This window comes from Salmo salar, chromosome 16, assembly GCF_965601325.2.
Source record: "Salmo salar chromosome 16, fSalSal1, whole genome shotgun sequence".
Classification (NCBI taxonomy): domain Eukaryota; kingdom Metazoa; phylum Chordata; class Actinopteri; order Salmoniformes; family Salmonidae; genus Salmo; species Salmo salar.
The window spans coordinates 10,803,611-10,925,506 of NC_138306.1; the positions used below are offsets into that span (position 1 = coordinate 10,803,611).

The 121,896-nt window shown below is 42.8% G+C and overlaps 4 protein-coding genes across 8 annotated transcripts; 3 read left to right on the forward strand and 1 right to left on the reverse strand.

Moving 5' to 3' along the window:
* The first annotated feature begins 1,860 nt into the window (after positions 1-1,860).
* Positions 1,861-5,655, forward strand: LOC106573264 (carbohydrate sulfotransferase 8). The gene is made up of 3 exons (XM_082963244.1): positions 1,861-1,887; positions 2,250-2,659; positions 2,916-5,655. Exons 1-3 carry the CDS (start codon positions 1,861-1,863, stop codon positions 3,622-3,624), a joined length of 1,146 nt encoding a protein of 381 aa, XP_082819370.1. The 3' UTR covers positions 3,625-5,655.
* A 5,413-nt stretch (positions 5,656-11,068) lies between these two features.
* LOC106573263 (BTB/POZ domain-containing protein kctd15-like) lies at positions 11,069-32,826 on the forward strand. Its single transcript, XM_014148174.3, has 5 exons — positions 11,069-11,835; positions 13,151-13,326; positions 13,914-14,058; positions 27,919-28,221; positions 31,710-32,826. Exons 1-5 carry the CDS (start codon positions 11,809-11,811, stop codon positions 31,866-31,868), a joined length of 810 nt encoding a protein of 269 aa, XP_014003649.1. The 5' UTR covers positions 11,069-11,808; the 3' UTR covers positions 31,869-32,826.
* Positions 32,827-34,556: 1,730 nt separating this feature from the next.
* LOC106573262 (transcription initiation factor TFIID subunit 4) lies at positions 34,557-68,222 on the reverse strand. Of its 5 annotated transcripts, none has more exons than XM_014148171.3 (15): positions 66,358-68,214; positions 65,918-66,087; positions 65,282-65,353; positions 63,288-63,467; positions 62,867-62,989; positions 62,637-62,726; positions 62,204-62,380; positions 61,679-61,754; positions 61,239-61,350; positions 59,720-59,889; positions 59,345-59,475; positions 55,717-55,842; positions 45,554-45,610; positions 41,432-41,554; positions 34,557-36,539 (listed from the first exon to the last, which is right to left on the reverse strand). In XM_014148171.3, exons 1-15 carry the CDS (start codon positions 67,580-67,582, stop codon positions 36,378-36,380), a joined length of 2,994 nt encoding a protein of 997 aa, XP_014003646.1. In that variant the 5' UTR covers positions 67,583-68,214; the 3' UTR covers positions 34,557-36,377. The 5 variants fall into 5 exon arrangements, with proteins under 5 accessions (XP_014003646.1, XP_014003645.1, XP_014003648.1 ...); XM_014148170.3 differs by having other exon boundaries at positions 63,288-63,470; positions 66,358-68,213; XM_014148173.3 differs by lacking the exon at positions 65,282-65,353 and having other exon boundaries at positions 66,358-68,212.
* A 16,175-nt stretch (positions 68,223-84,397) lies between these two features.
* On the forward strand, positions 84,398-117,085 carry LOC106573260 (protein LSM14 homolog). Its single transcript, XM_014148169.3, has 9 exons — positions 84,398-84,884; positions 96,405-96,568; positions 101,428-101,620; positions 109,714-109,887; positions 110,931-111,110; positions 113,302-113,470; positions 113,622-113,663; positions 113,841-114,084; positions 114,381-117,085. The coding sequence occupies exons 1-9, from the start codon at positions 84,557-84,559 to the stop codon at positions 114,441-114,443; spliced, it is 1,557 nt and encodes a 518-aa protein (XP_014003644.3). The 5' UTR covers positions 84,398-84,556; the 3' UTR covers positions 114,444-117,085.
* The last annotated feature ends 4,811 nt before the right edge of the window (positions 117,086-121,896 follow it).

The following is a 121,896-nucleotide window of genomic DNA, read 5'->3' on the forward strand; positions in this document are numbered from 1 at the left end:
GTACCAAGGGTAATGGGGGATCCAGATGGCTTCATAGGAGTTGACCTGGGATCATCTTAATACTGAAGGTCACTGCTTTCTGACGGCTGCAGTGTCAGAAGAGCCTTGAAGAATCTCTGCTCCTCTCAAGGGGTCAACCACTTCTTACCCTGACTTCTAAGAGACAATATTTGACTGAGTTTGGCACGATAAAGGAAAAGCAAAAAAACAAGCAACTGTGTGAAGGGATATATTTTGAGCATTAGAAAATAACGTATTGCAAATGAATGAGAGTAACAAAGACATACAGTGCCTTCAGAAAGTATTTCAGACCCCTTGACGTTTTCCACATTTTGTTACATTACAGCCTCATTCTAAAATTGATTAAATAGTTGTTTTTCCTCATCAATCTACACACAATACCCCATAATGACAAAGCAAAAACTGTTTTTAAAAAAACTGATCACATAAGTATTCAGACCCTTCAGACCCTCAGTACTTTGTTTAAAAGCACCTTTGGCAGCAATTACAGCCTTGAGTCTTCTTGGGTGTGACACTACAAGCTTGAGACACCTGCATTTGGGGAGTTTCTCCCATTCTTCTCTGCAGATCTTCTCAAGCTCTGTCAGGTTGGATGGGGAGCGTTGCTGCACAGTTATTTTCAGGCCTCTCCAGGGATGTTCAATAGGGCTCAAGTCCGGGCTCTGGCTGGGCCACTGAAGGACATTGAGAGACTTGTCCCGAAGCCACTCCTGCATTGTCTTGACTATATGCTTAGGGTCGTTGTCCTGTTGGAAGGTGAACCTTCGCTCCAGTCTGAGGTTCTGAGCGCTCTGGAGCAGGTTTTCATCAAGGATCTCTCTGTACTATGCTCCATTCATCTTTACCTCAATCCTGCCTAGTCTCCCAGTCCCTGACTCTGAAAAACACCCCCACAGCATGATGCTGCCACCACCATGCTTCATGGTGCCAGGTTTCCTCCAGACGTGACACTTAGCATTCAGGCCAAAGAGTTCAATCTTGGTTTCATCAGACCAGAGAATCTTGTTTCTTATTGTCTGAGAGTCTTTAGGTGACTTTTGGCAAACTCCAAGCGGGCTGTCATGTGCCTTTTACTGAGGAGTGGCTTCTGTCTGGCCACTCTACCACCAAGGCCTGATTGGTGGAGTGCTGCAGAAATGGTTGTCCTTCTGTAAGGTACTTCCATCTCCACAGAGGAACTCCAGAGCTCTGTCAGAGTGACCATCGGGTTCTTGGTCATCTCCCTGACCAAGGCCCTTCTCCCCTGATTGCTCAGTTTGGCTGGGCGGCCAGCTCTAGGAAGATTCTTGGTGGTTCCAAACTTCTTCCATTTAAGAATGATGGAGTTCCCCAGATCTGTTCTTTGACACAATCCTGTCTCGGAGCTCTACGGACATATCCTTCGACCTCATGGCTTGCTTTTTGACATTTTTAGAGTAGAAAAATCTCATGGATGATCAATGGAAACAGGATGCACCTGAGCTCAATTTCTAGTCTCATAGCAAAGGGTCTGAATACTTATGTAAATGCTGTAACGTAACAAAATGTAGAAAAAGTCAAGGGGTCTGAACACATTCGGAAGGCACTGTATATTTTGATGACAAAGCAGTTTTTGGCATCCCTACTCACCAGTCATGTAACAATTCCTGTCCTATTATGCATAGTCACTTTTCCCAGTCTAAAGAATATCATTTGGCAAGACACACACACACACACACACACACACACACACACACACACACACACACACACACACACACACACACACACACACACACACACACACACACACACACACACACACACACACACACACACACACATCTTGCCTCTCTATCAAAAACCTAATCTTGTGATAAAATGGACCCTCCTCCTATAGCACCATCGGTAATAGACACCATCTCTCCTCCAGGCTCTCTCTTGATAACTATTTCAGCTCAGCTGGAGAAACTTGTTACCAGCAAAGGACTTTTTGTAATACGTAATGTAGGATTCTAGCAATCTCTCTCAAACTCAACCCCCCCCCCCCCCTCCCTCCCTCTCTCTCTCTCTCTAGGTGCAAAGTTGATGGTTGCTCCAAGGTGGCCAATTCCAAAGGTACGATTATTGGATCAGATCAGATCACTGTTAGCTCAGTTCACTCAAAATAATGTAATGGCACCATCTTGTGGATTCTTGAGAAACAAGCACTATATCCATCTTCTGTAAAGTTGAGATTCTGTTAACAATTGTGCTCCTGTGTGCCACAGGAGCAGTCCTTTGACAGTGCAGTCGTTATAGGCATCAACCTGGGTGGAGGTTTCCATGGAGCACCAGGGGTAGAGATGTCCTCTTACCCCAGCCTCCCTACTCCTAGCCCCAGACAACCTCCAGCCTTCCAGTGGCTGCCCCACCCAGCCACCCCAACCTCTGGGGACCAGCAGGCCGAGAGCACCAGGCAACCCCTCACCAAACGCCACAGGAAGCTGCTGTTAAAGAGCGGGTCTGTAACCCCTAGTGGTGCCCGCTCTGGTGAAGAGGACAGTCGGCTACAGGGCCTGGCGCAAACCCAGGCGTCCCGCCGCCGCCTGCTCAGGGAGGTCTGCTCCAAATACCAGCCGGGCGTCACCGAGCACCCCGTGTCCCGCCGGCAGGTGTCCCGTGTCTACGTGGAGGACAGGTGTTGTAACTTTAGTAGTTCATTTCATTGAGAATTATCTACAGATATTATTTACAGTACATAACTTATATGTATAATTGTATTTCATTGCAATTCATGTTCCCGGCTGATCTTGAGGTCCCCCCGTCCATATAATTTAATTCATTGTGATCTAAAAAGGCAGAACTGATCCGAAATCAGGATTCCTAGATACATACAGGATACAGCCCCAGATAACTATGAATATATTTTTGTTGTACTGTTTAATTAATAATAGGTCAGGTCTGCTGTACTGTGAGGTGCCCAAAGCTGGCTGCTCCAACTGGAAGCGGGTGCTGATGGTCCTGGGCGGCAGCGCCACTTCCACGCACATCATCGCACACGACGACGCCCACTACGCCAACCAGCTCCGCCGACTGGACGCCTTCGACCAGGCGGGCGTGGCCAAGCACCTCCGCTCCTACACCAAGGTCCTCTTCGTACGGGAGCCCTTCGAGAGGCTTGTGTCGGCCTTCCGTGACAAGTTTGAGAGCCCCAACTCGTACTACCACCCGGTGTTCGGCCGGCCCATCATCTCCCGGTACCGGGCCAACGCCTCACGCTCCGCCCTGAGGACCGGCGCCGGGGTCACCTTCAGAGAGTTTGTCCAGTACCTGTTGGATGTGAGGCGGCCCGTGGGCATGGACATCCACTGGGAGCCGGTCAGCCAGCTTTGCAGCCCCTGCCTGCTGCGCTACGACTTCATCGGGAAGTTCGAGAACCTGAAGGAGGAGGCCAACTTCCTGCTACGGAGCATCGGGGCACCTAGAAACCTAACTTTCCCTGACTTTAAAGACAGGAACCCAAAGGCAGAAAGGACTTCCTCCTCCATCACCCAGAGATACTTTGAACAATTGAACTCCACAGAAAGACAGAGGGCCTATGACTTTTATTACATGGATTATCTGATGTTTAACTACCCCAAGCCCTTTAAAGACCTGTACTGAGGTACTGGCTGGATTGCCAGGTTGAGGTTATTAATATGAACACTACGGAAGAGATTATTATCCTGTGGGACTTGAATAAGCACTACAGGCACAATCATGTAAAATATTATTTTTTACAGGTCTTATTTACAAATGGCTAAAATAATGATTTAATGTAATTACTTTGGACATAGGTTGTAGGCCTACAGCTTTTTGTCATAAAGCTTTGTATAGTGTTTCAAATGCATTTGCATTGATTGGCAGATCAGTGACTTCTATGAAGTGACCTGTACTTTGGGTAAAGAATTAGTGATCTGTTATTGTCACATTTTTTCAGCCTTGTTATGTGAAGGTATACTTTTTGGTCCTCTTCAATAATGTGTATTCTTATTCTGCAGGCTAAGTTTATGAAAAGAAGGGAAAGAGAGAGGCTAGATATACTCTCCCAAAGCAAAGACTAGTGTTTGCAGATACTGTAACGGATTTCATAGCTACTGCTTACTGATGAGAAATAGACCATTTGAATATAATTCAGTTTGATTTCAAAACCACACTAGCTCTTTTATTTAACCTTTATTTAACTAGGCAAGTCAGTTAAGAACAAATTCTTATTTACAATGACGGCCTACCCCCCCGCGTCCAAACCCTCCCCTAACCCGGACGATGCTGGGCCAATTGTGCACTGCCCTATGGGACTCCCTATCACGGCCTGTTGTGACACAGCCTGGGAGCAAACCAGGGTCTGTAGTGACTCCTCTAGCACTGCAATGCAGTGCCTTAGACCGCTGCGCCACTCGGGAGGTCTTGGGGTATTTGTTTTGTATTTTACATACAGTACATGAAATAGACTTGTTACAGTATATTACTCAAATACAGAAACACATGAAATAAGGGACAGGAAAAATATATCAATGCAAGTTTCTTAAACTATGGATCGGGACCCAAGGTGGGCCTTGGGCATGTCAGATATGGGTCGCGAGTTGAGAGAATACAACTATAAATCACACACTATTTCTTCTTAATTTGGGTCACGGGAGGACAGTCAATTTATAATTTGGGTCTCGAGCTGAGAAAGTTTAAGAATCCGTGAATAGAGGAGGAAATAGTGGCATTACTATATAGTATGTTGGTTCATTGCATATATCCTTCCAGATGTATCTGAGGGTAAATTATCTTTCAATCTGTTGGTAATTTATATTGAAACATATGATTTCGTTTTTGGGTAATTACAGTACAAGTCAAAAGTTTGGACACACCTACTCATTGAAATATATTTTAGATTCCTCATTTCCTGTGGCGGTCCTCATGAGAGCCAGTTTCATCATAGCGCTTGATGGTTTTTGAGACTGAACTTGAAGAAACTTTCAAAGTTCTTGAAATTGTCCGGATTGACTGACCTTAAAGTAATGATGGACTGTCGTTTCTCTTTGCTTATTTGAGCTGTTCTTGCCATAATATGGACTTGGTCTTTTACCAAATAGGGCTATCTTCTGTATACCACCCCTACCTTGTCACAACACAACTGAATGGCTCAAATGCATTAAGAACGAAAGAAATTCCACAAATTAACTTTTAACAAGGCACACCTGTTAATTGAAATGCATTCCAGGTGACTACCTCATGAAGCTGGTTGAGAGAATGCCAAGCACGTGCATAGCTGTCATCAAGGCAAAGGGTGGCTACTTTGAAGAATTTCTAATATAAAATATATTTTGATTTGCTTAACACTCTTTTGGTTACTACATGATTCCATGTGTGTTATTTCATTGTTTTGATGTCTTCACTATTATTCTACAATGTAGAAAATAGTTTAAAAAAAAAAAGAAAAACCCTTGAATGAGTAGGTGTCCAAACTTTTGACTGGTACTGTATATGGGCCTAATGTTACAATACAAATGATTACACTGTAAAAGTGAATGTACAATTGTTCTACATGTCTGTGTAGTGTTCCATCTACAAACGTGATTTCAATCCCCTAGCCTTAACACTGCCAATTTTCATTTGTTTGGGTTTTCAAGCGCCGTTACTATGAATAAATGTTAAGTAATTAAACAAAAACATGTATCTATTGTTTTTCCACATCTGGTTTTAGGAAAAGTGACAAATGTTAAAGTTTCGCCCACTTCAAATGACAAATTGGACACTTTATTTATCTAATCTGAGTTAAAGTGTCATGTCTCATTCCCCTGGCCTGTGGGCCACTCTTACCCCCCCCCCCCCCCCCCCATCTTTATTTGTCTCTCATCTGGTCGGGGCCCCCAGGCGCAGGGTCAGGAAATACATGGTGCTCAGAGGACTCATCAGAACCATAGATGGACACAGTTTGGCCAATTGAGACAAACATTACGACATAGGCACATGGATTCAAATTCATTGGTTTCACTCTTCAGAACAGTAATAGATCTACAGTATGTACCATATTGAAGGTTTTTCAATATTCCTTGTCTTTGTCAGTGTAAGATTATCAACAAAGTTAAGGTCCAGGGTTATAATTTAACTTAATTATCACTAAAACTGTTGGTAGTATGTTGCGAATCTGCTTTAGGTCGAAGCATAGGAAATTAGATTAGATATTTATACTGAACAAAAATATGAATGCAACAAGCAATAATTTCAAAGATTGTGCTGAGTTACAGTTCATATAAAAGGAAATAAATGAATTGAAATAAATGAATTAGGCCCTAATAATCTATGGATTTCACATGACTCTCTTGACACATTGATGAAAATAGTCTTGGCCTCTAAACCGTTGAGCTGAATACTGGACCCTATTCCAACTAAACTACTGAAAGAACTGCTTCCTGTGCTTGGCCCTCCTATGTTGATGATAATAAATGGCTCCCTATCCACCGGATGTGTACCAAACTCACTAAAAGTGGCAGTAATAAAGCCTCTCTTGAAAAAGCCAAACGTTGACCAAGAAAATAAAAAAAAACTATCGGCCTATATCGAATCTTCCATTCCTCTCAAAATGTTTTGAAAAAGCTGTTGCGCAGCAACTCACTGCCTTCCTGAAGACAAACAATGGATACAAAATGCTTCAGTCTGGTTTTAGACCCCATCATAGCACTGAGACTGCACTTGTGAAGGTGGTAAATTACCTTTTAATGGCGTCAGACCCGAGGCTCTGCATCTGTCCTCATGCTCCTAGACCTTAGTGCTGCTTTTGATACCATCGATCACCAAATTCTTTTGGAGAGATTGGAAACCCAAATTGGTCTAAACGGACAAATTCTGGCCTGGTTTAGATTTTATCTGTTGGAAAGATATCAGTTTGTCTCTGTGGATGGATTTGTCCTCTGACAAATCAACTGTCAATTTCGGTGTTCCTCAAGGCTCCGTTTTAGGACCACTATTGTTTTCACTATATATTTTACCTCTTGGTGATGTCATTCGGAAACATAATGTTAACTTTCACTGCTATGTGGAAGACACAACTGTACATTTCGATGAAACATGGTGAAGCCCCAAAATGGCCCTCCCTGGAGGCCTGTGTTTCAGACATAAGGAAGTGGATGGCGGCAAATGTTCTACTTTTAAACTCGGACAAAACAGAGATGCTTGTTCTAGGTCCCAAGAAAAAAAGAGATCTTCTGTTGAATCTGACAATTAATCTGGATGGTTGTACAGTCGTCTTAAATAAAACTGTGAAGGACCTCGAAGTTACTCTGGACCCTGATCTCTCTTTTGACGAACATATCAAGACTGTTTCAAGGACAGCTTTTTTCTATCTACGTAACATTGCAAAAATCTGAAACTTTCTGTCCAAAAATGATGCAGAAAAATTAATCCATGCTTTTGTCACTTCTAGGTTAGACTACTGCAATGCTCTACTTTCCGGCTACCCGGATAAAGCACTAAATACATTTCAGTTAGTTCTAAACACAGCTGCTAGAATCTTGACTAGAACCAAAAGATTTGATCATATTACTCCAGTGCTAGCCTCTCTACACTGGCTTCCTGTTAAGGCAAGGGCTGATTTCAAGGTTTTACTGCTAACCTACAAAGCATTACATTGGCTTGCTCCTACCTATCTTTCCGATTTGGTCCTGCCATACATACCTACACGTACGCTACGGTCACAAGACGAAGGCCTCCTTACTGTCCCTAGAATTTCTAAGCAAACAGCTGAAGGCAAGGCTTTCTCCTATAGAGCTCAGTTTTTATGGAGCTATTTATCCATGTGAGAGACGCAGACTCGGTCTCGACCTTTAAGTCTTTATTGATGACTCATCCCTTATTGAGTGTAGTCTGGCCCAGGGATGTGAAGGTGAACGGAAAGGCACTGGAGCGACGAACTGCCCTTGCTGTCTCTGCCTGGTCGGTTCCCCTCTCTCCACTGGGATTCTCTGCCTCTAACCCTATTATGGGGGTTGAGTCACTGGCTTACTGGTGCTCTTCCATGCCGTCCCTAGGAGGGGTGCGTCACTTGAGTGGATTGAGTCACTGACGTGATCTTCCTGTCCGGGTTAGCGCCCCACTCGGGTTTGTGCCGGGGGGGGGGGGACTATACTCGGCCTTGTCTCAGGGAAGTAGGTTGGTGGTTGAAGATTTCCCTCTAGTGGTGTGGGGGCTGTGCTTTGGCAAAGTGGGTTGGGTTATATCCTGCCTGTTTGGCCCTGTCCGGGGGCCACAGTGTCTCCCGACCCCTCCTGTCTCAGCCTCCAGTATTTATGCTGCAATAGTTTGTGTCGGGGGGCTAGGGTAAGTCTGTTATATCTGGAGTATTTCTCATGTCTTATCTGGTGTCCTGTGTGAATATAAGTATTCTCCCTCTAATTCTCTCTCTCTCTTTTTCTCTCTCTCTCTCTTTCTCTCTCTCTTCTCTTGAAGGACCTGAGCCCTAGGACAATGCCTCAGGACTACCTGGCCTGATGACTCCTTGCTGTCTCCAGTCCACCTGGTCATGCTGCTGCTCCAGTTTCAACTGTTCTGCCTGCGGCTAGTGAACCCTAACCTGTTCACTGGACATGCTACCTTGTCCAGGACCTGCTGTTTTGGACTCTCTCTCTCTACCGCACCTGCTGTTTCTAACTCTGAATGATCGGCTATGAAAAGCCAACTGACATTTACTCCTGAGGTGCTGACCTGTTGCACCCTCTACAACCATTGTGATTATTATTATCTGACCCTGCTGGTCATCTATGAACGTTTGAACATCTTGGCCATGTTCTGTTATAATCTCCACCCGGCACAGCCAGAAGAGGACTGGCCACCCCTCATAGCCTGGTTCCTCTCTAGGTTTCTTCCTAGGTTCTGGCCTTGCTAGGGAGTTTTTCCTAGCCACCGTGCTTCTACATCTGCATTGCTTGCTGTTTGTGGTTTTAGGCTGGGTTTCTGTACAGCACTTTGTGACATCAGCTGATGTAAAAAGGGCTTTATAAATAAATTTGATTGATTGGTTTATGGGTGGTCCTGGGAGTGCATAGGACCGCCCACTTGAAAGCCATGCCTACCCACTGTGGAGCCAGGCCCAGCCAATCAGAATGAGTTTTTCCCTACAAAAGGGCTTTATTACAGACATAAATACCCCCCCCCTTCTGACAATCCCGCAGGTGAAGGAGCCGGCTGTGTACATCCTGGGCTGCAGTTGTGAGGTTGGCTGGACGTACTGCCAAATTCTCTAAAGCGACGTTGGAGGTGGCTTATGGTAGAGAAAGTAACATTCAATTCTCTGCCAACAGCTCTGGTAGACATTTCTGCCGTCAGCATGCCAATTGCATGCTCCCTCACAACTTGAGACAGCTATGGCATTGTGTTGTGTGCCAAAACTGTACATTTTATAGTGGCCATTTATTGTTCCAAGCACAAGGTGCACTTGTGTAATGACCATGCTGTTTAATCATCTTATTGATATGCCACACCTGTCAGGTGTATGGAACAGGGATGTAAACAAATTCGTGCCATAATATTGAGAGAAATAAGCTTTTTGTGCCAATGGAACATTTCTGGGATCTTTTATTTCAGCTCATGAAAGATGGGACCATCACTTTACATGTTACGTTTATGACTTCAAAAATGAGACGGTTAATTTTCTTTATTTGAAGATAAGCTCTTTGGACATAAAGACAACTGAGATGCTTCTTCTCTTTCCACATCAGACACTCAGCATAACATTCATAAATTAAGAAAATGAACTGCCAGTGCCTGAGGTGACTTTGCCAGCTATTTAAATCTACAAATTCACAACATCTTCCCCATACTTAATCTAATTGAACTAACTGCAGGGTTGCTTTAATTAGAAAAAAATAGAGTAATTTGTCCCAAATGGCACCCTATTCCTATAGTGCACCACTTTTGCCTACAACCCTATAGGCACTGGTCAAAAGTAGTCCACTATCTAGGGAATAGGGTGCCATTTGGAACAGAGGCAGAATCAAGTCCTTGTGTTGGTTTTCACTACAGCAGAGGAAACCACATGCACAGCATCACCCTGGGGCAAAAACAAATGGAAGAGGAGGATTTAACACTGGAGTCTTAGTGTCAAACAGACATTGTGTGTATTGCTCTACAACTGATGAAGAGAATGACTTTCATGTAAACATGAACAAGGAAATTATCAAAGCAATGTCTTTTATGTCCATCCCATCCTCCTCACCCATAATGTAGCTTCATACGAGAGGGAAAGCATTGGGTAATGCTTGAAATGGTCCATAGTTAGGCTAGCCTTTGTATATCTTTAAGGTACATTTTTGTAACGGACAGTATGTGTGTTCTCAATATGGTCTGTCTTGGATCCTTTGAGTATGAATAAAATGGGGGGGGACGACTAATTGACAATCAATCTAAACATATGGGCAATTGACAGGGTTGGGTAGGTATGAAATCCATTACTAGTTACCTGTTCAAAATTGTAATCAATAATTTAACTTTTGGATTACTCAAACTCAGTAAAGTAATCTTTTTACTTTGTTACTGTTGGATTACTTTCCCCTGAGAGGCGTTACAAGACAAAAAGGATCCATTAAAACACATCTGGTGTGTCATCATAGTGGTCTGACTTGTGGTCAGACTTGCTCAGGAGAAAAACTAAAACGTGCACCTTTTTTCAATTCTGAATTGTATGTCATTGAGAAAACAGAAAGGTGTCAATGTATTTTTTACCAAAAATCAGAATTTAAAAGTAATCCAAGAAGTAATCAAGTTTTCCAAAAAGTATCTGTAATCTGATTACAACAGTGTTGCTGGTAAAGTAACAGATGATAGTTTGTAATCAGATTACATGTAACTGATGTAATCAGTTACTCCCCAACCCTGGCAATTAATGTCTTGAGCACTGGTGCAAAAATGGACATCACAGTTTTTGGAATCTGTCTGTGCAATGGAACGCAAAATGGTGACCATATGGCTAGATCATGCACTGCAGTGACCCATTTTGATGGATTGCAACAGGCCTATATTTTGATATCCAATAGACTACCAAACTGAGCTAGTGTTTGAGGAGTAAAACGTATCTGCCTGCAAGCGCTCGGGGCAAGCATCTCCATCTACTAGCGCGCAATAACTGAAATGGCACATTTTGCCTAAGGCGGTTCTTGCAATGGCATAATGCATGACGATAGACGTAATTTGGCTTAAATGCCAGGGAGATGTTTGATGTTAAAATATAAAACTATTGGGGAGAGAGACGAGAACTGAGAGGATCTGCGGGCGCCCTATCTGTGCGACAGTTTTATTTAAGAGCCTACCATTTAATAGTTTTATGGACATTCACAGTATCCCTTTTATTAGACATTTTATCAAAACGTTACATGTATGTTTTTTTTAGGACGAACGTAGCCAATTTTCACACTCCTAAATCCGATGAGTGAGTTATGACAATTGGGAGCAAGATTAAACCGAACACTGCAACCCATGCAGCAGACCAGGCTGCTCTCCGTTGGAATAAAACTGCGATGTTTTTGGTCAAATCAAATTTACTTGTGAAATAAGAAACAGTGGATCTCATTTCCATCTTGAACCGAGATGAGCCGAGATAGAAAAGGCTGCTCTATTATAACATAATCCTTGTCCTGCAGGCGTTTGAATAGCCCAGAGCAAGAATACTTCTAGCCCTCTTTTTATTTAGAGACGGACTGGTTTTCTTCTCATAAGACTCGACGGTTTCATCATATCAGAAAAGACCCGGACAAAGGCAGATATACAGCAAACGAGGACCAAACTGGCATAAAACAGAGATACAATTGGAAGGGAGAAGAGATTGCGATGTCTTCTCTATCCGTGTCCTCCCAGGTAAGGACGCAATTTGTTTCGTTTGTAGTTGTTTTTAGGGGGGTAGGCTAGTCTGTTTGACAAATTGAATCTTAAAAGACCGGGATGCTGTAAAATCCTTGCGTTGGTGTAGATTTCCCGGGATTATCCCCAAAGTTTTCTTACATTTGGACTCCAAACGCCAAGAAAAACTAGCCGCCAGTATTCGGATACTATTGGATTGTGCCATATTTATTTGTAATATTCTTGGGGAACGGAAGCTTCAGTGACCTGATAGAATCATCACCGGAACGCATCTGATCGAAAATGTTTGAAACGGTGGATGAAATTGATTGAGATACTGTGGTTTCTATTCGATTCTATATGCGGTAAAGGTGGGATGGGAACTCAAGACGTTGCATTGACCAGATTGGTGCACATTCAACAAATCGGATCTAGCAAAGTGGATATTTGTCGTCCGTCATGATTCATGTATTGTAACAGACCCACAATGGGGTTACTTAAATCCAATTTGGATATATTTGGCTGTTTTCGCTGCATAACATTTAGAAGTAATTTAGTCCCCTTTTCAGGTTTGGAAGCTGAACGCTAACTCCCGTTCGTATAGCTAGCATACGTGGATGTAGTCCTCGTTTTTAAAGGTGCTACACATAAACAAAAAAAAATGTGCATTCTAATTTCAGAAAATGTTCATAATATAATCTGCCTCTAACAGTGGAATAATAATGTTTTATAGTATTACTTACCCGCCAGTGTTGTGATTGCCTGTGATATTCGCCTATTGCTTTCTCCAGCTGGAGCACCTAAGTGTCAAACTGGGAAAGCTCTTCTGACTTATTTCCTGGGTGCTAAAATTCTACACTGCCATTTTCTGAAATTACAATGCAATTTTTTTTCTCCAATAAATCCTATGTGTAGCACCTTTAACTCTAATGCAGTTGATTGGTGATGACATGAACATGTGTTGGTGTTGACATCCATATTACAAACATTATACTCCGATTTTTCACTTCAACATATTATGAAATACACATATGAACAATAGGCTAATTTTGCTAGGGGGCAATGAGGGCAACTTCAACAACTGTCTGCAGCTTATGAATATTGTATTCATGTTAATTGGGGAAGGCTGAGGCATATGTATCTCTCAAACAATTTGATTGGCTGCGAGCCAGAGTCATACACCTCATTTGCTATTGCTTCACTCATTACACAATCAGTAGCCTAACTTCAATACAAAAGTAGACTTCTCACTGCTTCTCACTTTACTCAGCTCAGGGCAGATGCAGTACACACTTCTATAACAGATCCTATCTATTTCCATGTGTTCCTGTAGGAGGGAAGAAGCATGTCCAGGATGTCTATGAGTCGTTCTCCAGTTTCTCCAATGAATGCCCAGGGCATCCCATCACCGGCCCAGCTGACTAAAGCCAACGCCCCGGTCCACATCGACGTGGGAGGACACATGTACACCAGCAGCCTGGGTACTCTCACCAAATACCCAGAGTCTAGGTAAGAGTATAAGGCCATAAAGCATCGCACCACCATGGCAATGTGAATCATTTCCTCATGGAAAATAATGTATTATTGATTCAATACTAACTTTTTTTTCTCCTATGGAATAAAATGTCAGGTTCATGGATAGGTCTACTGACTGTGCATTATGACTGATACGTTATTCAATTACTTCTAGAAATCCACATAGCATCGCGTTGCAACGCAAGCAGCTTGGTATCCATGATAATTGGTCTGAGAGCAAGCAAATACAGAGAGAGGGCAGAGAGAGAGAAAAGAAAAGACAAAGAGAGAGTGGAGAAAGCTGAGCTGTCTGGAGCTGTGAGGTGAGACTCCTGCTGGAAGAGGAGAGGACCACCTCAGGCATAGGGGAGAAGAAAGATGAGTACTGTGCAGTTGGCATCGATTTAGAGGGGGAGAGCGAGAGAGAGAGAGAGAGAGTGTTGTATTCAACCAAGTATGTGATTCCAAAGTCATAGTAGACCACTTCCTGCCTAAAATTTTACGCTTCACTAAACATACTTCAAGTACTACTTGATGCATGGTATTAATCTAGAGCTCTTAACCATTGTCTTTCTCTCCAGAATCAGTCGTCTGTTTAATGGAACAGAGCCCATTGTACTGGACAGCTTGAAGCAGCACTACTTCATCGACAGGGATGGAGATATATTCAGATACATCCTCAGCTTCCTCAGGACCTGCAAACTACTGCTCCCAGAGGACTTCAAGGTACAGTTCACAATCCAGGAGGACAACACTTGTCCAAAATAGCTCACATCTCACCAAAATAGTAAAATAGGCCTAATACATTACTTTACTTATCACCCGAGCATAGTTCAACCAAACCAACTTTGTTACTTATGCATAAACTTGCCTGAGGCATGAAGACTTGTTTTATTTCTGAGCTAATGCCTAGGCTAACAGTCTATTAACCAGGTATTACTTAATTTCCCAACTCTTTTTTTTTTACACATACAAACTTATACCCATTTCAGACAGTAGAGTGGTATGTTACCTGTAAAAATATAAGGCAATATTTATATGACCCTCTTTCAAACAGCTCGTTATTTACCACTTATTGGCAGGTATATTCCTTTTAATAATACAGTGCATTCGGAAAGTATTCAGACCCCTTGACTTTTTCCACAATTTGATACGTTACAGCCTTATTCTAAAATTGATTTAAAAAAAAATGGACTCATCAATCTACACACAATACCCCATAATGACAAAGCAAAAACAAGTTTAGACATTTTTGCAAATGTATAAAAATAAAAACACCTGACAGTTACATAAGTATTCAGACCCTTAGCTCAGTACTTTGTTGAAGCACCTTTGACAGTGATTACAGCATTGAGTCTTCTTGGGTATGATGCTACAAGCTTGGCACACCTGTATATGAGCAGTTTCTTCTATTCTTCTATGCAGATCCTCTCAAGCTCTGTCAGGTTGGATGGGGAGCTTCGCTGCATAGCTATTTTCAAGTCTCTCCAGAGATGTTAGATCAGCTTCAAGTCCAGGCTCCGGCTGGGCCACTGTAGGACATTCAGAGACTTTTCCCGAAGCCACTCCTGCGTTGTCTTGGCTGTGTGCTTAGGATCGTTGTCCTGTTGGAGGGTGAACCTTCGTCCCAGTCTGAGGTCCTGAGCGCTCTGGAGCAGGTTTTAATCCATGATCTGTCTACTTTGCTCCGTTCATCTTTCCCTCGATCCTGACTAGTCTCACAGTACCTGCCCCTGAAAAACATGCCCAGAGCATGATGCTGCCACCACCATGCTTCACTGTAGGGATGCATGCCAGGTTTCCTCCAGACGTGACGCTTGGCAGTTCAGTCTTGGTTTCATCAGACCAGAGAATCTTGTTTCTCATGGTCTGAGAGTCCTTTAGGTGCCTTTCGGCAAACTCCAAGTGGGCTGTCATGTGCCTTTTACTGAGGAGTGGCTTCCGTCTGGCCACTCAACCATAAAGTCCTGGTTGGTGGAGTGCTCCAGAGATGGTTGTCCTTCTGGAAGGTCAATTCCTTTGACCTCATGACTTGGTTTTTGCTCTGACATGCACTGTCAACTGTAGGACCTTGTATAGGTGTGTGCCTTTCCAAATTATATCCAATCAATTTAATTTACCACAGGTTGACATCTCAAGGACGATCAATGGAAACAGGATGCACTTGAGCTCAATTTCGAGTCTCATAGCAAAGTGTCTGAATACTTATGTAAATAAGGTATTTCTGTTTTTATTTTTAATAAATTAGAAAACATTTGTAAAAACCTCTTTTTACTTTGTCATTATCACACAGACCCAATACCTGTATTTTGGTTACAGGGTCTGGGAAAATGCAGGAATCATGACTGTCTTTAGGTGGCTTTTCATTTTTTTCAATTTTTTTTTAATTTAATTTTTACCCCCTACCCATTCTAGATATACAAAAAAGCTGGTATGAAAATGCAGTCTCGGTAAACTTGTGGGATTTTGTTCTGTGTATGAAATAATAGTGTCTCTGACAGTGATTTCAGGATGGTTATGCAAACCCCAACATGATCGTAAAGTCGTACAAATTATCCTGCAGTACCCAGAAACACATCGTTAGCTTAATTCTCACAGTGTGCCACTATAGGCACTCAGTGTGTGTGTAAACTGCAGTATTCGAACACTTTAATCAGTTATCCATTATGCCTTGGGCTTCTACAGGGGCCAGTTCTGCATGGCTGGAAGTAGGGGCATTGTGTGTTTTGCTAAATTGATGTGTGAGGAGGGTGTGTGTGTGCATGTGTGACTGTGTGTGTGTGTGTGTGTGTGTGTGTGTGTGTGTGTGTGTGTGTGTGTGTGTGTGTGTGTGTGTGTGTGTGTGTGTGTGTGTGTATCCTTCTCTGTAGTTAGTGTAGCTGTGTTATTCTGTCCTTTGCACAGGATGACTAAAGTGCCCTGCAGATAGAGCCCTCTTTTTATAAAACACATCTATCCCTCGCTTCAAGCCTATGAAGGGAGGGGGAGCTAAGGAGGCAGGCTTTGATACAGAGAGGAGCCTGGGGGGTTAGCAGCTCTGTGTACGCCTGTTGTCAGAAGCAGTATGGCGCAAAGGCAGATAGAAGCAGCTCTCTCTGTTTCACACACAGTAATTCTAAACAGAAGTTTGTGTGTGTGTGTGTGTGTGTGTGTGTGTGTGTGTGTGTGTGTGTGTGTGTGTGTGTGTGTGTGTGTGTGTGTGTGTGTGTGTGTGTGTGTGTGTGTGTGTGTGTGTGTGTGTGTGTGTGTGTGTGTGTGTGTGTGTGTGTGTGTGTGTGCACGTCTATGTGCTGCAATGCTGTCATAATATAGGGCATGCAGTATAACTGCAGTTCGACTGCTGTACACTGCAGTTATTCTGCAATTACTCTGCAAGTCCAAAATACCAGTCGGCTGCAGTTACTGCACTTTTACAGCAGTTTTAAAACCGCAATCTTTGTTTGTGTAAAGATAAACATTTGGTATTGATAAATCCATCACATTCATTCAACAGAAGTAAATACTTACAGTTGAAGTCGGAAGTTTACATACACTTAGGTTGGAGTCATTAAAACTAGTTTTTCAACCAATCCACACATTTCTTGTTCACAAACTAGTTTTGGCAAGTTGGTTAGGACATCTACTTTGTGCATGACACAAGTAATTTTTCAAAAAATTGTTTACAGACAGATTATTTCACTTATAACTCACTGTATCACAATTCCAGTGGGTCAGAAGTTTACATACACTGAGTTGACTGCCTTTAAACAGCTTGGAAAATTCCAGTAAATGTCATGGCTTTAGAAGCTTCTGATCGGCTAATTGACATCATTTGAGTCAATTGGAGGTGTACCTGTGGATGTATTTCAAGGTCTACCTTCAAACTCAGTGCCTCTTTGCTTGACATCATGGGAAAATCAAAAGAAATCAGCAAAGACCTCAGAAAAGAAATTGTAGAGCTCCACAAGTCTGGTTCATCCTTGGGAGCAATTTCCAAATGCCTAAGGTACCACGTTCATCTGTACAAACAATAGTACGCAAATATAAACACCATGGACCCACGCAGCCGTCATACCGCTCAGGAAGGAGACGCGTTCTGTCTCCTAGAGATGAATGCTTTGGTGCGAAAAGTGCAAATCAATCCCAGAACAACAGCAAAGGACCTTGTGAAGATGCTGGAGGAAACCGGTACAAAAGTATCTATATCCACAGTAAAACGAGTCCTATATCGACAACCTGAAAGGCTGCCCAGCAAGGAAGAAGCCGCTGCTCCAAAACCGCCATAAAAAAGCCAGACTACGGTTTGCAACTGCACATGGGGACAAAGATTGTACTTTTTGGAGAAATGTCTGATGAAACAAAAATAGAAGTTTGGCCATAATGACCATTGTTATGTTTGGAGGAAAAAGGGGGAGGCTTGCAAGCCGAAGAACACCATCCCAACCGTGAAGCACTGGGGTGGCAGCATCATGTTGTGGGGGTGCTTTGCTGCAGGAGGGACTGGTGCACTTCACAAAATAGATGGGCATCATGAGGCAGGAAAATTAAGTGGATACATTGAAGCAACATCTCAAGACATCAGCCAGGAAGTCAAAGCCTGGTCGCAAATGGACAATGTTCCAAATGGACAATGACCCCAAGCATACTTCCAAAGTTGGACAACAACGTCAAGGTATTGGAGTGGCCACCACAAAGCCCTGACCTCAAACCCATAGAAAAGTTGTGGGCAGAACTGAAAAAGATTGTGCGAGCAAGGAGGCCTACAAACCTGACTCAGTTACACCAGCTCTGTCAGGAGGAATGGGCCAAAATTCACCCAACTTATTGTGGGAAGCTTGTGGAAGGCTACCTGAAACGTTTGACCCAAGTTAAACAATTTAAAGGCAATGCTACCAAAAAACGAATTGAGTGTATGTAAACTTCTGACCCACTGGGAATGTGATGAAATAAAAGCTGAAATGAATCATTCTCTCTCCTATTATTCTGACATTTCACATTGTTAAAATAAAGTGGTGATCCTAACTGACCTATGACAGGGAAGTTTTACTAGGATTAAATGTCAGGAATTGTTAACTGTGTTTAAATGTATTTGGCTAAGGTGTATGTAAATTTCCGACTTCAACTGTATGTACTGCATCTGAATGCAATATGTACGAGTATTAATTGTTCTATTAACGTGTGTGTGTGTGTGTGTGTGTGTGTGTGTGTGTGTGTGTGTGTGTGTGTGTGTGTGCCAGCGTTTCTGTTAGGAAAATGTGGTGCTGGACAGTTGACTGGCAACATTTTAACTTACCGGACCTGTATGCATGGGGAGCTTAACCTGATTAGTGCATCCACCCACGGTGCTCAGAATGACACAAATCACATTTCCATTAGGCTAATGTATTTTAACAGAACATGCACGTCGAGGATGCAACGATGTGCACTTTGGACATGTTAGAATAACTGTTCACGTTTACTTCTCCTCAGCCAACACTATGAGTAACGAACAGAAAAGTCACTAGCCTATGTCAATATACTATAGTAAAGTTTAGGCTTTCTTTTTTTATTGGTCAGCTTGTTGTGAAATAAATATCCTATTCCAAACACTCTGGGCCAGTTGGGAGAAGGATCCCAAATTCATAAAACCAGTAGGCCTATGCGACATAATACAAAAAGTTATTATAATAATAATAATAATAATAATGCAACAGATCAGAACATTAAGCTTAATGTTGATAAACAATTTTTTTCTTCACATTCTAAGCGCAGCAATGCGCACAAAGCAGTAGGTTATGCATCAAACGTGTGAAGACTTTGTAAATACCAGGATTTCAGCATAAATTGGGCATTAAAATTAGGTCACAACAATAGACCAACACAGTCTGCTTAAACTAATAACACACAAACAATGATCTGTTTTCATGTCTTTATTGAACACACCGTGTAAACATTCACAGTGCAGGGTGGGAAAAGTATGTGAACTCGTTGACCCTCCTTTGGCAGCAATAACCTCAACGTTTTCTGTAGTTGCGGATCAGACCTGCACAACGGTCAGGAGGGATTTTGGACCATTCCTCTTTACAAAACTGTTTCAGTTCAGCAATATTCTTGGGATGTCTGGTGTGAACTTTTCTCTTGAGGTCATGCCACAGCATCTCAATCGGGTTGAGGTCAGGACTCTGACTGGGCCACTCCAGAAGTTGTATTTTCTTCTGTTCAAGCCATTGTTGTTGATTTACTTCTGTGTTTTGGGTTGTTGTCCTGTTGCATCACACAACTTCTGTTGAGCTTCAATTGGCGGGCAGATAGCCTAACATTCTCCTGCAAAATGTCTTGATAAACTTAGGAATTCATTTTTCCTTCGACGATAGCAAGCTGTCCAGGCCCTGAGGCAGCAAAGCAGCCCCAAACCATACTTTATAGCTGGGATGAGGTTTTGATGTTGGTGTGCTGTGCCTTTTTTTTCTCCACACATACTGTAGTGTTGTGTGTTCCTTCCAAACAACTCAACTTTAGTTTCATCTGTCCACAGAATATGTTGCCAGTAGCGCTGTGGAAAATCCAGATGCTCTTTTGCGAACTTCAGAAATGCAGCAATGTTTTTTTTGGACAGCAGTGGCTTCTTCCGTGGTGTCCTCCCATGAACACAATTATTGTTTAGTGTTTCACATATCGTAGACTCGTCAGAGATGTTAGCATGTTCCAGAGATTTCTGTAAGTCTTTAGCTGACCCGCTTGGATTCTTAACCTCATTGAGCATTCTGCGCTGTGCTCTTTGTAGGACGGCCACTCCTAGGGAGAGTAGCAACAGTACTTTCTCCATTTATAGAGGATTTGTCTTACCTTGGACTGATGAACATCAAGGCATTGAGATACTTTTGTAAACCTTTCCAGCTTTATGCAAGTCAACAATTCTTAATCTTAGGTCTTCTAAGATTTATTTTGTTCGAGGCATGGTTCAAATTTTGTGAGGTTTAAAATTTAAAAAAGAAATAAAATGAAAACAATGTTTAGGGCAAGGCAGCCCTAACCAACATCTCCAATCTCGTCTCATTGATTGGACTCCAGGTTAGTTGACTCCTCACTCCAATTAGCTTATGGAGAAGTCATTAGCCTAGGGGTTCACATACTTTTTCCAACCTACACTGTGAATGTTTAAATAATGTATTCAATATAGACAAGAGATATTAAATCATTTGTGTTATTAGTTTAAGCACACTGTTTGTCTATTGTTCTGACTTCGATGAAGATCAAATTTGATGACCAATTTATGCAGAAATCCATGTAATTACAAAGGGTTCACATACGTTTTCTTGCCACTGCATAAAATAACACATTTTTATTGACTGCACACTGTGCACCCCCATACACATTTTATATCGCATATGTGATGTTTGGGTCCACTGGACGCGAGGATAATATGTGTGGGTGAAAACAAGTAAAAATGAATGCCCTCAGTCTGTCTTTCTCCTCCCTGGTCCTGCTGTTTTAACATAGCACCAAGAACCTGTCTGTCTCCTGCTTTTCTCACTCTCTTGCTGGAATCTGCACAATGCTATTATAATACATTATTTTGATACATTGTAAAAAAAATTAAGTGTTTTCCCACACTCTACCCCCGCCAGGTGCAAATTGGGGTAGAGACACAACAAATAGTGTTGCTTGTGTGGCTCCTTACCACAATTAATCAGAATGGCAAAAATAATCTCTGCTCAGAGGGCCTTAGAAATAATTCTTGCAGAGAGAGAAGCTAGTGTGGAAGGAGCGTCTTCCACTTTGGACGATGAAAATGTTTCATGTCGCTGTCAATTTGGAGACTGACAGTTGGAAGAAGAGGATGAGATTGACCCTCAGCCAGTCCCAGGACCAGCCCGTCAGCAACCAGCTCATCAGCATTCTGCAGGAGGAGAAATAAGGATGTCAAATTTTGTTGAAATTGAAGGATCTTCTTGCCCAAGGAATGAGCCACCCCGCATTGTGCGATAAGGATGCAACCAGGGCCGACGCGGATGGCGGTTACTCATTTGCAGGACATAAAGTCTTCATTTGAACTGTTCATCCCAGACACCATCTATAAAATCATTCTGAACTGCTTTAATTTGGAGGGAAGGTGTGTTTTTGAAGAGAGATAGGAGATGGACCAAACTCATCTACATGCATACTTTGGGGTACTTATCCTTGCTGGTGTTTTCAGATTTAATGGGGAATCCCCAGAATCCCTGTGGGATGCAGAAACTGACAGAGAACTTTCAGTGCAACAATGTCTCTGGAAAACTTCCACATTATTTAAAGGATTATCCACTTCGATAACCAAGACACCAGACCAGCTCGGCGGCTGAGAGACAAGCTAGCTGAAATCAGGTCAGTGTGGGACAAGTGGGTGGACCGTCTTCCCCTGTTTTACAACCCTGGGCCCAACATTACTGTTGATGAGCAACTTATGCCAGTTAGGGGCCACTGCCCCTTCAGGCAGTACATACTGTCTAAACCCGCAAAATATAGAATCAAAATCTGGGCTGCCCGTGATGCTGCTTCATCATATGTGTGGAACTTGCAAGTGTATACGGAGGAGCCCCTGAGAAGAACCAAGGGATGCGGGTTGTCCTGGATGTGACACAGGGTCTCTGTGGCCACAACATCACATGCAATAACTTTTTTTACTTTGCACAAGCTGGGACAGGAGCTCCTCAAGAGGAAGCTGACGATGGTAGGAACAGTACGAAAAAACAAGCCAGACCTCCCACCTCAACTGTTGAATACACGGAACAGGCCGGTCAATTCCTCTAGGTTTGTGTTCACGGCCGACATGTCCGTAGAGCCAATGGCAAACGTGGTACTCATGAGTACACTGCATAGGGATGGGAGAATCTGTGTCCAGGAACATAAAAAAAACAGAAATCATAATGGATTACAATGCTACAAAAGGAGGGGTGGACAATTTAGACAAGCTGGTGACTGGCTACAGCTGCAAAAGAAGAAACCTACGCTGGCCACTTGTGATATTCTTCAACATCTTGGACATCTCGGTGTACAACGTGTTTGTCATCTGGATGCCGTTGAACCCAGATTGGAACAGAGGGAAGCTCCAGAGGAGATTGCTCTTTCTCGGAGCTGGGCAATGCATTGGTAAGACCTCAAATCCAGAGGAGGCACCACAAGGACCCCAGTTTCTGCAGTCATCCTGAGGAGGATGGTTGTGCCCCATCAGCCCGACCCACAGAACCAACAACTCCAATACCAGAAGTAAGTGTGAGTGTTGTTGCGTGTGTGTTTCTGACTCTCTTATCTTGGCCTGCTGTAACTATATATGTGAGTGAGATGTTAGTAAAATTCCTGAACTAAGTGTTTTCATCATTCTAGATTATAGACAGTAGCAACAAGAAGTGCTGCGATGTGTGTGGACCCAAGAAGGACAGGAAGACACAGTACACATGCATTGTGCAAGAAATACATTTGCAACACACACACACAGTATAACTCTGTCCCTCATGTGGTGTGAAGACCGGCCTTAATTTGAGTTCAATGGGGCTCATTTATCATTTCCGTAAAATGTGTCCTTCCAATTTGTTCAGTTCACAGCAATAAACATCAATAGTGATTAAGACCTTGTTTTGTTTATATTTGTTCAAGATTAACATGATTTATTCCACCCATGTCTTGATTATGAGGCGGCAGGTAGCCTAGTGGTTAGAGTGTTGGGCAAGTAACCGAAAGGTTGCAGGATGGAACCCACGAGCTGACAAGGTAAAAATCTGCCCCTGAACAAGGCAGTTAACCCACTGTTCCCCAGTAGACCATCATTGTAAATAAGAATTTGTTCTTAATTAACCTCTTACATCTAGACGTTCCGCTAGCGGAACACCTGCTCCAATATCCAATGATAGGCGTGGCGCGAATTACAAATTCCTCAAAAATACAAAAACTTCAATTTTTCAAACATATGACTATTTCACAGCATTTTAAAGACAAGACTCTCCTTTATCTAACCACACTGTCCGATTTCAAAAAGGCTTTACAGCGAAAGCAAAACATTAGATTATGTCAGCAGAGTACCAAGCCAGAAATAATCAGACACCCATTTTTCAAGCTAGCATATAATGTCACAAAAAACAAAACCACAGCTAAATGCAGCACTAACCTTTGATGATCTTCATCAGATGACAACCCTAGGACATTATGTTATACAATGCATGCATGTTTTGTTCAATCAAGTTCATATTTATATAAAAAACCAGCTTTTTACATTAGCATGTGATGTTCAGAACTAGCATACCCCCCGCAAACATCCGGTGAATTTACTAAATTACTCACGATAAACGTTCACAAAAAACATAACAATTATTTTAAGAATTATAGATACAGAACTCCTCTATGCACTCGATATGTCCGATTTTAAAATAGCTTTTCGGTGAAAGCACATTTTGCAATATTCTCAGTAGATAGCCCAGCCATCACGGCTAGCCATTTAGACACCGACCAAGTTTAGCCCTGATCAAACTCCGATTTACTATTACAAAAGTTTCATTACCTTTGTTGTCTTTGTCAGAATGCACTCCCAGGACTGCTACTTCAATAACAAATGTTGGTTTGGTCCAAAATAATCCATCGTTATATCCGAATAGCGGCGTTTTGTTCGTGCGTTCCAGACACTATCCGAAATGGTAAAGAAGGGTCGTGCGCATGGCGCAATTCGTGACAAAAAAATTCTAAATATTCCATTACCGTACTTCGAAGCATGTCAACCGCTGTTTAAAATCAATTTTTATGCAATTTTTCTCGTAGAAAAGCGATAATATTCCGACCGGGAATCTCCTTTTCGGCAAACAGAGGAAAAAATCACAAAGACGGGGGCGGCCAGGTCACGCGCCTAAGCCCACAGTCCCTTGATCGGCCACTTGAGAAAGGCAATAATGTGTTTCAGCCTGGGGCAGGGATGACGACATTCAGGTTTTTCCCGGGCTCTGAGCGCCTATGGACGACGTAGGAAGTGTCACGTTAGAGCAGAGATCCTTAGTAAAAGATAGAGATGGCAAAGAAGTTCCAGAAATGGTCAGACAGGCCACTTCCTGTAAAGGAATCTCTCAGGTTTTGACCTGCCATTTGAGTTCTGTTATACTCACAGACACCATTCAAACAGTTTTAGAAACTTTAGGGTGATTTCTATCCATATATAATAAGTATATGCATATTCTAGTTACTGGGTAGGATTAGTAACCAGATTAAATCGGGTACGTTTTTTATCCAGCCGTGAAAATACTGCCCCCTAGCCATAAGAGGTTAACTGACTTGCCTAGTTAAATAAAGGTAAAAAAATAAATAAATAAATGCCGCTTTTAATTGATAAATGGGATCTGGCAGAGGTAAATGGCAAATATTAACCATGTATGCTGTCTATATTGCTTGTAACTGATAAGTCAACATCTAAGTATTTTTACGTAAATTGTTATGGATGTATTGTTTAAAAACACAATAATGTTGTGGGTCCATCAGACCTGTGAACATCAGGTGAATAACAAACACATGAACACCACACAAGGGTTAAGTATAAGTTTTCAAAATGCATACTGCCTCCAGCTCATCGCAAAGACGTGTGTGACGCACTGATGAAGCCTGCCTTCCGTTGCTGTTTTGATGCCGCGTTCAAAACAACTGGCAACGCGAAAATCTCAGACTTTTGTACGTTCAAGACAACTGGGAACTGGGGGGAAAAACAAGCGCAGACTGGGGGAAAAATTATTTTTGAGCGGTCATCCAGTTGGAATTCCAACTCAGGAACTTGGGCCTCTTTCATTTTTTTGGTTTTGTTATTAACAACAAAAAGTACATGGGAACGTGTGTGTGTGTGTGTGTGTGTGTGTGTGTGTGTGTGTGTGTGTGTGTGTGTGTGTGTGTGTGTGTGTGTGTGTGTGTGTGTGTGTGTGTGTGTATGTGTCGGAAGTTTACATACACTTCATTCTCTCCTAATCAGGGACTGACTTAGACCTGAGACACCAGGTGGCCTCTGTCCAATCAATCTGTGACATACAGTTGAAGTCGGAAGTTTACATACACTTAGGTTGGAGTCATTAAAACTAGTTTTTCAACCACTCCACACATTTCTTGTTAACAAACTATAGTTTTGGGAAGTCGGTTAGGACATCTACTTTGTGAATGACATGTACTTTTTCCCACAATTGTTTAGATTTCACTATCACAATTCACTATCACAATTCCAGTGGGTCAGAAGTTTACATACACTAAGTTGACTGTGCCTTTTAAACAGCTTGGACAATTCCAGAAAATTATGTCATGGCTTTAGAAGCTTCTGATAGGCTAATTGACATCATTTGAGTTAATTGGAGTACCTGTGGATGTATTTCAAGGCTTACCTTCAAACTCAATGCCTCTTTGCTTGACATCATGGGAAAATCAAAAGAAATCAGCCAAGACTTGGTTCATCCTTGGGAGCAATTTCCAAATGCCTGAAGGTACAACGTTCATCTGTACAAACAATAGTATGCAAGTATAAACACCATGGGACCATGCAGCCGTCATACCGCTAAGGAAGGAGACGCGTTCTGTCTCCTAGAGATGAATGTACTTTGGTGCGAAAAGTACAAATCAATCCCAGAACAACAGCAAAGGACCTTGTGAAGATGCTGGAGGAAACCGGTACAAAAGTATCTATATCTACAGTAAAACGAGTCCTATATCGACATAAGCTGAAAGGCCGCTCAGCAAGGAAGAAGCCACTGCTCCAAAACCAGCATAAAAAAGCCAGACTACGGTTTGCAACTGCACATGGGGACAAAGATCGTACTTTTTGGACAAATGTCCTCTGGTCTGATGAAACAAAAATAGAACTGTTTGGCCATATTGACCATCGTTATGTTTGGAGGAAAAGGGGGGGATGCTTGCAAGCCGAAGAACACCATCCCAACCGTGAAGCACGGGGGGTGGCAGCATCATGTTGTGGGGGTGCTTTGCTGCAGGAGGGACTGGTGCACTTCACAAAATAGATGGCATCATGAGGCAGGAAAATTATGTGGATATATTGAAGCAACATCTCAAGACATCAGTCAGGAAGTTAAAGCTTAGTCGCAAATGGGTCTTCCAAATGGACAATGACCCCAAGCATACTTCCAAAGTTGTGGCAAAATTGCTTCAGGACAACAAAGTCAAGGTATTGGAGTGGCCATCTCAAAGCCCTGACCTCAATCCCATAGAAAATTTGTGGGCAGAACTGAAAAAGTTTGTGTGAGCAAGGAGGCCTACAAACCTGACACAGTTACACCAGCTCTGTCAGGAGGAATGGGCCAAAATTCACCCAACTTATTGTGGGAAGGTTGTGGAAGGCTCCCTGAAACTTTTGACCCAAGTTAAAAATTTTAAAAGCAATGCTACCAAAAACTAATTGAGTGTATATAAACTTCTGACCCACTGGAAATGTGATGAAAGACATACAATCTGAAATAAATCATTCTCTCGACTATTATTCTGACATTTCACATTCTTAAAATAAAGTGGTGATCCTAACTGACCTAATACAGGGAATTTCTGCTAGGATTAAATGTCAGGAATTGTTAACTGTGTTTAAATGTATTTGGCTAAGGTGTATGTAAACTTCTGACTTCAACTGGTGTGTGTGTTCATAGGACAATTGGGCTAGGGGTTACAATATCACATTACACAAGGACCTTAAGGACATACACACACTTAGAATTCTAACAGCTTTTTGTGTAGGTAGAGTATTAAATTGTATTCAAATAGTAAAAAAATTAATTGTAAGGTAAGAAAATGTCGTGTTTTGTTTGTAAATGTATTTGTTTCACTTATTTCTATCGTGGGTAAAGAATCCAAGCAGTACATCTCTCCATAATAGTCTAAAATCTGAAATGTGTTCAATTATAAATCTGCTGATGTCTTGCCAGAGATTCCTTACATGAATACAATGCCAAAAAAGATGCAACACCATTTCTGGGTGGTCATTACAAAATGTACAATTTGAATGCATGTTTTTATTTTAATTTTTACTCCATATAGTTGTTGGCAGGATAATATTTATGAATAATTTTAATAGAAACTTCCTTAATTTTGTTAAGTATGTATGTGGCAACATCCAACCTTTTCCCCAACAGATATTGTCAATAAAACCAAAAAGGCATGACATAAGGTATGTTGAAACAAGGATTTATTTGTAGAGCTCCAACTTCCCGATCTGAATATCACTAACGTCATGAGTTCCCAGTTGTCTTGAAAGCAGCACAAGATGCTGTAGCAGCAGTGCTTGCGCTGTCTGACAGATTTTCCGCTCACAGGCTCTGTATCTGTATACTGTACGCGTGTGATACTATACTGTACATAACAAATATATTGTACACACATGCAAATTTAATTACACTAAATTATGCAAATGAACCTATGGACTGATAAACATGACCAGTCAAATGTATTTCCATCAATACATTTTTCTTCTTCTCCTGGACAATTGGTGGCACCAATTTTATTTATCAGACAAAAGCCAGCTATTACCAGCTAATGGAAACCCTGGTGTGTTCATGTATTCATATGTGTTTGTGTATGCTTTCTTGTGTTTGTGTGTTCTTGTGGGTATGTATCCTTGCTTATGTGTTTCTATTATGACAGGACTTCCCCCAGCTATACGAGGAGGCTCGTTACTACCAACTGACACCCATGGTCCGCGAGCTGGAGCGCTGGCAGACGGAGCAGGAGGGCCAGAAGAGACCGCCCTGCGAGTGCCTGGTGGTCCGAGTGACCCCTGACCTGGGGGAGAGGATCGCCCTCAGCGGAGGGAAGGTGCTCATCGAGGAGATCTTCCCCGAGACCGGAGACGTCATGTGTAACTCTGTGAACGCCGGCTGGAACCACGACCCCACGCATGTCATCAGATTCCCTCTCAACGGCTACTGCAGGCTCAACTCAGTTCAGGTACGGACGGTGATATAGTTGTAGTTCTATAGGTCAATTCTGTTCTGATGTGGATTCAGGTGAATGCCACGGAGTATACCAAACATTAGGATTAACTTCCTAATATTGAGTTGCACCCTCCCCTTTTGACTTAAGGACAGCCTCAATTCTCCAGGGCATGGACTCGACAAGGTGTCGAAAGCGTTCCACAGGGTCCAAGAATGGTCCACTGGCCCATGTTGACTCCAACGCTTCCCATAGTTGTGTCAAGTTGGCTGTATGTCCTTTGGGTGGTTGACCATTCTTGATACACACGGGAAACTGTTCAGCGTGAAAAACCCAGCAGTTTTGAAGTTCTGGACACAAAACCGGTGTGCCTGGCACCTACTACAGTACCCCGTTTCACTTAGTGCCTTCGGAAAGTATTCAGACCCTTTGACCTTTTTCCACATTTTGTTACGTTACAGCCTTATTCTAAAGTGGATTAAGGTCTCCAAGAACAGTGGCCATCATTCTTAAATGGAAGAAGTTTTGAACTACCAAGACTCTTCCTAGAGTGGTGGCAGCGTCATGCTGTGGGGATGTTTTTCTTTCAGCGGCAGGGACTGGGAGACTAGTCATGATTGAGGGAAAGATGAACCGAGCAAAGTACAGAGAGATCCTTGATGAAAATCTGCTCCAGAGTGCTCAGGACCTCAGACTGGGGCGAAGGTTCACCTTCCAACAGGAGAACCACCCTAAGCACACAGCCAAGACAACGCAGGGGTGGCTTCGGGGCAAGTCTCTGAATGTCCTTGAGTGGTCCAGCCAGAGCCCGGACTTGAAACCGATCGAACATCTCTGGAGAGACCTGAAAATAGCTGTGCAGCAACGCTCCCCATCCAAACTGACAGAACTTGAAAGGATCTGCAGAGAAGAGTGGGAGAAACTCCCCAAATACAGTTGTGCCAAGCTTGTAGCGTCATACCCAAGAAGATTTGAGGCTGTAATCGCTGCCAAAGGTTCTTCAACAAAGTGCTGAGTAATGGGTCTGAATACTTATGTAAATGTGATATTTCAGTTTTATTTCTTTTTTATAAATTAGCAAAAATGTCTAAACATGTTTTTGCTTTGTGATTATGGGGTATTGTGTGTAGATTGTTGAGGGGGGGGGGCGATTTAATACATAACAAAATGTGGAAAAAGTCATGTTTGAATACTTTCCGAAGGCACTTAAATCTTTTGTCTTGCCTATTCACCCTCGGAATGGCACACACACAATCCATGTCTCAATTGTCTCGAGGCTTAAAAGTCCTTTAACTGGTCTCCTCCAAATCATCTACACTGATTTGAAGTGGATTTTACAAGTGACATCAATGAAGGATCATAGCTTTCCCCTGCATTCACCTGGTCAGTCTTAATGTTTTGTGTACACCGCAGATCGGGTCATCCAGCAATGCTGAAGACTAAAAGTCAACTCTGTAACATGGCAGACTGACTTACTTCAGTTACTTTGCAAACCCAGTTTAAAATGTTTAAGTTCTTAATAGGCTCAACTCAGTTCAGGTGCAGTTATAGGTCAACTCTGTTCTTATATGGCTCCTGGTCAACTCTATTATACATATTATACACACTAGCTACAGGTTATCTACAAGTCTCTGCTAGGTAAAGCCCCGCCTTATCTCATCTCACTGGTCACCATAGCAGCACCCACTCGTAGCATGCACTCCAGCCGGTATATCTCACTGGTCATCCCCCAAAAGCCAATTCCTCCTTTGGCCGCCTTTCCTTCCAGTTCTCTGCTGCCAATGACTGGAACGAACTGCAAAAATCTCTGAAGCTGGAGACTCATATCTCCCTCACTAGCTTTAAGCACCAGCTGTCAGAGCAGCTCACAGATCACTGCACCTGTACATAGCCCATCTGTAAACAGCCCATCTATCTATCTACCTACCTCATCCCCATACTGTATTTATTTATTTATTTATCTTGCTCTTTTGCACCCCAGTCTCTAATTGCACATTCATCTTCTGCACATCTACCATTCCAGTGTTTAATTGCTATATTGTAATTACTTCGCCACCATGGCCTATTTATTGCCTTAACTTACCTCATTTGAACTCACTGTATATAGACTTTGTTTTCTTTTGTTCTACTGTATTATTGACTGTATGTTTTGTTTATTCCATGTGTAACTCTGTGCTGTTGTATGTGTCGAATTGCTACACTTTATCTTGGCCAGGTCGCAGTTGCAAATGAGAACTTGTTCTCAACTAGCCTACCTGGTTAAATAAAGGTGAAATCAAATTTAAGAAAATACTTTTGGTCACCTGTTCGTCGAACATCTCATTCCAAAATCATGGGCATTAATTTGGAGTTCGCCATCTTTTGCTGCTATAATAGCCTCCACTCTTCTGGGAAAGCTTTCCACTACATGTTGGAACATTGCTGCGGGGACTTGCTTCCATTCAGCCACAAGAGCATTACTGAGGTCGGGCACGGATGTTGGGCGATAAGGCCTGGCTCGCAGTTGGCATTCCAATTCATCCCAAAAGTTTACAATGAGGTTGAGGTCAGGTCTCTGTGCAGACCAGTCAAGTTCTTCCACACCGATCTCGACAAACCTATTCTGTATGGACCTCGCTATGTGCAGGGGGCATTGTCATTCTGAAGCAGGAAAGGGCCTTCCCCAAACTGTTGCCACGAAGTTGGAAGCACAGGATCATGTGATTGTATGCTGTAGCGTTAAGATTTCCCTTCACTGGAACTAAGGCACCTAGCCTGACCATTATTCCTCCTCTACCAAATTTTACAGTTGGCACTATGCATTGGGTCAGGTAGCGTTCTCCTGGTATCCGACAAACCCGGATTCGTCCGTCGGACTGCCAGATGGTGACGCGTGATTCATCACATTTCCACTGCTCCAGAGTCCAATGGTGGCTAGTTTTACACCACTCCAGCCGACGCTTGGCATTGCGCATTGGTGATTTTAGGCTTGTGTGCGGCTCCTCGACCATGGAAACACATTTCATGAAGCTCCCAACGAACAGTTCTTGTGCTGACATTACTTGTAGTGAGTGTTGCGACCGAGGACAGTCAGCACTCGGCGGTCCCGTTCTGGGCTTGTGTAGCCTACCACTTCGCGGGTGAGCTGTTCCTAGACATTTCCACTTCACAATAACAGCACTTACAGTTGACGGGGCAGCTCTAGCAGGGCAGAAATTTGACAATTACTTGTTGGAAAGGTGGCATCCTATGACTGCCATGTTGAAAGTCACTGAACTCTTCAGTAAGGCCATTCTACTGCCAACGTTTGTCTATGGAGATTGCAGGGCTGCGTGCTCAATTTTATACGTCAGCAACGGGTGTGGCTGAAATAGCAGCATCTACTCATTTCAAGGGGTGTACACATACTTTTGTGTATATACTGTATAGTGTATAAGGAAGAGGGTATAACAATAGCGTGCTCGGCACTATAACTTATGTCAAATGTCTAAAGACCCTGTCTGACTCTCCTGTGCTCTCTGCAGGTTCTGGAGAGGTTGTTCCAGAAGGGCTTCAGCGTGACGGCGTCATGTGGCGGCGGAGTTGACTCCTCACAGTTCAGCGAGTACGTCTTGTGTCGCGAGCTCCGCAGGGGTCAGTCCATCGGCACCACCATCCACATCAAACAAGAGCCTCTGGACTAGGTTGGGAGGAACAGAGGGACCCGTGAGAGATCAACACGTCCGGTGCTGATTTTCGAGTCCTATTTACACAACTTTAACAGTGAAAAACACACAAGGACTTTTCATGCTTGGGAATATCATTTGCCAGTGACAATGTAGACTGGACTAGCAAGATGTGAGAAGGTTGTGATTCTATTGAGATTCAAAGACACTAAAGGCATCCTCTGAAATGAGTCTGTCTGAGGTGAGCTCATTAGCTCTGTTTGTCTGGAACTCTTACTGCTGCCATTTCCAACAGAGATACAGTATCGTTCAGTATCCAAGTGAAACGGTCCGTCACTTCTGGGCTGTTGACCACTAGGAGGAAATAGCTCTAGTAATATGGTGCTCAATTCCAGCTTAGGTTTAACTGGGGACTCCTGTTCAAGCCTCAGGATGGGTCTACCGGTATGACCTCCGCTTCAGAGACATTATGGCTGCGTTTACACAGGCAGCCCAATTCTGATCTTTTGTCCAATGATTGGTAAACTGTATAAATGCAACCAAAAATGGCCATGCCCTACCACAGGAAGAACAGAACATGTCTGTGTTTGCCTCATTTCTTGACAACTTCCTACCCAAGATCTGAATGTCATTTACTGTAATGTGTAGGTATTTGTTCAATTAAATGTCAAATGGACAATATGGGGTTTCCAACTTTTATATATACAGTACCAGTAAAAAGTTTGGACACCTACTCATGCAAGGGTTTTTCTTTATTTGTACTTTTTTCTACATTGTATAATAATAGTGAAGACATCAACATTCTGAAATAACACATATGGAATCATGTAGTAACCAAAAGTGTTAAATCAAAATATTTTATTTGAGATGCTTCAAAGTAACCAGCCTTTGCCTTGATGACAGCTTTGCACACTCTTGGCATTCTCCCAACCAGCTTCATGAGGTAGTCACCTGGAATGCGTTTCAATTAACAGGTGTGCCTTGTTAAAAGTTAATTTGTGGAATTTCTTTCCTTCTTAATGCACTTGAGCCAATCAATTGTGTTAAGACAAGGGGGGGGTATATACAGAAGAAGGCCCTATTTGGTAAAAGACCAAGTCCATATTATGGCAAGAACAGCTCAAATAAGCAAAGAGAAACAACATTATTTTAAGACATGAAGGTCAGTCAATCTGGAAAGTTTCTTCAAGTGCAGTCGCAAAAACCATCAAGAGCTATGATGAAACTGGCTCTCATGAGGACCGCCACAGAAAAGGAAGAGCCAGAGTTACCTCTCTGCAGACGATAAGTTCATTAGTTACCAACCTCAGAAATTGCAGCCCAAATAAATGCTTCAGAGTTCAAGTAACAGACATCTCAACATCAGCTGGTCAGAAGAGACTGCGTGAATCAGGCCTTCATGGTCGAATTGCTGCAAAGAAACCACTACTAAAGTACACCAATAAGAAGAAGAGACTTGCTTGGCCCAAGAAACACGAGCAATGGACATTAGACTGGTGGAAATCTGTATTTTGGTCAGATGACCCAACACACCTCCAGGCTGTGTAAGGGCTATTTGACCAAGGAGATGACCTGGCCTCCACAATCACCCGATCTCAACCCAATTGCAATTGTTTGGGATGATTTAGAGCGCAGAGTTAAGGAAAAGCAGCCAACAAGTGCTCAGCATATGTGGGAACTCCTTAAAGCTGGTTGAGAGAATGCCAAGAGTGTGCAAAACTGTCAAAGGCAAAGGGTGACTACTTTGAAGAATCTCAAATATAAAATATTTGTGAACACCTTTTTGGTTACTACATGATTCAATATGTTATTTCATTGTTTTGATGTCTTCACTATTCTACAATGTAGACAATAGTAAAAATAAAAACCTTTGAATGAGTAGGTGTCAACTATTGACTAGTATTTACATTTACATTTTAGTCATTTAGCAGACGCTCTTATCCAGAGCGACTTACAGTAGTGAATGCATACATTTCATTTCATACATTTTTTTTTTCTTCTGTGCTGGCCCCTCGTGGGAATCAAACCCACAACCCTGGCGTTGCAAACACCATGCTGGTGTTGGAAACACCATGCTCTACCAACTGAGCTACAGGGAAGGCTAGTACGAATCTAAATCTTTCCTGACAAATGTTCATGATGTGAAAACTGGCATTTTGTATGTGTTAATATGGTGCACATTTCACAGATTTGTATAACTGCAATTTCAGATCATATTTAAGATATGTTTGTGCAGCTGTATTGATAACTGTTTTTAGCAGTTTTTTTGACTAATCTCTCGTGGACAGCCAAGTAGCTGGGTTGCAGAGATTCATAAGAAACTCAACCTGGCACAAAGTGCATTCAGAAAGTATTCAGACCCCTTGACTTCTTCCAAATTTTGTTACGTTACAGCCTTATTCTAATATGGATCAAATCGTTTCCCCCCACGCAATCTTCACACAATACTCCACAATGATAACAAAAACAGGTTGTCTCACAGCAAAGGAGCTGAATACTAATGTAAATAAAGTATGTTTTTATTTAATACATTTGCAGTAATTTTTTAAAACCTGTTTTCGCTTTGTCGTTATGGGGTATTTTGTTATGATTGAGGAGGGGAAAAAAAGAAACTATTTTTAGAATAAGACTAACGTAACAATGTGGAAAAAGTAATGGGGTCTGAATAATTTCCGAATGTACTGCACCATCAAAGAAATCAGGCTATTTGTACTTTGTCACTTTATTTTTTTTTTTGCAAAGGTACAAACAATAGTAAAATTGCATCGCCTGAAATGCGTCAGGTTTGAATACACAGATAGTAGGAAATATAAATAGTCACAAAAATGTGTCCTTCAACAGATGCTAATGTAGCTAGGTGCTAAGACCCAGACCCTTAACACCACAGCTTTATCTCATTGCTCAATTAGAACTATGCACTATATAAACAAAATGCTTGTTACTGTAAAAAATACATTTAAAGCATTAAAAACCTTCAGTCAAACTGGGAAAAAAAAAAGCCGCTTTCGACCCCCCCAAAAATTAGCAGTTGTATACAATTAGCATTAGAAAAATACTTGCTTGATTGCTACGACAGATCATTTTGATGTTGATCATCAGCATTAAAATAGCAAAGCACTCTATAGATCTTGTTGCGTGGTGCCGCAAGAGACTGACTTTCCAGGTGGAAAAAAAAAAAAAAAATCCTGGATGGAATTTAAGGTCTTGAGAAGAAAATGATAGGAATGGTGCTCAATATGACAACATTGTTTGTTGACGTCTTTATTTCATTAGCCTGAGTGAGTGTATAAGAGAGCCAGCTCCCTGTTCTGTGCTGAGCTTGAGTCTGAATAATAATATCTTTAAAAATGGCTACTGGTAATTTATCTAGATTCACGGTCTACAATAGGAGAGACAAGTCTATGTATGAACCATATATGAACCGAGTTGGCTCTTTACACACACCAAAAAAAATATAATCTTATGTTTCACTATTCTGCCATAATACCTAAATCAGACATGCTGCGCAGTAATATCGTAATATGAACCCTAAACCGTGTATACCAGCCAAACCTGGGTCAAATTAAGGTGCGCTTGATTTAGCTTGGCGTTTGCATTTAATGGGACTATTCCATTGGTTCTATTGTACCAGGCAAACTAAATCGAGCACGGCTCAATCATTTCAAAGTATTGGACCCAGGTCTGGAACTAGTAAGTACTGTATGTATTTGTCGTTTAAAAAAAATGAGGCATCACAGTACTCTGTACATTTATCTGACAATAGATTTCTCTAACATTCACTATATGGTGTGGTGAATTAAAACCTGTCGTTTTTTTCCCCCAAACTCAGTACTTACTAGTATGGTACATAAAATGCAAACATTATCTTTCAATTTGAAATGGTTCCTTTTCAATGTTTGGAAAAAAACGTAGATAACACAAGTGTTTAAAGTTTCGATCTGGAGAGCACAAATCCTACCCAGGGTGACCAAACAATCCTTTTGAAAATCCAGTCAAAACTATCTGTGGTGTGATGTAACATCCTTAGTGAGTAGCCATTGGGCTAAAATAGCAAGGATCCTGACATAAATCTTACAACTGTAGGTTTTGTTTGAGAATTACGCAACGGATTGGGACAGACTCAAAAAGGCACCTCATCAGGTACATAGGAGTCATGGTAAAAAAAAAACAAGTACATGCCCGCCAGCCAGCTTCGAGGCTCTCAGCATTGTAAGCACACAGCTAGTGAATGAGACTAGACTTGATGTGAGAACAATGAGGTGACCAAGTGAAAGAGTAGAGCCAGCAGTGTACCTGTCCAAAGGGGCTGTATGATCAGGGGGCAAAATTGGGGTGGTGTGGGGTTGCTTAGCATCAGATTAGGGGGATATAGAATAGTGTGGTACGGGGAGGGGGGGGGGGGTGTGTGTGTGTGTGTGTGTGTGTGTGTGAGTGTGAGTGTGAGTGTATGTATGTATGTATGTATGTATGAGTTGGGGTAAAGGGGAAACGTGTATTAGGTCAAGTCCAGAACCCTGGGGGACTCCACTACTTCAGGAGAGCCTTATAGAGCAGTAAGGACCGGGATGTAGCCCTCTCCTGCTCCAGGCAGAAGATAAAGTCCCTGAGATTGACTCGCGTGATCCTCTGACGGAGCTGTTGGCGGGAGGAGGCGGCTGTGGAAGAGCCGGCCCCTGAACCCAAAGCAACCTGAGGAGAAACGGATGACATGACAAAAGTTAGGTCTGCTAGTAAGTGATTTAGAGTTGTTTCAAGTGACTTAAAATATGTGTTGGCGATATCCAGCCTTTGTGCCAACGTCGAGGCTCAAGCAATAGTAATGCAGGCAGGGGGAACAAGCGATGTGGTCTAACCAGAGAAATGTCAATTCACTGTCACCTGTCCTATCCCACTCACTATTAACCCTTGACAGCCCAGGCGTGTGTGCGCGCGTCACCACAGTTTCATACAAGGTGTGTGTACAGCTTGAGGGAAACGGTCAAACCCTTACCGTGCACACTAAATGCCATGTTCTCTCCATTTTGGGACAGCTCCAACAAACTCAAAGAGCAGCAATTACCAATGTGATATCATACAGTGTGGGTTGAGTTGATGCTGTGTGGTGCACACTACTGAAATATCCTGAGGCTTGTTTGATGGGGTGACAAAATGGTACATGTCTTAGTGAACTCCGTGACATTGTGCCTAACTGAACAGCCCTGTAGTGTATCCTGGAACTGATCAGCTACCAGCCAGTCAGGTGTTCCTTAACTGGGGCCTGGTGGTTACAATGGATACATTTCATTAAAATCGGGGCTCAAGGAAAAACATTTGGTTTTATGAAATGGCCATTTTGTGAACCAATGGTGGTTCCTATTATGTAAAATGAGTTCAGTACCATATTCTACTTTATGTGCTGAGAGCCTGAGGGGAGAGCTGACACTGGAGGATTGGAATAAGGCTCCAGGTCCATACAGGAACACAATCAGAGTATTATACAGCTTAACAGCCTGCAGGTGTGGTAACCTCCTGCACACACGCGGGCCACACACACACTCCATACTGGCACAATGAATGCCCAACATTACACACTCGGTGGAGACACTCCAATCAAGCGTGATTGGTCGCACGAGATCGCCGCTCCGACTCAAATCAGTCAAAGATCCTCTTGCGATATAACTCTGACTGGTCCGATTACTCAGGAAACTCGTTCACATTAGGCATGGAAGTTGGCCGTGGATAAATAACTTTTCTCTATTGAGAAGAACGTATTACAAATGTTATTTAGTTCTCTGACTTAAAGGCCAAATTCATTCTGATCAGATCTGCCTTATAGCAGGATGACATTAAACATTTCTGATTGAGCTCCTGGAAATCTCAACAACAAAAAATCTGACTGAGCTGACAAATGCAATCTTTGTGAACACAGGAATTGCCTTCAAGGTGCATAATCGAAAAGGGGCGATCGGATTGAATCCCGGCGTGAAATCTTGTCTCCAAGCTGCCTGCTTTGTAACTAATATTTCCTGAGGTTGGAGCCCCAACTGGTCCCTTAGCACCCATCTGCAGGAGTGGTCAGGGTGAGATAGACACATCAGCCTGCCACGAACACCTCAGAACGTTTGGGTATGTACAGTGCATTCGGAAAGTATTCAGACCCCTTGACTTTTTCCACAATTTCTTACGTTACAGCCTTATTCTAAAATGGAAAAGCAAAAACAGGTTTTTAGAATTTTTTTGCACATTTATTAAAAATAAAAAACAAATCACATTTACATAAGTATTCAGACCCATAACCGTATTTGTTGAAGCACTTGGCAGCGATTACAGCCTCAAGTCTTCTTGGGTATGACGCTACAAGCTTGGCAAACCTGTATTTAGGGAGTTCCTTCCATTCTTCTCTGTAGATCCTCTCAAGCTCTGTCAGGCTGGATGGGGAGCATCCCTGCACAAACTATTTTCAGGTCTCTCCAGAGATGTTCAAATCGGGTTCAAGTCCGGGCTCTGGCTGGGCCACTCAAGGACATTCAGAGACTTGTCCCGAAGTCACTCCTGCGTTGTGTTGGCTGTGTGCTTTAGGTCGTTGTTCTCCATCTGCATAGAGGAACTCTGTCAGAGTGACCCTCGGGTTCTTGGTCACCTCCCTGACAAAAGTCCTCCCCCGAATGCTCAGTTTGGCCGGGCACCCAGCTCTAGGAAGAGTCTTGGTGGTTCCAAACTTCTTCCATTTAAGAATGATGGAGGTCACTGTGTAATTGGGGACCTTCAATGCTGCAGACATTTATCGGTACCCTTCCCCAGATCTGTGCCTCGACACAATCCTGTCTTGGGGCACTACGGACAATTCCTTCGACCTCGCTTGGTTTTTGCGCTGACATGCACTGACCTTATATAGACAGGTGTGTGCCTTTCCAAATCATGTCCAATCAATTGAATTGACCACAGGTGGACTCCAATCAAGTTGTAGAAACATCTCAAGGATGATCAATGGAAACAGGACGCACCTCAATTGAGTCTCATAGCAAAGGGTCTGAATACTTATGTAAATGGTTCTGTTTTTTATTTTTAATACATTTGAGAAGAAAAAAAATCTAAAAACCTCTTTCACTTTGTCATTATGGGGTATTGGGTGTAGATTGATGAGAAAAAATAAAATGTTAGAATAAGGCTAACGTAAAAAAAATGTGGAGAAAGTCAAGGGGTCTGAATATTTTCCGAATACACTATGAGAAAATGCTAACAAAAGAAGCCAGACAACCCTTCTGCATTACCACTCATTACCTACGGTAGAAAATAAACATCCCATAGGGGACTACCTTGTTTACTTGCTAATTACCCAACTATCTAACTAACATACAGGTGACTGTCAAAATTAAGGAAACACTTGTGTACATGAGAGACGAAGTATATTGAAAGCAGGTGCTTCCACACCAGTGTGGTTCCTGAGTTAATTAAGCAATTAACATCCCATCATGCTTAGGGCCATGTATAAAAATCCCCAGTTGCCCATTATTTTGGCTACCATGGCTAAAAGAAATCTCAGTGACTTTGAAGGAGGGGTCTCAAAGGAGCATGGGATGTTTAAAGGGTGTGTGTGTGTGTGTGTGTGTGTGTGTGTGTGTGTGTGTGTGTGTGTGTGTGTGTGTGTGTGTGTGTGTGTCAGTCACCAGATCTCAACCTAATTAAAACACTTATGGGAGATTTTGGAGCGGTGCCTGAAACAGCGTTTTCCACTACCAGCAACAAAACGCCAAATTATGGGAATTTCTTGTGGATGAATGGGGTTGCATCCCTCCAATAGAGTTCCAGACACTTTTACAATATATGCCAAGGCACAATGAAGCTGTTCTGGTGGCTCGTGGTGGCCCAACGCCCTATTAAGACACTTTATGTTGGTGTATCCTTTATTTTGGCAGTTACCTGTATATCTAACTGCCTGAAGTCCTATACAGTGGCTAGTAAGTTTACACATGCTGCTGCCTTAAAATTGAATAAAACATTTGTATTTTTTCCCCACTACACATTTAAAAAATCTGGAATATTTTCTATAATTTCTTTACTACATTTTAAGGCAGCAAAACGTGAATACTGTGCAATGGGTGTGTAGACTAGCAACTTTATATCCATTTTACAAACTAGCAAGCAAAGTAACTGATGAGGGACTAGCTGGGTAGTTCCACAAAATGAGTGCCCTTTGATATTTTAAGTAGAAATTGTGCACCAATTTTGCATTTTAAAAACCTGTTATATTAAGAGAAGTGTCCTTTAATATAGACCACATGGAGAATTCAATAAAAAATGGAACATGAATAAATAACTGCTAAAGTGCCATTTTGACATGTCCCTCCGGTGTTTTCTCCATCATTGTAAAGCTCTAGTTATTTTGTTGCTCTGACAGTCATTTCTGAAGATGATTATTTATTTACATATGTCCCTCATTTTAAGGTCAACCCTGTTATGTGAACTGAACTTTCATTTTAATATGGTGAAACTTCCTTTTAAATATTTTTTTTTTTTTCAAAAGAAACATTGAACATCTAATAGTCAAATTATAGTGTAACAGCAGGTGAGCTGGTTCTACTCTTTTTGGCCATTAGTGTTTTGTGGTGGAAAACTGAGTGGGTCAGCATAACAAGTCAACCTTGTTACGCATAGACATGCTAGACACCTGAACAATTTCATTTCTTGGGAAGCTTGCATTCAATTGCCACTTCTATTCACCCTGTCACAAGGGGATTTATGTCTGATTAAGATGACAGTCAACCCTGTTACAGTCAACCCTGATACTTTATTTGGCACTTATTTATTTTTTTATCTCTTGAGATGGGAAAACATGTTTTTTATAAAGTTGAACATGTGCTCTTTATGACAGTGTTAAAAAAATGTTTTACCGAGTTACACTTCTCAAAAGGCACCCAGAATTGTTGGAACGACCCAGCTAACTACCTGGCTAGCTCACCAACTGGCTAACCTACCAACTGACCAACTAGCTTGCTACCCGTTCAGATGACTTCACCATGGCAAAGTTCATTCTTTCACCTTCCCCTCCCTAAAATGTTCCCTCTCGCTTGCATTCCCTCCCTCTCCTGATCCCGGGCTCTCACCCCGCACAGAGCCCTTTGTCTGGGATCGCTTTGGGGAGAACTCAGGGCTGGATGTGGGAGGGGGTGATGGGTGTGACCGAGGCACCCATACTGCAGCCGCCCCAGGCTGTGTTCCCCCCTCAGGCTCATTTCTGCAGAGCTGAAATCTATGGCTCCTCTCAGGGGGTGAGAGGAGAGGGGGCTTGGAGGGGGTAGAGCAGTGCAGACACCCACAACAAGCCTAGAGGCCCACGCTGACCCCCTTCACTCAACTCTGGTCACATTCACTCTGCTCTCTGCTGGATTGGGAGAGTGCTGGGGGATGTGCATTGATGACACAGGTGTATGACTGTGAGCAAAGCAATCCCCACTTTCTTTTAGGCATTTCTTCAAAAGCGAGTTTACATATTTGTTTTCCCTTAATGTGATGAAGAGTAGGAAGGTGAAAGTCATTGGAAAATTAGGATATCAAACTTAGGATATCAGCACCTTCATACTGCCACATTTTAGGACCCTTACCTCTGTGCCCGATGTGGAGCTCCCTGGCGAGTCCATCTTGCGTTTCTTGCGGGGACCGATGGCCGCAAGGGCAGTGAGGTTGGCTTCACGCTGTCGGATCTGGGCCTGCTCCGCCTGCTGCATCTAAGAGGGGAAAGAGAGAGCCACACACATTTATATTCTCCTGTCTGATTTACATCCTGAAAAGGATCCATCAGTGGTAGCATAATAGCTGGAATGGAGAAAGTTGTCATCTACAAATGAGAGATGTGATACAGAGCGAAGAAGTACAGTAGCTTTCTAAAACGGCACTGAAAAATCACACAGGACAAACTCCTCTAACAGGCCTATTCATTGACTACAACCATTTCATATTATTGAGCTATTATCATCTGCCATGAAAACAAATCCCTCTGCCGCAGGCTAGTGCTACAAACTAAAAACAGCCGCCTGCTCTAAAGGAGGAGCCTGGAATCGACAGAAGATATAATTCAAGGCAACGTTGACGTCCTCATTAATGTCCCCGTTAGTAATGCTAATTGAAAGGGAAGTGCTGCACATGGTGATGTGGTACAGTGAGCTGAGACCTGACCCTGGAGGTTAAGATGGAACAGAGGCCAGGGGCCTGAAGCAGGCGAGCGTGTGTGTGTGTGAGACAGGGGCATTGTATCTTCAGATATTATGAGGGCACAAGGCAGAGAGTGGGGCTCTGTAGGCCTAGCCAACATTGCCTCTGGTCAGGTCCCTGTCTGTCTGAGAAATTAAATTGGTAGAGGCAGAACCAGGTTACGCCTCTCTGCACATCCTAGAAACTAGTCTTGATCACATAGGCCAGAGGCCTGGAGAGACCAAGTAGTAGTTATTTTCTACCTTGTAGTAATGATTTATTTACAGTTGAAGTCGGAAGTTTACATACACCTTAGCCAAATACATTTAAACTCAGTTTTTCACAATTACTGACATTTAATCCTAGTAAAAATTCCCTGTTTTAGGTCAGTTAGGATCACCACTTTATTTTAAGAATGTGAAATTTCAGAATAATAGTAGAGAAAATGATTGATTTCAGCTTTTATTTCTTTCATCAAATTCCCAGTGGATCAGAGGTTTACATCCACTCAATTAGTATTTGGTAGCATTACCTTTAAATTGTGTCAAAAGTTTTGGGTAGCCTTCCACAAGCCTCCCACAATAAGTTGGGTGAATTTTGGCCCATTCCTCCTGACAGAGCTGGTGTAACTAAGTCATGTTTGTAGGCCTCCTTGCTCGCACACGCTTTTTCAGTTCTGCCCACAAATTTTCTATAGGATTGAGGTCAGGGCTTTGTGATGGCAACTCCAATACCTTGACTTTATTGCCCGTAAGCCATTTTGCCACAACTTTGGAAGTATGCTTGGGGTCATTGTCCATTTGGAAGACCCATTTGCGACCAAGCTTTAACTTCCTGATTGATGTCTTGAGATGTTGCTTCAATATATCCACATAATTTTCCTGCCTCATGATGCCATCTATTTTATGAAGTGCACCAGTCCCTCCTGCAGCAAAGCACCCCCACAACATGATGCTGCCACCCCCGTGCTTCACAGTTGGGATGGTGTTCTTCTTCGGCTTGCAAGCATCCCCCTTTTTCCTCCAAACATAACGATGGTCATTATGGCCAAACACTTCTATTTTTGTTTCATCAGACCAGAGGACATTTCTCCAAAAAGTACAATCTTTGTCCCCATGTGCAGTTGCAAACTGTAGTCTGGCTTTTTTATGGCGGTTTTGGAGCAGTGGCTTCTTCCTTGCTGAGCGGCCTTTCAGGTCATGTCGATATAGGACTGTTTAACTGTGGATATAGATACTTTTGTACCCGTTTCCTCCAGCATCTTCACAAGGTCTTTTGTTGCTGTTCTGGGATTGATTTGCACTTTTCACACCAAAGTACGTTCATCTCAAGGAGACAGAATGCGTCTCCTTCCTGAGCGGTATGACGGCCGCGTGGTCCCATGGTGTTTATACCTGCGTACTATTGTTTGTACAGATGAACGTGGCACCTTCAGGCATTTGTAAATTGCTCCCAAGGATGAACCAGACTTGTGGAGGTCTACAATTTTTTTTCTGGGGTATTGCCTGATTTCTTTTGATTTTCCCATGATGTCAAGCAAAGAGGCACTACTAAGTTTGAAGGTAGGCCTTGAAATACATCCACAGGTACACCTCCAATTGACTCAAATGATGTCAATTAGCCTATCAGAAGCTTCTAAAGCCATGATGACATTTTCTGGAATTTTCCAAGCTGTTTAAAGGCACAGTCAACTTAGTGTATGTAAACTTTTGACCCACTGGAATTGCGCTATAGTGAATTATAAGTGAAATAATCACTCTGTCAACAATTGTGGTCTCGTGTGGCTCAGTTGGTAGAGCATGGTGTTTGCAACGCCAAGGTTGTGGGTTCGATTCCCACGGGGGACCAGTACGAAAAAGAAAAAAAAATGTATGAAATGTATTCACTACTGTAAGTCGCTCTGGATAAGAGCGTCTGCTAAATGACTAAAATGTAATGTAAATGTAAAAATTACTTGTGTCATGCACAAAGTAGATGTCCTAACCGACTTGCCAAAACTATAGTTTGTTAACAAGAAATGTGTGGATTGGTTGAAAAAAGAGTTTTAATGACTCCAACCTAAGTGTATGTAAACTTCCGACTTCAACTGTATGTCACAGATTGATTGGACAGAGGCCACCTGGTGTCTCAGGTCTGAGTCAGTCCCTGATTAGGAGAGAATGAAAACCAGTTGCCTATTCTTGACGTAGGTGTTAAACTAGGTGTCACATCTATAAATCTAAGAGCATTGTATTTGGTACAAATCATTCCCTAAGCTCTAGCCCTCAGCTGAATCTGGTAATGAATGGTGCGGCTGTTGAACAAGTTTAGGAGACTATGTTACTTTAGATTTGACCATGACAGTTTACAAACATATAGATTCAATGGTTGTAAAGATGGAGAGAGGTCTGGCTGTAATAAAGAGATGCTCTGCTTTCTTGACACCACACTCCAAAAAGTACGTTCTGCAGGCTCTAGTTTTGTCTAATCTTGATTATTGTCCAGTCATGTGATCCAGTGCTGCAAGGAAAGACCTAGTTAAGCTGCAGCTAGCCCAGAACAGAACGGCGCGTTTTGCTCTTAATTGTAATCAGAGGGCTGATATAAATACTATAAATACTATGCCAGTCTCTTTTGGCAAAGAGTTGAGAAGACTGACGGCATCACTTGTTTTTATAAGAAACACTAATGTGTTGAAAATCCCAAATTGTTTGCATAGTCTACTTACACACAGCTCTGACACACACACTTATCCCACCAGACATGCCACCAGCAGTCTTTTCACGGTCCCCAAATCCAGAACAAATTCAAGAAAGCGTACAGTATTATATAGAGCCCTAATTGCATGGAACTTCCATCTCATATTGCTCAAATAAACAGATAAAGCAAGACAACGCCTCTCCCCTATTTGACCTAGATAGTTTGTGTGTGTGCATTGATATGTAGGCTGTGTGTGCCTTAAAAAAAAAAAAAAAAAGTAAGTAGTTCTGTCTTTGAGCTGTTCTTGTCTATTGATGTTCTGTATTATGTTTCATGAGTTGCTGCTGCTTTTGCAACAGCTAATGGGGATCCTAATAAAATACCAAATACAAAACCAGGTGTGGCCAACCCTCCTCCTGGGGAGCAACTTGGCTTACATGCCTTTGTTCTAGACCATCACTAACAAAAATTATAAAGCTAAACAAAATACTGATTAGGTGACGTCCACAGGATTACAGCAACATGTCCTGACTTGGGCTCCCCTGTCCTGATCTTTATGGATCATGTCCCAAGGCACAGAGGTCACGGAGCCCCCTCTGGGTCAAAGTGGTGAAACACTGTCCAAACAGTGTGTGCCCCAAGGCAGAGCTATAATATGGGGAGTGCTAGCCTCAAATATGGGCATGGTTGGAGGGTCTATATGGACTATGTTTGTATTTTGGTGGAAAGTTCTTGCATGCCAGTCTGTAGCTGTCTGACAATTTGTGTATTTTGGGATATTGTACATAGATAATGATACTGAGTGTCAACTGCTTTGATGTGTTGGTATGTGGATGGAAACAAAATGAAGCACGTACCTCTTTAGCTTTCGCCTTCAACCGAGCTTGCTCTGGGTCCTCCTGCCTGGCGCGACTCTATATTTGAGAGAAACACAGGTTAGAAGGAGACAGAGGGAAAGACCGAGACAGGGGAGGTGGATACCTTGTCATGAGAGGAAGAGCTTCAAGTTCCTCGGTGTCCACATTACTAAGGACCTGTAAATGGTCCAAATACACCAAAGACAGTTGTGAAGAGGGCATGACAACGCCTTTTCCCCCTGAAAAAAACGTACGGCCCAGTACCTCACTGGGGCAGGGCTCCCTGCCATCCAGGACCTCTATACCAGGCTGTGTCAGAGGAAGGCCCCAAAAATTGTCAAAGACTCCAGTCACCAAAGTCATAGACTGTTCTCTCTGCTGCCGCACGGCAAGCAGTACCCGGAGCGCCAAGTCTGCAACCAAAAGGCTCCTGAACAGCTTTTACCCCCAAGCCATAAGGCTGCTGAAGAGTTAATCAAATTGCTACTCTGACCATTTGCATTGACCCCCTTTTTTTTTTATTGCACCGGCTCTTGCACTGACTTTATGCACACTCACACATACTACAACACACACGCATATTGACGCCACACACAAACTGCTGCTACTCTGTATATTATCTATTCTGATTGCTGAGTCACTTTTACCCCTACCTACATGTACATATCTCAATTACCTCGTACCCCTGCACATTGACTCGGTACCAGTACTCCTTGTATATGGCTTGGTTATTGCTATATTGTTTAGCTATTTTTATCTAGCACATTCTTCTCACTTTTAAATGTTTTACTTTTTAACCCTGCATTGTTGGGAAAGGGCTCGTAAGCAAGCATTTCACTGTAAAGTCTACACCTGTTGTATTCGGAGCATGTGTCAAATAAGATTCGATTTGAATAGATTTTTTTGCTTGTAGGGCTGGCCCAATAACTATATAACTGCGTAACCAACGGTTATGGATGAAGACGGACAAGAAGATAAAATATTGTCATTGGGAACCAACAGCTGACTTAAGACAGGACGGCCACAGGCATTCTTTGCGGTTGAGTCCGTTTCTGAGGTAACATGGACTCTTAACAACGTGATGAAACTTTGTTGCGCCTTGTTGAAACAAGCAAGGTGCTGTAGCAAATGAGTCTTCGGTTGCCTAGGCCAGTGGTTCTCAAACCTCTCCTCGGGGACCCCCAGCCGTTCCATGTATTTGATCTATTCCAAAGCTAGTACACCTGATTCAACTTGTCAACTAAAATCACCAAGCCCTTGACTAGTTGAATCAGGTGAGCTAGTTCTGAGCAACAACAAACAGTTGTGAAACTTCTAGGGGTCCACGAAGAGAGGTTTGAGAACCACTGGTCTAGGCAACACCCCCACAATGCAGAAGCAGCACACATAGAAATAGAAAGGGCTATGAACCTCTAACCCTGGCAATTGGATTGGTAAACTCCTGGGTACACTCGTAATAGATGTGGTAAAGAGGTCAATGGAACTCGACCAAAACAATGGAAATACCATGGAAATGCGTGGGGGAAAGATCACGAATATCATTGCCCCCCAGCAAAATTAGCCTACATTTAGGCGATTGTTTATACAGTTAAAGTCGGAAGTTACATACACTTAGGTTGGAGTTATTAAAACTCGTTTTTCAACCCCTCCACAAATTTCTTGTTAACAAACTATAGTTTTGGCAAGTCAGTTAGGACATCTATTTTGTGCATGACACAAGTCATTTTTCCAACAATTGTTTACAGACAGAATATTTCACTTAAAACTCACTGTATCACAATTCCAGTGGGTCAGAAGTTTACATACACTGAGTTGACTGTGCCTTTAAACAGCTTGGAAAATTCCAGAAAATGATGTCATGGCTTTTGAAGCTTCTGATAGGCTAATTGACATCATTTGAGTCAATTGGAGGTGTACCTGTGGATGTATTTCAAGGCCTACCTTCAAACTCAGTGCCTCTTTGCTTGACATCATGGGAAAATCAAAAAGAAATCAGCAAAGACCTCAGAAAAAGAATTGTAGACCTCCACAAGTCTGGTTCATCCTTGGGAGCAATTTCCAAATGCCTAAGGTACCACGTTCATCTGTACAAACAATAGTACGCAAATATAAACACCATGGACCCACGCAGCCGTCATACCGCTCAGGAAGGAGACACATTCTGTCTCCTAGAGATGAACGTACTTTGGTGCGAAAAGTGCAAATCAATCCCAGAACAGCAGCAAAGGACCTTGTGAAGATGCTGGAGGAAACGGGTACAAAAGTATCTATAGCCATAGTAAAACAAGGCATATATTGATATAACCTGAAAGGCCGCTCAGCAAGGAAGAAGCCACTGCTCCAAAACCGCCATAAAAAAGCCAGACTACGGTTTGCAACTGCACATGGGGACAAAGATCGTACTTCTTGGAGAAATGTCCTCTGGTCTGACGAAACAAAAATAGAAGTGTTTGGCCATAATGACCATCGTTATGTTTGGAGGAAAGGGGGGGGGGGGGGCTTGCAAGCCGAAGAACACCATCCCAACCGTGAAGCACGGGGGTGGCAGCATCATGTTGTGGGGGTGCTTTGCTGCAGGAAGGACTGGTGCACTTCACAAAATAGATGGCATCATGAGGGAGGAAAATGATGTGGATATATTGAAGTAACATCTCAAGACATCAATCAGGAAGTTAAAGCTTGGTCGCAAATGGGTCTTCCAAATGGACAATGGCCTCAAGCATACTTCCAAAGTTGTGACAAAATGGCTTAAGGACAAAGTCAAGGTATTGGAGTGGCCACCACAAAGCCCTAACCTCAATCCTATAGAAAATATGTGGGCAGAACTGAAAAAGTATGTGTGAGCAAGGAGGTCAGAAACCTGACTCAGTTACACCAGCTCTGTCAGGAGGAATGGGACAAAATTCACCCAACTTATTGTGGGAAGGTTGTGGAAGGCTACCTGAAACGTTTGACCCAAGTTAAACAATTTAAAGGCAATGCTACCAAAAACTAATTGAGTGTATGTAAACTTCTGACCCACTGGGAATGTGATGAAAGAAATAAAAAGGTGAAATAAATCACTCTCTACACTATTATTCCGACATTTCACATTCTTAAAATAAAAGTAGTGATCCTAACTGACAGGTAACTTTTACTTGGATTAAATGTCAGGAATTCAGAAAAACTGAGTTTAAACGTATTTGGCTAAGGTGTATGTGAACTTCCAACTTCAACTGTATGTGCATTTCACACTACCTTGAGGTAAAAATTGGAGTAGAAAATGCTTGTATTGATGTCAACCCCAATATATGTTCATGCCATAGTCACCAATCAACAGCTAACAACGACTGACTACAAGCACCGACTTCTGTGTGCTAGCTATGCATACAGAAATGGCTTATAAGATCGGTAGTTAGCATTTAGCAGTCACTTCTTCTAAACGTGCAAAGGTACAACTTCAGCGGTAGGAAAATAAATCGGGGGTCGCAAAATAATAATAATAATTTGTACTCTGCAAATTGAACACAACAAAGCACAAAAAGAGATTGTATCTGAAAATAATAATTTCATACCTTGATGATTACTTTGAAACACGATCACACCTTTTTTTATTTCTGGGAATACTTGGCAACAGATTTCCTAAATGAAAACACATTTTTTGCTTTTTTACCAAAAGTCTATTGCTATTTGAACGGTTATTAAAAGAGACCGCGTCATTTAGCTAGCCAATTACCGTCATCCAAAATTCCATGACCGTCACAGCCGCAGCTCATAGCACCAATGTGGGCTGTAGAACACTGTTATAGTATATTACAGTTATTGTTCTGAAGTATTGATAAAGATTATGCATCTGGTGTGGGAAGAGAAGTATTGGTTTTTCACTTTAGTCAATTATATACTGAACAAAAATATAAAAACGCAGTGTTGGTCCCATGTTTCATTAGCTGAAATAAAAAGTCCCAGAAATGTTCCATATGTACAAAAATATATTTCTCTCAAATTGTGTGCACAAATTTCTTTACATCCCTGTTAATCCGCATTTCCAAGATAATTCATCTACCATACAGGTGTGGCACAGAACCTGATTAAACAGCATGATCAATTTCTCAAGTTGAGGGAGTGTGCAATTGGCATTCTGACTACAGGAATGTCCACCAGAGCTGTTGGCAGAGAATTGAATGTTAATTTCTCTACTATAAGCCGCCTCCAACGTCGTTTTAGAGATTTTGGCAGTACGTCCAACCAGCCTCACAATCGCAGACCACGTGTAACCAACGCCAGCCTAGGGCCTCCACATACAGATATTTCACCTGCGGGATCGTCTGAGACCATTTACCTGGATAGCTGATGAAACTGTGGGTTTGCACAACCGAATAGTTAATGCACAAACCATCCCAGGGAAGCTCATTTGCATGCTCGTCGTCCTCACCAGGGTCTTGACCTTACTGCAGATGGGCGTCGTAACCGACTTCAATGGGTAAATGCCCACTGTCGATGGCCACTTACACTTTGGAGAAGTGTGCTCGTAACGGATGAATCCAGGTTTCAACTGTACCGGGCAGCTGGCAAGCAGCGTGTATGGCGTCGTGTGGGCGAGCGGTCTGCTGATGTCAAAGTTGTAAACAGAGAGCCCCATGTTGGTGGTGGGGTTATGGTATGGGCAGGCATAAGCTACAGACAACAAATACAATTGCATTTTATCGCTGGCAATTTGAATGCACAGCGATACCGTGGCAAGATCCTGAGGCCCATTGTCGTGCCAATCATCCGCCGCCATCACCTCATGTTTCAGCATGATAATGCACGACCCACATGTCATAAGGATCTGTACACAATTCCTGGAAGCTGAAAATGTCCCAGTTCTTCCATGGCCTGCATACTCACCAGCAGAGTATGTGAGTGGAGTTGAGCGGTCGGAAATCCCGCTCATCGCTCATGGAGCGGTGCTTGTGCACCTCTCCGGAGCTCTGCGTCCTTCCCAAGTGCTCTGCTAAAAACTGCTACCTGCTCACATGAAAAAAAACTGCAGCTCCAAATTCACTCCATTCATCAAAATCACAATTTAACCAACAACCATCTATTTTTGGACCTACCATTTGGTTTGAAGCATTGAAACCAAACCATATGATTTGAATGAAAAGTATTTTAATAAACATGAAAAGATGTAAGAAGTGCTCATCATTTCAAATAGGCTACATGTCGTATTAAACAGCATATAAACACTCTAAATAGGTCAAGAGCCAGACAGGGAGCCAATTATTTCAAGGTTATAGCCTACAAAGAAATACATTGTGAAGCATTTGCGAGTGCGACACACTAGGCTGGCAGGGAGTCAGAGACATTAAGCGCTAAACATTGAAACATCTCATTGAAATCAAATTATTACAGTCTATAAATTGCACATATAGGCTGTGACTTACTTAGAATTAAATACAAATTAAATGAAAAAAAGCCTTATTAGGCTCAGTCTACAGTGCCTTTGAATTCCTTTTTAGAAAGACGAGTTTGGCCAGAGTCTGTGGCTTCAGGCTCATGTGATTGTGCCTAGAGAGCAGGTCAGCAGCAGAGAATATCCTCTCTGCTCTTGCAGAGCCACTGGGGACGCTAAACACCCTTTCGGCCACTCTTGACTGGCATGCAGAGTTGTAAGCATAAAGGTTTTTAAGCAAAATAACCCAATGAAAACAGAAAGCTCCTTGAAACTTGGAATATGCCAGGTCTATTGGGCCAAAATCAATTTAGAAAGAAATAAAAATGAAACTTAAGTGATCAGATTTTATGTTTATAAATACTTTGCTACAATGACAATTAGCTAGAAACATCGTTCCTTTCTTTTAGCATGTGCACGTAGCAAGTGCACTATCATGCTTTCGGATACGTGTCTTTTCAGATTCCACAATGATTCTTTAGTTATGGACCTTACATCATTGCACTAACTATCCTACTCCTCATCTTTGTAAGTCACCTTGATTTAGCACCTGTGTATTTTATCAGTTTCTTTATGAAAATTAGAGGTCGACCAATTAATCGGAATGGCCGATTAATTAGGGCCAATGTCAAGTTTTCATAACAATCGGAAATCGGTATTTTTGGACGCCGATTTGGCCGATTTACACCTTTATTTAACTAGGCAAGTCAGTTATGAACACATTCTTATTTTCAATGACGGCCTAGGAACGGTGGGTTAACTGCCTTGTTCAGGGGCAGAACGACAGATTTTTACCTTGTCAGCTCGGGGATTCAATCTTGCAACCTTACGGTTAACTAGTCCAACGCTCTAACCACCTGCTTTACATTGCACTCCACGAGGAGCCTGCCTGTTACGCGAATGCAGTAAGAAGCTAAGATAAGTTTAATGCTAGCTAGCAACTTATCTAATAAAAAACAATCAATCATAATCACTAGTTAACCTGTTAGGGCTAGGGGGCAGTATTGACACAGCCGGATAAAAAAAACGTACCCGATTTAATCTGGTTACTACTCCTGCCCAGTAACTAGAATATGCATATAAGTATTGGCTTTGGATAGAAAACACCCTAAAGTTTCTAAAACTGTTTGAATGGTGTCTGTGAGTATAACAGAACTCAAATGGCAGGCCAAAACCTGAGAAGATTCCATGCAGGAAGTGGCCTGTCTGACAAGGTGTGTTTTGTCTTGGCTCTTTTTATTGAAGACTGAGGATCTTTGCAATAACGTGACACTTCCTACGGCTCCCATAGGCTCTCAGAGCCCGGGAAAAAGCTGAAGGATATCGAGGCAGGCTCTGGCTGAAACGCTTTTGGCAAGTGGCCGCTCAGAGTACTAGGGGCTTAGGCGCGTGCCCGAGTCGACCGAATGCTTTCTTTTCTTTTGTCTGTTTACCTAAACGCAGATTCCCGGTCGGAATATTATCGCTTTTTTATGAGAAAAATGGCATAAAAATTGATTTTAAACAGAGGTTGACATGCTTCGAAGTATGGTAATGGAATATTTAGAAATCTTTTGTCACGAATTGCGCCATGCTCGTAACCCTTATTTACACTTTCGGATAGTGTCTTGAACGCACGAACAAAACGTCGCTGTTTGGATATAACGATGGATTATTTTGGAGCAAACCAACATTTGTTATTGAAGTACAAGTCCTGGGAGTGCATTCTGACGAAGACAGCAAAGGTAATAACATTTTTCTTATAGTAAATCTGACTTTGATGAGTGCTAAACTTGCTGGGTGTCTAAATAGCTAGCCCTGTGATGCCGGGCTATCTACTGAGAATATTGCAAAATGTGCTTTCACCGAAAAGCTATTTTAAAATCGGACATATCGAGTGCATAGAGGAGTTCTGTATCTATAATTCTTAAAATAATTGTTATGCTTTTTGTGAACGTTTATCGTGAGTAATTTAGTAAATTCACCGGCAGTGTTCGGTCGGAATGCTAGTCACATGCTAGTCACATGCTAATGTAAAAAGCTGTTTTTTTATATAAATATGAACTTGATTGAACAAAACATGCATGTATTGTATAACATAATGTCCTAGGGTTGTCATCTGATGAAGATCAAAGGTTAGTGCTACATTTAGCTGTGGTTTGGGTTTATGTGACATTATATGCTAGCTTGAAAAATGGGTGTCTGATTATTTCTGGCTGGGTACTCTGCTGACATAATCTAATGTTTTGCTTTCGTTGTAAAGCCTTTTTGAAATCGGACAGTGTGGTTAGATTAATGAGAGTCTTATCTTTAAAATGGTGTAAAATAGTCATATGTTTGAAAAATTCAAGGTTTTGCATTTCTAAGGTATTTGAATAACGCGCCACGGGATTACACTGGCTGTTGAGTACCTAGCCCATAGAGGTTAACTACACGTGGTTGATGATATTACTAGTTTATCTAGCCTGTCCTGCGTTGCATATAATCGCTTAGGTACACGTTGCTCCAACCATAAACATCAATTCCTTTCTTAAAATCAATACACAAGTATATATTTTTAAACCTGCATATTTAGTTAATATTGCCTGCTAACATGAATTTCTTTTAACTAGGGAAAATGTGTCACTTCTCCTGCAACAGAGTCAGGGTATATGCAGCAGTTTGGGCCGCCTGGCTCGTTGCGAACTAATTTGCCAGAATTGTACATAATTATGACATAACATTGAAGGTTGTGCAATGTAACAGGAATATTTAGACTTAGGGTTGCCACCCGTTAGATAAAATACGGAACAGTTCCGTATTTCACTGAAAGGAAAAACGTTTTGTTTTCGAGATGATAGTTTCCGGATTCGACCATATTAATGACCTAAGGCTCGTATTTCTGTGTGTTTATTATATTATAATTAAGTCTATGATTTGATAGAGCAGTCTGACTGAGCGTTGGTAGGCAGCAGCAGGCTCTTAAGCATTCATTCAAACAGCATTTTCGTGCGTTTTGCCAGCAGCTCTTCGCTGTGCTTCAAGCATTGCGCTGTTTATGACTTCAAGCCTATCAACTCCCAAGATTAGGCTGGTGTAACCGATGTGAAATGGCTAGCTAGTTAGTGGGGTGCGCGGTAATAGCGTCTCAAACGTCACTCGCTCTGAGACTTGGAGTAGTTGTTTCCCTTGCTCTGCATGGCTAACGCTGCTTCGAGGGTGGCTGTTGTCGATGTGTTCCTGGTTCAAGCCCAGGTAGGAGTGAGGAAAGGGACGGAAGCTATACTGTTACACTGGCAATACTAAAGTGCCTATAAGAACATCCAATAGTCAAAGGTATATGAAATACAAATGGTATAGAGAGAAATAGTCCTATAATTCGTATAATAACTACAACTTAAAACGTCTTACCTGGGAATATTGAAGACTCATGTTAAAAGGAACCACCAGCTTTCATATGTTCTCATGTTCTGAGCAAGGAACTTAAACGTTAGCTCTCTTACATGGCACATATTGCATTTTTACTTTCTTCTCCAACACTTTGTTTTTGCATTATTTAAACCAAATTGAACATGTTTCATTATTTATTTGAGGCTAAATTGATTTTATTGATGTATTATATTAAGTTAAAATAAGTGTTCATTCAGTATTGTTGTAATTGTCATTATTACAAATAAAAAAATTAAAAAATAGCAAAATCGACCGATTAATCGGCATCGGCTTTTCGGGTCCTCCAATAATCGGTATCGGCGTTGAAAAATCATAATCGGTCGACCTCTAATGAAAATATTTAGCAAACTCCATGAGAGTAGCCATAGCCAGGGGCTATAGCAGCACACAAGTAGTCTACAAAGTAGCCTACAAATGCGTGCTGGGCCTGGCATGCCCTGAACTCGTGAAGTGAGCGTTACTGGAGTGGGCAAGGCAGATGATGCTCCAGCCTTTGGGAATCTCGCTCCGCGCGCCATTCAAAAATTGGGCACGCTCTGCTCACCAGACGTCAAACATTGAGCATGTTTGGGATGCTCTGGATCAACATGTACTACAGCCTGTTCCAGTTCCCGAACAATATCCCGCAACTTCACACAGCCACAAGAGTGGGACAACATTCCACAGGCCACAATCAACAGCCGGATCAACTCTATGCGAAGGAGATGTGTCGTGCTGCATGATGCAAATGGTCATCACACCAGATACTGACTGGTTTTCTGATCCACACCCCTACATTTCTTTAAGGTATCTGTATTCCTAGTCATGTGAAATCCATAGATTAGGACCTAATTCATTTATTTTAATTGGCTGATTTCCTTGTATGAAATCTAACTCAGTAAAAAAATTGAAAATTGTTGTGTTTATATTTTTGTTCAGTGTATGTGTTGTCTAATGTCAATTACAAGCAGTGTAATGCATTGGGCCAACTCCCACATGACAGTGTTAATATGGTTGGTGAGTTCCCATCTACACAGCACCACAGAGTTAATTATCTCCTGGATGACATCTCTATCCCACATTAAGTTAATTAGTGTGTGTGTACACTCCCGTGGAGGTCTAATGATGTCTGTAGAGGGAGTTGTGGTTTCTTTTCAAACTCCACTAATTACCTCAGTTTTCATGTGTCACATCGTTCCCATGGGGTGGACACGCGTGCACACACGCACCGACAAACACACTGCAACTATTAACAGACCACTCCTCTTCTGGAGCTGGGCCCTGAATTATTGCCGGTGATGCAGTAATGGGGTAATAACCTGACTACATCCCGGTGTGCATGTAGTCAGGTGGTGTGTGTGTCTACCTTGGCAGCCTTGAGTAGGACCTCCCTCTCCTGCTCGTCCTTCCTTTGTTTCTCCATCCTGTCCAGCTGCTCAAAGAAGCGGAGCTGGGCCCTGACGTCTGTCGACGGCTCATACCACTCCTCATCCTACATAGAGAGGGAAGGGACAGGAGAAAGGGAGAGTGAAAGAAAAAAGGGACAAGTAGGATGCTATTGTTCATGGAGCTTGTGTACTGTTCATGATGTTGTTCATGTTGATTGTCATGTAGTTCATGTTGTTCATGTACTGTTCATGGAGCTTGTGTACTGTTCATGCTGTTGTTCATGGAGCTTGTGTACTGTTCATGCAGTTGTTCATGGAGCTTGTGTACTGTTCATGCAGTTGTTCATGGAGCTTGTGTACTGTTCATGCAGTTGTTCATGGAGCTTGTGTACTGTTCATGCAGTTGTTCATGGAGCTTGTGTACTGTTCATGCAGTTGTTCATGGAGCTTGTGTACTGTTCATGCAGTTGTTCATGGAGCTTGTGTACTGTTCATGCAGTTGTTCATGTAGTTTGTGTACTGTTCATGCAGTTGTTCATGTAGCTTGTGTACTGTTCATGTTGTTCATGATGTTGTTTGTGTACTGTTCATGATGTTGTTTATGTACTGTTCATGTAGATTGTCATGTAGTTCATGTACAGTCGTGGCCAAAAGTTTTGAGAATGACACAAATATACATTTTCAAAGTCTGCTGCCTCAGTTTGTATGATGGCAATTTGCATATACTCCAGAATGTTATGAAGAGTGATCAGATGAATTGCAAAGTCCCTCTTTGCCATGCAAATGAACTGAATCCCCAAAAAACATTTCCACTGCATTTCAGCCCTGCCAGAAAAGGACCAGCTGACATCATGTCAGTGATTCTCTCGTTAACACAGGTGTGAGTGTTGACGAGGCCAAGGCTGGAGATCACTCTGTCATGCTGATTGAGTTCGAATAACAGACTGGAAGCTTCAAAAGGAGTGTGGGGCTTGGAATCATTGTTCTTCCTCTGTCAACCATGGTTACCTGCAAGGAAACACATGCCGTCATCATTGCTTTGCACAAAAAGGGCTTCATAGGCAAGGATATTGCTGCCAGTAAGATTGTACCCAAATCAACCATTTATCGGATCATCAAGTACTTCAAGGAGAGTGGTTCTGGCCAGGTTTTGGCCTTTCTAGGGAGTTTTTCCTAGCCACTGTGCTTCTACACCTGCATTGCTTGCTGTTTGGGGTTTTAGGCTGGGTTTCTGTACAGCACTTTGAGATATCAGCTGATGTAAGAAGGGCTATATAAATACATTTGATTTGATTTGATTCAATTGTTGTGAAGAAGGCTTCAGGGCACCCAAGAAAGTCCAGCAAGTGCCAGGACCGTCTCCTAAAGTTGATACAGCTGCGGGATCGGGGCACCACCAGTACAGAGCTTGCTCAGAAATGGCAGCAGGCAGGTGTGAGTGCATCTGCACGCACAGTGAGGCGAAGACTTTTGGAGGATGGCCTGGTGTCAAGAAGGGCAGAAAAGAAGCCACTTCTCTCCAGGAAAAACATCAGGGACAGACTGATATTCTGCAAAAGGTACAGGGATTGGACTGCTGAGGACTGGGGTAAAGTCATTTTCTCTGATGAATCCCCTTACCGATTGTGTGGGGCATCCGGAAAAAAGCTTGTCCGGAGAAGACAAGGTGAGCGCTACCATCAGTCCTGTGTCCTGCCAACAGTAAAGCATCCTGAGGCCATTCATGTGTGGGGTTGCTTCTCAGCCAAGGGAGTGGGCTCACTCACAACTTTGCCTAAGAACACAGCCATGAATAAAAAATGGTACCAACACATCCTCCGAGAGCAACTTATCCCAACCATCCAGGAACAGTTTGGTGACGAACAATGCCTTTTCCAGCATGATGGAGCACCTTGCCAAAAGTAATAACTAAGTGGCTCGGGGAACAAAACATCGATATTTTGGGTCCATGGCCAGGAAACTCCCCAGACCTTAATCCCATTGAGAACTTGTGGTCAATCCTCAAGAGATGGGTGGACAAACAAAAACCCACAAATTCTGGTAAACTCCAAGCATTGATTATGCAAGAATGGGCTGCCATCAGTCAGGATGTGGCCCAGAAGTTAATTGACAGCATGCCAGGTCGGATTGCAGAGGTCTTGAAAAAGAAGGGTCAACAATGCAAATATTGACTCTCTGCATCAACTTCATGTTGTTGTCAATAAAAGTCTTTGACACTTATGAAATGCTTGTAATTATACTTTAGTATTCCACAGTAACATCTGACAAAAATATCTAAAGACACTGAAGCAGCAAACTTTGTGGAATTTTTTATTCTTGTCATTCTCAAATCTTTTGTCCACGACTGTACTGTTCATGATGTTGTTCATGTAGTTAATGTACTGTTCATGATGTTGTTCATGTAGTTAATGTACTGTTCATGATGTTGTTCATGTAGTTGTTCATGTTGTTGTTCATGATGTTGTTCATGTAGTTAATGTACTGTTCATGATGTTGTTCATGTAGTTGTTCATGTAGTTGTTCATGTAGTTGTTCATGATGTTGTTCATGATGTTGTTCATGTACTGTTCATGTAGTTTGTGCCCTGTTCATGTACTGTTCTTGTACTGTTCTTGATGTTGTTTATGTAGTTTGTGTACCGTTCATGTTGTTGTTAATATAGTTTGTGCCCTGTTCATGTACTGTTCATGCTGTTGTTCATGGAGCTTGTGTACTGTTCATGGAGTTTGTGTACTGTTCATGTTGTTGTTCATGGAGCTTGTGTACTGTTCATGATGTTGTTCATGTAGTTCATGTACTGTTCATGTTGTTGTTCATGTAGTTCATGATGTTGTTCATGTAGTTCATGATGTTGTTCATGTACTGTTCTGTAGTTAATGTACTGTTCATGATGTTGTTCATGTAGTTCCTGATGTTGTTCATGTAGTTTGTGTACTGTTCATGATGTTGTTCATGTAGTTCCTGATGTTGTTCATGTACTGTTCTGTAGTTAATGTACTGTTCATGATGTTGTTCATGTAGTTCCTGATGTTGTTCATGTAGTTTGTGTACTGTTCATGCTGTTGTTCATGTAGTTTGTGTACTGTTCATGTAGTTTGTGTACTGTTCATGTAGTTTGTGTACTGTTCATGTAGTTTGTGTACTGTTCATGTAGTTTGTGTACTGTTCATGTAGTTTGTGTACTGTTCATGTTGTTCATGTTGTTCATGTACTGTTCATGCTGATGTTCATGTAGTTTGTGTACTGTTCATGTAGTTTATGTACCGTTCATGTACTGTTCATGTTGTTTGTGTATTGTTCATGCTGTTGTTCATGTAGTTTGTGTACCGTTCATGTAGTTTGTGTACCGTTCATGTAGTTTGTGTACCGTTCATGTAGTTTGTGTACCGTTCATGTAGTTTGTGTACCGTTCATGTAGTTTGTGTACCGTTCATGTAGTTTGTGTACCGTTCATGTAGTTTGTGTACCGTTCATGCTGTTGTTCATGTAGTTTGTGTACTGTTCATGATGTTGATCATGTGTTATTTTTGTGTTATTCATGTACTGTTGCGCTTGTACTGTTCACCTACTTCTGTTCATGATAACCTCTACTCTTCCTGTTCTTACCTTGCCCCCGTCAGTGCGGTGCTGGGCGATAGTTGACACTTTCTCTAGCATGGATCTCAGCCTGGCCTGGGTAGCATGGGAGATGTAGTTCACTGCCTCCGCTGGGACCTCGGTCACCCCAAACCTCTTGGCTTTAGCAGAAGAAAGCGAGAGAGAGGCATTAGCAGTCAATCAGTGCCATTATCTGTGGTAGGATGGCAAGGTGTGGTCAGTCATTTATTGATGATGGACAGACATCAGGGCCCAGCTCCACTTCTTTCAGAGGCTTATTTCTTACACTAGTCATTTCCTTCCAAATCCATTAAAGTAAGTGAACAAGTGCACACTTCGGTTCTTATAGCTGGTTCAGGAGAAAGGACAGGTTATTGCACATACCGGTCTCCATGATGCGTCTGTGCAGCAGGCCTGGCGGGAGGAAGGCCTCGTCCTTACAGGATCGGATCTTGGTGCCCACCAGCTCAGAGTTGGTGGCCATGATGCGGGCGTTCTCCTCGTTCAGGTTCACCCCCGCCATGGACGCCACGTCGTTGATGTCATCATCATCTCTAAAGAGATGCAGTATACACAGATCAGTGGGGTGCTCCAGAAAGCAAGTTCATTAAGTTGGCCAGCTAACTTCGTTAATCAGTCAGTTAGGTCTTGATTTTCCAGTTCATTAAAGAAAGCTAAACATGAATATAAATTTGGTGGTTGCCTAGACAATTACGCCATGTCGATTTCATGTCAATTTCTCAAAAGAACATGAAGTAATTTACACACAGATCAGGGACATGAGTTTGTTTAACTATATGTTTCTCAACCCCACCATTGTGTCAAAACGTGTGAAATGCTGCCATCCTGTGGTTGATCTGTTTCTGTGCATCATGGAAAACTATCACAGTAAACTAAACCAAACAATGCCAGGAGCCTCGAATACTGTAGGTTTACACGGGGGTCAGATACCCAAAGTAGCTAGGTTTCCATCCAATTGGTGAGAGATTTTTATGTGATTATTTAAAAATCTGCATACAAACAATAATTCCCATGTACCAAATACAAGTTAAGTGTTTCCATCACATTTTCAAATCCCACAAAAAAAGAATTGCGTTATATAGCGAGTGTGTCCACTCTGGTATTGCCAACAGGCAGCAGGTAGCCTAGTGGCTAGAGTGTTGGGCCAGAAACCTAAAGGTCGCTGAATCGAATCCCCGAGCTGGCAAGGTTAAAATCTGTCATTCTGCCCGAGCAAGGAAGTTAACCCACTGTTTCCTGGGGCGCCAAAGACGTGGATGTCGATTAAGGCAGCCTCCCGCATCTCTCTGATTCAGAGGGGTTGGGTTAAATGCGGAAGACACATTTCAGTTGAATGCATTCGGTTGTCCCTTTCCAGATACAGTGCGGGTATAGCCGACATACATGATGAGATAGATTATTTGTATTTGTCAAATGGCAGCCAAGCATCGATGATCATGTCACCAGAATAAGACCCTTGGTATTTATTGGAAAGGAGCATCAAGCTCACCTTGCACTTTCACCAATATAACTTATTTAATCTGTAGCCTAATAAACTTCATGCTTTCCCAACGAGTCGTAGTGGGAGGGTCACACCACATGTAATCTCGCGTGACTCCAAGTTTACTTCGATATGATGGTTATTATATCAATATTTGTGCATATAAAAGCATTTCCACTGCCATTTCTCGCATAAAACATTTCACAGACACAAAAAGATCCCACCTTGTCTAGCGTATTTTGTACTGTCGACATTTGGAAAGTTTAACAACAAATGCTCTGTTTCCATCAGGCCAGTCGTTAAACGTTTTTACCTGACATGTACTTTCGCTGCATAAAATGTTGGATGGAAACCTGGTTACAGAGAGCATTGTTTTCCCCTGCCAACCTGGATATTCTGTACCTGAACGTCCCGCCTCCAGGCTCATTCAGCTTCTTCTGATTGGCAGAGGCCTGGGCACCAATGCCCACAGGAGATCTGCCTGCAATAATAGTGAGTCCTCTTGCAACTGTGCCTGACAAAGAAACAAAACATATCATTACAAGCTGTTCAATAGCATTGTGAGAAAACGGGCCTCTGTGCATTGCACTTAACAAGGGGTTTTCAATTCCGGTCCTGGGGCATCCCCTGCTGGTCCATTTCTGTTAGAGCTCAACACTTTAACACCTGAGACACTTAATAATCATCCAGGCCTTGAATAATTGAACGATGTGGGTAAAACAAGTGTCCACCGGGGATAACCTCTTCCCTTCAACAATAGCGCAGGTCGAGAGCGCCGGGATGTCCTATTGAGGATGACCATTGTCTGCATAGAGAGAGAGGGCGCTGTGCGGTACCAGTACCTTGTGGCCGGATGGTCTGAGGGATGACCATTGGCATGCGAGTCTGGACCCCCTGAACCCCTGGTCTTCTCACACCCTGGACGAGAGGAGTGAGAGAGGTGCCATTACAACATGAACAGTATCCCTGCACATTGGACATTTGGTACTGACCCTGTATATAGCATCCGCCCTTATTCATTGTGTTTTTTTCTTCTTTGTTATACTACTTTGATATTGATGACTACACTGTTGGGTAGGGATAGCAAGTTAAGCATTTCACTGTACTTGCGCGTGTGACTAATAAAACCTGAACAGAAAATGGAACTCACAATAGTTTGAGCCAAGTGGCGCATAACAGACAGAACACAACACACTAAATATAACAGACCACGACACAGAATGGTTGTGTGTATCAATGCCTATAATAGAGAGACAACCTAGAACGGCCTCAAAGGAATTCTACTAGGCCTACTATAGAAAGAAGAACCATTAAAAACGGCAGCGCTTCTTTCCAGTCGCCAGTGTCTAAGTCCGGGAGGGTTGTACCAGAGCAGTGGTGGGTGTCCTGACAATGCCTGTGGCGGGGCTGACGGTGGTGGGGAACCGGGCCCTGATAGTGCTGGTGGTAGTAGTGGAGGCAGCGGCCAGGGCAGAAGCGTTGGTGGAGGCCAGCAGAGACTGCTGGTTGTTGAGCAGGGACAGCCGCAGGGCAGGAAGGCTTTTCTGTACGGAAGGAAACAAATACGGGTTACATGGTAATGTCGTCAACAATTGACTATGTATATATATTTTATTAGTACACACGGGCCTGCCCTGTTAGGGTAACAATTGACATTAATTTGCTCTTCTACCTGGGTAGTAACACTAATTACACTAGTAACAACATTGTAGTAACATGTTACATGGTACTTTAGTAATTGCATTTCAGTTGCATAGCAATGAGCTCAGAAAAAGGTCCGGTTAAGGGTAACAAACAAACCTTGAGGAAAGGGATGAGGTATGGCTGCGGAGAGGACTTCAGCTCAGCCTGGAGACGTGTGGTGAACTCCTCAGGCTCAATTTTAGCATCCTGATCAAAGAAAGACGACATTAAGTGTGAAAATCAGACAAAAATAAATTAAATAAAATGTCAATTCCACGCTCCATATTTCTGCTGACAATTGAACCACATAAAAATGTAAAAAGTATTCTATGGGAGTCTTGACTGACCAGAAGGTCCTGCACTAGGGCCTTGACGTTCTTGGATGTGTCTGGAGATGGGGAGTTGTGGGATGCCAGCTTGATCAGGGTGGCCAGGAAGTTCTTGCACTTCTTCACATTTTCTTGCATTTCCTGTAAGAGAGGAGAATGGGTCATTGAGTAGGATTAGACTTTCCATGAAAATGACTGATAAGTTTTGCACAAACTTTGCTTCTCATGTCACCACCTCTTCTGGTATTATAAAACATTATTAAATCAACTCAAACGTTATTTTAAGGGTATTTAAAATAGCAAAACACTTTACAGTAAACAACACTTTCCCCAAGTGGGAAACCGGCCAATAAAAAAAACGTCAATCAACTCACCACAGGGTAAACCACACACTGTTTGGGTCTAGCAAAGTGTCAGTAAAGTAACACAATGGACAAACCTGGGAGACTGGTGATGTTACCACTGTAGGGGTTGTGGAGGCACTGGCTGCTGCTGCAGTGTTAAGGGTTATAGAGGGCCGTACAGCACCAGGCTTGGCCAGGGCTTGACCCCCTGTGATCACTGTCTGGGCCTTCTGAGGGGTGGTCATCTTCACCGACACAGGAGCCACGGTTATCGCCTTCTGGAGAGAACAGCAACAGGCATAAATATGACTACAACTTTATACAGTAGTGGAAACAACGGTTAACACGACGCACATAGTTCAGCTGAGAGAGTAAACAAGCATTTACCACAACGTAACACAGTGCCTTCGGGAAAGTATTCAGACGCCTTTACTTTTTCCACATTTTGCTACGTTACAGCCTTATTCTAAAATTGATTTGACCTTTTCAAAATCTACACACAATACCCCATAATGACGAAGCAAGAACAGGTTTTTAGAAATGTTTACTAATTTATTAAAAATAAAAAACTGAAATATCACATTTACATAAGTATTCAAACCCTTTACTCAGTACTTTGTTGAAGCACCTTTGGCAACGACTACAGATTCGAGTCTTCTTGGGTATGACGCTACAAGCTTGGCACACCTGTATTTGGGGAGTTTCTCCTATTCTTCTCTGCAGATCCTCAAAAGCTCTGTCAGGTTGGATGGGGAGCGTCGCTGCACAGCTATTTTCAAGTCTCTCCAGAGATGTTCGATCAGGTTCAAGTCCGGACTCTGGTTGGACCACCCAAGGACATTCAGAGACTTGTCCCGTAGCTACTCCTGCATTGTCTTGGCTGTGTGCTTAGGGTTGTTGTCCTGTTGGAAGGTGAACCTTCGCCCCAGTCTGAGGTCCTGATCGCTCTGGAGCAGGTTTTCATCAAGGATCTCTCTGTACTTTGCTCCGTTCATCTTTGCCTCGATCCTGACTAGTCTCCCAGTCCCAACCGCTGAAAAACACCCCACACAGTATGATGCTGCCACCACCATTCTTCACCATAGGGATGGTGCCAATCTTGGTTTCATCAGAGAATCGTGTTTCTCATGGTCTGATAGTCTTTAGGTGCCTTTTGGCAAACTCCAAGCAGGCTGTCATGTGCCTTTTACTGAGGAGTGGCTTCTGTCTGGCCACACTACCATAATGGCCTGATTGGTGGAGTGCTGCTTGTCCTTCTGGAAGGTTCTCCCATCTCCACATAGGAACTCTAGAGCTCTGTCAGAGTGACCATCAGGTTCTTGGTCACCTCCTTGACCAAGGCCCTTCTCCCCCGATTGCTCAGTTTGGCCGGGCAGCCAGCTCTTGGAAGAGTCTTGGTGGTTCCAAACGACTTCCATTTAAGAACGATGGAGGCCACTGTGTTCTCAGGGACCTTCAATGCTGCAGACAGTTATTGGTACCCTTCCCCAGATCTGCGCCTCGACACAATCCTGTCTTGGAGCGCTACGGACAATTCCTTCGACCTCATAGCTTGGTTTTTGCTCTGACACGCACTGTCAACTGTGGGACCAAATATAGACAGGTGTGTGCCTTTTCAAATCATATCCAATCAATGGAATTTACCACAGGTGGACTCCAATCAAATTGTAGAAACAAGGATGATCAGTGGAAACAGGATGCACCTGAGCTCAATTTATTTCGAGTTTCAAAGCAAAAGGTCTGAATACTTATGAAAATAAGATTTCTGTTTATTATTTTAAAAAATGTCTAAAAACCTATTTTTGCTTTGTCATTATGGGGTATTGTGTGTAGATTGATTAAATATTATTTTTTCTCAGCAATTCAGAATAAGGCTCCAACGTATCAAAATGTAGAAAAAGTCAAGGGATCTGAATACTTTCCGAAGGCACTGTAACTAAAACCACAACAAAAAATAAAAACAGGGCTGGAATACGTGAAATGTATTTCATACAAATTCCTTATAAATCTACTGATAGGCTCTAGTAGCGAACTATAATTAGGTGTGTGTTTTCTGACAGAGGGCTGCATGGAGACAGTAAGTGCACACCTGTGTAGCAGAGCTGATGGGAGAGGGGGAGTGCAACATTCTGGCCTGGACAGGGGAGGCCAGACGAACAGCCTGGGGTGTACAAGGGGCCAGCAGAAAACAGGGGGAGCAAGGGGTCAGAGGTGAATTGGACATTAGTACCGGTATACATGATCAACTTATGACTTACTTAAAAGTGAAACCCACACTGGCACAACTCCAGAGGGACATTAAAAAGGGTGAAGAGGAAGAAAAAGTAGACCTTCAGTTGCGCCCAGTGTCAGAGTATACCTCTCACGAATAGGACTCTACTACAGCCACAGCAGATAACCAAGACATAACCAAGACCTAACCAAGACCTGACCGAACGAGAATTTATGTTCTCATGAGACTTGATGCTGACGATGAGCTCTTACACAGTCACGTACTACATCATCCCCAATAACATTCCTGACATGGGCAGCATCGATCTTACGCAAAATCCACATGATCTAGCAGTGTGATTGTTGTTGTTGTCAGGAAGACTAGGGCAATACTTGGGCCACTAAAGACTACATGGCAGACAGACGTCGGTTCAGATGGACAAACACGCTTGATATGACATAATCCATTCCGGTCCCCCTCTAGATAACTTTAGCCTGATTCCCCCATCCGTACCTGGCTGGGAGTACTGACTCTGATGGTGGCCCCAGCGGTCGGTGTAGCAGGCCGGGGGGAGATGTTAGAGACAGCTGCCTGGCCTTGTTGGGTCTTAGCCTGAGCCTGGGCTAGAACCTGCTGAGGAACCATTACCAGCTGGCCTGTGTCTGTACGCACCAGCACCATACCTGGGGGAGAAACAGTCACGTCACACATCTTTCTCTATTTGCCATTTTCAATGGTTTACTGTTTGAGTTTTTTGGGGCCTAAGCATTGGGTTAATAAATGCATTCATGAATAGCACAGACTAGGCTATTGACTATATTAATGTTTAATTGATTGACTAATGGGTCAACACATTGAAGGGTGCACAGTTCTGTTCAGAATGGACCTTGTGGAGCCAGAACCTAGGTTTTAATGGTTTTAAAAATCAGGATAACATCAGTAGGGTTCCTTACCGGGTGGTATGGTAAATCCAGGGGGTAACTGAATGGTGGTCTGCTGTGGTGGTCTGACGACCATCTGTGGTGCCACAGTCCTCGTGGGGCTCGCCACCAGCCCAGGTCTCTGCTGCTGCACGGAGGTGGCCATCACAGGAGCACCGGGGGGCCTCACGATGGTCACCGTGGACTGACCAACTCCGTTAACCGTTGGTTTCACCCCGGCTGTGAGAGTGGGACTCGCCACACTCTGTGCCTGGTTTACGGGTGAGTTCACAACAGGAGCGGGAGACCCTCCGAGAATTATTGATTGGTCAGCAGAGACCGGCTGGTTGGGTGCCACCACTGTAGTGTTAATGAGAGTGTTATTGCGGTTCATGACCTGAGAGGTGGTGACCCCCGGAGAACCTGCACCCTGTGTGTCCACTGCAGAAACCTTAAGGTCTACTAATCCATTCTGTGAGGCACTGGCCATGGGGTTGGGATGCCTTTGCAATGCAACAGCGGGAGTAACAAATGCCACAGCAGATTGGGATACAGGATAGTTTGGCAGAGAAGGAGGCTGTGAAGCCATAGACACAATGATATTCGAGTTGCCCGCACTGGCAGTGCTTATAACAGTGTTACCGCCTGACCCGGTTTGGGGAGCAGCAGCTGGCGAGTTGACCAACTTCACAGCTCCAGCGCTACCGTTAAAACTCTGTAATCCAGGTGAAGGAGTCCTGATAGCTGTTGTTGTTGTTGTTGTTGTTGTTGTGAGGTTTGAGTTCGGAGCAGTCACTACCGATGTTTCAGCTGGACCCAAAACAGTCCCTCTGTTGAAGCTAGTCGTCTGAGCAGGCAAAGTTACCGATCCTGGTGGTGCGGGGGAAATGATGCGAGATGCGACTCCATGTGTTTGTAAATTGGTACCCGCGTTTATAATGCCCCCAGTAGTGATGGAAGAGGTAGAAGCGGTGATACTCTTATTCGAAATCGCCTGGTTCGCGCAGGGTTCCGCGTTTAACACCGCTTTTGGGTGTCCTTGTTGTGGCGGCTCCAGAGACCCCACTTGATCACGCACTTTCCCTGAGAACTGGCTGACAGTGCCCGTAGATCCTTCTCGCTTGATATCGGAATATGTGGCGGGCGAAGTCTTTTGGCTGACAAGTTGCGATTCCAAAGAGCCAACTAAGTCACTTACTGCTTTTTCGTCTACCTCATTGAAGAGCATGTCCTCCAGTGGGTCGGAGGCTCCCGCCATCTTTGATGATAGACCGTTGTGCAAATCGTATTTTAGAATGTACGCATGCGCGTGGGCTTCGAATGTAGAAATATAATTTCAAGAAAGGACCACTGTTCTACTATAATGAAGATTTGCGCTGCAAAGTTTCTCATTCCACAAGATACCCTACAGTAGTGCTTCAAGACAAGTATAATAAAGAAGGAAACAAATAGGCCTACTAATGTACAAATCAAAGCTATATACTTATTGCTTCCATTTAGTAAACCCATTCCAGACGTGTTAGAGAGTGTTGAAGTTTGTTTTGCTTGCCCCGGTTCCCCGGTTGAGTGGAGAATTCACTTAACACCAATCGAATGGTCTAAAAACCAAACTCCTCACATACGAGCACCGAGCCATGCAAAACGAACTCAACCATTGGTTCCAGACTATGTCGAAAACGCGCGAGATGTTGATTTCCCGTCAGCACCAAATTTAGAAAAACGAGATTACCATTTTCCAAGAAGCAGGATGCTGGCGTCACGATCGCGGATTCTCTTTTTCAAAATAAGAGCCGCATGCAAAGATATGCAAAATTGTGGAATCTCGAAATACGTACAACTGTTTTTCACGGCACTGCAACCACCTTGGACAAGATACATTGATGATTTGATGTACTTTTATTTTTTGTATAATGTATTATTTATACTAGCATTACGTTTGAAAGTTTAAACAAATACTGGTACTGTATGTTGAAAGCTGTTGTGTAGGCTATAATTAAAGAATACACTTCTAATAAAATACAAATATATGTTATTGGACTTGCGCAATAGAATATGTAATACTTGAGTCTCTTGTGCTGGGCAACTGGTTTAATACAGAGTGCTGGTGACTCCCTACTCCACCTATTCCATTGGCCACAATGCAAATCCCTGTATATGAATTTCATATTGGCATAATATATAGTGAAACAACGATTGTTTGTGCAGATCTAAAAGTGGGATTGGGAGTACTCAGTAGAGTCTGTAGAATCTATATATCGTGTTATTTAATCTGGGACTGAATAATACAGTGTTCCCTTATGCAAAAACCACATGAATTTCACGTAATCAAATCAATCAAAATCGAATTGTATTTGTCACATGCTTCGTAAACAGGTGTAGACTAACAGTGAAAAACTCGCGTGGGGCTCTTCCCAACAATGCAGAGAAAAAAAAAGAGAGAAATAATAACATGAGGAATAAATACACAATGAGTAACGATAACTTGGCTATATACACGGGGTACCAGTACCGAGTTGACGTGCATAGGTATGAGGTAGATATGTACATATAGGTAGGGATAAAGTGCCTAGGCAACAGGATAGATAATAAGCATTAGCAGCAGCATATGTGATGAGACAAAAAGGGTCAATGCAGATAGTCCAGGTAGCAAGATATTGGTTAACTATTTATGTCTTAGGGGTAGAATCCGTTCAGGGTACTGTTGGCTCCAGACTTGGTGCATCGGTACCGCTTGCTGTGCGGTAGCAGAGACAACAGTCTATGCCTTTGCTGGCTGGAGTCTGACAAATTTTAGGGCCTTCCTCTGACACTGCCACATGTGATCACCATCATGTGATAACATGTAAAAGAAACGTGATAACGTAACTACACATGTGAAAACGTTTGAGTACTTAAGAAAACATGATCTCATGTTAAATAAATAGGGATAACGTTTCAAAATGTGATCCCATGAAACTACACACATCAAAATTTGAAAATGTTTCACGTGATAGTGAAAATTCGATTTCCACATGTGAAACTACACATTTCACGTTTTTATTGTTGTAAGGGAATTAATGAAATAGTATGGGGGTTTTAACGTAAGCGGTAATGCTGTTCAGATAAAATAGTGTAAACATCTTTAATTAACATGATTACATTTGACATGATCAATTGGAGCTGACTTTTCAGTATGACTGCCACAGGATTTGAAATCATGACCTCTGCATCTACAGTATGATGATCTTTCTGTTGCACCACCAAATCTGTGGAATTTTGTAAGTCCACTACACATTCATTACCTAAAATATGTCTCTGCACTGAGTAAAAGAGCCCCATCTGCATTGATGTTTTAGTTATAAATTAATATGACTATTCTCTCATTGATTTAATTTGACTTATTTCAGCAATTTGATTGTGGGTTTTCAGTATAGCTGTCTAATGTTGATGGTGCATATTATTCTGTTTTAATGTTACTCCTGAATCACTAGTCTATTATAAAACGTATTTTCTTCCATGTATTTTTTAACAGAGCTGAGATTTACTTTGAAGTACAAAGAATAGGAATATGCCTATATGTGAAATCAGTCATTGACACAGACATGGTGGCATAGTAGGAAGAGCAGAATGCCATGCACCAATAGGTTGTGTGTTCAAATCCCAGGTGATGACATGATGAATACTACTTACTGTATAAATAAAAAAGTGAAATATGTCAATTGAAAACAGTGTGGGACATCCTAATGACACATTTTTGTTTGCAAGGCATCGCCTGTGAAATGTCATGTGAAAAATATCCACATGTGAAACTTCAAGTGAAATATCATGTGAAGTGTTCCAGACCATATGATTTCACATGTGAAAGGTTGTGATCACATGTGAAACTTAATGTCAAATATCATTACATGAAGTGTTCAAAAGTCTAACACAGTGCACATTTTATTTTATTTAAAAAAATAAAAAAATATTCACAAGTTAAATGAGTGAATATAAACCAGGCTTTGAGTATAATCACACTGTCAGAAAGGCAATAAATTGAGACAATTATTTACAAATTATAGTCCTACAGTATATGTATTGCTAATCTAACAAGGTTAGCAGTACACAGTAAAGGTGTAGGACTTTTACATTTGAGTCATTTAGCAGACCCTCTTATCCAGAGCGACTTGCTGTACAGGAACAATTAGGGTTAAGTGCGTGGCTCAACGGCATCAACAGATTTTTCACCGAGTCGGCTCGGGAATTCCAATCAGCGACCTTTCAGTTAAGAGCCCAACGGTATTAACCACTAGGCTACCTGCCAGTATTAACTCGTTTTTAAAATGAATAACAGTGACAACATTATTTATATGTTATATTGTGATGATTATCTATCAAGGTCTGCAGAGACATTTTCTGTACAGTTTTAAATGCATTACAAGAGACAATCAACAATAACAGTTGAAATAAATGTTCTGAGAAGCACTGCAGATAATTTCATAATTTGTGTCACTTAATTCATGATCAAAAAAACTATAATTGATAAGGCTATAATTGTCGATTCCAGCGGCCTCATTTATAAACGTTGCGTATGCACACAAAAAACAAATATGCTCCAAAATATGCATGTGCCAGTTTTCACATAAAATTTGGCATACATAAAACTGAACTTGAGAATGTGCTTATACTCCCACAAACTTGTTTAGACCATGCATATGCACAGTTTCTAGTGGCTGAAGTGTTGCAATGCAAGAGGGCAAAAGTAGTAGCCTTGTGCAGATGGTTAATACAGTGCCTTCGGAAAGTATTCAGACCACTTGACTCATTCTAAAATGTATTAAATTGTTCCCCCCCCCCCATCAATCTACACACAATACCCCATAATGACAAAACAAAAACAGGTTTGTAGACATTTTTGCAAATGTAAAAAAAGAAAAAAAATGAAATATGACATTTACATAAGTATTCAGACCCTTTACTCAGTACTTTGTTAAAGCACCTTTGGCAGCGATTACAGCCTAAAGTCTTCTTTGGTATGATGCTACAAGCTTGGGAGTTTCTCCCATTCTTCTCTGCAGATCCTCTCAAACTCTGTCAGGTTGGATGGGGAGCGTCGCTGCACAGCTATTTTCAGGTGTCTCCAGAGATGTTCGATAGGGTTCAAGTCCGGCCGCTGGTTGGGCAGCTCAAGGACATTCAGAGACTTGTCCCGAAGCCACTCTTGTATTGTCTTGGCTGTGTGCTTAAGGTCAGTGTCCTGTTGGAAGGTAAACCTTCACCCAAGTCTGAGGTCCTGATCACTCTGGAGCAGGTTTTCATCAAGGATCTCTCTGTACTTTGCTCCGTTCATCTTTCCCTCAACCCTGACAAGACTCCAAGTCCTTGCCGCTAAAAAACATCCCCACAGCATGATGCTGCCACCACCATACTTCACCGTAGGGATGGTGCCAGGTTTCCTCCAGACGTGACGCTTGGCATTCAAGCCAAAGACTTCAATCTTGGTTTCAGACCAGAGAATCTTGTTTCTCATGGTCTGAGAGTCCTTTAGGTGCCTGTTGGCAAACTTGCTCAGTTTGGCCAGGCAGCCAGCTCTAGGAAGAGTTTTGGTGGTTCCAAACTTCTTCCATTTAAGAATGATGGAGGCCATTGTGTTCTTGGGGATCTTCAATGCTGCAGACATTTTTTGGTACCGTTCCCTAGATCTGTGCCTCGACACAATCTTGTCTTGGAGCTCTTCGGACAATTCCTTTGACCTCATGGCTTGGTTTTTGCTCTGACATGCACTGTCAACTGTGGGACCTTATATTGAATTGACCACAGGTGAACTCCAATCAAGTTGTAGAAACATCAAGGATGATTAATGGAAACAGGATACACCTGAGCTCAATTTAGAGACTCAAAGCAAAGGGTCTGAATATAGTGCCTTGCGAAAGTATTCACCCCCCTTGGCATTTTTCCTATTTTGTTGCCTTACAACCTGGAATTAAAATATATTTTTGGGGGGGTTTGTATCATTTGATTTGCACAACATGCTTTCCACATTGTGAAACAAACAAGAAATAAGACAAAAAATAAATACCACTTGAGTCAACACTTTGTAGAGCCACCTTTTGAGTGTGAATAACCCCCCCTTCCCCCCCCCAAAGTCAATACTTTGTACAGCCACCTTTTGCAGCAATTACAGCTGAAAGTCTCTTGGGGTATGTCTCTATACGCTTGGCACATCTAGCCACTGGGATTTTTGCCCATTCTTCAAGGCAAAACTGCCTCCTTCAAGTTGGATGGGTTCCGCTGGTGTACAGCAATCTTTAAATCATACCATAGATTCTCAATTGGATTGAGGTCTGGGCTTTGACTAGGCCATTCCAAGACATTTAAATGTTTCCTCTTAAACCACTCAAGTGTTGCTTTAGCAGTATGCTTAGGGTCATTGTCCTGCTGGAAGGTGAACCTCCGTCCCAGTCTCAAATCTCTGGAAGACTGAAACAGGTTTCACTCAAGAATTTCCCTGTATTTAGAGCCATCCATCATTCCTTCAATTTTGACCAGTTTCCCAGTCCCTGCCAAAGAAAAACATCCCCACAACAGGTAGGCTAGTGGTTAGTGTGTTGGACTAGTAACTGAAAGGTTATAAGATCAAATCCCAGTGCTCACAAGGTAAAAATTTGTTGTTCTGCCCCTGAACAAGGCAGTTAACCTACTGTTTCTATGCTGTCATTGAAAATAAGAATTTGTTCTTAACTGACTTGCCTAGTTGAATAATTAAAAAAAATAATGATGCTGCCACCCCCATGCTTCACTGTGATGATGAGAGGTGTTGGGTTTGTGCCAGACATAGCTTTTTCCTTGATGGCCAAAAAAGCTACATTTTTGTCTCATCTGACCAGAGTACCTTCTTCCATATGTTTGAGGAGTCTCCCACATGCCTCAAACACCAAACATGTTGGCTTATTTTTTCTTTAAGCTATGTCTTTTTTTCTGGCCACTCTTCCGTAAAGTCCAGCTCTGCGGAGTGTACGTATAAGGGCACAAGGCGAGACCCAGATGCAGACACAAGAGGCAGATGGTTTGAGTCTTTGATATTTATTAATAATCCAAAAGGGGTAGGCAAGAGAATGGTCGTGGACAGGCAAAAGGTCAAAACCAGTTCAGAGTCCAGGAGGTACAGTGTGGCAGGCAGACTCAAGGTCAGGGCAGGCAGGTACAGAGTCCAGAAAACAGGGAAGGGATAAAACCGGGAGGACTATCAAAAGAGAATAGAAAAGGCAGGAGCAGGGGAAAAACACGCTGGTTGACTTGGAACATACAAGACGAACTGGCACAGACAGACAGAAAACACCAGTTTAAATACCCAGGGGATAATGGGGAAAATGGGTGACACCTGGAGGGGCTGGAGACAAGCATAAGGACAGGTGAAACAGATCAGGGTGTGACAGTCCGGCTTAAAGTGGTCCTATGGACAGGTACTCCAATCTCGGCCGTGGAGCTTTGCCTCTCTGATTAATGCCCTCCTTGCCTGGTCCATGAGTTTTGGTGGGTTTGGCAGGTTTGTTGTGGAGCCATATTCTTTACATTTTTTAATAATGGATTTAATGGTGCTCCGTGGGATGTTCAAAGTTTCTGATATTTTTTATAGCCCAACCCTGATATGTACTTCTCCACAACTTTGTCCCTGACCTGTTTGGAGAGCTCCTTGGTCTTCATGGTGCCGCTTGCTTGGTGGTGTTGCAGACTCTGGGCCTTTCAGAACAGCTGTATATATACTGAGATCATGTGACACTTAGATTGCACACAGGTGGACTTTATTTAACTAATTATGTGACTTCTGAAGGTAATTGGTTGCAACAGATCTTATTTAGGGGCTTCATAGCCAAGGGGGTGAATACATATGCACGCACCACTTTTCCGTATTTTTTAAAATAAGTTATTGTTTTCACTTCACCAATTTGGACTATTTTGTGTATGTCCATTACAGGAAATCCAAATAAAAATCAATTTCAATTACAGGTTGTAATGCAACAAAATAGGAAAAACGCCAAGGGGAATGAATGTGTTTGCAAGACACTGTAGCCTCGTTATTGTTATTTTATTGTTACTTTTTATTTTTACTTTAGTTTATTTGGTAAATATTTTCTTATCTCTATTTCTTGAACTGCATAGTTGGTTAAAGGCTTGTAAGTAAGCATTTCACGGTAAGGTCTACACCTGTTTTATTCGGTGCATGTGTCAAATTCCACAGCCACACTCAAATTCAAGTTGACACTAAAAGCAAAAGTTAAATGTAATAGTGTTGAGGCTAAAACATAACCTATACCACTCTTTCTAGACAACCACCTGTCCTCCTAATCTTTATTTATGGTTGTCCATAACAAAGCAGAGCTTTATCTGACGCCATATTTCTTCGTATGGTACATTATGGGATTCCGCAGTCCAACATTTAAGTGTTGACTCATAATATGATGCTCCAAATGGGGCATTAAGTTCTTCTTCCATGGCAATTAGACACTAAATACAACATGAGTATTCAATATCAATTGCATCAAACTAATCTGATCTGTTTAACATAACCTCATGTATGTGTGTGGTGAGAGTGTATCATGAGTTTAAATGACTACAATTTCTCAATACTGAATCTAGCTTGCTAAAGTAAGCTAACATTACAATAACTTTAACTAGCTAGCTTACATTAGCTAAAACGTACCAACTGTGGCGTACAGCAGGTCAGCCACCAGGGGAGACTCGTCGAGGCCTGGTGACAGATGGAGTCTACATCACGAGGCAATGGCTTCCTCTGCTGGACGTGCCAGATCTTGACGGGCTCTCCTGTCAGGACTAATTGGGGCTGATTGTGCTTGGTGAGTAATCAAGGGATTGATTGCTCTCCAGCTGGATGAGTCCCATAAAGCTGCCAGAAGGGCAGCACACGGGAGAGGGGACTGGGGGAATGGAGGTTACTCCCGTATAGTCATGCTCAATCCCAGGGATAATGGATGGAGCTCAGTTTGGTTCCCCCAGGATACAGCAAGACCCCGGAGCCCAGAAGACGGTATCGTGGAGGAGGTCTCCTGGAGGAGACCTATACTTTTCATTTTGTTTGTTATTTAAATAAACACCCTTGAAACCAAGCTAATCTAACTCGGTCCGTGTCTGATCTGTGAAAACATCTTGACCAATACCCCTGGTCTGCCACAAGTGGTGGAGAAAGCGGACATTCTGATAACATGGTCAGATCAGGGTTGACGTTTATGCAGCATCAGCATGGATGAGTTGATAGCTCAGTTTGTCCGGGCCCAACAAGCACAACAGGCGGTTCAGGAACGAACGCTGGAGGAACCAACAGCACCCATGGTCCCGGTGAAGGTCGACAGACACGACACAGAAGCTCTATTAGACTCGGGGAATGTGGTTATGCTCGTAGCCACGAGCCTGCTGGACCAGTGGACTGAATGGGATAGGGAGACGTCCGTTTCCTGTGTCTACGGTGACACAATGCGGTATCCAACCGTACAGGCCAATATCGTGAGTTGCCAGATGATGGTGGGTGCCGTACTGGAGTTACCGGTACCCTTCCTTGTGGGACGAGATTGTCCACTTTTCGTGGCACTGTGGAGGCATGAGCTGAGGAAAAAGTTACGAGCTGGCCAAAGACGAGAGCGAGGACGACCCATCGCCTACGTGGCCAGGTAGCAAGTGGTGTAAAAACCCATATCTACGGGTTCGGAGTCGGAGGGAGCGCTGGAACCCGACCTCTCTGGTGAACAACTGGAGGAGGAGTCCATCCTCCCCCACCTCATCGATTTCGAGGGACCAGCTGAGACACCCGCTGGGGACCAACTGAGGGGACAATTTGGTACTGCCCAGTGGGAGGATCCAAACTTGAAAGCCCACACAGCCCAAGTGATAGCGGTGGATGGACAGCTACTTCTGGGGGTGAGTGACTGGCGATACCCCCATTTCCAAATCAAGAATAACCTTTTGTATCAGGTGTCGTGCCAACAGGGGGAACTTCGAGAAGTACTGTTGCTGCTCCGACAGTACGTGGGAACTGTTCTTTAGCTGGCCCACACTCACCTGTTGGGGGCGCACCTGGGAATGGAAAAGACCCTGGAACGGATTGCCACCCGGTTCAACTTGCCCGGGATGAGGAGGGCCATGGAAGACTATTGTCGCAACTGCCCGGAGTGTCAAATCACTGCCCCAAAAGCACACTTCCGAAACCCGCTGGTCCCCCTACCAATCATCGGGGTGCCCTTTGAACGCATTGCTATGGACATAGTGGGACTCCTGGTAAAGACAGCACAAGGACACCGGTACATCCTGGTACGGGCGGCGTTATCCAAGGGAATCGCCCAGGGGATGTTCCACCTCCTTAGCCAGGTGGGCATCACAAACGAGATCCTGACAGACCAAGGTACTGAGTTTATGTCCCAATAAAATGAAAGATTTGTGTGCTCTCCTGCAGATCAAGCAGATGGATGGGCTCGTCGAGCGGTTCAATAAAATGCACAAACAAATGCTGCTGAAGGTCATCGATCAGGATGGGAAGAACTGCGACCAGCTACTACCCCACCTAATGTTCTCGATCCGAGAAGTACCCCGGTCATCCACCGGGTTTTCCCCTTTCTAACTCCTCTACGGGAGGAGGCCACGCGGCCTATTGGACGTCGCCAAGGAGGTGTGGGAAGCCCAACTGGCCACCTTACGCAGCATGCTAGAACACGTGGAGAATATGAGGGAGCGGATGACAGCCATATGGCCAGTGGTAAGGAAACATATGGAGAAGGCCCAATGTGCCCATGCCCAGGTCTACAATCGGGGAACCCAGCCCCGATAATTCCAGGTGGGAGACAAGGTGTTGGTCTTAATCCCCACCGCAGAAAGTAAGTACCTGGAAACATGGCACGGGCCATATGAGGTGATAGAGAAGCTGGGACCCATCAATTACCGCGTGCAGCAGTCGGGGAGACGGAAACCCCAACAGATTTACGACGTGAACCTATTGAAGAAGTGGCACGAGGGGACAGCCTTGGGCATGTTATGGTCGGGATCGAGGACTCCAACGGTACCAGTGGTGGTCCCGAGCAATGAAGACCTCGACCTGGCCCAGAAGCAAGCACTCCGGGAGCTCGTAGATCGGAAAAACATGGCGGTGTTCTCGGAGAAGCCGGGCCGCATGACCCTCATTGAACACCACGTCCGCACCTGGGCCAGGGAAACGGTACGAAAGAGACCATATCGGATTCCCGAGGCCCGAAGAAAGGCCGTGAAGCAGGAAGTAGAGGCTATGCTGAGGATGGGGGTCATCAAAGAGTCCCACAGCACATGGTGCAGCCCCATCAGCTTGTTCAACGCCTACCCCATGCCGAGGGTGGACGAGCTCATGGACCGGTTGGGAATTGCTTGGTACATCAGCACCCTCGACCTGAACAAAGGATATTGGCAGGTACCGTTGGCAGCCTCCTCCCGGGAGAAGATGGCATTTTCGACACTGGACGGATTATATCAGTACCGGGTGCTCCCCTTCGGTCTCCACGGAGCCCCATCCACGTTCCAGCGCCTGAAGGACAAAGTACTTTGACCCCACCAACAGTACGCAGCGGCCTATTTGGATAATATCATCATCCACAGTCAAGGTTGAGAAGAGCACCTGACGCGCCTCCAGGTAGGGCTGGATGCACTCAGGCAAGCTGGGTTGACAGCGAAGCCCAAGAAATGCAAACTAGTGTTCGAGGAGGTGGAGTACCTGGGGTATTTGATCGGACGGGGAACGTCAAGCCCCAGGAGAGGAAGATCCACGCGGTACGTGACTGGCCCGTTCCACGCATCAAGACACATTCAAGTCCTTCCTGGGACTGGCAGGATACTACCGCTTTATCCCCAACTTTGCGGCTATAGCCTCCCCCTTAGCGATCTAACCAGGGCCCACCTCTCGAAAACAGTGAAATGGATGGGCGAGACCAAAGCAGCGTTCAGGCGCCTGAAGGAAGCACTGTGCTCCCATATGATTCTTGTATTGCCCGATTTCTGGGTGCCAATGTTGGTCCAGACGGACGCATGCAACACGGAACTAGGGGCCGTCCTGTCCCAGGCACACAATGGGGAAGAGCACCCCATCATGTAAATAAGCCGAAAGCTGATACCCAGAGAGAAAAAGTACTCTATTATCAAGAAAGAGTGCCTAGTGGTGAAGTGGGCGCTAGACACTCTCAAGTATTACCTGTTGGGTACCCACTTCACCATGGTCACAGACCAGGCTCCCCTGGTCTGGATGGCCAGGGGAAGGGACACAAACGATTGGGTCACCAGGTGGTTCTTGTCCCTTCAACGCTTCTCTTTTTCTGTTGTGTACAGTTCAGGGGCGAAGCATGGGATGCCCTATCGAGAAGGGAGACATACGTCGCACTGGCGACAGCCCCCTCCCCGACAGAGCTAAGGAGGAGACTCGTCAAGGCCTGGTGCCAAACGGGGTCTACATCACGAGGCGAGGAACATGCCAGGTCTTGATGGGCTCTTCTGCCAGGACTAATTGGGGCTGATTGGTCACCAGCTGGACGAGTCCCATAAAGCACACGGGAGAGGGGACTGAGGAAAGAGAGATTACTCCTCTATAGTCTTGCTCAGTCCCAGGGATAACGGAGGGAGCTCAGTTTGGTTCCCCCAGGATACAGCAAGACCCCGGAGCCCAGAAGACGGTATCCTGGAGGAGACCTATACTTTCTTGTTGTTTGTTATTTAAATAAACACCCTTGAAACCGAGCTAATCCAACTCTGTCCGCTTCTGATCTGGGTAAACGTCTTGACCAAACCCCCTGGTCTGCCACACAACACTTATACAACAATTACCAGCTAGCATTACAGGCTATGTAGCTTGGCTAGCTGATGAAAAACTAAGATAACAAAAAATTCCTTAGAAATTACATCATGTTATTTGATAGTAGTTTGATGAATTATTATCTTAGTTAGCGAATAGCTAAGGTTCACTTACCTTTCATGTCGATCCATTGCAAGTCATCTCTTATTGGCCAAGTCTTATTGGCCGAGTTACCTTAGCTTCCCACTTCTAGTTGTCTTTTTGACTAACTTTCTCAATTTGAATTATTCGCACGAGTGCCCTTTAGTCATGAGCGCACTGCTGGTTCCAAAACAAACCCCTATTTTGAAAATGTTTCTTCAAAGCACCCCTTTAGTCTACAAAGGTTAAAAAATGAACTGATGGCAGAGTATAGGTTCTTAATTATAAATTGGGTGGTTCGAGCACTGAATGCTGATTGCTGAGCCCTGTATGCTGATTGGCTGATTGCCATACAATTGGTATGACAAAACACTTATTTTTACTGCTCTAATTACGTTGGTAAACAGTTTATAATAGCAATAAGGCACCTCAGGGGTTTGTGATATATGGCCAATATAGAAAGGGCTGTGTCCAGGCACAACGCAAAAAACAGCCCTAGGCCGTGGTATATTGGCCATATACCACACCCCCTTGGGTCTTATTGCTTAAATGAACCTCAAGGTTCATTTCTTTACCTTATAATATCCTGAAGGATCCTTCAGGAACCTTTTCTTTTTAGAATGTAACAAAATAGATAAGCTAAGTATTTAGTTTTATGCCATCCAATCCTAAACACAGTTTAAAAGTAAAACAGACGGTTCACCTTTTCCATTGACGTTTTTAGGCTAGGTCTGAATACTGTAATGTCAAATTTCTCATGTGGAATATATTTCATTTATTAACAAAATACATACAGTGCCTTAGGAAACTGTTCAGACCACATTACTTTTTGTACATTTTGTTATGTTACAGCTTTATTCTAAAATGGATTTAAAAATGTTTAATCCTCAGCAATCTACACACAATACCCAACAAGAACAAAGTGAAAACAGGTTTTTAGAAATACCTTATTTACATAAGTGTTCAGACCCTTTACTATGAGACTCGAAATTGAGCTCCGGTGCATCGTCTTTCCATTGATCATCCTTGAGATGATTCTACTACTTGATTGGAGTCCCCCTGTGGTAAATTCAATTGATTGGACATGATTTGGAAAGGCACACACCTGTCTATATAAGGTCTCCCAGGTGACAATGCCATGTCAGAGCAAAAACCAAGCCATGAGGTTGAAGGAATTGTCCATGGAGTGCCGAGACAGGATTGTGTCGAGGTACAGATCAGGGAAAGGGTACCAAAAAATGTCTGCAGCATTGAAGGTCTCCAAGACCAAGTGGCCTCCATCATTCTTAAATGGAAGAAGTTTGGAACCACCAAGACTCTTCCTAGTGCTGGCCGCCTGGCCAAACTGAGCAATTGGGGAGAAGGGACTTGGTCAGGGAGGTGACCAAGAACCCGATGGTCGCTCTGACAGAGCTCCAGAGTTCCTCTGTGGAGATGGGAGAACCTTCCAGAAGGACAACCATCTCTGCAGCATTCCACTAATCAGGCCTTTATGGTAGAGTGGCCAGACGGAAGCCATTCCTCAGTAAAACGTACATGACAGCCCGCTTGGAGTTTGCCAAAAACAAGATTCTCTGGTCTGAAGAAACCAAGATTGAACTCTTTGGCCTGAATGCCAAGCGTCACGTCTGGAGGAAACCTGGCACCATCCCTACGGTGAATCATGGTGGTTGCAGCATCATGCTGTGGAGATGTTTTTCTGCGGTAGGGACTGGGAGACTAGCCAGGATTCAGGCAAAGATGAACAGAGCAAAGTACAGGGAGATCCTTGACCAAAACTTGCTCCAGAGCGCTCAGACTGGGGCAAAGGTTCACCTTCTAACAGGACAACGACCCTAAGCACACAGCCAAGACAATGCAGGAGTAGCTTCAGGACAAGTCTCCGAATATCCTTGAGTGGCCCAGCCAGAGCCTGGACTTAAACCCGATTGAACATCTCTCAAGATACCTGGAAATAGCTGTGCAGCAATGCTCCCCATCCAACCTGACAAAGTTTGAGAAGATCTGCAGAGAAGAATGGGAGAAACTCCCCAAATACATGTGTGCCAAGCTTGTTGCATCATACCCAAGAAGACTCGTTGCTGTAATCGTTGCCAAAGGTGCTACAACAAATTACTGAGTAACTGTGACAACAAATTACTGAGTAACTGTGATATTTAATTATTATAATATTTTTTATAAATTAGCAAACATTTCTACAAACCTGATTTTTCTTTGGCATTAGAGGGTATTGTGTGTAGATTGATGAGGGGAAAAAAAACATTTATTCCATTTTAGAATAAGGCTGTAACGTAACAAAATTTGGTCTGCATACTTTCAAAATGCACTGTAATTCACGGTGGCAAGGCATATGAACTAAATCAAATCAAATCAAATGTATTTATATAGCCCTTCGTACATCAGCTGATATCTCAAAGTGCTGTACAGAAACCCAGCCTAAAACCCCAAACAGCAAGCAATGCATGTGAAAGAAGCACGGTGGCTAGGAAAAACTCCCTAGGAAAAACTCCCTAGAAAGGCCAAAAACCTAGGAAGAAACCTCGAGGAACCAGGCTATGAGGGGTGGCCAGTCCTCTTCTGGCTGTGCCGGGTGGATATTATAACAGAACATGGTCAAGATGTTAAAATGTTCATGAATGACCAGCATGGTCAAATAATAATAATCATAGTAGTTGTCGAGGGTGCAACAAGCACGTCCAGTGAACAGGTCAGGGTTCCATAGCCGCAGGCAGAACAGTTGAAACTGGAGCAGCAGCACGGCCAGGTGGACTGGGGACAGCAAGGAGTCATCATGCCAGGTAGTCCTGAGGCATGGTCCTAGGGCTCAGGTCCTCCGAGAGAAAGAAAGAAAGAGAGAAAGAGAGAATTAGAGAGAGCATATTTAAATTCACACAGGACACCGGATAAGACAAGAGAAATACTCCAGATGTAACAGACTGACCCTAGCCCCCCGACACATAAACTACTGCAGCATAAATACTGGAGGCTGAGACAGCAGGGATCAGAAGACACTGTGGCCCCATCCGATGATACCCCCGGATAGGGCCAAATAGGCAGGATAAAATCTCCTATGTGGAGGCGGTGAAGGGGCAAGAGGCCACAGTTCTGAAAAAGATAAGGTGGTGGATGCACCACAATCAGTTGCCAATGTTATACGTCAATCAAGGGATCTGGATACACATTTTTATTTTTACCCCCTTTTTCTCCACAATTGCCATTTTGTCTCGTCGCTGCAACTCCCCAACAGGCTTGGGAGAGGCGAAGGTCGAGTCATGCATCCTCCGAAACATGACCCGCCAAACCTTGCTTCTTAACACCCGCCCGCTTAACCCGGAAGTCAGCTGCACTAATGTGTCGGAGGAAACATTGTTCAACTGCCAACTGATGACCGAAGTCAACCTGCAGGTGTCCGGCCTGCAACAAGGAGTCGCTAGAGCGCTATGAACCAAGTAAAGCCCCCCCCCCCCCCCCCCCCCCCCACAAACCCTCCCCTAACCCAGATGATGCTGGGCCAATTGTGCGCCGCCCTATGGGACTCTTGGTCACAACCAGTTGTGACACAAAGGTGGATTTTGAAGCATTTAGAGCCACAGTTATTAATTGTACTGCACAAGTGTCCAAGAAGTCCAGGAAGCTGACAAGCATTATATCTGCAGCCGAGAAGTTTTTGGGAAGCCAAGACTGAACGGCAGAAGCCCTGCAAGTACTACTGTCGCTAGGAAATGTCCCACCATCACAGGATCCTTCTGAGGCTGTGTAGGGATCTGATTAAAACAGAAAAGCAGGCTGATTTAATTAACATTCATTACCGATAGTTTGTATGGAAATTTCCTTGTATGTTTAATCCTTATTATCCACCTGTACAGTAGGTGGCAGAATGTACATATAATTGTTGCGAATGCCATTATAACAAAAAAGAATAATAAGAAGACGAGGTAGCAGAAGAGGTAGCTGTCTAAGAGAGGGAGGAAGAGGAAGAGGGTGAGCTTGAGTCGGTTAAAAATTGCAGATAAAGGGAGATGGTAGAAAGTGTAAGGAGAGTGAGCTGAAAACAGGAGGAGAAATGGAAGTGAATAAAGATTCTGTCTGACAGCAGGAGTGAAGTTTTTGGAAAAAGTGGACCCTTGCCTGTTGGCTGATCCATTTGGGGTTTCAGGGTAGATGAAAACTGAGTTGGGTGCTGTGGAATTGGTGAGGGAAACCAGAAGCGGTCTTGTGATAATTGTTTGTGTTTCTGCTTGTCAGAGGGAGAAGGCACTCTGTGTTAAATGAATGGGGGGCACAGAAATGTGGATTGTTTTGGTCTCAAGAAAAGGAGTGATAACTGGGGTAGCAGTAAATGTAAAAGTTGACCAACTGAAGGGGAAGATTCCCGGTGTTTGTGATGCTCGTCGTTTGGTGCGACATAGACAGGGTGTCGAGAATGGAAAAACAGAGGAGTCATTGTATGTTCTTTTGAGTTTTGATATTTTGTCTTTGCCCGACAAAGTGATGTTAGGATATATAAGTTATCCTGTAGGAGCGTTTGTGCCGAATACATTACGTTGTTACAGGTGTCAAGCTTATTGGTATGTGGCAGCAGTATGTAGGAGGGAGGTTCCTAGCTCTGAGAAGTGTGCAGAAGGCATGAGACAAAGGAATGTGCAGCATTGGGGAAAGTAGTGGTATGTGTTAATTGTAGGGGTGCCCATGGGGCTAGGTATCAGACATTTCCAGGGTTAGAGTAGTGCAGAAGTTGTCATATGCTGATGCAGTGAATAAAGTAGGGGAAGATGGGTCAAGGGGGAGGGATCCTGAGAGGAGTGCGTCCGTCGATAGGCCAACAAGTGATATATGTTTCAGTAAGATTGGATTTTTAGCATGTATAGCAATGGTTATCAACTGTACTGCAGGGATGGACTGTAAGTCGCAGAAAATTGAGGTTGTGGTGGCATTTGGGTGAGCGAGACTTGACATCAAAAGAGTGTGTTAATTTTAAAGTAATTCATTTTTTTACCTTTATTTAACTAGGCAAGTCAGTTAAGAACAAATTCTTATTTACAATGATGGACTACTCTGACCAAACCCCGACAACGCTGGGCCAATTGTGCACCACCCAATGGGACTCCCAATCACAGCCAGATGTGATAACGCCTGGATTCAAACCATGTACTATAGTGACACCTCTTGCACTGAGGTAGAGTGCCTTATACCACTGAGCCACTCCGGAGTGTTAAGTGGTGATGTCGCATCCTTTCAGGTTGTTGGTACGAGGTAGGACTAAATAGATGTAAATAGTGGAGTAGGGTGGTGTTATTTTTTAAATTGTGAGTGTAGTGTTAGATGGTAAGATATTTGTTTATTTGTTTTTTCAAGCAAAGTGTAAGGGAGTTGTACTCCAGTCTAATAGGTGGCGATAATGCAACATATTGGATGCCAGCCGCAGTTAAACCTCATCGAAGAATAGCACGTCAGAAGCACAAAAAAGGGATAGCCATACATGCTTCAAAGAAACGCTCAGTGAGGGATCTAGTTGGATTTGTAGCCATCATGAGTGGAGGAACACCTTATATCGGGAGCAAAATCAGCCTAATTTCGAAGGCCGAGATTCGTTACGAAGGGATTCTCTACACTATTGATACTGAGAATTCGACTGTCGCACTTGCAAAAGGTAAGTAACGTTAACTCATGCAAAGAAGGTCGGCACTGTTGTGCACCAACCAAATAACGTTAACTACATAACGTTACAGAGATGCCTGTAAGCAAGCGCAATTTCATCACACTGTGGCTAATTGTTTCCATGCTGTTCTGAAAAAAGGTGTCTAGTTAGCAAGCTAGCGAATTGACTAGTCAGCCAGCCAACTTGCTAGTTTTCTAGTAGTGTTGTCTTGCTAAACCTGGTGATGTAGCTTGTTTTCTAGCTAGTTAAACATGTTTATTTCAAGTACAAGCTGAGAGTATCATGTCAACCTGCCATATTGTGTAAAGAAACGGTGACGTAGCGCGACAACTGCATCGCTAACATTCACAAGCAACTCCACGTCAGTGATGGTGAATTTCGGCAATTTTCCAGCCAGCAAATATTTGTTGTGCTGAACACTGCATTGGGGGGAAAAAACTGGTGCCCGTAAATGAGTAGCTAAGTTAACTAACTGCCAAAATAAAGGAAACACTTGAATAAATGATGGATACAGAGCCAGCGGTCCAAACACTTAGGACACCCTATCCCCTCAGCCCTCAAATTAAGTGGACACTTCTGATGACGTCTGACGAGTATATACTTGCTGGGCGAGGAAGGAATGATTTTTAAATCGGAGACTCGTCCCCAGTAACTTGTGGGTGTTTTATATGCGCTACGTCAATTATGAGTGCATGTCTACTTACATGAAATATAATTAACATACGTCTACTGTGATAACTAGCAAATTAATTAGATAACTAACGTTAGCTTTCTTAGCTAGAACTTCTGAAGGAAAATGTTTTTCCTGAGTAATTCACGCAATTAACATCTCATCATGGAGTCAAGTCTAAAAATGGCCAGTTTCCCATTTATTTTGGCTACTATGAAATAAGAGCTGTCAGTGAATTTCAAAGAGGGGTTTACAGTGTTTGTGTCTCAGTCACTTGTTAAGGTAGATCACCAGATCTCAACCCAATTGAACAATTATGGGAGATTCTGGAGCGGCACCTGTGACAGTTTTCCACCAAATGATGTAATGTTTTGTGGAAGAAGGGTGTTGCATCCCTCCAATAGTTTCAGACACTTGTAGAATCTATGTAAGGGGTCTCAACAGGTAAATCGCAAGCTACCAGTAGCTCTGATTCAGAGGGTTTGGGTTAAATGCGGAAGACACATTTCAGTTGACTACATTCAGTTGGACAGCTGACTCGGTATCTCCCTTTCACAGCCCACCAACGACTAACTCACTAAACATTTCCGCAAGTATATGCAATTTTTCCATGTGTTCCATCTCAAGCAGTCATAAACAAACCTCAAAAGTATCTGACACTGCAAGCTCCCATCTACTATCTAATCAATGCAATATTGACATAATTCCACCCCAGGTTAGCCACTATTGTCTTAAAATGCCAAACCTAACACCATCTGCCAATTAATTTCCAGCAATATAGTGGCTGTCGTGGTGGTGCGCTCATTTTGTCTATCACTCCGTGTAGGCAGTTGTTGTGTTAACCATCTTGTGGGTTGACAGAAATATTTTCCCCAAAACCTTCTCATTGAAATGTTACTTGCAAAGTAGGCTTACCTGGCAGAAGTGTATATCAGTTGTATCTATTTGTGAACTTAACCATTAAATGAGCAGCAGCAGTACAGAACCATTGCTAGATGACACCCAAAGGCCATTACTCACTTGCAATTCAAGGGGTGTTTTTTTATTTTATTTTTTTATTTAAACTTTATTTAACTAGGCAAGTCAGTTAAGAACATTTGTATTTACAATGATGGCATTACACTCAAATATACACTTTCTTTCAGACCTAAAAAAAAAAGGTTTCATGTGATTTAACCATTGACATGGACTCGGATAACATTTCGTTGTTTCTCTATGAACAATTGTCATTTTGAGAGTGAAAAACGAGTCTAAAACAACCTGAGCATGGAAAAATAAATAATTTAAATGGCTTATATCCTAATTAAACTACTTTCATATTTACCTGTATTTTGATGTAGACTACATTTGGCCTTTTATATTTGCCAAATTGAATGTTATTGTTACTACAAAGTCTCAAAAATAAGTATTTTCAATCTACCAGATTTAATGTCTTTTGGCAATGGCTTACATAACTTATTTTGGTACTCACATCTGTCCCCCTGTGTTTCTGACCAAGTCGGAAGGTTAATGAAACAATATCAAATGCATTTTTGCCCATTGAGTGCTAGTATAGAATTCTAGTGAAGATGGAATACTGATTTGGACAGATAGTGTCACATCTAACATTTGAGGGAATGTTGTTATTATGGATGCGTTTCAAGTATGATTGTGTGCAAACTTTCTGTGCGACGTTAACTTCTCTAGGGTAGGGGGCAGTATTTTCACGGCCGGATGAAAAACGTACCCAAATTAAACGGACTACTACTTGGGCCCAGGAACTAGAATATGCATATTATTAGTAGATTTGGATAGAAAACACTCTGAAGTTTCTAAAATTGTTTGAATGATGTCTGTGAGTATAACAGAACTCATATGGCAGGCAAAAACCTGAGAAATCTAACCAGGAAGTGGAAAATCTGGTGCTTGTAGTCTTTTCAAGTCATTGCCTATCCAACACAGTGACTTAGGGTTCATTTTGCACTTCCTAAGGCTTCCACTAGATGTCAACAGTCTTTAGAACCTAGTCCCCCCCCCCCCCTCCCTTAAAAGATTTAGATGCACTATTGTAAAGTGGTTGTTCCACTGGATATCATAAGGTGAATGCACCAATTTGTAAGTCGCTCTGGATAAGAGCGTCTGCTAAATGACTTAAATGTAAATGTTTCAGGCTTTTGCAGTGAACAGAGGGCGAACAAGAAGGCCGGGAAGTTGGTGACTCAGGAAAGGACATGAGTTCATTGGCGCGCATTGACGTGAGAGGTAGCTGTGTTCCAAAACGTTTTTCAAGACATTGGAATCGTCCGGTTGGAATATTATTGAAGTTATGTTAAAAAGGCCCTAAAGATTGATGCTATACAACCTTTGACATATTTCAACGAACATAAATAGAACTTTTTTTAAAGCTTTTCGTCATGAAATTTTGGGCGTTCTTCCTACATTTGGCGTAGCTTACTGAATGCACAAACAACGAGGTATTTGGACATAAATTATGGACTTTATCGAACAAAACAACATTAATTGTGGACCTGGGATTCCTGGAAGTGCCTTCTGATGAAGATCATCAAAGGTAAGTGAATATTTATAATGCTATATATAATTTTAGATGACTCCAAAATGGCGGGTATGTGTATTGCCTAGTGTATGTTTCTGAACGCCGTACTCAGATTATTGCAAAGTGTGCTTTCCCCGTGAAGCTTTTTTGAAATCTGTCACAGCGGTTGCATAAAGGAGATGGTTATCTATAATTCTTTGAATAACAGTTTCATATTTTATCAATGTTTATGATGAGTATTTTTGTAAATTGTTGTGCTGATTCACCGGCAGTATTGGAGGCAAAATATTTTCTGAACATCACACGCCAATGTAAAATGCTGTTTTTGGATATAAATATGAACTTTATCGAACAAAACATGCATGTATTGTCTAACATTGACTCCTAGGAGTGTCATCTGATGAAGATCTGAAATCTGTCACAGCGGTTAGTGCTTAATTTTAGCTAAATTTCTGGTATTTGTGACCCCTCTCCTGCTTGGAAAATGGCTGTGGTTTTTCTTGTGTTGTACCTGTCCTAACATAGTCTAACTTGATGCTTTCGCTGTAAAGCCTTTTTTGAAATCAGACAATGTGGTTACATTAAGGAGAAGTGTACCTTTAAAATGGTGTAAAATAGTCATATGTTTGAGAACTTTGAATTATGACATTTTGTTGTTATGAATTTGGCGCTCTGATTTTTCACTGGCTGTTGAATCGTGTGTCCCGTGGGTGGGCCGCTAGCGTCCCACCTGCCCGAGAGAGGTTAGCTTTCATCAAGGGCTTAGGTGATGTATAATTGGTTTCCTTTCTCTCTTTGTCAGTATTTGTTCTAAGCGTTACGGACGCTCCATAACATGATCAATGACTGACTAGTCGGCATCACTGCATTACGCGCTCATGATAGACTACCCTTCTTACTGCTTCCGAAGTGTGTTTGTTAGCAAAGAAGCTAGCGGACAATCTTTATGTGATATATTTTGGGTGTACTTACGTTCTCTAACCTCTCTGGGATAGGGGGTGGTATTTTCACATCCGGATGAAAAGCGTGCCCAAAGTAAACTGCCTGCTACTCAGGCCCAGAAGCTAGGATATGCATATTATTGGTAGATTTGGATAGAAAACACTCTGAAGTTTATAAAAATATTTGAATAATCTCTGTGTATAACAGAACTGATTTGGCAGGTGACACCCCGAGCACAATCCATCCAGGGAATTTCTTTTTTGAGGTCAATCTGATTTCCATTGGTTTTCTATGGCAAGCCCTTTTTAATAGAAATATGCTTGCATTTCCTATAGCTTCCACTAGATGTCAAGTCTTTAGAAATTGGTTGATGTTTTTCTTTAGAGAAATGAAGAAGTACGGCTTTTCAGAACGAGGGTCCAGCCGAGTGGACTCTACTGTTTTGATGCGCCCTCCAGGTCACGCGCTTCACATTGTTTTTATCCGGGGATAAACTGTGTTCAATCGATCTTAAATGTTATCGATTATTTACATTTTAAAATACCTAAAGTTGGATCAGGAAAGTTGTTTGAAATGTTTGGACAGCGTTTACAGGTAACTTATTAGATATTTTGTAGTCATGCTGGGCGAGTTGGAACCGGTGTTTTTCTGAATCAAAAGCGCCAAATAAATGGACATTTTGGAGATATAACGATGGAATTAATAGACCGAAAGGACCATTTGTGATGTTTATGGGACATATTGGAGTGCCAACAGAAGTTCTTCAAAGGTAAGGCATGAATTATACCGTTATTTCTGAGGTTTGTGTCGTGCCTGGCGGGTTGAAATATGATTGTCATGTGTTTGTTTGATGGGGTGCTGTCCTCAGATAATCGCATGGTTTGCTTTCGCCGTAAAGCCTTTTTGAAATCTGACACGGTGGCTAGATTAACAAGAAGTTAAGCTTTAATTTGGTGTATTGCTCTTGTGAATGTGTAAAAGTTAAATGTTTTTTATTTATTTCGCGCTCTGCATTTTCACCGGATGTTGTCAAAATCAATCCCATTAACGGGATTTGATCCTTAAGAAGTTGCTAAAGCACTGCAATCATGCATTTTGCTAACTGGAGTATAACTTCATGTGATCAGAGGGCATAATACACTTATTAAATTCATAATTAAGGTCTTAAAAATCCATAAACTTTCACCAGTCACGCTGTTTGTTTACTTCCTTGAGTAACTATGGGTACCCCCCCGTGACGACATAGGTCTGTATCTGTGTAGTCTGCCCTGTGCATGCTTGTGATCTGCAGTTATCAAGCCTGAGGTGATTTATGATCTGACAAATGTCTACGTAAGTGCCACTGATAGGTTATAATTCAATGAAACTTCTCTTTTTTTTAACCAATAAAGATAAATAAGTTTAACCCTTTATAGAAAAGATAACAACATAATGACATGTGACTAACCACCTGGATTTGGTCTTGTGTAGCAAAATTAGATTTTTTTTTTTTTTCCATTGGTAAAAAGTAGAGAGCTACAAAATGGTATCATACACTGCATTTCCAGCAGTAAACAAATTGACAACAGAATTTCAGCATGCTTATAGGGAAGGACACTCAACAAGCACAGCACTTACACAAATGACTGATTGGCTGAGAGAAATGTATAAAATTGTGGGGGCTGTCCTGTTAGACTTCAGTGGCGCTTTTGATATTATCGATCATAGTCTGCTGCTGGAAAAACTTGTGTTAGGGCATTACACCCCCTGCTATAATGTGGCTAGAGAGTTACTTGTCTAACAGAACAGAGGGTGTTCTTTAATGGAAGCCTCTCAAATATAATCCAGTTAGAATCAGGAATTCCCCAGGGTAGCTGTTTAGGCCCCTTGCTTTTTTCAATCTTTACTAACGACATGCCGTTAACTTTGAGTAAAGCCAAAGTGTCTATGTATGCGGATGACTCAACGCTATACATGTCAGCGACTGAAATGACTGCAACACTCAACAAAGCACTGCAGTTAGTTTCAGAGTGGGTGGCAATAAGTTAGCCCTAAATATTTCTAAAACTAAAAGCATTGTATTTGGAACAACATTTACGTCATTTAACAAAACACTCACTAAACCTCAACTAAATCTTGTAATGTGCAAGTTGAGATGACTAAACTGCTTGGAGTAACCCTAGATTGTAAACTGTCATGGTCAAAACGTATTGATGCAGTAGTAGCTAAGATGGGGAGAAGTCTGTCTATAATAAAGCGACGTTCTGCCGCCTTAACACTATCAACAAGGCAGGTCCTACAGGCCCTTGTTTTGTCACCCCTTGACTGCTGTTAAGTCGTGTGGTCATGTGCCACAAAAAAGGACTTAGGAAAATTGCAATTGGCTCAGAACAGGGCAGCACAGTTGGCCCTTGGATGTACACAGAGAGCAAATATTAATAATATGCATGTCAATCTCTCCTGGCTGAAAGTGGTATTTATGAGAGGTATTGACATGTTGAATGCACCGACCTGTCTGTCTAAACTACTGGCACACAGCTCGGACACCAATGCATACCCCACAAGACATGCCACGAGGTCTCTTCACAGTCCCCAGTCCAGAACAGACTATGGCAGGCCACAGTACTACATAGAGCCATGACTACATGGAACTCTATTCCACAACAAGTAACTGTCGCAAGCAGTAAAATTAGATTTAAAAAACAGATGGAACAGTGGGGACAGTGAAGCAACGCAAACATTGGCACAGACACATGCATACACACACACGATAACATACGTACTATACATGCACATGGATTTAGTACTGTAGATATGTGGTGGAGTAGGGGCCTGAGGGCACACAGTGTGCTGTGAAATCTCTGAATGTAATGTTTTTAAAATTGTATAAACTGCCTTAATTTTGCTGGACCCCAGGAAGAATAGCTGCTGCTTTGGCAGCAGCTAATGGGGATCCATAATAAATACAAATCTCCTCCCGTTCAGAATGCACACTTGATGCTCTGGCCGATTTGTTTACCTCTGGATAACATGAAAACAGCCTAACCAGCTCTGCTGGCAACAATTTCATTATGCTTTTTTGCCGACGTTTACGGACATGGCCATACTCAACGAGTGTTGGACACTTTAGCTTAAAACATGTAGCTAGCTACCTAGGTAAACATGTAAGATCACACACATTACGTCATGCCACCTAACATTAGCTAGGGAGCCAGCTAGCTAACAGTACACTTTAGCTTGAAGTGAAACAACTTTCTGTCAAATTTAGAAACGTGTAATATCTGAATGTAGCTAGCTAGACCTAGCTAGACCATCTTACCTGTACACATCATCATGCATGGTGGACACATCTCCCTGTCTCGGATCGATGCCACAAATGCCTTTAGTTGGAAGACGTAATGGGAAAATACCCGTTTCCGGATCTCTTTAGCTGTCATACTCTAATTCCACAGATTTTTCAGAACTTGATCCCCCAGAAAGTGGAGAGCAACACTTATGCAGCTACATGAAAAAAAGCCACTTTTGACAGGATTACCAACAGACTGACCAACTCAAATATACAAAAGCCTTTTATATGGCAGACCAATCCAAACTCCTCTCTCGGCATGCCCAACACAATCATTATCTCAGCCAATCATGGCTAGTGGGGAGGTTACAAACTAAAGTCCTAGGCTTTTTAAACCTAGGCAAGTCAGTTAAGAACACATTCTTATTTTCAATGACGGCCTAGGAACGGTGGGTTAACTACCTTGTCAGGGGCAGAACGACAGATTTTTACCTTGTCAGCTCGGGCCTTTGTTTTTGCAACCTTCCGGTTACTAGTCCAACGCTCTAACCACATTACATTGCACTCCACGAGGAGCCTGCGTGGCAGGCTGACTACCTGTTACGCTAGGGCAGCAAGAAGCCAAGGTAAGTTGCTAGCTAGCATTAAACTGATTGTTTTTTATAAGATAAATCTTAAAACCTCTTACATTTAGACGTTCCGCTAGTGGAACACCGCTCCAATATCCAATGATTGGGCGTGGCGCGAAATACAAACTCCTCGAAAATCCGAAAACTTCCATTTTTCAAACATATGACTATTTTACACCATTTTAAAGACAAGACTCTCGTTAATCTAACCACACTGTCCGATTTCAAAAAGGCTTTACAACGAAAGCAAAACATTAGATTATGTCAGCAGAGTACCCAGCCAGAAATAATCAGACACCCATGTTTCAAGCTAGCATATAATGTTACATAAACCCAAACCACAGCTAAATGTAGCACTAACCTTTGATCTTCATCAGATGACAACCGTAGGACATTATGTTATACAATACATGCATGTTTTGTTCAATCAAGTTCATATTTATATCAAAAACCAGCTTTTTACATTAGCATGTGACTAGCATGTGACTAGCATTCCCACCGAACACTGCCGGTGAATTTACTAAATTACTCACGATAAACGTTCACAAAAAGCATAATTATTTTAAGAATTATAGATACAGAACTCCTCTATGCACTCGATATGTCCGATTTTAAAATAGCTTTTCGGTGAAAGCACATTTTGCAATATTCTCAGTAGATAGCCCGGCATCACAGGGCTAGCTATTTAGACACCCACCAAGTTTAGCACTCATCAAAGTCAGATTTACTATAAGAAAAATGTTATTACCTTTGTCTTCGTCAGAATGCACTCCCAGGACTTCTACTTCAATAACAAATGTTGGTTTGGTCCAAAATAATCCATCGTTATATCCAAACAGCGGCGTTTTGTTCGTGCGTTCAAGACACTATCCTAAAGGGTAAATAAGGGTGGCGAGCATGGCGCAATTCGTGACAAAAAAAAATCTAAATATTCCATTACCGTACTTCGAAGCATGTCAACCGCTGTTTAAAATCTATTTTTATGCCATTTTCTCATAAAAAAGCGATAATATTCCGACTGGGAATCTGCGTTTAGGTAAACAGACGAAAGAAAATAAAGAATTTGGTCGACTCGGGCACGCGCCTAAGCCCATAGTACTCTGATCGGCCACTTGCCAAACGCGATAGTGTTTCAGCCAGAGCCTGCCTCGATATCGTTCAGCTTTTTCCCGGGCTCTGAGAGCCTATGGGAGCCGTAGGAAGTGTCACGTTATTGCAAAGATCCTCAGTCTTCAATAAAAAGAGCCAAGATGAAACACAACTTTTCAGACAGGCCACTTCCTGCATGGAATCTTCTCAGGTTTTGGCCTGCCATATGAGTTCTGTTATACTCACAGACACCATTCAAACAGTTTTAGAAACTTTAGGGTGTTTTCTATCCAAAGCCAATAATTATATGCATATTCTAGTTACTGGGCAGGAGTAGTAACCAGATTAAATCGGGTACGTTTTTTATCCGGCCGTGTCAATACTGCCCCCTAGCCCTAATCGGTATTGTCTTTTTTTTGGTCCTCCAATAATCGGTATCGGCGTTGAAAAATCATAAACGGTTGACCCCCCCCCCCCCACTTGTTATTGTTCAATTATTAATGGCCATGTTTAGATAATGAAATTGGAAGCAATTGTGGTCATAGTCACAGCTCTATCGCAATTGCCGATCAGCTGTTAGAATGAATTAGATTGACGGTAAATCAGATTAGGCTGCAGGTCAATAAAATAACACTAATGCATCTCAATAGGTAGTGCTTTTGTACAAACCAAATATTCCACAAATGACTTAATACAAAAACCTGTGGTTGTAATTTTAGCTTTTTATAATAAACAAATGTCTTTACAGAGTTAGTTTCTAGTGCACAACATGTGATTTAAAGCTATCTAGAATTCATATAGGCCCAATATGCTATATCTTAATCAATACAAATAATCTAGGAGCACCAGAAGAGAAGTTGTGCTCTTAACTTTTTGAAGTTGGGAGCACCACTGCTAACAAATGTTTTTATTTCGAGCCCTATCTTTAACGCCCAGTAGTTGACACCAAAAATATTTGGTTAAAAAACACTATCTGGCATACAATCTGTAGCTAATGGTGGCCCAACGCCCTATTAAGACACTTTATGCTAGTGTTTACTTTATATTGGCAGTTGTCGGTCATTTATATACTGACAATCACAAGGCTAGCTTTCTTGAGATTAATAGAGATGTGTTCCATTTTTAGCTCATGTGTTTTCAATTTTTATTAATGAAATGGGATGCAACCAGCAAAGTTACATCTATATGCAGATGATAGTTATATATTCATGTGCTCCTTCTCTGGTTCAGGCTGTTGAAGAGCTCCAGACTGCTTTTCATTCACTGCAGGCCTCCCTTTATGGTCTCAAACTGGTTTTGAATGTACAGGAACTAAATTCATGACCTTTACCAGAGCTAGAACTCTGCCAGAGAACGTTAGCATTGTCAGATCTGGTGACCTAGGCATTGAAAAAGTGTAATCCTACAAATACCTAGGTATTTAGTTGGATGACAAGTTGTCCTTTTTAAAGTTCATGTGGATAATCTTCTGACAAAGCTGAAATTGAAGTAGTTTTTTTTTTTTCGTAATAAGGCTTGCTTCCCACTTATGGCTAGAAAGAAGCTTGTTCGGGCTACTTTTCTCTCTGTAATTTGATTATGGTGACTTGTATATGCATGCAGCCTCCTCCGTCTTAGAGACCTTGCGCTTTATTACAAATGCCAAGTCACTCACCCACCATTGCACATGGTACCAAATGGTAGGTTGGACCTCACTTTATATGCGCAGAAAGATACATTTGTATGTGTTCATCTACAAAACCCTTTTGGGTAAACTCCCTCTTTACCTCTGTAGTCTGGTCTCTTTCACCACCAGTTACCATACCCGGTCTGCTAGGTGGTTGCTACTTAAAGTCCCCTAGCTAGCTGTTGCTAGCTAATTTCTCCTGGTCATAAACATTGGGTTGTTATTTTACCTGAAATGCACAATGTACTCTACTCCGACAATTAATCCACAGATAAAACGGTAAACCGAATTAGTTTCTTGTCATCTCTCCTTCCTTCAGGCTTCTTTTTCTTCTTTGGACTTTATATGGCCGTTGGAAGCCAACTTCACAACATTACTACAACCGACCAGAGTGTGGACCTAAAGTTCATCTTTCAATCACCCACGTGGGTATATGCTCCTAAAAACCAATGAGGAGATGGGAGAGGCCAGACTTGCAGCGCGTTGAGTGTCACAAATCGAACCAATTTCTATTTTAGCGCCTGGCCACGCAGAGGCGCGCAAACTGTGTGGGTGCAATGCTTGAGTAACATGGATGTGTATATGTATTTTGTGAGCAGGTGACCAACTTTTTCCCCCCCAGCCCAACAGTACACCTGACTCAAAGTACATTTCTGCTACACTTTGCATGTCATGTCACTGCTTATGCTAACTGAATGCTTTGTCTTTCCCCATTAGTTCGGTCTTTTGGCACTGAGGATCGGCCCACTGATAGGCCCATCCCGCCCCGAGATGAGATCTTTGAGTACATAATCTTCAGAGGCAGTGACATCAAGGACCTGACTGTGTGTGAGCCGCCAAAGCCAACATGCTCTCTCCCTCAGGACCCTGCCATTGTCCAGGTACAGCTTCTCCCAACCCCAAAGTACTTCAATATCCCAAATACACCCTTGTAAAACAGACATATGTAGTAAAAGTCAAGAATCAGCTAAGTGTCAATTTGCATTGTTCTATTATAGAAAGCATTATTATTCATGTTACAGGCTTTGGTTTCTCCATTTATGTTTTGAGGTTGGACTTTAGCACGTGTAGGGCGCACCGATTGTCACCTCATTAGTCAGTATGGTTACACCTGTGCTGGTTGCCGTCTCATTAGTGTGAAGGTGTTCCACCTGTGCCTTTTTTGTTTGCCTCCTATTGGGCAAATTTAGTGGGCCATCATGGTGGGTGTCTTTTTAGGTTCCAGTTGTTGTTGTTCGTCAACTTTCAGTGGACACCCCCATGAGTGTCTTTCAGAACCCATCTTAAAACCCCACCTGTTTCGGTTATTGGTCAGTGACTCTTTGTTAGTACCCTCTTCTGTTTATATGCGCAGAAAGATACATTTGAATGGGGGGGGGGGGGGGGGGGGGCGCAATGCAAATACTGTTGGTAGCCATTTGATTAAGGTGTTCAGTAGTCTTATGGTTTGGGGGTAGAAGTTCTTTAGAAGCCTCTTGGACCTAGACTTGGTGCTCCGGTACCATTTGCTGTGCAGTAGCAGAGAGAACAGTATGACTAGGGTGGCTGGAGTCTGACAATTTTTAGGGCCTTCCTCTGACACTGCCTGGTATAGAGGTCCTGGATGGCAGGAAGTTTGGCCCCAGTGATGTACTGGGCTGTTTGCCCTACCCTCTGTAGTAGAGGTTGACCGATTTTATGATCTTTCAATACCGATTAATGGAGGACCAAAAACAGCCGATACCGATTTTAATCTGACGGTTTATATATACTGCTCAAAAAAATAAAGGGAACACTTAAACAACACATCCTAGATCTGAATGAAAGAAATAATCTTATTAAATACTTTTTTCTTTACATAGTTGAATGTGCTGACAACAAAATCACACAAAAATAATCAATGAAAATCCAATTTATCAACCCATGGAGGTCTGGATTTGGAGTCACACTCAAAATTAAAGTGGAAAACCACACTACAGGCTGATCCAACTTTGATGTAATGTCCTTAAAACAAGTCAAAATGAGGCTCAGTAGTGTGTGTGGCCTCCACGTTCCTGTATGACCTCCCTACAACGCCTGAGCATGCTCCTGATGAGATGGCGGATGGTCTCCTGAGGGATCTCCTCCCAGACCTGGACTAAAGCATCCGCCAACTCCTGGACAGTCTGTGGTGCAATGTGGCATTGGTGGATGGAGCGAGACATGATGTCCCAGATGTGCTCAATTGGATTCAGGTCTGGGGAACGGGCGGGCCAGTCCATAGCATCAATGCCTTCCTCTTGCAGGAACTGCTGACACACTCCAGCCACATGAGGTCTAGCATTGTCTTGCATTAGGAGGAACCCAGGGCCAACCGCACCAGCATATGGTCTCACAAGGGGTCTGAGGATCTCATCTCGGTACCTAATGGCAGTCAGGCTACCTCTGGCGAGCACATGGAGGGCTGTGCGGCCCCTCAAAGAAATGCCACCCCACACCATGACTGACCCACCGCCAAACCGGTCATGGTGGACGATGTTGCAGGCAGCAGAACGTTCTCCACGGCATCTCCAGACTCTGTCACGTCTGTCACATGTGCTCAGTGTGAACCTGCTTTCATCTGTGAAGAGCACAGGGCGCCAGTGGCGAATTTGCCAATCTTGGTGTTCTCTGGCAAATGCCAAATGTCCTGCACGGTGTTGGGCTGTAAGCACAACCCCCACCTGTGGATGTCGGGCCCTCATACCACCCTCATGGAGTCTGTTTCTGACTGTTTGAGCAGACACATGCACATTTGTGGCCTGCTGGAGGTCATTTTGCAGGGCTCTGGCAGTGCTTCTTCTGCTCCTCCTTGCACAAAGGCGGAGGTAGCGGTCCTGCTGCTGGGTTGTTGCCCTCCTACGGCCTCCTCCACGTCTCCTGATGTACTGGCCTGTCTCCTGGTAGCGCCTCCATGCTCTGGACACTACGCTGACAGACACAGCAAACCTTCTTGCCACAGCTCGCATTGATGTGCCATCCTGGATGAGCTGCACTACCTAAGCCACTTGTGTGGGTTGTAGGCTCCGTCTCATGCTACCACTAGAGTGAAAGCACCGCCAGCATTCAAAAGTGACCAAAACATCAGCCAGGAAGCATAGGAACTGAGAAGTGGTCTGTGGTCCCCACCTGCAGAACCACTCCTTTATTGGGGGTGTCTTGCTAATTGCCTATAATTTCCACCTGTTGTCTATTCCATTTGCACAACAGCATGTGAAATGTATTGTCAATCAGTGTTGCTTCCTAACTGGACAGTTTGATTTCACAGAAGTGTGATTGACTTGGAGTTACATTGTTGTTTAAGTGTTCCCTTTATTTTTTTGAGCTGTGTGTGTGTGTGTGTGTGTGTGTGTAATGAAAATTACAACTATACTGAAAGGACAGTTATTTTAACTTAATACATCAATAAAATCTATTTAGTCTCAACTAAATAATGAAACATGTTCAATTTGGTTTAAATAATGTAAAAGTGCAATATGTGCCATGTTAAAAAAAACAACAAAAAAAAGCTAACGTTTAAGTTCCTTGCTCAGAACATGAGAACATATGAAAGCTGGTGGTTCCTTTTAACACGAGTCTTCAATATTCCCAGTTATGAAGTTTTAAGTTGTAGTTATTATAGTACTATTTCTCTCTATACCATTTGTATTTCATATACCTTTGACTATTGAATGCACTATAGTATTGCCAGCTTGATCTCGGGAGTTGATGAGCTTGAAGTCATAAACAATGCAATGCTTGAAGCACAGCGAAGAGCTGCTGGCAAATGCAGGAAAGTTCTGTTTGAATGAATGCTTACGAGTCTGCTGCTGCCTACCACCGCTCAGTCAGACTGCCCTATCAAATAATAGACTTAATTATAATATAATAAACACACAGAAATACGAGCCTTAAGTCATTTAATATGGCCAAATACGGAAACTATCATTTCGAAAACAAAACTTTTATTCTTTCAGTGAAATATGGAACCGTTCTGTATTTTATCGAACGGGAGTCTTCCCTAAGTCTAAATATAGCTGTTACATTGCACAACCTTCAATGTTATGTCATAATTATGTAAAATTCTGGCAAACTAATTACGGTCTTTGTTAGGAATAAATGGTCTTCACACAGTTCGCAACGAGCCAGGCAGCCCAAACTGCTGCATATACCCTGACTCTGCTTGCACAGAACGCAAGAGAAGTGACACAATTTCCCTAGTTGAAAGAAATTCATGTTAGCAGGCAATATTAACTAAATATGCAAGTTTAAAAATATATATACTTGTGTATTGATTTTAAGAAAGGCATTGATGTTTATGGTTAGGTACACTGGTGCACCGACTGTGCTTTTTTTTCACGAATGTGCTTGTTAAATCACCCGTTTGGCGAAGTAGGCTGTGATTCGATGATAAATGAACAGACACCGCATGGATTATATGCAACACAGGACAAGCTAGATTAACTAGTATATCATCAACCATGTGTAGTTAACTAGTGATTATGTTTGTTTAAAAAAAAAAAAAAAAGTTTAATGCTAGCTAGCACCTTACCTTGGCTCCTTGCTGCACTCGTGTAACAAGTGCAGCACGCAGTCTCCTAGTGCCACGCAGTCTCCTAGTGGAGTGCAATGTAATCGGCCATAATCGGTGTCCAAAAATGCTGATTACCGATTTGTTATGAAAACTTAATCGGCCATTCCGAGTAATCGGTTGACCTATACTCTGTAGTGCCTTGCGGATGGAGGCCGAGCAGTTGCCATACCAGGTGGTGACGCAAACAGACCGGATGCTCTCAATGGTGCAGCTGTGGAACCTTTTGAGGATCTGAGGACCCATGCCAAATCCTTTCAGTCTCCTGAGGAGGAATAGGTTTTGTCTTGCCCTCTTCACAACTGTCCAGACTTGCGGCATACGCCTAGTTTCCTGAATCGGGTCATATGGTCTAATTCCGAAAATACCTCATCTATTATGACTGAAATGATGTGTCCTCTCTTTCAGTTCAGTAGCCTATCCAATTTTATGCATATAACTTCATATGGCTGACAGAGCAATAGTGTGAGGTTCACCATAAGAAGTAGTTTTGCTTTAAACAGTCGGTGTATTTGGTCATTTTTAAATGAACAAGAGAATTTCAAAAAGGACTGCTATCATTTCTCATTCATTGGTCAGAGCGGGAGAAGCTCTGTAAACTTCTAAACCATTCGCTTTCGAGACGGGTAAAATCAAACTGCATTATATTAACTGTCTAAATGCCAAGATGGTTTAAAAATAATATTGATATGGTACTAGCTCAACATTTTCAATCTGGAAAAATGATTAAGTTAATCAGGTGGTGAATAGATATAAAAATTAGGGGGACGAACATACTGTACATTTCCACCTCCCACCCCTAATCTGATAGTGGGGTGGTCTGCCCAATGGCTCAGCTCAGGTGCCTCCACACACGCATAGGGTCACTCAGCTTAGAAGTCATCTCAGACCGATCCAGCACAAAGAGACCCAGCTCCTGAACTCCCATCGGCAGCTGATATTAATTTAAAATGGAATATTAAGGTGTTTATGCAGAAAATGTTAGTGCATCAATTTGTTCCTCTAATCAAACTAAATCGTACCAGATCGTTTCAAACTAAAAAGTATCGAAGCCCATGCATCTAGATGCGTATCAACTCAGTCATGAAATGAGAGATGCACATCCATAATGTCAGTGCACCTGCGCAGTGATATTTTTGCTTCAACTCCCTTTCTCGCTTCCTTCCTCTCCAGTCCTCCGTGTGCTCGGCCCCTCCACCTGCTCCTGCTGCCACTTCAGCTCCATTCCAGTCGGTGGGCTCCAACGGCCTGTTCAACCGCGCTCCCGTGCCCCTGTACAGCCAGTGCAACACCAGCCCCCTGGTGTCCCTGCAGTTTGGCACCGTTGGTGTCGCTAAGAGCCACAGCAGCACAAAGCCTGGATATGGTGAGGAAGGGACCGCTAGCTAGGTTAATATCACTAGTGTGTTCAAGGTCTGATATTAGTCAGTCATACTTTACTAATGTCAACTGTGTTCTAAAGCTTATCTTAGTACTGTACATATATATTGTCAGTCACGTTATACCTTAAAATGCAAGCTAATGCTATGCATTAAGCTATCTACCTGTGAAATGCAGGTAGCTATGTTTTAAGCCCTGTGTCAGGAAGTGACATAGTCATGCATGCTTTCCAAGGGTGGCGGGCTGCAACATGGCTCTTGGATCAAGTTGGGCATTTCACAGGCACAGAAGGTTTGACTGTGGGCTCCACTATGCCAAAAGAGTCACGTAGACTGTTGGCTCCCTTATGTTTTACAATCATTTGATATTCAAAAAGTAACATTTTAGCTAGTACGCTCTTAGATATTCTGTGTGATAGTACTTGCCACTTCCCCTCCATTACAAAGATGCTGCTAGTACTCAGCCAAGGGTCACAGGTCAGGAAGTAAATCAGGTAATAATGAGGCCAGTCAGAAGGTTACTTTCGTAAACCTGATTCTCTGATATTATGAGTGAGATCTCACGTGGGATTCACCTGAATCTTGAGGAACCATTTACACATGTCTGTTAGACAGACCAGTCGAAGGGAGGTGAACCCCTCCATTCATAATAAGGAGCTACTAGCTCACCCTGTGGTGATTCTCGAGCATGCCGAACTTCGTCACGCTCTTACAAGTAGGGGAAATGTGGTGAGCTATCTCACTCATGATATCAGAGAAACGTGGTAATGAAGTAACCTTGATTTCTCTTCCAATATGTCCCCATATCGCACTTGAGATATTGCCAATTCCATTATTGCAAATATGCTCTCCAAAACCAGGTAGTCTTAACATATCAACCCTCAGAGGCCCTGACACTGAGGCCACTATGCACCAAAGAAGTTGCAGTGATGTCTAGCCAGTAGAACCTGGGCATATATGCAGGGATTTCCAACAAGCTGCATCGCAAATCTCCTGTAAGTAGATGCCCTTTGAACAGTGCCCAAGAGGTAGCCATACCTCTGATGAAGTGGGCCCCTTGGCCGTCCGGCAGCTGTAACCCCTTGCTATTATAGGCCAATAAAATAGCATCCACAATCTAATGTGATAACCGTTGATGAGTGTGGCCTCCCCTTGCAGGGGGGAAGAGTTTGTCAAAGAGTTAGTCAATCATGCGCGAAGCTCTTGGTGTATCCAAGTATATGCGCGTACTAGACACAAATGGTGAAGCTCTTCTGTAGAAGTGGTGGGTGGAAAGCCAGAAGCTCCAAGGTGAGACAATGGAAAAGCCTGGGGCGAACTGTAGGCACGAATGGTGAACTGACAGCGCATGCGGCTCACGTACTCGCTTTGGACTTAAGGGTGACCAGTAAAAGCGATCTTGATGGAAAGCTACTTAATTTCCATGCTTTCCAGCGGCTCAAAAAGCTGCTGTGAAATGGCCTCGAGCAATAGACAGATCCCGAGGCGGGAGTTGGAAAACTGGACGTAAACGACACACCCCCTTCTTGAAACAACGTACGTTTTTACCAATTGTTATTTCCAAAGCCCATATGACAGGCCAAAATAGCGGCTAGAAAGACTAACAGCGGAGAAAGCAATATGAACCTGCAAAAAGCACAACTTGTTTTTTTTGTCACATTTTCTCAAATGCACCGCTTGTTTCCATACAGTGAGTGTGTAGAAGGGGCCCTGGCACTCTGGATAGTCAATGACTGAGGCAGGCCTGCCACATCCAGATTTGACCTCTCACAGGCCAGGCCCAGAAGGCCATTGTGTTTTGAGTGCGGGTGGAAAATCTTTGTTTGCTTGAGTCAGAAGATCCCTGCATAACGGGAGTTGCCAGGGCTTGTCGTACAGCATGAGAATGATCTCCGCTGACCAGAGTTTGCCTGGCCATCGAGGGGCTACCAAGATGATGGATGAGTCTTACCTCACTGTCTAGCTGTCATTTCTGTGATTTATTATTCAAGCTGGACACAATCAAGAAACTGTATGATTCAAGGTCCGTTTTTAATTTCTACATTATCTCGATTTGGTTTTAGTCAGTTTTAAAGAATATTGAGTTGAAAAAATATACAGTGCATTTGGAAAGTATTCAGACCCCTTCCCTTTTTTCTAAATGTTGTTACGTTACAGCCGCCTTCTAAAATGGATTAAATACGTTTGAAAAAATCCTCATCAATTGACGCTATCCCATAATGACAGTGAAAACAGGTTTTTAGACATGAACATGTTTATTAAAAATAAATATATCTAATTTATGTAAGTATTCAGACCCTTTGCTATGCGACTCAATATTGAGCTCAGGTGCATCCTGTTTCCATTGTTCATCCTTGATGTTTCTACACCTTGATTGGAGTCCACCTGTGGTAAATTCAATTGATTGGACATGATTTGGAAAGGCACATACCTGTCTATATAAGGTCCCACAGTTGACAGTGCATGTAAGAGCAAAAACCAAGCCATGTGGTCGAAGGAATTGTCTGTAGAGCTCCGAGACAAGAATGTGTAGAGGCACAGATCTGGGGAAGGGTACAAAAACATTTCTGCAGCATTGAAGGTCCCCAAGAACACAGTGGCCTCCAACATTCTTAAATGGATGATGTTTGGAACCACCAAGACACTTCCTAGAGCTGGTTGCGTAGCTGAGCAATCGGGGAAGGGCCTTGGTCAGGTAGGTGACCAATAACCCGATGGTCACCCTGACGGAGCTCCAGAGTTCCTCTGTGGAGATGGGAGAAAGTTCCAGAAGCACAACCATCTCTGCAGCACTCCACTAATCTGGTCTTTATGGTAGAGTGGCCACTCCTCAGTCAAAGGCACATGACCGTCCACTTGGAGTTTGCCAAAAGGCACCTAAAGACTCTCATAGCATGAGAAACAAGATTCTCTGGTAACCCAGCCGCGAGCTGCCCAGTGACGCGAGCCTACCAGAGGACCTAAATGCCTTTTTATGCTCACTTCGAGGCAAGCAACACTGAAGTATGCATGAGAGCACCAGCGGTTCTGGACGACTGTGTGGTAAGTCTCTCAGTAGCCGATGTGAGCAAGACCTTTTAAACAGGTCAACATTCACAAAGCCGCGGGGCCAGACGGATTACCAGGACGTTAACTCAAAGCATGCACGGACCAACTGGCAAGTGTGTTCACTGACATTTTCAACCTCTCCCTGACCGAGTCTGTAATACCTACATGTTTCAAGCAGACCACCATAGTCCCTGTGCCCAAGGAAGAAAAGGTAACCTGCCTAAATGATTACCGCCCCGTAGCCCTCACATTGTAGCCATGAAAGGCTGGTCATGGCTCACATCAACAGCGTCCTCCCGGATACCCTAGACCCACTCCAATTCGCATACCCCCCAACAGATCCACAGATGATCTCAATCGCACTCCACACTGCCCTTTCCCACCGGGACAAAAGGCAGACCTCAGCGTTCAACACCATAGTGCCCTCAAAACTCATTAAAGCTTTTTAGTACTGGTGCTAGAGAACTGCCCTTCTACCTGATGCGGCACCTTGGCTCATAGAGTGGAGACCGGGTTGCCACGATATCCGGAAATGCCGGGCAGGTGGTGGCAAGGCTAGCCTTGATACAGATGTTGACCTGGTTTTTGAGTCTCTTGAACCTAGTAGTTGGAGTCGATAAGTATAAAAATGACAGAGCATTATCTAAACCATGCAATACTCAAGAGAACTGAGCTAGCTGAGGTAGGCTGCGTGAGCGTTTTGCCCAGCGTAGGTTAGTGGTACAGCCAGCCTTGCTGCCTTAGCTAGCCTGTTACAGGCAGTCTTGTAGACTGGGTCACCACGTGGTGGGACTGGTTCAGTTAGTAGGCACAAAGCAACTTAATGCTAGGCGAACTAGAAAATGAGACCTAAGCTAGCAAGATGGTTGTAGCTAGCGTTCATTGTGACGGCTAGTGGTGTAGTTTAAGGTAGCACTGGCCAGTGTTTAGTAAAAACCTTACAAAACTCGCTGGACTAGTTAGAGCGCAGCCTGAGTATGTTTGTTTCCCATGGGTATGGCGGCCCATTTTATAAGTATTGGTAACGTGTGTGTGTGTGTGTGTCCGCTAGTCGATGCTTAGCCGTTAAGGCTAGTGTTCACCTAGTGGGCTAATGGCATAGCTAGCACCACGTTAGCTGTGCGAGAAGCATTGCTTCTTTGGTCTAGTCTCTTTTGACCGTAGCACGGTGAGGTATAGCCGGTCAGTTTAGCCAATCTGGCAATACCACCGTAGTTGGGAGAGCCAGTAGCAGCCTGCATCCCAGCATTGAGCTGCAAGAGCGAGGGGGTGTCAGTGGCCATAATTCATTGAATCGGGGAGTACGGTTGGCCTGTGGTCAAGCCACTTACCTTTCTTGCGTCCCTAATTCATGGATAAAGGCCTGCTAACTGCTTATGTGCCTTGCGGCTAATGTCTAGCTGGAGTGGGCACTGTGTATAAACGCTATAGCCGTGGTGGGCTAGGGTAGGTGTTAACCCAAGTGCTGGTTGCAAGCTAGCTAAGGTTGTTATAGATATTGGTGCTTATGGTACCGACCTTATGTGCAGGTTGGGAACTCTTTCTGAGTTAGCTAGCAATGCTTAATGGTTTAGCTTTCTTTCCAGCGAGCTAGCTAAGTTAGCTTGTGTCTTGCGGCGTGGGCTAATCAAGTTTCAGTAGCTATCCGTGTGACGCTAACACAGGAGACAAAGCAACCAAAAAAGGTTTTCGGTAAGTTACTCAACACAAAAGACGAGAGCTGAAATTCCTGCGCTCAGCGGCGTAACCTCGCGGCACCTGCGAAGCAGATACATTTGTGCTGAGGAGAGCTTAAAGAAGTACTCTTATGAGAATTACCATAGGACAGGTGAGTGGCTCCTTAGAATAATGGGAGGGGCTCACCTCATTCACCTTTCGACCAACTGACGTTTGTAATTGGTTCTTTGAGCTTCTGAGATTCCGGTGAATCGCACATGTGAGATATCAAAACGAATAATTGAAAGAGAATCAGAGGACCCATCACACTTGTGCCGTTCTTGCCCTCAATACTCTACACCTGCCGTTTCTCTCTATACAGGAAAATCAGTGCCGCCCTCCTCTTGGAGCGACACAAGCTCAGCTGCAACCCAGTCTCAGCAGTGCTATTGGCGCTGCTCTCCCCACTGAGTCACACTCTCTGGGTACCGCTACTATCCTTGTATCTAAAGTTAGAAGAACCACACGTGGAAGAGAAACACTGATTTGTTATACTACTTACTCACCTACAGTTGAAGTTTACATACACTTAGGTTAGAGTCATAACATTTTTCAACCACTCCACAAATTTGTTGTTAACAAACTATAATTTTGGCAAGTCGGTTAGGACATCTACTTTGTGCATAACACAAGTCATTTTTCCAACAGTTGTTTACAGACGGAATATTTCACTTATAATTCACGGTATCACAATTCCAGTGGGTCAGAAATTTACATGCACTAAGTTGACTGACTTTAAACAGCTTGGAAAATTCCAGAAAATTATGTAATGGCTTTAGAAGCTTCTGATGGGCTAATCATTTGAGTCAATTAGAGGTGTACCTGTGGATGTATTTAAAAGCCTACCTTCAAACTCAGTGCCTCTTTGCTTGACATAATGGGAAAATCAAAATAAATCAGGCAAGACCTCAGAAAAAAGAATTGTAGACCTCCACAGGTCTAGTTCATCCTTGGGAGCAATTTCCAAACGCCTGTAGATACCACGTTCATCTGTACAAACAATAGTACATGTACAAAAGCATCTATATCCACAGTAAAACAAGGCCTATATCGACATAAGCTGAAAGGCCACTCGGCAAGGAAGAAGCCACTGCTCCAAAACCGCCATAAAAAAGCCAGACTACTGTTTGCAACTGTACATGGGGACAAAGATCGTACTTTTTGGAGAAATGTCCTCTGGTCTGATGAAACAAAAATAGAACTGTTTGGCCATAATGACCATCGTTATGTTTGAAGGAAAAAGGGGGAGGCTTGCAAGCCGAAGAACAGCATCCCAACCGTGAAGCACGGGGGTGGCAGCATCATGTTGTGGGGATGCTTCGCTGCAGGAGGGACTGGTGCACTTCACAAAATAGATGGCATCATGAGGCAGGAATATTATGTGGATATATTGAAGCAACATCTCAAGACATCAGTCAGGAAGTTAAAGCTTAGTTTCAAATGGGTCTTCCAAATGGACAATGACCCCAAGCATACTTCCAAAGTTGTGGCAAAATGGCTTGAGGACAACAAAGTCAAGGTATTGGAGTGGCCATCACAAAGCCCTGACCTCAAGCCTATAGAAGATTTGTGGGCACAACTGAAAAAGCGTGTGTGAGCAAGGAGGCCTACGATCCTGACTCAGTTACACCAGCTCTGACAGGAGGAATGGGCCAAAATTCACCCAACTTATTGTGGGGAGCTTGTGGAAGGCTACCAGAAACGTTTGACCCAAGTTAAACAATTTAAAGGCAATGCTACCAAATACTAATTGAGTGTATGTAAACTTCTGACCCACTGGGAATGTGATGATAGAAATAAAAGCTGAAATAAATCATTCTCTCTACTATTATTCTGACATTTCACATTCTTAAATAAAGTGGTGATCCTAACTGACCTAAGACAGGGAATTTTTACTAGGATTGAATGTCAGGAATTGTGGAAAAACTCAGTTTAAATGTATTTGGCTAAGGTGTATGTAAACTTCCGACTTCAACTGTAGGTGAAACTAAAACTCTATTGAAACTAGCTGTAGATATTCCATGCAGAGATCTGTTAATCTACTCTGCGTCTCACAAAGACATGGTGGTTGGAACCAAAAATCTCACATTTGGACACATCAGACCAAAGGACAGATTTCCACCTGTCTAATGTCGATTGCTTGTGTTTCCTTATTGGTGTACTTTAGTAGTGGTTTCTTTGCGGCAATTTGACCATGAAGGCCTGCTTCATGCAGTCTCCTCTGAACAGTTGATGTGTCTGTTACTTGAATTCTGTAGCATTTATTTGGGATGCAATTTGAAGCTGGTAACTCTAATGAACTTATCCTCTGCAGCAGAGGTAACTCTGGGTCTTCCTTTCCTGTGGTGGTCCTCATAAGAGCTAGTTTCATCATAGCGCTTGATGGTTTTTACGACTGCACTTGAAGAAACTTACAAAGTTCTTGACTTTTCCGTATTGACTGACCTTCATGTCTTAAAGTAATGATGGACTGTCATTTCTCTTTGCTTATTTGAGCTGTTCTTGCCATAATATAGACCTGGTATTTTACCAAATAGGGCTGTCTTCTGTATACCACCCCTACCTTGTCACAATTGAAAGGGCTGTCTTCTGTATACCACCCCTACCTTGTCACAATTGAAGTGATTGGCTCAAACGCATTAAGAAGTTAAAATTAACTTTTAACAAGGCACACCTGTTAATTGAAATACATTCCTGGTGACTACCTCATGAAGCTAGTTGAGAGAGTGTGCAAAGCTCTCAAGGCAAAGGGTGGCTACTTTGAAGAATCTCATATAAAAACATTTGGTTACTACATGATTCCATATGTTTCAGAGTTTTGATGTAGAAAAACACTTGAATGAGTAGCTGTGTCCAAACTTTTGACTGGTACTGTATGGTAGACCTTACATTTACCTTTAGCAGACGCTCTTATCCAGAGCAACTTACAGTAGTGAATGCATACATTTCATGCATTTTTTTTTTTGTACTGGCCCCCCGTGGGAATCGAACCCACAACCCTGGTGTTGCAAACACCATGCTCTACCAACTGAGCCACAGGGAAGTTATGTAGTCTTGTGAAGAGCATAATAATGTCACCCAATACTGCTTTGGAATACTAGAATGTGGTTCAAAATGGCATTACCCCCTTATCACAGATTTTTGCATTTTCTCAATATGACGGCATGCTTTTCACAACACACAACCTTCAACGCGTTTAATCACTTACACTTCATGGATATAAAGCTCAACTCTTGACGAACCAGTTTTGAGTCTGATTCATATGTCTCGGCAGTGTTGAGTAGCCCAGTGTAACACTAACCCTCTGTTCCCCCAGGCCGCACCAGCCCCTCCCTGGACCCCCTGAGGAAGAGCCTGACAGTAGAGCAGCCAGCTCCGTCGGCCCCCTATGCTCCGACTCCTGGCTTGGGCCGCAGGAGTCCCGCTCTGGGCCACACGACCCCTTCGGCTCCAGCCGCCGGCCATGCCCAGCAGCAGCACCATCACCAAGGTGAGACCGTCAGCGGGGCTAAGTAACCAGGCCTGGGGTACGCTTTGGAACGCGCCCATTTCTCACCAACGCCATACCACTGCTGTAGATGGGGCTACCGCTGCAGGGCTTACGAATTCTATCATTAGCTCCGTAGGTGAGACCTATCGGAGGCTTTACCTGTGTGTTTTATTGTGCTGCAACCCCTAAAAACAAAAATGACCCCTGCCATTTTATGTGACTGCTAGAGAACATTTTAACAAATTGTGCCTGTTTCTATAGGTAGAAGTCTATAGTGTGGGGCTAAATCTCTTTATTAAAGTTGAGCTGAGCTCTCTAAACTTAAGGACTGTACCATTCCAGGCACAGAGTCCCAGAAAGCACTCAGAGCAGCAGCGGCTGCTGCTCAGACACAAGGTGAGGGCAGGGATGCCAGTCAACGGCCTGCAGGATGCCAGTCAACGGCCTGCAGCTCCATGCCTATTCAGACTCTGCATGACCTAGTGCCTTTTTACTTAAACTGTCAAGCCCACGTTCGTTTACACAACTCAACCGTCCTCTGTGCTGTAGTAGGTTACATAGTGGTCCATTGCTTGCAACTGTCTGCATTGCTGTGCAGATTGACAAGTTGGGATGGCGATCACTGCTCTGTTTAGTGTGTGACGGTAATTCTGTTATGCCATATTTTGGCAATTATTTTATTTTTATATTTAAATTTTTTTTTAAATATGGTTTGTTGTATGGATGGGTAATACTATTCATGCTTTATATGCTGCTGGAATTTCTGTGTTGTATAAATATGTTAGGGTGACATTTTAAGTATTCTGTTGTGATGGATGGCAAGCCATTGCTTTATTCTGTCAATTGGTAGTTTGCTGTGCTTTTATCTACCAATCTATGATATAGTGGACATTTGCCTGCATTTTGTTTATTCATATTCTTCATGGTTTGGTTTTGAACACAGTGCACTGCTTTTGGTGTGATAACTTACTATAATTTTGTGGTATTGTTTGGTGTTTACTACATGTTTCTGGTGGATATGGTCTATTCTGCCTGTTTCTCAGTTGTCGGCCCCCCACCTCAGAGGCGTGGTCGTGGAGGCGGACAACGCGGCAGGGGCCGCTTCAATGTGCGCCTAGACGGACCCATGAAGTTCGAGAGGGACTTTGACTTTGAGAGTGCCAACGCCCAGTTCAACAAGGAAGAAATTGACAGGGAGTTCCAGAACAAGCTCAAACTAAAAGGTACCAGAGAACTGTACAGATCAGGCCCTCATAACATATGGTCCAACACTTATGGGTGAAGGAGCTCGATTTAGCCTAGTGTTTTTGAGAACAGGTCATGCATGCAAGGCTGGTTTCTTGAGACAGACAAAACATGGCCGGCCTCCGACGCATGTGTGATTTTGTTCAGGGGACCGAGATTAACGTGAGGCAAGCCCGAGCACAATGTAGCCAAGTTGCAGGGTTTTCCACTAGTGTGGTCTGTCGGCTAAACGGACGATTAGACTAATTTTCAGCCGGCTACTTTTCAATTCGCTAGTCAGAAAGGTCAGCCTAGCCCTCTCCCGCTAGAATGAACGATAGGCATCTTCTAGCAATCTATTGATAGGACAGGAGCCTGTTAGTCACAAAGTGAGCAATGACAGGGAAACAATGCTGGTTTGACAGTCTGTTTGTCTCCCCTCCCCGTGTGTGTCCTGTCGTTGCAGTCACTGAAACAATTGAATCCATTTTAGAAATTTGGAAAAAGTCGGTCTGAATACTTTCTGAATGCGATGTCTGTATTACACACATACTACCATTCAAAAGTTTGGGGTCACTTAGAAATGTCCTTGTTTTTGAAAGAAAAGCACTTTTTGTCCATTTTAAAATAACATCAAATTGATCAGAAATACAGTGTAGACATTGTTAATGTTGTAAATGACAATTTTTTTTATTTTTATGGAATATCTACATAGGCGTACAGAGACCCATTATCAGCAACCATCACTCCTGTGTTCCAATGGCACATTGTGTTAGCTAATCCAAGTTTATCATTTTAAAAGGCTAATTGATCATTAGAAACCCCTTTTGCAATTATGTTAGCACAGCTAAAAACTGTTCTGATTAAAGAAGCAATAAAACTGGCCTTAGACTAGTTGAGTATCTGGAGCATCAGCATTTGTGGGTTCGATTACAGGCTCAAAATGGCCAGAAACAAAGACCTTTCTTCCGAAACTCGTCAATCTATTCTAAGTAATGCAGGCTATTTCATGAGAGCAATTGCTAAGAAACTGAATATCTTGTACAACGCTGTGTACTACACCCTTCACAGAACAGCGCAAACTGGCTCTAACCAGAATAGAAAGGAGTGGGAGGCCCTGGTGCACAACTGAGCAAGAGGACATGTACATTAGTGTCTAGTTTTAGAAAGACGCCTCACGTCCTCAACTGGCAGCTTCATTAAATGGTACCCGCAAAACACCAGTCTCAACGTCATTAGTGAAGAGGTGACTCCGGGATGCTGGCCTTTTAGGCAGTGTTGCAAAGAAAAAGCCATATCTCAGACTGGCCCAAAAAAATTTAAGATTAATATGGGCAGAAGAACAGACACTGGACAGAGGAACTCTGCCTAGAAGGCTAGCATCCTGGAGTTGCCGCTTCACTGTTGACGTTGAGACTGGTGTTTTGTGGGTACTATTTAATGAAGCTGACAGTTGAGGACATGTGAGGTGTCTGTTTCTCAAACTAGACAATCTAATGTACTTGTCCTGTTGCTCAGTTGTGCACCGGGGCCTCACTCCTTCTATTCTGGTTAGAGCCAGTTTGCGCTGTTCTGTGAAGGGAGTAGCACACAGCATTGTACGAGATATTCAATTTGGACATTTCTAACTGAACCTGAACTTTTGAACGTGTGTATGTGAAAGTCTTAATCATATAAGTCTAGACAATATCTAAAACTGAAAATGTATGAATTGTTAGTCATTTAAATTGTAGACACTCTACAACATCTTTCCAATCTGGGAGGTAAACTCGATAAAGTATTACATTATTTCGCTGTGTATTTCTGATGGCCTCCGGTACATTCAAATGCCTTAATTCCACAAATGTAGTTTGGTCAGGAGAGCCTGGATGGGTACTTAATCTATTTGGCTGAGAACTCCATGTGTGGCTCTCGAGTGGCGCAGTGGTCTAAGACACTGCGTCTCAGTGCAAGAGGCGTCACTGCAGTACCTGGTTTGAATCCAGGCTGCATCACATCCTTCCGCGATTGGGAGTCCCATAGGGCTGCGCACAACTGGCCCAGCGTCGTCCGGGTTTGGCTAGGGTAGGCCGTCATTGTAAATAAGAATTTGTTCTTAACTGACTTGCCTAGTTAAATAAATAAGGAAATGTGCAAAACAGTAATTGGCCATAGTGGAGTGAATGTGTTGGGTGTCCATTTCTTCTCAAGATGAGACGGAGAGGGCAGCAGTAAACGGGGAATATAAGGGCAACTCCGGGGTGGAGACTCAGAACAGCAAGGGCAACGCTGATGAAGAAGGGCTGGAGGCACTAAAACGTAACGTTTACTACGACAAGTCCAAGTCTTTCTTCGACAACGTCTCCTGTGACTACAGCAGGTAGGCTACAACTGCCCGTATCATCTCTCGCCCCATTGCTTTTATAGCAGCAACCTCTGTCCCTTTATCTTGTAGATTTAGTTTGAGAATTAACAGTACAATATTGTCTTCCCTTAGGCAATACGTGATAAAGATCTGTTCTGTCTTTCAGGAAAGCTGCAGAAAGATCTGGAGGAAGCTCTGGTTTCCCACTGTGAGTCTCTTTTCTCTCAGATCTGTTCTATCCCATGCTAATGTTTTGATAGTATACAGGGTGGCTTTATTAATATATAATATATGGAGTATACTGTATGTAAAACCATAGTGTATTCAATAAGGTACTGTTGGCGTGCGCCAACCCCCGGCTGAGCGTCTAAATTCTGATTGGCAGGCAGCGGAGGCAGACCTGGGCCGAGGAGAGGCGTATCAACACGGAGACGTTCGGCATCCCCCTGCGCAGGGGTCAGGCACGTGGGGGCTACCGCGGGCCTGGCGGTATGGGCTTCCGCGGGGGCAGGGGTCGCTCCACCAGCAGAGGGTCCTTCGGTCCCCCCCACGGAGGACACGGCTACAGGGGAGGATACAATCGAACAAGCCAGGGAGGACGGGAGTTTTCAGAGAACTTTGAGTACAGGGTAATGTATATGTTTTTTTTTACTTATTGTATAGATGGATGCCGTAGTGGCCAAAGGTATCATCAACGAATACATTTGCAAAATCCTAGAGTTGAGTTGTCCCTCGTACTGCTTTTAATTATGGAGTTTACAAATGAAATTCACAATATAGCAAATGCGAACGAAGATCAAGCCATAGTGTACCTACCTTCAAGCGCTTGTACAGAACTCTGTTAACCATACGTGCACGTACGTAACGATGTTAACCATAGTGAAGTCATCAAAAAGCTGTCTAATTTTTCCCTTTCTTCCTGAAGGATAACCGTGGCTGCATAGTACACCTGGAGGACAGATCCAGAGAGGCGACGCCTCATGTTTAGAAATTGTTTGTTTAAAAGAATGAAGATTGTATATTTGTCAACATCACTGGGGTAGACTGCTTGAATGCCACTTCTTTTCCATGTCTTTTCATTATGGAAATGATGCAATCCATCGATCTCTTCAAAACAAACAATTTCCAGGTGTATAAAAATATTTCTGAGGGATGTCCTTTTCAGCAGTGAGTTTTTTCCCTTCCTGTAACAGGTATTTGATTATATTCTGTTAGGTGTAGAGGGCCGTATGACTGAGGATCGCTGACATAGCTTCATTTTTGGGGGGGTAACCTGTAATGTAACTTCAGCACCGAAATAGCCAGTGGGGTCTGTCACAGCGTTCTGTGTATTTTTCAACCACACAAACGTTCCTATACCTAGTCCGCTAGCTATCCACCTTCTCCAAATGGCAGTGTTGGTGATTTTTAGCTAGATATCAACTTTTTGTAAATGATATTCTGTTTTATTTATTTCCAACTCTTCACTAGTGATGGTGCTCGATGTACTTGGCTATACTCTTCTGGTTTGGCGATATAGTTTAACTCTGGGTGCGTAACTAGGTATAAGGAAAGATGGATCATAGGTCAGAACTTAATTTTCTGTAGATTGCCCTGTACTCGAGGCTACTGGTATTGTGTGACTAGAGTTGTACAATGCTGCTGTTTGCGACGGTTATATCTCTAGCGTAATCTATGTAAACTGCTACAAGAGCTCGCTAAAGCAGGCCATCTAAGTATGCTTCTTCCTGACAAATGGGCCACATTTCGGTTTCGAACATTTCTAGGGCGCTTTTCAAATTCTTATTCCCTTTTACCTCTTTGTCAGTCAGTTGGTTAAACCCTGAACTCCACATCCTCGTTCCTCTCAAAGAAACCGGAATGCCAGAAAGAATTTGACTCGCCAACAGTACTTGAGATGTCTGACGGAGAGAAACAATACCCTGACTAAACTCTTGATTCCATGCCACTGACTCGGTCCCATGGCACTGCATGGTGGTTGATGGCTTGCTAAAGCTACACAAGTGATGTCAGCATAATTGCTCAGTTAAGAATGTCTTTAAATATTTGAATTGTAGAGCCCTTTGGTTTTAGCTTCGTAGGTATTAGTTACATAGCAATATTGAAGCTAATGTTTTGGAGGGTTTGAATGGTCGGGCACAAATTGGGTGAAGGTTGGTTGATAGGAAGTAATGAACTCAGACTGAATGTTGTCTGATGCTATCTTGGCCCGGCATGATTTAAATAAGTCCGTAACTAGAGTAAACACTAGCTAGATTTGGAATTTTATATCTTGCAGGAAACGTACACACAGTTGCACTTTTTACGATTTGAAGTTGTTTTATATAATGGTGTCTTCTGTTCATTTGTGTGAGTCCTGAGATTGTATTCCAGTTCTGCTAACTGCAGATGACTGGTGAATCCCAAATGGCAGCCTATTCCCTATATAGTGCACTACTTGGCTCTGGTCAAAAGCAGTTCACTTTACAGGGAATAGGGTGCTATTTGGGATGAAGCCGATGATGTTATGGTACCTGGACACCCCCCCCCCCGTGAACAGGTCTTTAAAAAGTACAAGTTCAGTATCTCGTTTGATTCCTTGAATATTGTTCTTAAATGTATATTTTATGGATGTATGCATATGGCTTTGGCACCAGAAAAATCCCCAAATGTTGTTTAAAGATGAAGGGATGACTGTGCAGAGCTAGCCTGGTTAAACCTAATGTGTTAGTCTGATTTAACTGGGCTGGTGCAAAGCTACTTTTTTTTCTTTTTTTTTTTTAAGTGTCCTCAGGAAGTTAAGATGAATTTCTCTTGTTGTGCCTTAATGCCAGTGAATAACTAGAATACTACATTTGAACTAATAACGGAGTGAAATAAATGGTCAAAGTAAATCAAGTTTACTTAAAATGGATGTTATAAGAACTTGTGCCCATTTTGGTGTACTCTGAAGTTCTTTTGCACAGTGCTGTTTGATGAACTAGGTTATTGCTTGATAATGTACTAGATTTATTCAGAAGTATGGAAATGTCTACATCGGTACATTTAATTGAGTGAAGGGAGTTGACGCCAAGTTCCAACGTCTTGTTTATTTCCATTGCAGGATCGTTATTCTCTGGCATTGATGCACTGTAGTGTAAAGTGTGTTGGATTCTGCCCCCATGAAGGTTTTGAAAGCTTTAAGTAATTTAAAATTAGACCAAACATCTACATGCATCCCTTGTCTTAATTATATGACTGTTTTTAGAACCTCTGTTCTTCTGCGCCAATGTGTTTTGAGGAGACGAGGGGAGAACATGAGGAATCAAGGCAATACATTTGAGATGCACCCATAGGATCAAGTGCCTAGTTCAAAGGGATGTCCTGTATCTCCATTTCTCATTGTTGCACAGAAGCCTGCATGAGGGTCTGGCTCAAGCCACTAAATCATGACACAACAAGGATACAATGCAATAACTTACTGAAATGTCTGTGCTGGGGGTAGTTTGTTTGAGCATCAGATGTCATTTATATACAGACTTAAAGGTTGTTAATTGGGTCCATTTTTTTTTCTAACCGTTTTGTCTCTAAACCCAGCATGACGTCCTCTTCTGTGGGCCTCAGTGGACTGGGGTTTTTATTCAAAGCATACAATAAAAGTTTTCATATCTGCCTGTTTTTCCTCCTTATGGTTTTGTGTGTGATTACCAGGGGTGTATTAATTACAGAATCTGTTTAGTTTAAGAAAAAAACGGGAAGGGACCTACCTGGATTTGTCCAATATAAACTCGTTTGGGGTGAACTGTTTCATTTTGCAACATAATCTGCATAATGATTACATCCTTGTTGGGCACACTTGCTTGTCTTTCTCAAATAGGCAAATGGTAATTTCTCTCCCTGTGCTGTGTATATAACCAACACTTTGTCCAGTCACCCCCTAATCAGGGTTATATGGTTTAAACTTATGGGGTTGTCCAAGGTTTTAAATGAGCTATAGTGTGGTTGTTTCATCAGAGAGGAGACTGGTTGAGTGGCAATAGATGGGGTCTGCCATTGATGCTTTTGGAGTTGTCACATGAATTGTCTTTTCATCCTCTACACACTGAACATCTTTACACAATCCAGTTGCCGAGTAGCATTTTCACTGGACCATTGTCAATTCAACCACCACCATGGGACTAACCAGTGATCTGCATTTCCAGAAACGTGAACAATGGTACAAATTCAAAGCTGGGAACCTCAGTATGAGGGATATGTTTTATGGTGACAAGGATAGATTCAGCAAATTTAGGTAAGTGAGCTTTTCAATGTTATGGCCAATTATAGCTACCGAACAGAAATTTGGCACGGTATCTTCATGATTGCATCAATATGTGTCAAACAATTTGAGCTCCCATCAATAGAGCCAGTGAATGGGAGTGGAATGCATCTTTGCTTACCTAGGAAGGTAAGCAAGGGTGGTCCTTTAGATTGTAGGTGTGTGCAGTATCTAAGGCTAATTATAAACTGGGTGGTTCAAGCCCTGAATGCGGATTGGCTGACAGCCGTGGTATATCAGACCGTATACTACCGGTATGACAAAACGTGTATTTGTTCTGCTCGAATTACGTTGGTAACCAGTTTATAATAGCAATAAGGCACCTCGTGGGTTTGTGGTATATGGCCAATATACCACAGCTAAGGGCTGTATCCAGGCACTCTGCTTTGCGTCATACATAAGAACATCCCTTAGCTGTGGTATATTGGCCATATACAACACCCCCTCGTGCCTTATTGCTTAACTATATGCAAGCCCTTTGTACGTGTATGAGTGTACAAGGTCATCGTTTTAATATCGTTCCTTTTCCAGTCTTAACTATACTTTGGGAAATGTTTGACATGTCACTTTCCATTTCGAATTCAGTCGGTTCTGCTGTACACCCAGTTACATCATTGTAGCTAGCTATTGTCATCAAACTGTCAAATTGCTTAGGTGGGGTGCTATTTAGCTGGGTTAGCTTGCCAGCTAATGTTAGCCTCAGCTAGCTAGTTACTGCTGAATGCTCACTTCCCTTCATTCAGCAGCTAACGTTGGTTAGACAGCTGGGTCATTACTACAATGCGGTGCCTTTTCTTTGCCCAGTAAATATCACTTAATTAGTTTAAAATGTATACACAAAAAGGCTTGAAATATGTTTTAGTAAATGTTTTACAGGGACAGTGCACATGAATCAGCGTTTCAGTAAAAGTGCCGGTTTCAGCCAGCCGGCTAATTTTCAACCGCAGTCCCTGGGCAGGTTATTGAAAACAATTACAATACATACAAGCAGTTAGCACATTGAGAGCGAGAGATGACAAGCAACATGTAACGTTAGCATGCAGACGAGTAATACCACAAAAAGCAGCAAAACAAAATGCATAAAAGCAACAGTGTTACCACACCTCACAAACTACAGATCACATGGAAAGCGGCAATACACAGCTAGAGACTATGTTCACAACTCTGATTGACCTTTAGCTACGTCTTTGTTTTGTGATGTGTGTGTCTGGTGGCAGTGTATTCCAGACATGGGAAGATCTCACAGAAAGTAGATTGTCTAAAGGTGCTTTTCCTTAAGGGAACTATTAGTCACCTGTCATGGCAGACCTTGTGAATCTGCTGCCTTGGGTTTTCAGTTTGACAAAAGTACTAAGTGGAGGGGGAGCCAGGCCATTTAGAATCTTGAATACAAGATGTGTGTGTGGTGTATTACACAAGATTTTCCCAACTCAGGAGCTCATTCTTTATGAGGATGTAACAGTGATGATGGCTATTGGGCTGTCTACCAAGCATTTGAGAGCCGGTTTGTAGACGGACTGAATGGGTTTTTAATGTGCAAAAAGCTTGGGCCCAGCTAGTCAAGCAGTGTGTTGAGTGGGGGAGTATCACAGCATTGAAGTTCAGTTTTGCTACCTCTAGTCAAACAATGTGGTATGAATTGGAAATTATCTGGGTTGAATTGTTATTTCAGTTACCTTTTTCATCTGCTTTTTTAAAAGAGGTTGGAATTAAGTATGATGCAAAGGTACTTAAAATGGAATACCACCTGGAGCTTCTCCCCTGACACAGACATCTGGCTCAGTAGCATCAGTTGCTCTCTGTGAAGAACATGCAGACTGTATTTCTTTTCACATTGAGATGCAAACAGACAGAAGGCAGATCATTAATATACAGGCTGAACAGGAGGGGCCCCAGTATTGACCCTTGGGGAACGCCGCCCTCATAGCTTAGAGTGGGCGACAGCTTATTGCTAGAGAAATGAACATTCAATTCCTTTACCTTTTAAAAATATGGATATTGAAAGGGAATTTTATGCATTTTGAAGTGAACATTTTTTTTTTCTCTTCAGTGTATGTAGGAGTTTTACCATGTCCCTGGATGTTATTCATCAATTTATACGAGGAATATAAGCGATAACATAGTCGGAATTAATCTCTTTTTCATGATTATTGATTTTTATATTTTCTGTGTCCATAATATCACTTTCCACCCTGTTAGTTTGTAGTAAGTCTCCTTATATAGTAAACAAAAATATAAACGGAACATGTAAAGTGTTGGTCCCATTTATTTAATGAGCTGAAATAAAAGGTCCCAGATGTACAAAAGCAAATTTCTCTCAAAGTTTGTGCACAAATTTGTTTATGAGCGTTTCTCCTTGATAATCCTGCCAAGATAATCCATCCACCTGACAGGTGTGGCATATCAAGAAGCTGATTAAACAGCATGGTCATTACACGGGTGCACATTGTGCTGGGGACAATAAGAGGGCACTCAAATGTGCAGTTTTGTCACACAACACAATGCCACAGATATCTCAAGTTTTGAGGGAGTGAGCAATTGGCATGCTGACTGCAGAAATATCCACCTGAGCTGTTGCCAGAGAATTTTATCTTAATTAAAAACCTGCGTGCTCAGGACCTCAGACTTGGGTGGAGGTTCACCTTCCAACAGGACAACGCAGGAGTGGCTTTGGGACAAATCTCTGAATGACAGAGCTTGAGAGGATCTGTAGAGAAGAATGGTAGAAACTCCCCTAATATAGGTGTGCCCAGCTTGTAGCGTCATACCGAAGAAGACTCGAGGCTGTAATCACTGCTAAAGGTTCAACAAAGCATTGGGTCTGAATACTTATGCAAATGTGATATTTCAGTTTTTATTTTTTACATTTGCAACAAAATAATATACTGTTTCTGCTTTGTCATTATGGGGTATTGTGTGTAGATTCGGGGGGAAAAAACAATGTAATACATTTTTAGAATAAGGCTGTAACATAACAAAATTAGAAAAAATTCAAGGGGTCTGAATACTTTCTGAAAGGACATTTATTTTTTAGTTAATCTTTATTTAACTAGTCAAGTCAGTTAAGAACAAATTCTTATTTTACAATGACGACCTACCCCGGCAAACCCTAACCCGTGTATTCACTAGGAAGCAAACTATATGAAATTGGGAGGGACCTTCCTGAACTAGTCAAATAATTTGTTGCAAAACGTTTTCCGTTCCTACGGTGTGAATGGTACAAAACAGGTTTCATAGCCATGCCTGTTTCCAGATGTACTACTGTAACACCACTGATTTGCGGCTCCTGGCTGGCAGTAACATAGGGGTGGGGTTCACTTTAATCAAAGGGTTACAGAGAGTTTGGTCTTCTCAGAGTTGAGGATACACTTGATGTACACGTCAAAGATCCAAGGGGATAGGATATCGATACCTTAGTGATAACAGGAGAGTAAGGAGGGCACGACCACCTTGCCAGTGTTTTGAAGAATGTAGAGCGTTGACAGTGAATTCTGGTGTTTCTCTTCAACGTATACAATGATCACAGCCATGCTGGTGAACGCTGGAACTTTGGGCTCTTGGGGTGCCTCAGTGCTTTGTGGCCCTTCCAGGCTATTGTGGTCTTCTCCTTCTGACCTGCAGCTTCTGGTTGTGCTATGTGGTTCTGGGCTGAGGATTAGACATGCTGTTGATGCAAGGAAGAGCTGTGCTTATCACAGGTGGGTGAATACACAGTACAGTCAATACTAGCAGGGGTGGAAAGTGTACTGAAATATCCTACTCACATATAATTACTGTTACTTTAATGAAATGTTACTGAACTAGTACAATTTACTGTTGTAAAAAAACTACAAGTAAAAGTAAAAAGAGTTTTGTTAAAAATTCCAAACATCGGCCTCCCGAGTGGTGCAGTGGTCTAAGGCACTGCATCGCAGTGCTAGCTGTGTCACTAGAGATCCTGGTTCGAGTCTAAGCTCACTCGCAGCCGGCCGCGACCTGGAGACCGATGGGGCGGAGCACAATTGGCCCAGCATCGTCTGGGTTAGGGGAGGGTTTAGGCCGGCAGGGATGTTCTTGTCCCATCGCACTGTAGCGACTCCTGTGGCGGCCGGGCGCAATGGTTGCCAGGCGTACGGTGTTTCCTCCTCCGCATTGGTGCTGCTAGCTTCCGGGTTAAGCGGGCATT

Coding starts and splice junctions, on each gene's coding strand:
- LOC106573264 (XM_082963244.1), top strand. CDS start 1,861: ATGGACCCTCCTCCTATAGCACCATCG. Junction 1,888..2,249: donor CTCCTCCTATAGCACCATCG/GTAATAGACACC, acceptor TGTGTGCCACAG/GAGCAGTCCTTTGACAGTGC. Junction 2,660..2,915: donor CGTGTCTACGTGGAGGACAG/GTGTTGTAACTT, acceptor AATTAATAATAG/GTCAGGTCTGCTGTACTGTG.
- LOC106573263 (XM_014148174.3), top strand. CDS start 11,809: ATGTCTTCTCTATCCGTGTCCTCCCAG. Junction 11,836..13,150: donor CTCTATCCGTGTCCTCCCAG/GTAAGGACGCAA, acceptor GTGTTCCTGTAG/GAGGGAAGAAGCATGTCCAG. Junction 13,327..13,913: donor ACCAAATACCCAGAGTCTAG/GTAAGAGTATAA, acceptor CTTTCTCTCCAG/AATCAGTCGTCTGTTTAATG.
- LOC106573262 (XM_014148170.3), bottom strand. CDS start 67,582: ATGGCGGGAGCCTCCGACCCACTGGAGGACATGCTCTTCAATGAGGTA. Junction 59,476..59,719: donor CAGACGCATCATGGAGACCG/GTATGTGCAATA, acceptor CTTCTGCTAAAG/CCAAGAGGTTTGGGGTGACC. Junction 41,555..45,553: donor TGAAGGCGAAAGCTAAAGAG/GTACGTGCTTCA, acceptor TTCCCCTCTTAG/ATGCAGCAGGCGGAGCAGGC.
- LOC106573260 (XM_014148169.3), top strand. CDS start 84,557: ATGGTAAGATATTTGTTTATTTGTTTTTTCAAGCAAAGTGTAAGGGAG. Junction 84,885..96,404: donor GACTGTCGCACTTGCAAAAG/GTAAGTAACGTT, acceptor TTTCCCCATTAG/TTCGGTCTTTTGGCACTGAG. Junction 114,085..114,380: donor CAGAGAACTTTGAGTACAGG/GTAATGTATATG, acceptor TTCTTCCTGAAG/GATAACCGTGGCTGCATAGT.